The sequence below is a fragment of the Pholcus phalangioides genome, unplaced genomic scaffold, assembly GCF_987345545.1.
Source record: "Pholcus phalangioides strain wild (caught in Gottingen) unplaced genomic scaffold, Ppha-v1.0 ptg000004l_1, whole genome shotgun sequence".
NCBI lineage: Eukaryota > Metazoa > Arthropoda > Arachnida > Araneae > Pholcidae > Pholcus > Pholcus phalangioides.
In genome coordinates, this window is record NW_028301597.1 from 49,985,167 (window position 1) to 50,106,111 (window position 120,945).

A 120,945-nucleotide genomic window follows, 5' to 3' on the forward strand; every position below is an offset into this window, starting at 1 on the left:
TATTACTCAAAATATTGTTACATTATACAAGGTGTCCCATCAAGACTGCTCAAACTCTGCACAGCCAGATTCCTTGCTTGGAATACATAAAAAATACCAAAAGAACTGTACCTGTGCGACCCATAGTTTTCAAGAAAAATACGAAAGAAAAGTATGATGTCATATCTGTGTGATGCACGAAAAAAAACTTTAATGGAAACATGAACATCAGTATTTGCATGTTTACATAAAACGATGTTCAAAATGTCCACTGCACGTATCGAGGCATGCAAATACTGATGTTCATGTTTCTAGAAAAGTTTTTTTTTCTTGCACCGGATATGACGTCATACTTTTCTTTTGCACTTTTTTTGAAAACTATGGGTCATACGGGTACAGTTCTTTGGGCATTTTTTATGTATTCCAAGCAAGGAATCTGGCCATGCAGAGTTTGGGCAGTCTTGATGGGACACTCTATATATTTGTAACACAATACATTCTGAAATTTTCAAGTTTTTAACAAAAACTAATGCATTTGCTCTCTGAAACACACTTTTATGAGATGCACAATGCATCATAAAAAGCTTGTTTTTTTTAATCAGCAATTTCTTTAAAAAATTGAAGAGAAATAAATATTTCACTTGCAAACTTCAATTCTTGTCTTTCATGATGGAAAATATTATAGGACTGTATAGCAGTAAATACAAAATTGGTGTGGGTAAACTAGAAAAAAGTATTCAACAACCAAATTATTCAAGACTATGAATCAATAACAAATATTGTTCAATAGTTAATCATGCTGACTATTTATTTGCATATCTTTTTACAAAAATTGAATGAATATTTCTTCCCATTGGTTTTATAAAAAAAAATGTTTTTCTTTAAAAATATATACCTATAAAACAGTCCGATCTCACATGCGGAACACTCCAAATTGAGTTTCCTTTATCGGAGCATTCAGAGAAGCACTTAAACAAAGTCCTATAACTTTTCTGGTGTCTTTTGGATCAATAATGCCATCATCCCATAATCTGAAGGAGAGGAGAATGAATCCAAATGAACAATTTATCAGATGAGAACAAAGAAGTGTTATTTAAATATAATTTTTCATAAAGAAGAGAGATATTGCTTGCAAAGGTACACATACACACACCTAAATATAACCTACCTATAGTCCGTTTCAGGTTAACTTTGCAGTGAAGGGGAAGCTACGACGGAGCCGCATCACGCGTTGCTATGGGAACGAAAGCCTCTTAACTAATGTATCGATGCGCAGCCTTGGTAAAGTATGGCCGATTCTCGCCAATCTCACTGAGAAAAATCTTTTTTTACGTGTAGCGAGTGTAAAAAAAATTTCACGGTAAATTAGTAATAATTATAGGACTTAAAAAAAAGAAACCAGTGCCGATACGTTCAGAAATTAAAGTGAGGTTTTTGAAATAATTTTTTTTTTTTTTTATTATTAGAAAGTGTTTTAAAATTTAGAAAAATAATTATCTTACATCAGCACGTCACTTACTCTTCATTTATGTGCCGTAAGTAACACTAAAAATTTTGAAAAACGTAGTAATATTTTTCTGCAATATTTCCCTTCCCTTAGCTGAAATTTATTTATAAAAAAAATTCCAAACAATAATACTAAAGCAACATATAATTTTAAAATACTGTATATTAATCATGGCTCTCAAAAAAACTTAAGGATTTTTAATTTTTTTTCTTCAATTTATATGGAAAAAAATGCACGTTAAATAAAATTTTTGGAGCCAATCAAAAAAAAGAAAGAAATTAAGAACAAGCAGATTAATTCTGTTTTCACGTGAAAATGCAGGAATAGCACCAAATAATAATAATAATGCGGAAAAGACAGTTTAGAATTTTTTTACTCACTTTTCTTGCCGAAATTTCCGTCGCTCATTGCCCCTCCCCAAACAGTATACGTCGATGACACTTGTTTTCACGACAGTTTTAGTCTTTTGACACCGTTGATGTGCCGCTCATGGGGTTATTACGGATGATTCTTATCGAGTTTTGTTTACAGTGAGTATTGTATTCAGGAAAAGAAGAGCCAGAGAACGTTTTAGCGTGAAAAGAGAGATAACTGTCACATAAAAGATGAAAGCCTAATCCACTGTGCCCCCCCCCTCCCCCACTTATTTTATCTGAAAAGAAACTAAAGGTAAGGGGCATCTGGAGAAACAGGTGGCCCTACTGGGTGGAACATGGTGTTCGTGTGAAGACGCAACTCGTGACAACACTCTCCGTGATCGGCAATAGGGGATTCAGCAACCACTACTCTCCCAAGAAGATGGCAAGAAATAAATAATTAAAAAAAACACCTAAAACCAAAACTTCTGCACCCATAAAGGGCCTCTCACAACGGTATCGTGGAAGAGAAACACTTCCTGTTATCTATGAGTGAATATCTGAATTCACTGAAGCCTATTTTCGGGAGAAACAAAAAAACTGATTGATTATTCGTATTGATGTAAGCCTATAACTGCATGTAAAACTGAATGAAAAATTCTATCGTTATGGAAAATTCAACCGAATAGCGATGTAAAATATGTATATTCAGTATATAATTGGGTGTAACGAAAAAGCACAACAGTGATATTGGCGGAGAAAATTTCTAGGATATCACGCCAGAGTGTTGCCGTTGTCGATTTAATGGTAACCAAAATTTTTTCTAATTTAAAAATTTTAAACGAATAAACATCGGTCCAAAACGATATTTTTTCAGCATTTCTTTTAAAACCATAGAAAAATTGAAATATTCTGCATAAAGTATCACCGTAAACCTCCAATGTATGAGAACTATATTTTGCGGCGAAGGAATACACTCTCTACCTTTCTCTTCACTGCCAAGTTAACCTGAAATGAACTATAGTACATATATAAAAAATCTTGACCAAAAAAAAAACATAGATTAGATTATAAGGGATCTGTCTAGCCAAAATTTGAGTCTGTTTTTCAGATCTTTCACAAAATTCAAGATCTGGAAAATGGACCCTTCACAAAATTCAAGATCTGGAAAATGGACCCTTCACAAAATTCAGGATCTGGAAAATCAACCCTCCATAAAACAAAAATTAATGAAACCATAAATTTGGCATTTCTTTTATGATAGATTAACTAGATCATATCATTTCCCTGAAAATCATTTACTTTTCACAAAATTAATAATCCTTTTCACAAAAATAAGGAAAATTTTTACAAAAACAAGCCCCTACAAAAAAACTAGACAGACCCCTGATTATATAAACTCATAAATAAGCTCTAACTCATTATAGTAGCTCATTAAGCTTTAGTATTTTCATTGAGCATCAAATGGCTTTAAAAACAAGTCATGATAGTATTGAATGATTGTCTAATCTCACCTTGCACTAGAATAGTATGGATGTCCTTCTTCTTCAAAACGTTCTATTATGGGAGCTTTTAAAGCTTTTTCTTCCTCTTCTGTCCACTAATGAATGTATATATATAGATATTGGCTTTTGTGGTTAATATTTCATATTTATCAAAATCTATAGATATATGATATATCAATGATTCCGAAAGTTGTGAGAAATTCTCTAAAATAAAAACGTCCAAATAAGAAATTTGGTTTTTTTTTTTTCGCAACATAAGTAAATATGCATCAAAACAAAAAATACCTTTACTTAACTGAATTACTTACCATGTATCATATAATGAAATTTTATCAATTTCTATTCATAGGGTGATTAAAAAAGAATCACCAGATTTCAAAATTCTATGCGTTTTTCAAAATTAAAAAAAACAATGATTTTGTAATATGTTAATATTTTAGGGGGAAACATTTACATATTATGAACAATATTATTAATGGTTGACAGCAAGCAAAGAATCATTTTGAAATTAGATGATTCTTTCAGAATCATGCTGTATATAGAAACCAATTTTATAATAAAACAGCGCTGTCAACTAAATAATGAAAAATAATTTGATTTCATTCATCATTAATTATATAAATTGGAACAAAAAAAACATTCTGAAAAATGCTTTCGAGACAACACATTTACTAACAGAAAACAGAATATCCAGAAATCTGGAACATATGGTCACTAGTGAGGGGTAACTAATTTTTTTTTTTGTTAAAAGAGGGTCACAGTCACGCTCGTAGCCAGAAATTTCGTTTGGAAGGGGATCACTTGCATTTTGGAGGGGGGGGGGGGACCAAAGTGATAAAACAATCAATTTGGCCATCATTTCCGAATTTTTCAGATATTTTTCCCAGATTTCTGGGCAGGGACCAGACCCCCAATTCCCCCTCCTCTCTTGCTACCACCTTAATCATGATTCGAAAAGTTTGGGAACCACTGTGATACATGATATGATACATAATATTTACAAATTCATAAAAAATTACACAAAATGATTTTTTAGAATACAGACTTTTCTTCTATTCTCAACCTATATCTTTGGCTGCAGATGAGTTGTTGAAATTAACAGAATTTCAAATATATATGATCAAAAGTTTCCAAATGTTTAACAATTCAAAAGAATTTAACTACACTGCCGATATCTATTTGCTGAATCTAATTGATGCATTACATTAACACCCCATTTCCCAAATGTTTAATAATTTTTTATGATAACCTATAATAAGAAGAAATTATTCATTCATTCAGCATTCACATTCTCAAACAAAATCCAATTCTGAGGCAATCCAATATGGAGAATTATAATAATCAAACTATCTATAAGAATCACACAAAAGGATTTTGCGGCCATCCTTTAAGGCAGTAGTTTTCAATACTCAACCCACGGTTTCCCAGAATGGTCTAGAGAAGAGATCTCTTCACAGCAATGAGCAGGCAGATATTGCTGTTGCAAGCTGCTCGCCCTTAAGAAAGATTGGTGGTTTCCCTAAGAGCAATGACACACATTTGCGAAATACTGATTTAAGGGCATTGATTTGGGATATTAAACCATCATAATTGAACAAAATTCTACTGAAACACAGTGGTGTGGGATTCTACTAATAAGATAAAAAGTATGCTTTGATTTTAGCCAAGACTCAATGGTCAAGACGTCTTCCCATAAAATAACTCATAATCAACTGACTGATCCTAAAAGAGTAGGGCAAGGCCAGGAAAATTTTCAAATATTTGCCCCTCCTAAAATCATAATCCTGAAATGCTCAATGTTCATGCAGACAAAATGCCAAAAATGCAAAACTCTCATCTGCAACTGCCTTATATGCTGAAAATAACATTTCTATATGCTAAAATAATATCAACAGATATTCTTTCTGAAACATCTACAATCTCTGAAAAAAATGTTTCACTCTGAACTCTAATTTTATGATTATGCACATACAGGCTGTCCCAAATTGTTTGCACAGCGGCTATCTCCATAACCGTTGACTTTCAAAGCATACTTCATCAATTCCAAAAAGTTTTCAAATGCCGTGCAGTTACTTAAAATCTCAAAATTTGTTTGAGGGGTTGTATACATTAAAAAATAAAGAAATTAACTTTTTATAGTCTCCTGCATGCTCAAAACCCCAATTAAAGAGTTGTTGCCCTGTCTCTTCTGATGCTAACAATAACAATTCCATGTTTCTATATGTTTTATATTTTCTATGTGCAATATTCACTGAGATATTTCAATTCGAAAAATGGAGGAAATTTGGGAAAAACAGTGTGAAATATGTGTAAAACGGTTTTTTTCCACATTTAGAGCTGTTTTTTCCAAATTTCCTCTGTTTTGTTAACTTAAATATCTCAGTGAATATTGCACTTAAAAACATGGAATATTTTTTGTTGGCCTCAGAATAGACTGGGCAATGACTTTCTAATTGGGTTTGGGGCACACAGGGACTGTATAAAAAGTTATTTTTTTTATTTTCATGTATACAATCCTTCAAACAAATTTTAAGGTTTTAAGTAACTGCATGCCATTTTAAAATATTTTGTAATCAAAATTATGTTTCAAAAGTCAACAGTTACAGATATATCTGCTGTGCAAACAATTTGGGACATCCTGTATTTATGTATAAGTAATATATATTTCTATTTTTTCTAAATCACAGAATATGTTCATATTTCTCAAAATTCAATGCAGGAAAGAAAGAAAAAAGGCTATAATATATTTACAGGTTTCCCTTCTCTTTCTTTCTGGTCCTTTGTGATCTGGGCCAATACGCCAGCTGCTTGTTCTCCACCCATTACAGATATTCGAGCATTTGGCCACATGAATAAAAACCTTGGACTATAAAGCAAATAACATCTAACATTATAATTAATATATAGCACATTGTAGAATAGTATTGCACAAAATTGAATTGAAATACAAGATAGAATCAACATAAAACAGAAGCAGAAATATAACATTAAGATAGAGAATCAAACAGTTTGGTTGATTCTTTATTTTCTGCATTAGAATTTGCACGTTTAAAACATGATTTCATCTATGTGAAACTAAAAAATATATAAGATAATTGCACTATTAATTATACGCACGATACTTACGAATATGCCCTTCCACACATTCCATAGTTTCCAGCTCCATATGAGCCACCAATTATGACTGTGAATTTTGGCACCTGAGCACAAGCCACAGCTGTAACCATCTTAGCACCATGTTTGGCAATACCTCCAGCTTCTGCTTCTCTTCCAACCATAAATCCTATATTTCAAAAAATATTATCAATAATTTGTGTTATAGTCCTGAACCATCAAATCTATTGGCTTCTAGCAGCATTTGACATGGAAATGAATTTTTTTTTAAAGAAACAAATGTTCTTACCAGTGATATTTTGTAGAAAAAGAAGTGGGATTTTTCTTTTGCAACATAATTCTATGAAATGAGTTCCCTGAAATAGATAATGATTAAAAATTTCTTTAAAAAAAAAACAAACAATGCAATTTCCAATTGAAACTTTCATTTTTTTTTTTCTAACAGTTTGTATGAAAAAATTTAATGAACCAAACATAGCCAATCAACTCAGAATATCAGAAAAGTCTTTCCTTCATATGGAATCTTCTGATTGGACAGGTGTCAAAAGTAAAATCCCTCAAGGAAGTGTCCCTGGGCCCATATTTTTTTTCATTTTTTATCGATAAACTTGATCAGGGTATTGACAGGACTGTTAGCAAATTTGCAGATGACATGAAGCTAATGGAGGTAGTCGCGAATCCAAGTGATAGGGAGAGGCTTCAGACAAACTTGAATATGAATGTGGCATGGGCTAATGAATGGGGAGCCCAGGTTCACTTACACATTTCTTTTATAAGTTGAATGGTATTAGTATCCCAGATGCAACTAGGGTCACCCATCTGGGAATTCTCATTGATGAGCGGCTTGGGTTTTCTGAACATTGTGCAGCAGTGGTCAAAAAGCTAATAGAATGCTTGGTTTCATTCTTAAAAAGGTCTCTCAACATTCTCTTAAAAAGTCATTCTTCTACTTTTCCGAGGCTTAGTTCATACTAGACTGGAGTACGCTGTAAGGTTTTGGAGGCCTTACCTGCAGAGAGGATGTAAACTTGGTTGGTGGGTACAGAGAAGAGCTAGGTGTGCTCTTGTTCCCACGCAAGGCTTGAAAGAAGAACTTGATATCTTGAATATATTTGCATTGGAGAAATGCAAGTGTCGGGGGATATGATCAAAGTCTTTCAAATTTTCAATGGGACGGATAGGATGGACAATGAGTTATTAATCAACTGCTTTGATAAGGGAACACCAGTATTGTTTAATAAGGGACAATTCCAGGTTGTGGTGTTGCAGGGAGTTTTTCTCTAATAGGGCTGTTAATAAATGGAATAGTTTACCTCCGGGGGACGTGAATTCTAACACATTTGATACATTAAAAAGAAGTATGATAAACATAATTAAATGAATCGAGAAGATATCTATACTTAGATAAGAAAACTATAATCTTTTTTATAGATAGTGTATTATATAGTATTAATTATTAGTTTTTTCTTTACTGACATTTGCTTTTATATAGGGTTGCTGTATTTTGGTTATATTTGACATCCATATTTTCATAGGTATCTTCTTTTCAGCTACCTCGTTGGAGAATTTGCCTGTTGTGTGTGGCTTTTGTATTTGCATATATTGAGCACTTATAATAGAGTTTGTGTGAGAAATCAATGAAAATGTTCATTATACACATGGAACTTATTTATGTCCATACTAGGATGTCCTTAGTTAAAATTAAATATATTTTATATATTTATAAAAAATATTAAAAAAATATATTTAATTTACAAAAGTCCTATGAAATATAAACCATCAAGGTTATGCATTTCAAGTATTTTTATTAAATTCTTATATATTATAATGGTTACTGAAGTATTTGCGAAGAAATTAGAATGAAGAAATTAAAATTGGAAGAAACAAAAACACATGCACACACTTCATTTCATGCTCTTACGAGATCGGAAAAAAAAATCATGGTTAATTTGAATCCACTTTATGCTATTTGATATGCAATTAAAATATCCACTCAGGACTGCATATTTGTGGAAGTATTGCTTGATTATATTTGAACTTTGAACCATAAAAAAAATATTCTAGAAGGAAACACTGAGTAGTCATTACTATTCATAGCTTTTCATCTTTGTATTTCAGTAATGATTATCAATGGTTAAAAAAAATGGTAATTTGCAACAGAAGATAAGCAGAGTCTTAAGGAGAAATTCAGTACCTTGAGTGCACTTTCTGAAAACAAAACTCCATTATTTCCAATGATACCAATAGGATAGCCATATAATCGTGCAAATCCTAGAAGATGAGAAACACACACACAAATTTAAACAATATCATCTGTAACATATTGCTAAGTTTAAAAGATACATTTTTTATCATAATTAAGCAACAGAAACAATTTTATACGTGTTATTAATACATTCTTTACATGCAATGAGAGAATGTATAGCAAACACTTTTTGAAAAAAGCACACTTGACAAGAAAAATTTATAATTTCTAAAATTACACATCAAATAAAATTAGCCAGTGCTGTTTTATCAATGATCCATAAAGCTTGGTTACTATAAGTTTTTAAAAATTTTTATGCAGTATATAATGAAAAATTAGGACCAATTCTGACTAATTTATAATTTCTTAACCCAAACATGATGAAGAATTGAGCAAAGTTAAATATTAGATTTTAGAAAATTATTATTTTTTGGTGAAAAAATTAATGGCAATCACTCAACCAATGATCAATGCCACAGCAAATGACCCAGTCTTCATTTACAGCCAGTTACCTCTTCCAGAGGTAGATCATAGAGAATTGCTGCATTTACAAAATGAAAAGGACAGAAATCCAGCCTAAAAAAAGAAAATGCCAGAGAGCCCCTCTCCTATGAGAGACATTGAGAGAAAACCTATTCATAAAAGCTTTAGAATCGAATGACAAAGTAATCTCAGTTACTGTATGGGAAATACTAAAAATATAGGATCATTTTAATAATTTCAATGAATCAAAAAATGTTAAGTTGATAGTATAACTTGATTTGTAAAACCAATAGAAAAAGTTCTCTTCAGCTTAACACTTATTATAACTTACTGTATCTATTATATTACTATTCATTACTGTACTTATTATAAATGTACATATTTTTACCTTGAAATACTGTGGAAATAGTGGTAAATATTATACCCTTTTCTGTAAACTAAAAAGGAAAAATTTCCCTCTCTTTTTACCCCATGCTGCATGTCATCAATAAGCAGTTCAGCAACCTACCAAGCTGATCATCTATTCATGAAGGAAACAGTTTAAAGATTGATGAAAAAAACTTTTGAAAATTGTTTCTAAAGAACATTTTTACCTGTGACTAGAGTATCTCCATATAGAGCTTTGAATTCGTCAAATTTACTGCCATCAACTATTCTCGAAATAACCTGTATTTTTAAAATAAATTCAATGAGTATCAAATTTATCAGCACTAAATATGTTTGCTACATAAAATAAAAAAATGGGTTCTCCCCCCCCCCCCTCATGCTAATGATTCACTGAATTGGTGTAGGTGGTAATGAGACTGTGAACCTGAAGACCAAAGTTCGAATCCAGCTCGTTCAAGTTATTTTTTGAGACAACCATAGTTTTTTCTCATGGGCAGTATATTTATATTTTATCATAATTATTGGTTTTTTATTGCTATTATTGGGTTGCTGCACTTTTCATATAGTTATAAAACCTTCATTTAAAAAAAGGTAGTTTTTCTTCTTCCACATTAAAAATATAGATTACAGTTGCAAGTGATGATGCTTGGACTTTTAAAATGTTAATTTATTTTTACTGAACTGTTCCATATTTTATTTTCAAATCACTTTCCAATTTTACAGTTTAATATTTCTTACAGTTTTCGAGCACATGGGTATCCCGATGAGTACACAGCATCAGCTTTCTAATGATTCTAATAAAGATCATCAGGAAAAGCATTTTTATATCTTACAGCAGCCATATAAAAAAATCAAAAGTGAAGCTCTATCTTGCAGTCATTTAATAAAAATAAAAATAAAAAAACCATTTTGGGTTACTTTTGAAATGATAGAATAATCAGCCTTCATTCTCCTACAACATGGTCACTCAGTGGTGGCTGACTGAAGTTGGTTTTCTGCAGTTTTCAATTTAAAGCTGAAAAAGTCCCTCCACAGAGAGCAAGCACAATATATGGTCCATGTATCCATGGCCTTCAACACAATATTTACATAACATGAAAATTCAAGCTTTAACCATCTTTGCTTCAAAATATGGAAGGCGATGTCAGCACCAGAAAGAAAACAAAACTAGCACAATTTTGATAACATAAATGTGTTAAGGCATATACTCAGAACACACATTCTGGCCTGAACCTGTTCAATAGAAATTCTGTAAATTCTGGAATGTGTACGAGGTGAATGTACAGTTAAGTAATAGTAGTATAACATGGCCACCCATTAACCAAATCTGTATCTATGCCATTTTTAGCATTGGAATCATCTAAAGAATGTCATGCTTATAATGAACATCTTACAAATTTAGCAGAACTAGAAGTCTTCATCATGCATTGCGTAGAAAAATATCAATAAAACACTCAGATGTTATATAGGTTAGTACACTGCTGGCCACCGTAAATGCAACACCCTGAAGGAAGCATGCAAAAAATATGAAATTTACAACATGCATTAGCGGAGGTGAGATATGCAAATGATTAGAATTTCAGCGCAGACGCACATAACGCGCGCCTGTGGCGCCACTTCAAAGCGCTATTTAAGGCTTGGAGATTTCGACGATTTGAAGTACGGCAATTGTGTTTTTCTTGTGGTTTTTTCAAAAAAACGATCAATTATGCCTCGTAGAAAACAGCGATCATCTCTTGATCAAGTATCCGAGTTCGACAGAGGAAGGATAGTGGCCTACCGAGATTGTGGATTATCTTTCAGGGAAATCAGTAGTCGTGTTGGACGAAACCAAACAACTGTAATGCGGATATGTGATCGTTGGATGCAGGAGGGTACGACGGACCGACGTGTTCGATCGCATCCACCTCAGTGCACCACTTCACGTGATGACAGCCGTATTGTGCGTATGGCAGTGACGGATCGCTCAGCCACATCACGAACCATAGCACAGCACATTCAGTCTGTACCGCATCATCCAGTGTCTGCGCGTACCATTCGACGCCGTTTACAGCAGAGTGGTCTGTCAGCAAGACGTCCATTGCTTCGTCTACCCTTGACGCAGAACCACAGACGTCTTCGCCGCCAATGGTGCGATGAAAGAAGGATGTGGACGACACAATGGAATGAAATTGTCTTTACTGACGAGTCCCGCTTCTGTCTGCAACACCACGATGGTCGGATTCGAGTCTGGAGACACCGTGGAGAGAGGATGCTGAACAGCTGCGTTATGCACCGCCACACTGGTCCTGCACCGGGTATTATGGTATGGGGCGGTATTGGATATCACTCTCGCACTCCTCTAGTACGCATTGCCGGTACTTTAAAAAGCCAGCGCTACATCTCCGAGGTGTTGGAGCCAGTTGTCCTTCCTTACCTTCAGGGCTTGCCCACAGCCATATTTCAACAGGATAATGCGCGACCACACATGACACGCATTGTCCAAAGGTTCTTCGTCAATCGCCAGATTGAATTGCTTCCCTGGCCAGCTCGCTCTCCGGATCTTTCGCCGATAGAAAACATGTGGTCCATGGTTGCTCAACGATTGACCCAGATTACATCCCCAGCTGCCACACCAGATCAACTTTGGCAACGCGTGGAAGCTGCTTGGTCTGCTGTACCCCAAGAACACATCCAAAGTCTCTTTGAACCAATGCCGAGGCATGTGGCAGCGGTGATCTCCAACAATGGCGACTACGCTGGCTACTGATTTTGGCAGGAACCACACTTCACAGAAGTCTATAAATTTAATCATTTGATGCTTGGTCAACATGTTATCTACAAAATAAATATTGTTGCGATATCTCTTGTCTTTCTTGGTGTTGCAATTTGGGTGGCCAGCAGTGTATTTTGATATTTCAGATTGTATTAGAATATGGGAAATGGCAAATTGAGCATTTCTTCAATTACTTGTAAATTTTTGTTATTCTGCATTATTTTCCATCACATTAAAGCATCAATCTCCCCCCCCCCCCCCAGTGACCAACTTTTGAAATGGTTTTATTTTTTTTTTCTTCACTCTAAACAAAATTCCATTGTTTACTAAATTTTACTGAGTAGTTAAATCACACAATCCTTATGTATTAATAAAAAATAATTCTTACGCGCGTATTCCCAAGAGATCCATAAGATCTGTCCAGGGAATTTCTTAGTGCTAGTAGACATCCATCTCCGAACCAGGATTTGAACCCATACCTGCACAGTCAGAAGCTAGCTCCCTAACCACTGGACTGTCAGGCGGCATTCATCAAGAATTTCATGCTAAAAAACAAAGATACAGACCCACCTCTCGAACATCAAAGGTTTTCTTTAGATTGTCACCAACTATCCCATATATATCATCAGCTGGAAGAAGTGGTTCTTCAGGTTCTGTGATTGAAACCTTCAAAATAAAAGTTTTTCTTTTCATCAAACACTTTGATCAAACAGTAGCAATTAAAGAAATTAATAAAGAACCAAACTAATTAACTATTTAGTTGATTGGGGTGATAGTACCTGCATGTTTTTAATTTTATTGAGATTCTGGATGATTCTTCGTGTGATATGTAAAGCATGTTGGTCATCTAAAGCATAATGGTCAGCAACACCAGAATTCCTGCGTGTTAATATATTTTACAAAAACTATAAAAATACTTAATAAACACATGAAGTTAGTTTTCATAAACATTTACATAAATATAATCAGATTCTCAGCCTGATATATCAAGGAAATCGAGTTTTTTCTGGATATTATGCTGAGATGAACTCTGAAAGAAAAGTCTTCTGGTCTCTGCCAGGAATCGAACCCTGGTCCTCTTGCCGAGATTGCAAGAGAACCTGGGTTCGATTCCCAGCAAAGAAAAGAAGATTTTACTTTCCAAGTTTACCTCGAGATATATCCAAAAAAAGCATCTTTCCTTGAAATATTAAAAGCAAATAGTATGTGTCTTCAAAAATATTCAAACTGTTCTGTCATCTGATATGACACATTTCAATAGAGTGGATTTTGATAAGGACGTTTTTCTTTTAAAAAAAACTGTCATAAAAAAATGTTGTAAGTGGTAAAACGCTTTAAATTGGAAATTTCAATGAGTATAAATGATAGTTAGGACCAGGAAAATAAGTTGTATTAAGTGGGAAAACGTTGTAAATGTAAATAAGAATGTTATAAGTGGGATCCAATGTACATCTAATGCAAATATATTCGAAATATTGATAATAAATGGTTGTGGAACTAGTACTGATAAATTTTGCTTCATAAAGTGTTTTCACTGCTTCCTGTATTGTGTTGGTGCTCTTGTGTTGGTTTTTGTGTCTCTTCTATCCCTACAGTTCAGGTCATACTTTGTTCATGTGAATATGGTTCATATCAAGGCTCTCTACTACCCCCTCAAAGTCTATACATGGAGTTTTGAGACACCCTGCATATACTGAGACATTTCAATAAATGGTTTACCAATCTCAACCAATATTAACCTGCAATGTAGATCTGCTCCTCCAAGATCTTCTGAACTTATTTCCTCACCAGTGGCCGCTTTCACCTGTAAAAAAACCAAATTAAATATATAATGTTATCTGTATTATGAATAAGACAACCATAAATATTTTTTATGGGCATTGCGTAATACTATATCTTTCTTTCTTTCAAACCGAGCACAACCCATGTCTATCACCATCTATGGGCGATTTACTACCTAGTGAGTTGTGCTGGAAGTGTAACTGTGTATGTACCTAACAGTATGAGTGAGTATGTAGTGCTGTGTTTGATTTTTTCAGTGCTGCCGTCTATATTTCAGAAGTGAACTGAGTGATGTATCATGATTGAATTACATTTGTGCTGTTTGTAGGTCTGTTGCTCTCTGTGGCGATACTTTCTAACAGGGAGATCAGCTCGCATTCACGCCTTGAAGTTGGAAAGTACAGAAAACCAACTTCAGCCGATCACCACGGTGGCATTCTAACCCAGGACCTCATGACGCGAGTCCGTCACTATAACCACTTGACCACCACAGTGGCGTAATTCTATATCATGTATACATAGTTTTTAGCTTTTATAATTGCATTTTAATGTACTTTAGAAATATATGGTATCCATATTTGTTATGGCCATCTTTTTCCCAGCCACCTAGTTGGGCATTTTTCCTGTCATGGCCTTGTATTTGTATTTATTTTTACTTGTATCTGATGATATGATGTGAAGGAAGGAGGATGTTGATATTCAGAAAAAAAAATCTTACTAATGGTGGTCCACCAAGGAATATAGTTCCTTGCTTCTTCACAATGACACTTTCATCAGCCATCGCTGGAACATATGCACCACCTGCTGTACAGCTACCCATAACCACAGCTATCTTCAATTCGAGATATACAGAACAAAAAATTACTCCAATGAAAAAACCAAAAAAAAATATATTCTTATGATAAAATACTGATAAAAAATTCCATCAACAGACTAGAAAATCATTACTTGAGGAATTCCTTGAGAAGACAGAGTTGCTTGGTTATAAAATATCCTTCCAAAATGTGTTATGTCTGGAAATACATCAGCTTGCCTAGGAAGATTTGCTCCACCAGAATCAACTATTGGAATGATATCAATAAGTTCAGGAAATACAATCTGGAATTCAAACATCAGAAAAAAACTCAAAGTTGAGCTCTTACCAAGGTATATACAAGGCAAATGATTATCTCTTGCAATTTCTTGTGCTCTCAAATGTTTTTTTACAGTGAGTGGATAATATGTACCTCCTTTGACAGTAGCATCATTCGCTATGACCATGCATTCTGTTCTACAAGAAAATTATAATAATAACTTACCAGAAAATTATGATGTAAATGTTTTCTGGATGATAATATATGTAAGTATACATTTGGAAAAGTAGATAAACTTTACCTAGTAATACTCATAACAATCACCAACAAATAAGGCAAATACAAGGAAAATACAAAACTCCTAATGCATTTCGCCACGCTATCCTTATCTTCAGAGGATAAAAAATATCACATTGACAAAGGATTCCACTTGGATTGGTTACCAAATCTTAACTCTCAGTTGCTCAGTGGAAAGAAAAATATATATTTGTCAAACTTCATGAGCAGGACAAAGTTTAACTTGAACAGATGTATATTTTTCTTTCTGCTGAGCAACCGAGAGTCAAGAGTTCAAGTGGTATTTTCAATCAGCGTCCAAGTGGTATTTTCAATCAGCGTGATATTTCTTATTCTCTGAAGATGACACCCATAGTATGTCAAAATGCATTAGAAGTTTGTATTTTAATTGTATTTGCATTATTCATTTGTGATTTTTCTGTGAAAAATACATTTCCTAACAAGATTGCAAACATTCAATCATGAATATTCATTTAACCATTAATTATTGAAAAACTAAAATTGAAAAAATCAGCTTAAACATATGTTTTTAATTTTACACAGAGAAAGATAGAAAAAAAATTCTAATTCAGATAACTATCATAAAGCAATGATTTTCGCTTCTCTAATATTAAATATCAGAATTACCAATGCTGAACATTCTGTGATAATTTTATTTTCTTTTTAAATTAATGGTAATTTTATGCTCACAAGAACAAATTAAATCATGTTCAACCTACAGTTTAAAAAGTTAAATTAAAAAATCTCCAAGCCCAAGACAGAAATTGAACTCTGAACTCACCAAAATTGTGTTCTAACCCTATGACCCCCTACTGATCTTGTTACCAGGAAGCTTCTATACAATGCATTTTAATACATGCCTTTGGTGAAAATTTGTATGTCGTCACCACACTTAGCAAAGAACAATACAAGCTTTGCAGATTCCCATCAAAATGGGGAAAATTTTTAATTTGATTTCTGTTTAAAGTTTCAAATTAAGCAGCGAGTCATAAATGTAACAAATTAAGGTAAAAAAAACACATGGATTTTTTAAAAAATTAAGAAATAGGTTCTTTACCCACAGATACGACCAATGCCAACAATAATTCCTGCTGCAGGCACTTCTTCATTTGAATAAAAATTATGAGCTGCTAATTGACCGATTTCCAGGAATGGAGACCTTAAGACAGAAAAACAGTCATTAGTAAGTCATGAAGTCCAATTTAAATTCTTTATTATGCAAAAATAAAATGTATAAACAAAATTTTGAAAGAATTATGAAGTGATGCAGAATATCACTTGCAGCATTTAAAATTGTGCCATTAGACCAGTGATTCCCAACATGGGTGGTAGAAGCTATGGGTATAGCATAGAATTCTATAGGTTAGATTGCGTTGGGGGCGCTGGGAGAAAAAAATTTCTGAAGAAGGGGGCGATGGGACAAAAAAATTTCTGAAGAAGGGGGCGATGGGACAAAAAAGACTAGTGAAAAAAGAACATGTTTTAAACTCAAACATGGTTGACATTTTCAAGGTAGAAAACAAAGAACAACTAACAATTCTTTGTTTTCCCCTTGCAAACTGCATCCACAAGTGCAGAAACATGTTTTCAAATTTATTTATATATTACCGAAATATGTTGACAATTTGCGGTATTTTTTCCACACCATGATTTATTGCCTTTGATACAAATATCACTTCAATCCTAAAATATTATTATGAGACAGAGCCAAAATATTTATACGATCAAAGCAGTGTGACCTTGACAAAAAACATTGTGAGGGAGAGGCCAACCTCCTCTCACCCAAATATGACACAACTTTCCTTCTTCACTATGCAATCTTAAATTCCATAATAGATTCCATATAGAACTTATAGGAAACTAGGGCCACAACTATGGGGAAGATTGCATTCTCTGGTGCCCCAGGCATTGGACCAGGGGAAGGGGGGCTAAATTTCACCATTTAACCACTTTTTCAACATTATGGGGGCGCCAAAATGTGTGCTTGCACAAGCTGACCAAGCATCTAGCTGTGGCTCTGCGTGGAACATCTGACACCTTCAGGCCCCAATTCAATGTTTACATCTTGCCAACACCTCTGACCACACTGAAGCATTATGTCATATTTTAAAAGCATCATACCCAAGATCCAACAAGTTTGTTATTCTTTCACGAGGTAGCATTTTGCCTTTAGAAATATGACGTTGTATAGCTTTATCTCCACCTCCTGTAAGTAGGAATGAAATAAGCCAGTTACATTCATTTTGGAAATCAAAATTTATAGTCAGACAATTTTCTAAATAAATGTACATAATAGACAAATATGAAGTATAAATCATATCATAAGAATAAATGAATTGTGAGGTAGTTCATCAAATACAGTTTCTGCTCAATTTTATCAACCAGCACATTTTTAAGAACTAATCCTCTGAACATGAACAGTATATGCCCTTTTTTGAACATCTCTCCCATTTACGAACTAAATTTTCAAGTCCATCTGAATTCATAACAAACAAGCATTAACTGTTGATTCCACATCATTGATTTTTTTTAATGGAAGGTATTTGATCTTGATGCATATTGATCAGGAATTCTTACCTTTCACAATTTTCGTAACGGTGTCTCTCAATTCATTCACCAATGATTGCATTCTAGAATAGTTTTCCTATAATATAAAAAAAATTCATTACATAATTATTGCAATAAACAAAATGACAGGTGCGACATTGGTCTGAGCAGTACCAGTATAATGAAACTAGTCAGAGCTATGTAGCGCCCGTTCTGGTAGATGTATTCCATTGAAACTTGGTATATACGCTATATAGACCATGGGGGGGGGGGGAATGTATGATGCAATAAGAAATTCGATATTTTTCCCCTGGTGGCCGAAAACTGAACTCTTTTAAATACTACTAAAAAAAGTACTACTTAGAGTACGGGAACTTTAATTATAATCACCCTGTATTTTTAATCTCAATGCCATATTTAGTCTTTGTTGCTAATGTTGCTTTATTGTTTGTTTTTATCGTTATTTTTTCGTTTTCAACAGCCACTTCTTAGCGATTTTGTCTTTGGAAAGAAAGACGTCCGAAAGCGTGACTCCGTTCTAATCTTGGCGACATTCTGAAGGGTATATAAAGTCCATGCCACCCACCTCACACTCTCCAAGTCACTCTTTTCGTTGTTTACATACCTATCCCCAGTTCTCTAGGCAGTGGTGGATTTACGGTTTTGCTGCCCTTCTTTCCACTCGTTCATTAAATTTGTCGCCCCTCCGAACTTGCTGCCCTCGGCTACAGCCCGCTTAGCCGACCTGTAAATACTTCAGTTCTGGAGTCAATAAAGCATAAAGAGGAATAAATGCATGTTTGAAACATTTACTTTGAATTCGGAGGAACTCCTCTCCGGTTCTGTTCCGATAGCGCAAAGCGAATCTGAGTGATAAAATTTCCACGATGGACTTTTTTCAAGTGAAGTAGATCTATGGTCCGACAAAGTCACGAATTTCGGACGCAAAAAATAGCTCTGCCTCAGTGACATTAGTTTCATGGCCATCTTTAGTGAACAATTAACCTGTCATTAAAGAAAATTCACTTTAAAAAATGGTTTTGCCCCCTCTATGTTTTATATAACTATAATGCACGGCGATTTTGAGAAATTTTAAAACTGTAAACAACAAGCTCAAGCACAAAATAGTCATCAAGGAGAACCATGAACTGGACATGGAAACACACGTTAAATAATGAATTCAGGATTTGAAAAATTTTAAATTGAGCTTTTCTAGCAAATTCAACAAAATGTGTTTTTTCACTAGAACGGTGATTCAGCCGAATCATGTGAAAAGGAATTTCCTGCCCAGAAATCCCCGGGAGGTATGGTCACATACAAAATAATTACAATAAAAAAAACGTCATGGGGGGGGGGGGAAACCAGTCTTTTTACTGAATTATTTTTTTCCGTAAGAACAAATTTCATTAAAATGATCATTTTATTTTTTCCACATCAATTATTTAGGAAAAAAAAATTTATCCACATTTTTTTCCCGTTTATTTTCATTTGTTTGCCTCTACCATCCCAAGTTTTTTCCTTTTTTCTCCCTTCCATGCAGAGGAACAACACAACAACTACTAACAATAACTCACTTTTCAGGAAAGACGGCGGAAGGAGGTTTATTCTGTGCTAATAGAAAGAAAAATAAAAGAGAAGAAAATTTTTTTCTAATTGCGAGTTAAAGTATGTGTTTATAATTCGTTTTTCGATTTCCCTAATTTCGTTTATTGTATTTTCGATTTAGTCACTGATAAACGTTTTTGCAGAAACGGTTATTTAAAAATGTTGCATAGGGTGTAGTGCTGGTAATTAGGGGAAATGTTTTTTGTGATAGGAAAGCTGTGGCGTTTTAGTGAATAATGAGCATTGATTCGTATTAGTGCTGTGAGGTTTAAAAGAAAGAAGATAACATATCGCGATTGTTATCGTGGTTTAGGAAAAATCAATCGATATTTTTTTTCCCTTGGTGACATCATAAGTGGTATGGTGTTTATGAAACCTTTAGGTTGCCTACTCAACTTTCCTCCCATGTTTTCATATACATATGAGATTTTAATCACCGGTGTACGAGATACAAGGTTATTCACTCTATTATACTCAATTCCATAAATTGTCATATCTGAGAGTATCACATATAGGTGCCGGGACATAGGGAGCTGAAGTCAGCCCCCTCCCCAATAAATTTTGCGAGGAGTCTGAGCCCCACAGTAATTGATGAGTATACAATGCAACACACCTTCCCCTCTTGCATACGGGTGCGAGTCCTTCATATGCGGAAACACGTAACTTTCAGCCCTTTTTCCTTCAATGTTTTTTTTCTGTGCCTCTATCTGAGTATGATGTCATTCTGCACTATTTATGGGAAAGTTTTAGCATCTGGCAGATGCAATGATAAATTTGAGAAAGAAAATTCAACTATCTCTACGGGGGGGATTGATCCCACTTCCGCTCACGTACTAAGTTAAGAGCGCTAGACCATAAATCTACAATGGCAACGAACCTCTTTCCTTTAAAGCTTTTTTTTTTATACTGAGCGCACAACTCAGGTCTATCGCCATGGGCAATTTACTACCTAGTGAGTTGTGCCGGAAGTGTAAGTATGTGTACCTAACAGTCTGAGTGCGTATCTAGTGTTGTGTATGATTTTTCAGTGTTGCTATCTATATCTCAGAAGTGAAGTAAGTGAAGTGTAATGACTGAATATTTGTACTGTTTGTAGGACTGTTGCTGTCTGTGGCGTTGTGTTTGGTTAGTTTCGAGCAATTTGCTCCACAATGAGCATGGTCCCCATATTCGGCAGCAGGGCACCTAGGCTTGATTTTTACTGGCCCTTGGCATAAACTTTTCATGGAGCTCTCTATAGTGAATATACTACTAGAATATCTGGCACATATCAGACCAGGGTGTGTCGGATTACTAGAATCATGGGATTGAAGTCAATGGAAAAAGCCCATTTAAATAATATAAACTTCTGTGCAAAGAGATGCTGTGCCATGTTTTCCTCTTCTATTGTCGAAAAAAAACACTGCATTGCTCGACGAGCCAGATTAGTGTATGGCTGAATTATCAAGAGTACTGTACGTTCAAAAAGTTCCAAGATTTATTTTATTATGGAAGAATGAATACAGATGGAGCCTATTTATTTGATGCTTCCTTCGAAGTAACTTCCTATGCAATTATGTATTTTTGCAATTGCTCATAGCAAGACGTAAATGCGGATTGCAAAAGCCTCTTCTTTTTTCTTTTTTTTTTTGTCTCATCCTCCAGTGCTTTCATCACTGCACTTCTTCAGAACCTGAGAATCATTGCCCGCTAAGCGAATTATTCGTCTGGAAAAAATGTCAGATAGAACAAGATCAGGGGGAATACTCTGATTAAGGGAAGTATCAGAATGTGATGTTTTGACAGGTAATCTGACCCCAGAAGGGACCTGTGTGATGGAGCACCCACTACTTGGCCTTTCAAAGATCAGGTCACTTCCATCTCGCAGAAGCATGTAGATGTTTATAAGGATGCCCAGGTCCTTCCTAGTTTCAGATTACCTGTCAAAACATCTCATTCTGATACTTCCACAACCAGCTTACTCCCCCCCCCCCCCCCCCGCCCATCTTGTCTCATGGCACTTATTCTTTTTTCCTCAGATAAATAATTTGCGTAAGGAGATAACAATTCTCAGGTTTCAGAAAAGAGCAGTGACGAAGGCACTGGAAGCTGTGACAAATAAAGGCTTGCACTCAAAATTTGCATTGTTGTATGAGCAATCGCGAAAAATGCATGACTACAGAGTAGGGTCATTCCATTTCAAACCACCCGGCAAAATGCCAAAATGACACCCATAGTCTCAGATTTCAATGATTTTTTTTTTATTTGTTGCATTTACCATCCTTATTAACCGTGTGAAATATTATTTGCATATCTCTAAAACTTTTTGAAAAAAAAAATGTTGAAATTTATCAAAAGCTGATGCAGATGACTTTTCCGAGGCTCAATTTTTAAGCGGCATTGTTTGAGAAAATAAATCATAACTTTTTCAATTTTCAATATATTCAAGTGAAACTTTCACTAAAGTGTTCACAAAAACATACAGAATACGAATAAAAATAATTCATACACTTACATTTGAAATTTACATGCAAAAAAATTATGTAATCTTTGTTTTTGTGGAATTTTTCGTTAGAAAAAATATAATTTTTCTAACGTATTTTTAAACCAGAGGCACAGCAGTTACCAAAACAACTTTTATTTTAAATTTCTCCTAAACATATGAAGTAAAATACTAGAGAAAAAAAATAATGGTTTTTTGACCGTTAATATGTTTATTCTGGCTCGCAACACAAAATTCATCAAAATAAGACTGGATCGTTCCGATTTCAAATCATTCAACTAGATACTGAAATGCAACCCATCATCCCGGATTCCAATTATTATTTTTTATTTATTGCTTCTACCATGCTTGTTGACCATGCAAAGTTTCATGTACGTATCTCAAAAACTTTTTGAGAAAAAAAATGTTTTTTTTGTGAAAAAAAATGTTTCAGCTCACGAATGACGTCTCTTAGGCTAACCCCATTATAGCAATATTATTTGTGAAAATATATCATAAATTTGCAGATTTTCAATATATTCAAATGAAATTTCCACTAAAATGCTCACAAAAAAATGCAGATTATGAATAGACAAAATGTAAACCTTAGAGGAAAAAAGTAATTTAAATTTAATTTTTTTATTTTTTTTATTTTTAACACAATTTTTTAAACACTTTTTTTTGGATGCACAGCATGAATTTTCAATTTTTTTTTAGAAGAGTGTAGAAAGGTAAACATTACTTTGACAGTTAATACATTTGAGTAACAAAACACAATGTACTTATATGCCTACATTAATTATATTTGTACATTTTGACTCAATATAATGATTCATGCTTAGTAAAAAGAAATTTATATTTTATTTTTCATGTACGCTTATACATTTATTACAGTATTCACTAAATTAAGTTTCATGAGTAGTTGATGCAATAATTCAAAACAATTAATAAATTTTAAAATTCTAGGATTAAATGAATTCATGAACTAATTAGAAATGTTAATGTAATGTGTCAAATGGGGGTTGGTGAAAAAAAAAGGTTTTGGGTGAATAAAATAATTTTTCAAATTAAACCTTCATGTTCAGATTCTTAGAAGTGTTCAAATTCCAAATAATTAATTTCACTTTTAATTGATGTATAAATATTTCTTATGATGCAACAAAGACAAACTTTTGCAATCTGATATAATTTTGCATAAAGAATTATTTTGTATTTGATAAACCCAGATAATATTAATCATATATATATATATATAGATGTATTTTCGAAGTTTTTCAACATGCTTAATTATAAAGTTATTTTACCGCAACAGTGTTAAATTTTTTTAATTACTTTGATTTTTACAGCATATATTTTAATAAACATATATTTAATGTAAATGATAAATATGAAATGGTTATACTTGTGTGAAAAAAATCTACATTATAATATTTAACACAAGTCTATATATATTTTTCCCAAGAAATAATTTAAAATTGCTGATAAAAAGCCAGAATATGAGGCATTAAATCACAAAGAATGAAATAATTATCAGCTACAACCTAATTGTTGTAGCTGAGGCAGATGGAAGAGAGTAGAATTGAAAACATAATATATATAATGCCTGGTGGTGATGTATAAGATGTGATGTTTCTTGTTGTGATGAGGATTGTAAAAAATAATAATAGCTTCTGTGAAGATATAAACTATGGCACACTGGTTTTTGTCCTTCAGAGGGCAGCTGGTGTCTTATTTAATTATAAGACTTTATCATCCCAGCAGGTGATGATAAAGTAATTGCTGCTGCTTCATTGGGAAGACTAAAACAAAAGTGTTAGAACTAAACTGCCTGCCCCTTCCCCCCCCCCCCCCGGATCAAATGATGCAAGTCTCAATTATGATCTTGCTGAAGACAGAAAATGTGCTCCATAAAGTAACCTACTCCAAGGTTAGCAAATTTTTCTTATGATACAATTTCCATTTGAGCTAAATATTTTATATCATTTTGGAATTAAAAGTAAAATGTCAGAAAAGACACTGAAATTTATAGTGTTGGGAAAAAAACTGGATCTGACTGTCATAAAAAGTGTTATGCAAAAGTGTAAAATCTGTTACCCATTACATCATTGGACCCATCAGACATCAATATTGAGGAGTGGAGCAAGTTCTGAACATTTATCTACTGTGTGTCATAGAGCTTTTTTCTCAAAGTATGAAATATATCCGAAAGCATGCTTTAATCCTTTAAAATGTCATAAGAAAAAAATAACAAAAAGTTTAAGGATAGTAAACTTGTATTTTTCATGTATAAATGAAATAAATGGTTGTACAAAATCTATTCCAGGGCAAAAAATATGCCATGCCTGTAGGAACAGTGAATATAAACAACAATAAATTAGGTGAAGAAACTGAATACTGTGAAGAGATGAACAGTGATAGTAATGTAGAGAAGTAACTTGAAAAACGGCCAATTATTAAACAAGAAGCACTTGAAGAAATAAATTAATCTCTACAGAACATAGAAGAGTCACCAATTAAACTTCATAGAGTAGCTCCACAGTGCCAGTCAAACAATGCCAAAAGAAAAGTTGAATCTGCTTGTAACACTTTAAAACCAAATGTTTGTAAAGTTTTTGAAGAATTACCAGAAAATGAATCTCAAAGCACACTTAATGAAGATATTAAACATAAAGCAAATATGATTATTTTGATAACGTTAATTAGAAATAAGACTCAATTTAACCATCACAACAAGAGAAAAACTGCAAATTTCAACTCCGGGATCTCTTTAAGAAAGGGGAACAAGGAAAAAAATCTGAAGAGTTCAATGTCACTGAATATGCTGTGCGAAAAGCAGGAGAGCTTTTGTAAATGAAAAAGCAAAGGTGAGCCATTGTGTTTTTATTATAAAAAGAATCAAAAATTAAATTTCAACGATTTTTTTGCAATCTAATTTTTTAATGCAAAGGTTTAAATTTTCTTTCCTAGTCATAATCTACATTTTTTGTGAGCATTTTAGTGGAAATTTCATTTGAATATATTGAAAATTTGCAAAGTTATATATTTTCACAAATAATATTGCTTGAATGGGGTTAGCCTAAGAGACGTCATTCGTGAGGTTAGAAAACATTTTTTTTCTCAAAAAGTTTTTGAGATACGTACATGAAACTTTGCATGGCCAACAAGCATAGTAGAAGCAATAAATAAAAAATAATAATTGGAATCCGGGATGATGGGTTGCATTTCAGTATCTAGTTGAATGATTTGAAATCGGAACGATCCAGTCTTATTTTGATGAATTTTGTGTTGCGAGCCAGAATAAACATATTAACGGTCAAAAAACCATTATTTTTTTTCTCTAGTATTTTACTTCATATGTTTAGGAGAAATTTAAAATAAAAGTTGTTTTGGTAACTGCTGTGCCTCTGGTTTAAAAATACGTTAGAAAAATTATATTTTTTCTAACGAAAAATTCCACAAAAACAAAGTTTACACAATTTTTTTGCACGTAAATTTCAAATGTAAGTGTATGAATTATTTTTATTCGTATTCTGTATGTTTTTGTGAACACTTTAGTGAAAGTTTCACTTGAATATATTGAAAATTGAAAAAGTTATGATTTATTTTCTCAAACAATGCCGCTTAAAAATTGAGCCTCGGAAAAGTCATCTGCATCAGCTTTTGATAAATTTCAACATTTTTTTTTTCAAAAAGTTTTAGAGATATACAAATAATATTTCACACGGTTAATAAGGATGGTAAATGCAACAAATAAAAAAAAAATCATTGAAATCTGAGACTATGGGTGTCATGGCTGGGTGATTTGACATGGAATGACCCAGTAGTTACTTTGAAGAAAACACCAAATAAACAGGTTGTGTCTGAATTAATTGTTCTGTAATAAAATGAGTACTTACAGAATGTAGTAGCATAATGTGAAAAACAAAAAAAATTATGAGAATTGTCACGGTTGCCCCCAGAGCAAAAGCCCTGCCAGCCCCACCCTTCCCCACATCCTTCAGCAGGGCCCCTAGGTGGATCTCCTGGATAGATTTTTCACAAGCCCTTCTGCAGTGAATTTATAATGTGAGGGAAAAAATGAGAATCGTCTCGAGGGAGCGGCGTTAACCTCACCCTTGTGGGAACATGCCCACCCTACATAAAATGTGAAATCTATGGTTTTTGTCATTTGCATATCACAAAAAATAAGGTGAATTACAATTTTACAGCACAAAATGTGTCATTCATACAATGGGTAGTAAATGAAAATGATTCCGCAAACCGCCTTACAAAGTATCTAGGGGTCTGCAGACTACAGGTTGGGAAACACTGTCTATGCACTGAACTGGACTATTGTACATTGCAATGCTTTAGTTGCATTAAGGGTTTTTGTATATAACGCTGTGACCAGGCAAAGATACGTAGACTATGAACCAAACAATTTATTTGGTTTCCTAATAATCAAAGAATTCTGAACAGAAAACATTTTCATCTTTTCTTGAGTCTGGGAGTTCAAAGCGGCCGTGGCAAGTCCACCAGCAATGTCCTCTTGTGAATGAGTTGGGGACGAAGAGTGATCAGCAGTAAGGACTCCGTAAGGTCTAGTTAGTGGTGCCGAGTGATTTGCTATAACTAGACCATGTGGTGGAGTCTGCGGCGATGAACGATTGCCGATGATACGATCGTAGAATCTGGTTGGTGGCAAAGAAAGAACAGCGACGACGACATTGTAAGATCCTGTCAGCTGCGACCAGGGTTTAAGCTACGGTCGCATTTTTCGCAAAATGCGAAAGAAAATTGTAAAATGCAAAAAAAATAGTAGCTAATTTCGCAAAAATGCATACAGGAGGTACGCAACGAGTAGACATCCAACCATCAATCATTACATTAGCATTATAGCATTTTGTTAAAGCCCCGCCCCCCCCCCCCATTTTTGCTTTTTTGCGAAAGGAATTTTTTATCCAGCTTAAACCCTGGCTGCGACGTGTGCCTAGGTTTCCAACATTATGACTATTCCGTCTGATAAGTATGAATCAAGGGTATTCTAGAACAGCAGATTAGTCCAACATGTCAGGTTGGAATGATGAGTCTGACAATAATTCAGCATAGGCAACTTCTAGGAGAGACAGTCCTCAAAGAGAAGTTTGATTAATAAATTTTCAGAGACAACAGCAATGACTTTGCAGGTTGCTTCCAGGGATGGAGCACACCAGCAGTGCTCACAATCAAATCACAAAATTAGTGAAGCAAGAGGGAACTACGTCGTCTTATACAAGTTGAAGTGTTTTAAGTGCTATGTATGCTAATTTGCATAGTATGATGAATTTCCCTCACCACATAGGTGCAGCGCTGTAGCTGAAAAAAGTGTATGCTGACGTGACGAAGATTACGTCACCCTGGCGAGAAGTACGATCAGAGATCAAAGATTCTCGCAACATGGGTAGTCAAACCTAACTCGGACCAAAGCTCGCATTTGCTGACACTGCCACCATCTGGTGAACCACCAGATAGCAACTTATCTGAAGATGTCACTCTGTGCTATTCATATGAAGTATTAAACGTTTGGTTATGAGGTTGCGTGATTTGTATAAAATGAAGTATTCAGGATGATTAATTAATTCAGGGCTCCCACTCGTCCTACTTTTCCTACTTTTGGTAAAATGTTCTACTTTTGTCCTACTTTTTTACCAAATCCTATCGACAAAATTTGTGTAATTGATTTTAATTGAGCAGGAAATTATTGATATATTGCCAGATATTACAAATGTTGGAGAATGCAATTAATGATTCTGCCAAAGCAGAAATTGTATCATTTTTAAGGTAATTTAGAGGGGGGGGGGTGGGTATGTGGACCATTTGATTGATTCAATTTTTCATTTGCTTAGTTTGAGGGTTCAACAAGTATAGTAGTCATTAAAAACTTCTGTCTGGATGGAAAAATAATTTTGTATTTATTACTTCGTGGTCTTGGACAGTAACTTTCATCATTCAAAATTATGGTGCAAATAGGTGAAACAACAGTTTGCATTTCAAAGCAGTTGGATACATAGGCCTATTCTAGGTTTGGTGATTCTGCTGCTACCCAATAGCATTCAGTTGTCTTCTTTATTTTTAAGGCATGAAGGGGCATAAACAATATTTACAATGCTCAGCAAAGAGCTAGAAATGAAAGTGCTTCATTTGTCAAAAATGATTACACTGGCATTGAACAGTAAAATGTGAACAAAACAGAAAAATTTAAAAAATGATGAGCAACGCAGTAAAACTATCTGGTTCACCTTGCCTTATATACGTCAGATCTTGTAATTTACACATTTTGCATTGTGCTTTCGAAAGTGGTCTCGAAGGTGCTTCATTCTTAAAAAATGTATGTCTTTGAAATTTGCTGTGCCTTGTCGAAGAGAGTTGACAAGCTCGTCACTGGAAGACTCTAAAAAAGAATGTAATATATATGAGGAGAGACAGCAAAGAATTATCTGTGGTTGCTAGTGCACTGTTTTGGCCAAAAATTGGTTTTGTAACCAAGTCATTTGTCATTTTGTTTTAGCTTGACTGAAATAGTACTAGGGGAAAAAAAGTTAATTTTAAAAAAAAAAGTTAATTATTAAAAAAATTTTTTTTTTTGCAAAAAACAAATTTTTTTAGGGATTTTTTTCAATTACGCTATGATTATGTTGTCTAAGGGGGTTACCCTCCCCCATCCTACTTTTTAGTCCTGCGTTTTCCTACTTTTTCTAATTTTTTGAGTGGGAGGCCTGTTAATTTCTTAAAATAATAATTTATTTACAACACGAAACATGATAAATTTACGGGAGCGACATGTTACTCGCTTGATGGTTTGGTCGCCTATCTCACTATTTTCCGCATGACAATAGGATGCCGTCTGCTTTACAAGTGCCGCCATCTGTGCGATAAAATACAAATCGAATCTCACCACATGAGTTTCCCCCCAGTGAAGGAACATGGTGAGAGAACGATAAATGAGATCCAAAATGAAAATGTGATACAAAAAATTGATCATAAGATGCAGAGTAATAGATGTGCAAACATAATACAATGATGCATAAAATGCAGAATAAAATGATGCAGAAAATCATGGGCAATAAATATACACTTAAAAATATACGATGCAAAATGTACAATTAAATGCAGAAAATTTAATAAGGCGTACAAGACATAACGGATGCACAATGTAAATGGATGCATGAAATACAAGATGCAAAAAAAACAATGTAATGTAGAATTATGGTGATGCAAAAAAAAAATTATGATTTGAAATTAAATGAATTTCGGTTATTAGCCTAGGATTGAATTTGACTTTTCTGCCAGACCTAGTGACATATGGTTGTACTGGCACAGTGTCATTTTTTTTTTTTCTTCGAGCTTGTTTTTGTGAAGTTCCATGCAGACATCGTTAAAGATAAATGCGGGTTTCACTCTGTCAAGTGAAACACGGGTCTTTCTCCCATTTACATTTGTAGTGATTTTTTTCTCATTACGAGAAATCACTTCATGAGGTCCAGTATATGGTTGTGTCAAAGGTGGTGTGATCTTGTCAATTCGAAGAAACACATGTGAGCATGTTTGCAGTTGAGGATGCACATAAATTTTGGATTGACCATGAGCTGATGTTTTGCATGGTTTGATACTATTCATACGCTCTCTGAGCTGTTGTATGTATGTGTATGTTGATGAGAGCTGACCTGGTGTATCCATGCAGAGATCTGCAGGTAATCTCAAAGATGTACCAAAAATTAACTCTGCACTATAGAGGCTTTGATATCCGGCTTGACGACTGCCCTGAGACCAAGTAAGATGGCTGGCAATGTGACGGTCCACTTTGGATTCTCATGTGCCTTCAATGAGCTTTTTAAGACACTGTGGAACCGTTCGACCATGCCATTGGCCTGTGGATGGTAAGCAGTGGTACGAATCCTACTAGTGCCAAGCAGGTTGATCAGTTCTCTGAAGAGTGATGATTCGAACTGCCGTCCTTGATCGGTTGTTATGGTTGATGGACATCCATAACGGCAAATCCAACCATCGAACAAGGCACAACAAACTGTGTCTGCTGTGATGTCTGCTATATGTATTACTTCTGGCCATCTGGTGTAGCGATCAATTACTGTTAAGCAGTATGTTTTTCCTTCTAAAGGAGGCAGAGGTCCTACCAGATCGATATGAATATGAGAAAATCTGGCATCAGGTGTTGCAAAGGTACCTAAAGGTGTTTTGGTATGCTTATGAACCTTTGAGCGTTGACACTCATTGCAACACTTTACCCGATCTTTGATGTTCCTTCTCATGTTAGGCCAAACGTATCTTGCAGATATTAGCTGAGTAGATGCTGTTACACCTGCATGAGCAAGATTGTGGAAATGATGGAAAATAGTCTTGCGGAAGCTGGCTGGAACAAATGGTCTTGGTGAGCCTGTAGACACATCACATATCAGTTCTGCTGCGATAAATGGACTTGGCATTGACTTGAAAGTCAGTGAACTAGAGTTGTCTTGCTGTAACTGTTTTAATTCAGGATCCTCTCGTTGAACAGTTGCAAAAAAGTCAAAATCCAGGAATGGTGATTTGGAAATCAAGTTGATTTCTATTCTTGAAAGAGCGTCAGCTACCACATTATCTGCACCTTTAGTATGACGAACATCAGTGCTGAATTGTGAGATGAAGTCAAGGTGTCACCATTGACGTAGGCTGCATTTATCAGGATTTTGCTTGAAGGCAAAGACGAGAGGTTTCTGATCCGTGAAAATTGTGAATTCATGGCCGTCTAGCATGTGTCGGAATCTTTTGACAGCAGTGTACATTGCTAACAGTTCTCGGTCGTAAGTGGAGAACTTCTGTTGACTCTTTGTCAGTTTCATGGACAGGAATGCAATCGGTTCCCATCCTTTTCCATTTGATTGCATTAGCGAACCACCGACTGCTAAATCACTGGCGTCGACCCAAAGACTTAGCTTGGCACCAGGAATTGGATGGTGAAGTAATGTTGCACCCGCTAAAGCTTACTTCGCATCGATGAATGCTTGCTCATCTGGATCAGTTCACTGAAGGATATCAGCTGGCTTGGTTGGAGTAGCTTTTTGGATTTCTTCTTGTTTTTTATTCCCTCCAAAAACTTGTGAGAGGTGTTAAGATGTGTGCAGCTCTGGGCAGAAAACGACGATAAAAGTTGAAGAGACCAAGAAAATGTCATAGTTGAGTGATGGTGTTTGGCTTATTAAAGTTCAGGATGCAATTAACACAATCTGTCAAAGGCTCGATGCCAGATCCAGAAACTTTGCAACCCAAAAATTCAATTGATGTTACACCAAGTACACATTTAGAGGGCTTGATTCTGAGGCCATATATTTGCAGACGTTCGAATAACAACCTTAGATGTTCGGTGTGCTCTTCTAGTGATTTCGAGGCTACCAGTATGTGATCAACAAAGGCATATACAAATGGAAGTGCACAAGTGACGTCGTCAATGAACCTTTGGAATGTGGCTGCAGCGTTGCAAAGGCCAAATTGCATTTGAGTGCTCTCGAATAACCCAAATGGTGTGATAATAGCACTTTTATGGACATCTTCCGGATGTATAGGGATCTGGTGATAGGTCCTGATGAGATCTATGTGAGAAAAGATTTTATTACCATGCAATTCAGATGTGAAGTACAGAACATTTGGAACACTGTACCGGTCCTTCACAGTCTGTGCATTTAAAGCTCGGTAATCACCAACTGGAGGCCATTTGTCACTGTCCTTTTTTGGGAGCAAGTGCAGAGGTGATGCGTAGCAGCTGTTAGATGGTCGTAAATGGCCAAGGTCAAGCATCTGCTGAAATTCTTGCTTCACGATTTTCAATCGATCAGGAGCCAGACGTCTTGATTTGGCATGCACAGTTGGACCAACAGTCTCGATATGATGCACGATAGAGTGTTTCACAGGTTGTCCTGGTTTGATGATGTCGGGAAACTGGCTGAGAAGGCTGTGATAGATGGTGTCACCTTCGATGATTTTGATTGTGTGAACTTCAGCAATGTGAAGATAACAGTCAGCATTGAGTTTTGTTGTCCTATCCAGTAAACATCGTCGTCGGAGATCCGGAACAAGATCAAAGTTGAAGAGAAAGTCTGCCCCAATGATGGGTGTGGAAACATTTGCCAGTAAGAAAGTCCAAGTGAAATTACGACGGAGATTGAAGTCTAATGTCATCCTCTTTTGACCATAAACACTAATGGATGAAGCATTAGCAGCAGAGAGCTTCATAGTGGTGTCGTTGTGATGGTGATGCTGGAAGGATGGAAACATCGGATCCAGTGTCAATCAGGAATAGAATTTTTGAATTTCTGTCCATGGCAAAAAGGCGACGAGGTGCCTGTGGCAAGGAGCATGTTGCAATTACTCCTCGCCCGACTCGTTTTTTTTAAACTTGCACAGTGACACATACTTTTTGCCGTTGTTGCCGAATTTGTTGTGATACCAGCAGAAGTTTTCCGGTCGTGGATGCGGACTGCGCGCACGTGAGGTACGTTGACGAGAGTTGCTACGCGAACGCAGGACGTTTTCCAACTCGCAGCGTAACTGAGCCACTTCGTCCCAAAGTTACGCGACGGAATCCGGCTGTTGTGGTTTCTCAACTGCGTTCACATGCTAAAGGTTCACTTCGTGAATTTTGTCAGCGAGTTGAGCAGCTTTCTCGAGAACGAGTGGAGTGACAGCAGTGAGAATGGACTGTGTTGATGCCGGTAGGTGCTGGAGAAAAAGCTCTATCAGCAATTCGTCAGAGACGGCATGTGTTTCTGCTCGCCGTCGCAATTTGCAGAAAATGTCGGATGGTTTCCGATCTCCCAATGACCCGCATGTTAAGAGCTTTCGAATTTGAGTAGACGACGACTCGCTCGACCGTTTAATCAGTTCCGATTTCAGCCTTTCGTACGGATCCGTTGTTGGCGGATTAACGAGAATGTCCCGGACAAGAGCTGCACTTTCCAGAGGCAGATGCGCAACAATATAGTTGTACTTTGTGACAGATTCGGTTATGGGTTTTGGAACAGAGAGAGCGAAAGTACTTTCATGCATTATGTACCACTACGCTGGATCATGGTGATTGAAAAGTAGTATCTCAACGGCACTTACTTCTGCCATGCTGAAAATGCAGGAAAAGTGATGTCCCGAAAAGTCGAGTTCCGGAAAGTGAAAGTTCACTCGCGAGAAACGCCCGTAGATTGCTTCGTGCCGCAATGAAGAAACTGGAACTTGTTTGAAGTCCGCGTGCACCATTCTTTGGGTATGGGGTTGCATGATTTGTATAAAATGAAGGATTTGGGATGATTAATTAATTTCTTAAAATAATAATTTATTTACAACAGAAACATGATAAATCTACGGGAGCGACATGTTACTCCCTTGATGGTTTGGTCGCCTACCTCGCGATTTTCCGCATGACAATAGGATGGCGTCGGCTTTACAAGTGCCGCTATCTGTGAGATAAAATACAAATCGAATCTCACCACAAACGCTTTATTTTTGGAGCTTAGTGGTCTAGCACGCTCTCTCTCATCAGGGATGTGAGAAGATGTGAGATCGATCCCCAGCAGAGGCAGTTGAATTTTCTTTAATGAATTCATCTTCGCATCAACAAAGGTCTCAAAACAGTACTTGCTAGAGTTGTGAATAAACATGTGATGCAGTCATACTTTGGATTCCAAGTAATTTTGGTTACGAGTGCTTGATAAATGAAGCAAAAAAAATTTAAGGAATTTTGCTAATTTAGCAAATTATCAATGAACATCTCATTAAGATGAGCAAAAATTTTAAAAAAATTTAAACATTTATTAATTTTGCTTTTTTCTCCCCTTTTAGATCCAAGTTAAAGCAAGATAATGCAAGTGACTGTGAAAACTTTAGATTCACAGAATAACACTTTCGATGTTCCTGAAGAAGTAAGTTTTAAAGAAAATTGTTTCACTTATTTTAAAACATGTAAAGAACAAAGCTTGACAAATCCCAGGTACTAGGTTGCCATGGTGACTAGAAAATTTGTATCGTCACTTAAAACCTTCTATATTTATGATCTGTAAATTGGAATCTAAGGATGAGACACAATTTCCTAGTTTCATTCCAGTACGTCTTATAATCGTTTTAACCTTTCATGATCTGTTAACACTGGTATTTCATTGTTACAACGACCCCTCATAACAATAGGAATTCTCCATGATAGAATTTTGCTTCTTAGCAGAATTTGTAAGTTTTTTTTTTTTTTTTTAACTGAGCACAACTCAGGTCTATCGCCATAGGCAATTTACTACCTAGTGAGTTGTGCCGGAATTGTAAGTGTGTGTACCTAACAGTCTGAGTGCGTATCTAGTGTTGTGTATGATTTTTCAGTGCTGCCATCTATATCTCAGAAGTGAAGTGAGTGATGTGTAGTGACTGAATATTTGTACTGTTTGTAGGCCTGTTGCTCTCTGTGGCAAGACTTTTTAACGGGGAGATCGGCTCGCATTTGCGCCTCGAAGTTGGGAACCACAGAAAACCAACTTCACCCGACCACCACTGTGGCGACGGTGGGGCTCGAACCCTGGTCCCCGTGATGCGAGTCCGTCACTATGACCACTCAACCACCACAGAGGCTGAATTCGTAAGCTGTACAAAAACTGGAAAGGGGGAAACTTCCAGAGGGCAGGCCTTCCTCAATGCGGAGGAGGTGCTATAAAGTATAAACCAGGGGTGGCCAAACCGCAGCATGCGTGTCACAATTGTCACGCCACGATATGAGGCGTGACACTCGAGCACTTTTCAAAAATTAGTGAAATTCTATTCCCTTTTTTTGAATGAAGAAATATAAAAATATGAATGTAAATTCGAAAGTTGATGTTGGCGCCTAATTTTTTCATGTGTGGTAACTGAATTGAGGCTTGGGGACAGCACAAAATTATTGGTAATTATGTCAACGTATCTTCTAGCATGGGAAAGGTTCCCGAGGTCTCAGGCAAGTAAAAAAAAAAAAAAAAAAAAATTCATATTTTGGACCCGTTTTGTTGGGAAAAATGTTTGGTCGCCTTAAAATTTTGCTGGTGCCTAATTTTTTTCAAATATATTTTTTGACTTGTCAAACCCTGGCATATGGTAAAAATCTATCATGGTATGTATTGAGTGAAGCACCCTATTGTCTTCGCAGATGACAGATTCCATCCTTGATAAAAAAAATTAAAAATTATTGCATTTAAACCAATCTTCGTCCACACTGTCGTGTACTACCATTGATCACTGGGTGAATGCTGAAACCTTTATTGACATATAGGAGTCTGAATGACTTTGACATCAAAAATTGCATATCAAATTTCTCATCAGAATCAACCCTAATCATCAAACATGCCTCGAATTAGCCTCATTTGAATACTTCTAATAGAATATGAAGTGATTACACTTGATATATTTTCATTCTTTTATTAGATTTTGATATCAAGACCCATCTTTCTTCTAGGGAAAATTCAATTGTGTGTTTGTATGAAATTTGAAATGTATACAGAGTGCATAGCTAACACTTCATACCACATTTTGCTGGCAAACAGTTGATCTTAGAGGCATACTTCCAATCAAAAAAGTGAGGGTAAACATGTTTTTCACCCTCGTTTATCTTGTTTTCCAAACTTCTCTCCATTTATTTAATTGAAATATCTTGAGATATTGCACTTAGAAACATTGTATTTTTTCTCCCCTCAGTAGAGACAGGTGAACAACTTTCTAATTGAGCTTCGGAGCACAGGGTGTCCATATGAAAAATTTTTATTTTAATAACCATACAACCCTTTGCAACACGAATGATGTATCTGAGTTTGGATTACTTTTTTTCCAATTGGAAGTATCCCTCTGGGATCATTGGTTCGACAGTAATTTTTTTTCGCAGCGAGAAGTTAGCTATGCACCTTGTATAGGTGTATCTTTTTGGATGCCTTTGGAATTTTTGTTTCATTCTGTATGAAACAATTTCCACAAAAGGCGAATAGTAATGTGTTAATTGACTTGAAGTCAAATAACTGTTCCCGAGGGTTTTAGGAGAGACTTCGGAGTTCAGAAGTTTTTCAAAGGTGCCTCAGGACATTTTAATGTAGCCCTGTAATTTTTTTTCAATTTTTTTTCAGTTTAATTAAAGAAGTACATTTACTTCTTTAATTAAACTTCTTACACTAACTTGTAAATCTAACATTTTTGTTAAATAAGTTCATGTTTGATGTGTATGAACTTAATTAAATTTTTTAGGTATACAGCTATTTTTATCCTTCAATTTGATAATTCTGATTCGTTAAAGATGTGTAGATTGGTTAGAGAAGTATATTCTGTAAAAGGACTACTATTCTAAATAAATTTTTAATCTGTTATTCAAAAAAGTTTAATAGATTAATTACATTTTAATCAAATATTTTTGCAACTAAATAATAGATGCTATAAAAATATAATTTATTCATTTCACTCATGTATTCGGTAGATGTACACAAATATCGGAATAGGTTAAAAAATTGAGCATACCCACTTCAAGCAATTTAATATGCTGAAAATAATTACCCAAACCTGTAATTTCTTTACTTAGATCTTTTAGTTTTTTTTTAATCGGAATCGGTTATTTTTGGTTATTATCCAATAATTTTGGAACTACTTTTGATATTATACTGTTGCTTGTTTTCCTAGAAACTCCTCTCGCAAAGTACTTGTGTGGAGATGAGATGATGCTTCCAAGAATGCTAAAAACTACTATTCATAATGGAGACAATAAATTTTGGTCGTCTTTTAAAACTCGTTCGATATAGAATTTTCAAATCAACATCAACACTCCCATCAAACTCGATTTTAAACTGAAATCATCAGTTTTCATTGAATCTAGTTTTATCAAAATATTGATTCAAATATTTTTAAATATAGACGGCTTTTATATAAAAGGAACCAAGTGCCATTTTTTACATTTTTGAGATATGCAAACATCTAAACTATTGATAGAGGTGGGATTTTTTATGTAAATAGAACCAAATGACTTATAGGCTGTGATGCCGTCTGTGTGAACTTGAACCAACTACCAAACTGAAAAGATAACTGAATCAAAGATATATTTAAATACCTTTTTCTCAGTTTTGATTTAATGGTGCTTGGTTCCTTTTATATAAAAGCTGTCCATATGGTCACTTATCCCAGATGTTCTGTATTGAACATGATTTTTATGACATCTAATCGGTTTTTCAAAAAAATTGAGTTAATTCACAAACTTTTATTAAAAATTTTAATCAAATTGATTGAGTTACTTAGCTCAATTAAAATTTTTAACTGCTATTAACAATTGATCAATTAACTAATCAGATTAATCGGACCAGCCCTATTTGTAATTTATATTATAATATTCTTTATAAATAATTGAGAATATTCTCATCGAGGGGCACGGTAGCTCAGGTAGATAAGATACTTGCCTGAAGTACCAGAGGATGTTTGAAAGTGTCACGAGTTTGATACCTGGTTTGTCCATGTCAGAAAACTTTCCTGACACGAGTACAACAAAAGCGGCAACATTACCACGGAAAAAATTGCTACTGCTGGGAGTCCCCGATCGAGGGGTCAGCACACCAACCTCTTGATGGATATAAAAAACAAGCCTGCCTTTCGGAATTGGCAATAAATTGTAGGTCCCGGTCTAATTAGCCCTTGTGTGCAGAAAATGACTGTGGTGCGACAGAAATTATCAATGATGAATATTCTCATCGAGTACAATAGGTGAGAATATTCTCTAGTTATTTTTATAGATGTAAAAATCTTGGTAACAATCTTTTTAAAGATACCTAAGAATATTGAAGTTACAATAAATAACTTCACCTTATTTTTACTATAATATGTTATTCTATGAATAATTAAAATATATATATTAGCAAATAATGGTAAATTGATTATATTTGCTTTTGGGAAAGAAGGGAAGCTGTATTTTGTTATTTTCCTGCAAACAAATGTAACTATACAAAAATATCCCCATTCTCAGAGGATACAGAACTATTCAAAATGACTAATTATTCACAATAGCTTGAAAATGAATAGAGTAAAGGAAAGGCAACCACAGAAAGGCAAATGGTGAGAAAAACCTTGGATCTTTGGCATGTTTGTACATAATAAATTAGCTAACTTGGTACCTCAAAGTGCCGCTATGGTGGTCGAGTGGTCATAGTGACGGACTCGCTTCGCGAGAACCTGGGTTCGAATCCCACCGTCGCCAGTGGTGGTCGGCTGAAGTTGGTTTTCTGTGGTTCCCAACTTCAAGGTGCAAATGCGAGCCGATCTCTTTTTTAAAAAGTCTCACCACAGAGAGCGACAGACCTACAAACAGTACAAATGTAATTCAATCATAACACATCACTCACTTCCTTTCTGAAATATTGTTTGCAGCACTGAAAAATCAAACACAACACTACATATGCACTAAGACTGTTAGGTACACAGCTCTCCGAGACCGTCCATCCCTTTGGGAAAGAGCGCAAACCATCCCAAGATGGTCTCTCTGGGCGGTCATCGGTCATGTCTGTCACCTCAAAGTACCATCAGTAGATAAGAGGTTAAGCAAAGACGTGCATGAAATGAAATTTATTCACCCTTTGGGGGAATTCTTGTAAAACTACCCAAATACCCAGAAAAATTGGACTTTCTGGAAAGACAAATGCTATAAAAACTCTGCAAAAAATATTGATGCTGTTATGTGGTAGAAAAGAATATGAATGAGTTTGACAGAGATTACATTCTAAAATTGCAAGAGTTTTCAGAACCTCATACATACAGTATAAAGGAATTGCCAATAGAAAGAAGAAAATTAAAGTTATATTAAACTTTAAAGCAATAAAATGAAAATGACGTGTATGAATCGAACAACTTGCAAAGAAATGTGAGTAATAAAAAATTTGAGTGTGTTGATTGAGTTTATTGAAGTAAATGACACAGTTCTCTATCTTTTTTAGAATGGAAGTGATCATAAGAATGGCTCTTCTTTGTCAATCAACTTTTTTTTTTATTTTTGTGTTTTGACTTATTTCTGAAAATTTACTTAATTTTAAAAAGGAATTTTTTTAATCTTCAAAGGTTTCCGAAATTCTTTATAACAAAAACTAAGACAAAAGAATATTCTCTATTATTTTATTCTCTAATTTTTACATCCAGGAGAATGTTCTCACGTCACATCTCTATGATTGGTGGTTTTTTTTTTTCATTTATATGATATGTCTGCTATAAGAATTAGGTTAAATTTTTAGAGAAGTTGGTAAAGAATATTACTTCAGTTTTTGTTCCCATGCGTTTTTTTAAGTATTTTAATTATCAGTATGCAATATATATATATAGAGAGAGAGAGAAAGATGTCCTCTACACCAGTGGTTCTCAACCTTTGGAAGAGCCGGTCATAAACATGACTAATGGGGAAAAATATAATGAATCATTCACAGCCTGATTTGACTGATGTTGCGGCCAGGCAGTTGAGAAACATTGCTCTACACTTATTAATACAAGATATATGGAAAACTGGCCACGTGGAGATTCTGATTTTTTGGAAAGAAAAATTCATCTCTACCTGCAAAGGAATTCCAACCCCAGTCTCCCATATGCCAGACGAATGCTCTACCACTAAGCTATAAAAACAGATAGAATATTCCCGTTTAGAGCTTATTTGTTTTCATACTTTAGTGGTAGAGTACTTTCCCAGCATACGGGAGACCAGGGTTCTAGACCAGTGTAGGCCGAGATGAATTTTTCTTTTCAAAAAATCAGCATCTTTACATATAGCCAGTTTTTTGTACTTCTTAATTATCAATAGTAATGCCAATTGCCAGTAATTGTGTCACAGTGCCCGAGTGGCATGGTGGTATGATGCTCGTCTACCATTGTGAAGGTTGTTGTCAGGGTCCCAGGTTTGAACCCAAGGGAGGATATAGATAAGATATTTTCCCTAACGAACTCGAGGCAATCACTGATAGACAGCGCCTTCGCTTCCAACCCATCTCACTAATGGCAGTAAATTACAATATAGCGATATGGCCAGAGTTAGTGTTTGGTGAAGTAGTAATTGTGTCATGCTGAAAGAAAAGTAATAAATATTAATGGATGTGTATATTTTAAATGTTTGGAAGGTAAAAAAAAAATTTATTTCCTGGTCATTTTATGAAAATATATGTTTCATGTTGTAGATATTGCATCGTCTATTTTATTTTTCCCTTATAGAGTACAGTCAAAGAATTTAAAGTGCAGATTGCTCCAAAAGTGGTAAATAGAATGCTTATACATATAGTATATTGATTTATTTCAATTTTACATATTGAATTGGTTTTTTTTTTAATTGCTCAAGTACAATTTATCGCAATAAACTTGTTTTGAACCATGCTCACAAAAGAATAAAAACGTCATATATATTGTGAAATAAGTGTTGAAATCTACATAACAGAACCAAAGATAATTGTATAAACAATATACATTCATAATTATCAATTATAGTTATTTGACTTGTTCCCCGGTATAGATTTTTGAACTATTTGTATTGGGAAAAAAAAAATAGAATTCAGTGATACAATTAAACATTTTGTAACCAGTTTTGTGTAAAACATATAGTGAAAACAATTCTCTCAGTCCACTTTGATCACCTATCTACTATGGGAGCAGTATAAGTAATACTATGGAAGAGTAGATAAACTTTACCCAAGAATATTAAAAAGTCACCCACCCGTAACGCAAATACACAAAAAATACAAAAACTTATAATGCATTTCGACACACAATGGATGTCTTCAGAGGAAAAAATATTTAACCTTATGCAAAAGAGAGGGGGTCGGAAAATCTGCTACAATATCTGGCCGTTTGCTACATTTTGTTATAAAACACCAAAATTCTTCAATTCTGCGTCATCTTGTGCCAAAAACAAAATTTTCTATTAAAAAACTTTGAAGTTGCATCACAATAGAAGCTAACTTTTCGATAACATTTGTCCTCCCCGTAATTTGATTTCTTGGGGCCAAACACAAATAGAATTATTTTTAGGACCCCATCTCCAGGATTTAGCATTCAGGCTTCTGACAATGTATAAAATAGGAGCAGACTATGCAAATTGCCGCTCATCTGCAAGAATGATGGAAAAAAACATTCAATCACTTTTTCCAGCTTTTTTTTTACGAAAAAAAAGTTTATTACTTTTATTTATGCATTCCTTACATTAATTATTTTTTAAATTACATCAATTTTCCATGACTGACTGTATTTGACGAAACATTCATGCACCCTGTAACAGAATGGAAAAGTTCACGAAAGAACATATTATTACACTGGAAAAACAGTAATGAGGAATCTGTCTTCACCATCAGGAATTGTGACGCAAAAGCTGTCGATAAATTCAAGGTGTGTACGATCATGGAAAAGTGACGAAATGAGAAAAGGGTTAGGAAATAAATGAAAAATAGGAAGTGAAAACAGATGTACTCTGGTTGAATTTTTTGTGAAAATAGAATCATTTTCTGTTAAATTTCTAAGTTTAATCGTAGAACAATTTCTATAGTTTTTAATTTCTTAAGTTAAAAATAATTTAAGTCTATCGCGGTTTTTTTTTTTTAATTGCATTGTTGTGCAATGAGCCTTCAGCTGACTGGAAATGTTTTTCTGTAAAAATTCCCATGATAGTGTTTTCTACACTTTCCGTAAATTCTTCCTGATTTTTCTGCAGTGACAATGATGGTTCGGAGGCGTAGGTTACAAGTTTCTGCAAATTTCGCCTTGGGGCTTCCTTGTATATAAGTACAAGGAAGCCCCTACTAATAGTACTCCGTACTATGGTCGCATCCACTAATCATCCTTTCTACAGATGTAGAAATTGAATTTGGAACAGTCAGGACTGTGCTCTGACAAGGGTTATAAATGATTTGTTGCAGGAATAATTTTTGTCTTCCCCCCCCCCCCCCAAGGAATTGGGGGGGGGGGGGTCACAGTTTATTATGTGACCAAATATTATTTGATGTAAGCCAAATTTTTTTTCTTGAATTTTTTTTATTTGTTTTTTTCTGATAAATTTTTTTTATAAAGATGTTTCGAACATTAATAAACCTTGTTTAAATTTCTTCAAGTTAAATTTTTGGTTAAAATTTCTCATAAATGGTTGTCGAATCTGAATTTCTTAAGTATTGTCTCGAACTCATTATGCAATTAAGTTCACCAAAATATGCATATTAAATTAAAATGCTGACACAATGTTTATATAATAAAGTGTGCTAGTGTTTTTTTAATTATTTTGACTCATAGAATTCATTGTTTTGTTTAGGGAATTGATGCTGACAAACAAAGACTTATATTTTGTGGAAGAGTTTTGCAGGATGACAAGAAGCTGACTGAATATGGTAAGCATTTTTATAGTTATCAATAGTTTAATGAGGTGAGTTAATGTTCGAGTTTAAAACATGAGCTCTGATTAACATTATAAATATAATGATTTCTTCAAATTATTGCAAGACGTTACCGTAATGCGTGGAGAGAAATTGAACAAACTGATTCATTTTAACAATGTCAGCATTTAATACCACTAAACCATAAATGCAACTCATAAACATTTCTTTGGGAAATTACAAATTTATGTATGCTTGAAAGTGTTATGTGAGTGTGGGCCTCCTCGCACATGGGGTTGTACGATGGTGTGAGCACTCGGATTTAACTTGTATTTTTAAAAGAAATGTTCCCTGATGCAGTACAGCCCCTAATCTCCCTCAACTGGAATGCTTTTATTATAAATATAGGTCACACACATGCGTGCATAGGGAGGATATAGTGAAAACTCCATAGCTCCTCCAAGATAAAGTTATATTTTTCTCTCGGTACAGTAACATAGCCTGCTGTTATCAAAATAAAGCTTCATCTTATAGAACTATCGCTCGCAGAAAATAATGGATATTTACTACATGAATTTGACTTACCTCTAGGTAATCACTCGCTCATCAGGGCTCATACATTCCTTAAATTGTGATGTCTCTAATGCAGGTATGTCAGAAGTTAATTTATTACACAGCCCAGGGCTTCGTGAAAATGAAAACTTGGTCAAATATTCAAGAGTGGGTATATGAATTTGTAGATAGGTTTCTAGTTAAAGGGGGGGGAGGTCAGAAAAATCAATTTGCCCAGGGTCCACAATGCTCTTAAGATGGCTCTGCGCCGAAACAAATAGTCTACAGCAGCATTTCTCAACTTATGGTCGGCGGTGACAATAGCATAGGTGGTCCGTTGGCAGACTTGATCAAATTATTCGCCCGTTGTAATTGATATCAGTAATATCCATACAGGTTCAAATAAAATCATACCTTCATACTTAGGTTCACCATACATCATCAAAGAGAATGCAGAAAATTGTGATCTTAAATATGGGATAGCATTAAATATTTTGCCGGAAAGTGCAATTTATTCTTTTAAATGTGATTTGCTGATTACTGCTAAAATTACTGAATTGTGTGGGAATAAAGGACTGCTACAAATTGCAGTTAACAAAAATGTACAGTATTTCACGAAAAAAATATTCAAATGATCATATTCAATAGTGGTATTTCATTTTAAAAAATATGGGAAATTGCCAGATGTCATCAAAATTATGGAAGAAAACCTTAAACCTTACAAATAATGTGAGATGAATATAATTTTTGCCATAATTATAATTTAATTTGTACTTTTTGAAAACGCTGCATATTATGACTTTAGTAATTATTGCAAATTAAAATAAGTAGTTATCATTGAAAAAAACAGGACAAATGTTTAAAAAATATGTCTCCTTTAATACGGGATTCGAGTGGTCTGTCATATTTCAGACAGGTTGGGAAACATTGGTCTACAGTGAATAGTCTATCTTTTTAATATATGGATGTACCTATGATTTCTTTCTACTTCGTTTTTTATAGGGAAGATAATAGTGTAGGATAACAGTTATTGATAGTTTAACTTAATTGCTGTTATAGAATCATTATTTGATTATATTTTTTTTTACATCCCAGTTTATGAGGTATAGGAAAATAAGAAGGTAAACATTGTGTTGTTTTTACTCATTTTCCTGAGCTTTGAGATTTTTTTAGTAGCATTGTGTGAGGGAGAAAGGGCATCTCACGAATCTCAAGTTGAAGCTACTCGGGTTCGATTTGATTATCCCAGTGTGAGGAGGCCCTTAATGTGTATCCCCAACATATTTATGATGTCAGTTATGTATATTTCTTATTTGAGCACATAAACAGCTGTACATTCATCTAAATAAAAAGAAATAAGACATACAGCTGCATGTACACAATTTATACATACCATGTTTTTTTGGCATCATCACTTATGATCAGCTCAGTTCAGATCATTATAATTCTGATGCGTTTAATTTTATTTTCCCATGAATGCATCTTCAGGACTAAAATTTTATGTAAGAACTATAAAATGCCAATTTATTGGTACTTTTATGAACAGTTGCTTGAGACAAGTTATATGTATTTATCTGAAGTGTGCACATGCACACCACACTGTAATCAAATAAAAATTCATAATTAAAAAAATTTTCGATTTAAAGTGTAAATGCTGACTAAAAATATAATTAGCTCTAACATCTAGAAATTAGTTGTAAAAATACATGTGTAATTTACAGATGTAGATGGAAAAGTCATCCATTTGGTTCAGAGGCCACCACCTCAGTCTCAATCTGCTCAGGGTAACAGTTCATCGAGTGCTACTTCGAATGCTGCTGGTGGTTCCCTGCCAACTGGAACAACTAGACAGGCTACATTGAGAGATGGCAGTAGTTTTCTGCTTGGAGCTTTTAGCATCCCACAAGATGTCATAGATCCTGCCCATGTTCAGGTATTTACTGTACCCTCTTTTCTCTAATTCAATTATTGATTTTTGTCAATTATATATTTTTTTTCTTTATTTACTCATTTGAATATAATAAAATTAAAGCATTCTTTGTGTAAAATAGTTTTTTCTACTCTAAGAGAAAGAAAATTTCCTGAATTTATTGTTTATTCTGGCACTTCTTCTCAAGCATCTTTATCGAATCAGAAAATTTTGTCATTTTTCGACTCTGATTTACCAATGAAGTATAGAAAACTTTAGGTGTCAATACCAATTTTGTAGTCGCCATGGTGACCGGTCACCTGGGATTTGTCATGCCCTGACCTGGATATGTCTTAAGCTTTGCATATGATTTAATATAAATTTTTTTGTTTGTATGTGACATATAGCATAAACCTCCATGCAAAAATGCTGCTAGACATTGGTTGAAAACCACTGATTTGAAGCATGAAAAAAGCTGATCTGAGTGCTGTTCATTTTGCACCATACAATTACATTAGGCTTTATTACTGTTCATTTGATTTTTCAATGAACTGATTGAATAGGTGTCACATTATTCAGTGAAAAAATTCTTTTTCTAGAATATTGTGCAAGATGTTGTCTCTGGTATGGGAGAATGGGGAAGAAATGCTACAGTCATGTCACAGACCTCTGTGAGTAAAACAAAAAAATCATTCATTTCTTAATCATTTTATGAATGATAATGTGTTCAAGGTTTCTCAGAAAACATATCTAGTAGCTCTTCGAAGCTTCTTAATTCTAACTACTTTCACAGTAAAGTTTAACTTGGTAAAAATCTTTATTATGTTTATTTTTAAATTAAACCACATATTTTTACTAGGAATTACTTTACATTTCTTACTTTGCTTTTTTTTTATAATGTATTCTGAAAGCAATAAAGAATGTTGCTTTTTGAATTTATCTGAACTACACAGAATAAACAACCTCATTTTTAAAAAGTTAGATTCTGTTAAACAAATATTCCAATAATTATGTGTTAATTTTTTGAAATGTTAAATTTTTTAATGCATAAATCAATTTGTTCATCTTTTTTTCATGCAATGAATTACTCCCCTCTTGATGATTAAAACTTTGTTGTATTGCCATTATGACAATTTATTTCAATTTTACACCTGGAGAGACAAAGCACTTCATAATATGTAGCAGGGGAAGTCTAACAGAATGCATTTGTATCTGAGGTGTTTGCTTAGTAGATACTACATCATTGATAAATTGACTATGTCTTAGCTCACAAATTTTTCAGCTGAAAGATTTTTTTTTTGCAGTTTCTCAGCCTTGTCTAATCAATGTTTTAGTTGATATAGATACACTTAACACAGCTGTGTTGTAAATTAAATTTTCATGCCTGCCATCATCAGACTTGCTGTCACTTTAGTTTAATTCATTTATGTCCACCTCAGAACCATTTCTAATGTGTTTTTATGTAATTTCTCTAGAAACCTATAGAAATCATGTCTTGGCCAACAAATTTTAATTTGGAACGAATTAGTTTTGTTAGCCAAAATAAATAAATATATATATATATATATCACTTCTAGATTGACAATGAATGAATACAACATTTTTTTTCAAATTAATGTATTTTTCTGATAGTGATAACTTTTATAACATGAGAGCTTGTGTATATTTTCTTCTCAGAATTAAATTTCTGAAAGAAAAACTATTTAACCACAGTTGTGCAATCACTGGATGTGGTGTAAAGCAATAAATACGTGGTAAATATTTTCTTGATAAAGCTCTGACATTATCTTTAAAATTGATTCCTTGGTGATTGCATTTATTTTTTCTTTAGGATGATGGTTCTTCTGTAAATGTCCACATAGATCTTGGTCACGTGCCTCTACAAAGTGAAGCACAGCTGCGCATAAACCAAATAAGAACCATGCTCAACCATGCTAACAACATAATTCAATCTCTTGATGTGAGTGCATTTTTGATTCTTAAATTTTCTTTTTAGAAAAATTTAAATGTTGAACATATGAGGGGAAATTTACGTTTCAAGCTGCATTAGTTCTGTTTGTGTGTGACCTAGTCTATAAATAAATTGTTTTTATAAATTCTGTTGTTTTTTTTTTATCAGTTTCCTTAATTTTAAAGTTAGTAAATATCCTTGAAAATTTTTTTTTTTTCAGTTATACAATTTAGACCTAAACTCTCAACCATTTTATTCATATACGTATGTGTATATATGGCTTATGGATAATGCTTTGGATATTGGTTTATATGATAAAATCATGCACTGCATAGCTTACATGATGAAATAACGAATCTTTAGTTTTTTCTTGTTCAAGTTCAGTTTAGGTGCATAAGTCAGTATTGGCTTATTGATTTTATGATTACTTTTCTCTTCTTAATGATGTTTAGAATGCAGCTAGTGGTCGAAGTGAGAATTCTTCTGAAGCAGACCAAAGAGCAAATGTGGACTCTGAAAGAAATGAAACCAGGGTAGATGGACAAGACACGACTGATGACATGAATGGTCGCCCGGAAAATGTGCTGCATATTGGGCAGCATGTGTCAGGTGGACCCCATGACATACCCATGTTTTCCCAGTTCTCTGATACTTCAACAAGCAACAATAGCTCCACTCCTGCAACAGCTTCTGCATCGAGCACAACTAGGGACTCAACTGCCAGGGTCAGTAACATGCTTACATTAGTTATTTACCACAAGCTTTTTCTTTTCATTTCTATCAAACTCGTAGTTAACCCTTTAAGTGCCATTGATGACATATCTCGCCCTCTTTAAAAGCCTCTTATTTCCACATTAAAAACTCTAGATACTTTGTAAAGGTGATTTCTCGATGGAACAGTTTTTCCTATACTCCCTTTGGTTCACACTTGCGAAAAATCAATAATTCCTACTTTTTAAAAAAAAATTGTGTTTTGAAAATGGTTTAGTGATTTCCCTGCTGTGCACTTAAAGGATTAACAAATCAACAGATGGTTTTATTTGTGAAATCAAGTAAATTGTTAAACCCAAATTAAACAAGATCACCATTAAGAAGAGAATTCAAAAAGATTTCAAGATAGAAAAATTCTACTATCAAACTGTTTTATATTCCTTTTGGAATAGTTTTCATAAGAATCTATGCATTTTCTCATTCAGTCAATTCATGGTTCGAAGTGCACAGGTTACCTGTTGTTTTTTTAACTATGCATAACATTTTTTTTTCCTTGTTATTGCTTGCATCTGAACATGAAAATTTGGTTCCTCGTATTATTAATGTAAGTGAATTAAACGTCACTAGCAGTCACAAAATTCAAACTGAAAGTTTAACATGCTGGCATCATTGTAAGCTAATGCATTGTTGTAGTGAAGAAGCCTGCCTGGATTCCACTCTTGGGACACTTTTCTGCCCAATTTTTCAAAATCTCTTCAAAGCTAACTGCATACCTATCAGCTGCTAGTGTTACTTAGGTTTTTTTCAGAGATACCCTTGCTGTGTGGTAGACTTTACAAAAGAAAAAAACCCCTCCACATAAATCTGAGCTGTCTCTAACCTTCATGTGCCTCTAGGTGCATGTGATTTTCCAGGGAATTTCATGCATAAGTTTTTAAATCCATTGCTAAATACAACCACTTCATTAACTAACATAGTTGTTTTACCATTGTTATATACATACCATTGTTTCCACTACCTTATTTTCTTTCCAGTACGGCTTGTTTCCTTCACTTTTGTAAGAGACTTCTCATCTTTAAAGTTTTCCATTACAGATTGCTGTTTAGTGTCTCATACATGAAAATCTGAGTTTCATCTAGGGCCGCCTTGCACATTTTTCAGATGAAGACTGTGATGGAGAATAGTTGCAACAATTTCTGAACAATTGTTCAGTGATGAGTTATCTGCAGATATTAACATAATCTTTCCTTACCATCTTCAGAGCTTGAATGTGTGTATCTGTTTATGTCAAAGTTCTTCCAAAACAAGGGCCTTTCAAGAAAATTCTGCATACCAGTAGAAAACTGCTGATAGAATCTTCAGTCCAGAAAAGTCTAGGATAAACTTTCACAGTATTCCTGAGATTTGTTTTGTTTTAATCGTAAAATGATAGTTATGGGGTGGAGGGGGAGAGTCAACAAAATTCATCAAGTTTTTAATGCTACTGTAACAATGTTTACATGATTTTATCAGCTAGGCAGTTCTGATAACGAATGCTTCACTGTAATTGTGTTGAACAGACATTGTCAGCCATGCATGTTATTTTTTTAGTTCTGTAATTTTATATTAACTTCAATATTTCTTTACAGGCTGTTCCATTTTCGTTTTCACCACTCACAGCAATTCCTATTTCTCAGTCCACAACTTCAAATGCCAATTCTACCTTTGGAGAAGGTCTTGCACAAGCGGCAAGAGCAGCTGTAGCAGCAGCTGTTGCTGCAGCATCTACAGCTGCGGCACGTGCTGGAGCACCTTCATCTGTGAGTGTACGCCATAGTGTAGCTGTACGTGCTGTAGATCGAGATAGAGGTAATATTTATTGTTTTAGTAAACATTTTATATTCAAATCATTGTTACGCATATAGATATTAAATAATCTTGCTCAATTTTCATGTTTATGCCAAAACATCAGTTATTGACTATGGTTTTAAATTACTTTTTTAATCTTTGTTATACCAATTTTGTGTATTGTGATGCTTAATTTCATTTATAATGGATTGATATTGTACCTTTCATTTTGAAAATTGTCACCCACCAAAAGTCATTTTTAGGATTTGTGTTCTTTCTGTTGATTTTTTTTTTCACATTTGTAACAAACATTAATTTTTTTTGTTGGGGGGGGGGGATTGCTATATCTCCTTTAACTTGATACGTGTCGAGAATTTTATTTAAATTTGTATTTTATTAGAAAGGTTCTTAGCAAAGGCTATATTAGGATTCAGAAGTAAAAAAATCCACTCGTTTTAAATAGCACTAGTGGGGGATCACATAAAATTATTCATGAAAAGATACCTATGAAAGACACTAGTTTTCTTAGTATGACCAAAAGCTAACATTTAAAAATCCTTGCCATTGTAGTTCAACTTTCAATGAATTAATTATATTCATTAAGTCATAAGAAGCCGCTGTGGTGGTCGAGTGGTTATAGTGACGGACTCGCGATGCGAGGATCCGGGTTCGAACCCCACAGTGGTGGTCGGCTGAAGTTGGTTTTCTGTGGTTCCCAACTTCAAGGCGCAAATGCGAGCCGATCTCCCCGTTAAAAAGTCTCGCCACAGAGAGCAACAGTCCTACAACGATAAATCATTCAATCATAACACTTCACTCATAGTTAGAAAAACTGGTGGCAGATGGCAGCACTACACATAACAAGCATTACAGAGAAACAAAAAAAACTTCACGTCAGGTTCCACTACACGTACACGCACATTCCCGCATGTACCGATTCGTTGGGGGTTCCACGGGGGGGGGGGGGGTGTGGGCGGGGTGCATGGGTGGTGTAGCAGTAGTAGGTAGGGCCTCCAAAAAATGGCTCGGGGATCCATGATGTTCTCAAGTCAGCCACCTCGTTGGGCAATTTGCCTGTTGTGGCGTTGTATTTGTATTTGTATAAGAATTGTAAATAATACAGTGAAACCTGTCTATATGGAATCAAAAGATAGTCCACACGCATTCAATGGTTAGTGCTTTGATGTGCAGTAGGGTGGGTCAAAAAAAATTTTTTTTTTTTTCAAATCTCTATGCAATGAATGCCCGAACTGTACCACCAATCTTATACCAACTTATCCTGTTACCGAGATTGTAACATATCACCCCTAAGGGCTAGTATATTCCATTAACCTTAACACAAAGTGGACTTCCAGGAGAAGACCTGACCGAGTCACTGGATTTGTGTTCATATAATTTTTATTTATGTTAACCCTACAGTGCATACTATTGCCAATTAGCACCATCTACTTTAAATGTGTCTTTTCCCATTGCCAATTGGCAACTTCGTGTTTGAGGCATTCATTATTCCCTTTTTTAATTTCCTTTCAAAAACCATTCATAGGTGGCAGTAAAACTCCTCAATTAAAAAAAGAAATGTAAATTCTGTCACCTGTCAAAAAAGAAAATCACTGTAGCATCAAAATGACTTATTTGCATTTCTTTTTTTTTACTTTGAAGTTTGCAATCCAATTTTTTTTTCATTCTATAGTTTGAATAATAAAGAAGGTAGTTATATATTTGAAAAGTAATACTTCAATACTTTAATTTTATATGTGATTTTACATCCTCTGTACGACCCTGTATTAGGTGTATAATTCGGAATAGATTTTTTAAAATATTTTTCCAGGCTTTCTAAAGACTTCAATAATTATGGAAAAAAATATCAGCTCAAAAGAAAAAAACAGGCATTGTTAGGGTTAATATCGCGATATTTTACTGTATTGATACATATATATTTATGTTATATGATATGTATTCACTATTTTTAAATACCTTGTCTGACACGGGCGTAGGTACCTGCAGGCTTCCGTTCTGTCATCATAATAATTCCATGATCTCAAATTGCATAGCCATGTAAACAATGGGAGAAGCCTGATCAACTTCCTCCATTTTGTTGAGCCTGTTGCCATCAATGAAAATAATGTTCCAATAATTTCAAGCCACATCTCCATATCCATCGAGTGACGTCAATATCTCTGTGTGCCGAAGACCAACAGTATGCCAATTAGTCCGACGATAAACTTATTCTGCACCACTATAACTACTCCTGGCTGAAACTTCAGCATAGAATTCATTCTTCCTATGTTCATCGTACGGGTTGTCTGTATTATGTGTAACCTTGAGCACTTGTGCTCTACAATGTAACCTACTGACATCATGAGATGCTGAAATCACTAATGATGTTTAACTAACTTCGGAAACGTAATATATTGCAGAGACTGCATTGACGCATTATAACGTGTCAAATACCCAGAATTTCGGAGAAGGACGCGTAAAAATTTCGTTCATGCGTCCTTCCCTAGTTCTAAGAAAAAGGTAGAGAGAAAATCTCCCCAACTTTTTTCCGTGTATCATGATCGCGCGACCTTGAAAACTGGTTTTACTACTTTGTACACTACTGTATTGATATACACGCGGGTTGTTGAAGAATAAGATGAGGGATATTTGGTTGCTTCCCTGAATGAGAGGTAGTGTACATAAGTTTCACATTTCGGATTTTTATTACCCTGCAGATTTTCTCCCTTCCGGCTATATACGGGAAATTACGGTACTTCCGCAGCTATCGGCCGGCATTCAAAGACCGTGTTTATACTGCGTAAATTTGTCTTGTTCCTACAATATTGCGAATGCGCATTTTTTTAAAAAAATCGTAAAGGATTGGAATGCCCGTTCAAATTGTAAAACCTTCCCGACCCAGTGTCCTGGGCTCTGGACTAGAGAGGGGCACCAAATTCACCCTTTATAACTGTTTTTTCTACATTACACGGGTGTGCCAAAATGTGTACTTGCCCTGTTTGAGAAAGTGTCTAGTTGCGGCGCTAGATAGATGGCACCATCTACTGAACACAAAACACGCCAAATGCTGGGGGCACACACATAATCACACTGTTAAGTTTCTCCAACACAAATCTGACATAGCTAAGTAAATTAACACATAACTAATAAGTAAATTATACACATACACACGCCTACTTTGGATGGTTGATTGGGTAGGGTGTGGGTGGAACTCGACGTGCAGCTACCTCCTGTGATGAATTCTGGGTCATTTTGTTGTGGCAAAAGGGGCAAAGATGGAACAATGAAACTTGAAAAAATTTGGTAAATTCTTGTTTTATGAACATGTTACGCAACCAATAAACATTAAAATATTAATGTTTTTTTAATTTATTTTACTTTATTGAACCATAAAACAAGCATAACATAATAGATTGGGGAACTTTAAGTAATATTAAAATAAATGTTCAATTTCGTCGATTTCTATAAACTTCAAGTGTGATGCACGCAACTGGAAGATATCAACCGATTTAAAACTTTTATGTCATTTTTCTTATTAAAGGAGGCAACTTTTCCGCACTATAGGGAATTGAAAATAAAAAAATCATATTTTTCGACCCACCCTAATGTGCACCTTTATAAAATGGAATATTATTTCAGACTCCTGACATTCTGTTTGGTACGGGTTTCACGTTTCACTGGATTTTTTTTTTTTTTTTGCAATTTGTCTTTGTCCATTTCAGTAACAATATCTTCTAGGCCTATATATTTCTGCTCTTAACTATCAGAATCGTGTAATATTTCATATAATTTTTATTTTCAACCATTTGATAAGCTCAGTCATTTGACTACTTCATCACTCACAATTTAGGGCCATTACTAGGCTGACCATATTTCCTCGAGAAATTGGGTTTCCAAATATGGGAAAATACGTGACATCGCCAATTATTGTTGAGAATGATGCCAAAAGTGAACAGAGTTGCCAAATATTGCTGAAATTACGGAAAAACGCTATGGCAGGAAATGAAGCATTACTGCAAATTGTAGTGGATTAAAATGAATTGCATGAAACAAAACGTTCACCAACACAAATGTGGGATATTAATGTTATTTATAGTTGTAATTATGATAATATAATTTATGGGTTGAAAAATAATTTCAATCTTTGACTTCAATAAAGAATAAAAATCCAAGTAGACGTCATGTAAAAAATGGGACACTTTTACCAAGAAGTTGGAACGGCCAGAAAAAGAAAAATATGGGACGTATGGTCACCCTGGTCATAACCTACTTTGGCTTCCATTTGCATCTAGATCATTTCATTTTATAGAATACTAATATTATATGGTATTTTTTTGCAGTTATTTGCTTAATCCTTATGGTCTTAAGTATTCAAAACTTTTTATGCCTCCACTTTTTTCAGTTCACTTTTATCCATCTTGTACAGTAATCAATTTTTAAATTTTATTTTGTCTAGTTTTTTGAAAGAACTGTTAACTCAATCAGACAGTTATTACTAAAGAAAGAAACAGTAGTATGGGAAATTATTCACTGTATGCCAAATAAGGGTGAAGTCAAGTCAAGAGAAAATTGAATTAACATCTTTGTCTGAAAATGTTTTCCTGAGAAATAGAATACACTGCCTCCTATGATATGCAGATTATGGAAAGAATTATGAATCTTGAAATGTGAAATGGGGTGATCTGTGTATGTAGGATGACATTCCATGTGTGTTTTATTTTCATTTATTTATATTCTATTCTTTGTATAGATAGCGGTGGTACTAACCAAGCACAGCGTAGAGGCTCTTCTGAGGGTCAAACTGCTAATACTAGTGTGCCCTCTGAACAACTTTCTGGTCCAGAGTCAGAGTCTTCAACAGATGCCAATCGTCAAGCTCAAGTTTCAGTTGAAAGCTCTTCCAGTGACCCTGTACCATCTGCCTCCTCTACAACCTCTTCTGGTACTGCTACATCAACTACTACTACTTCAACTGGTAATACCAGGCGTGAAGTGACGTAAGTGTGTCAAAGGTCTAGATAGAATGGAGTGTAATGTTTAAAAAAAATTATTGTATTATTTTTTATAAATCTTATTTCACACATTAAATGGAGCTAAGCAAAATTAGTCTTGTCATAATCTATTGTTAGAATATTGATTACTATTGATATGAATTAATTATGCACTTAATAACGTTATTGTATTGTACACTAAGTTTTGATAGTTTATATAATTCTATCGCAAAACATTAGCTGAATTGATTTGCATAATTCAATTTAGTTAATTTTTCCCCCACTGCCTTATGAGTTATTTTCAGCTTTTCAACGAGGTTTTTTGCTACAAAATCAGGGATTATGCCTTTATATAATGAACTTTGATTGGGTAGATTACTAGTATATTCTTTACCTTCAACCTTGTGAAGTATGTGATAAATTTCAGTCTTGAGTGTAGTGTTTCCAGATTTTTTTCCTCAACCACAGTTTTTACCAACAATTTGATACAAGAGTGATATGGAGCTTTTTTATTTTCATAGAAGGTATCAAGTAGGGGGAGAATCAAAATAAAATAATCCTTTATCCAATTGCATGTATCATAGACTTGAAAAGTGAAATACAGAATTATGCTTTTTATAAAAGTTACATAAACAGTTTTTAATGGGATTAATTTGTTTTGAACTGTGATACCACCTTATATGTTTCTGTAAATTCCTTCCCTCTTTTTTTCTTTATTCATATAGCCTCCAAGTGCTAGGATCTGATGTATTTCATATTTATTACTTACCTCTTCGTTTATTAAAGCCAATAACAAATTTGAGAAAGTCTGGCTCACAGAAGGTGTAGTCATAAGTAGGGCTCAGATTTCTGTCTGCATTTTTTTTTTTTTTTTTTTTTCATATCTCAATACTTTTGCCCGATAGAGCATATTTTAAAAATTTTAAGGCATGGTTTGCTTATTTCATGATTTTTGATGAAAAGTGAATTTTTTCCTCGCTATTACAATCCCGCTTTAGACTAGCTTTTGCAGTTCCCGCCTCTGACGAGAGCTCTTAGGGGTAGGATTTTTATGCACTAAAAGTGAAACATTGTTTCTGATTGGTAAAAAATCCCCAAATCCAGGCTGTCCAACCAATCAGCAATAACATTGAGTTGTTAGAGCATAAATGTCCTTCAACGACACCGGTGTGTGGCTGTAAATAGATTAATCATCTGAATCTTTCTGTGTCTGTGATGAGAAAAATTTTGAGAGTTTTTAAATAAGAATTATATATTTTTTTTATTTTGTGCTTTTCTAAAATTAAATACAACTTGGCTAGGTATTTTTACCTATAGATGGCGGCATATTAATTCTGAATTTAAAGGGAAAAACTTGCTAAAGGAGAAATTTTGGCTCTCTTGATGGGGTTAGTCAGTAAAATTAAGAATTTCTGTTCATACATTAAGTAATGGGTCAAAACTCAAAACAATTGAAACTGCATCAACACTTTTCGTTATATTTTGCTAAAACTAGTGCTATTTGAGATAGGGATGAAACATTTTGTAGGACATATTTTTCGTTTTATAGATCATATTTAGTTTTTTTAAGAGTGCAAAATGCATATTTTATAGAACATAAAAATCCTAGCCCTAGTCAAGTGTCAAAATCGGAGAAAAATGTTTTTTGTTTCTGTATATGATCATTTAGAAATATTACTTATACAAAGTAAAAATTCTTTCTTTAAGGTGCAAATAAAAATTTGTTAACTTTAGATCATATGATAAACACTCGATTAAAGTGTTGGCTAGATAGATCTATATTAAATTTTGTTCCTCGTAGATATAATATGATCACAGTAATCAAAATTGCTCATGAATGTTTCAATGAAATTAGTAGCTTATCAGTCCTTAGTTTTAAAATGACAATGAATGAATGCCAGGGGCTCTGCCACTGGACTTATCCCTTTGTTGAGATCTCTTCCAGCCTAGCTTCATGGCAGAGGCTGGGACAAAGTGAGTGCATCTAACAATCTGAGTGTGCAGCTAGTGTTGTGTTTGATATTTCAGTGCTGCCATCTATATTTCAAATTGTGAGTGAAGTGTAATGATTGAATATTTGCAACGTTGTAGGCCTGTTGCTCTATGTGGCGAGACTTTTTAACGGGGATATCGGCTCGCATTCGTGCCTTGAAGTTGGAAACCACAGAAAACCAACTTCAGCCGACCACCACTGTGGTGCCGGTGGGATTCGAACCCGGATCCTCGTGATGCGAGTCCGTCACTGACCACTCAACCACCACAGTGGCAGTTTTAAAATGACAATTTTCAATAGCAGTTTTTTTCTCTTTTTGAAAAACCATACTATTGAGGACGTGTCAGTGCATATGTTTGCATGCTGAAAGTGAAAAATGACTGAAAAAAAACTATTTGATGAAATTTTCACTTTTTTTTTAACGGTTTATTATGATCATGATGAAATGTTGGATAATGATGAAACAAATTTATCAAGAGATCACATGGATCTGTACTGATGAACATGAAGCATTAATCATTATATATGAAGTATAATTGATTAATTTCAATACAATTTCAAGGACAGAACAAAAACAAACAAAAATACTTTAAAACCCTAAAGTTAGATTTATTACAAAAAATGTTACATTGTACATTGTGATCGATGGAAAGAAATTTTCCAGATCCTCCAATGTGTTCATTTTGATATTTAAGTTTTCTTTCCAATTAATTGCCGTGAGATATATCATCTACACGACTAATCCTGAACACTGGAGTCATCTGTTTTATGCATATACTGTATATCTTACCGTCACAGATCCAACAATATTTGAAGTTTTGTTCCTTGCATAGCGTAGAATGAAAAAACACATTTTTCATGTACACGCTCAAATGTTCATTAAAATAAACCAATGTAGATCAAAGTCTGCTGTTGATCATAGAGGCAACCAGTTTCTTTGATTTAGTCAACTTGAGAAAACTGTCACGATTGTATTTTGTATTGAATTGAATTATGGTCAGCTTTATTTTATCTTTCTTCATCATAGGCACTCAATGTGTAACTGTAATATTGTCCATCAGATCACGTTGCAGCTGATCAGCTAATCCTGCTTTCAATTCAGTCATACTCTCATTTTCAGTCTCTGTAAGCCTTGGATCTCAATATTACAGCGACATGAATACTGTTGCAGTTCACCAACTTCAATCTGAAGTTTCTTGACTTCAGATTTCAGTTCAGAATTTTCCGATGACATCTCTTGTTGCTTTTTTTTTTTTTTTTGTAGATCGAGTGTCTGGGATTGATAACTCTTGTTTTGCTCACCTAAACTTTTAATTTGATTTTGAAGAAATTAAATTAAAATTTATCAGTTGCTGTATATGTAAATTTGTTTCTTTTACAGTCATCCGCGCATTGAAGTAATTGCTAATCTGTGGGAAGAAGTTAATGCTCTTAATAACAGGTTTGCACCACATTTACAAAGATGCATGGAAATTATTAGGTCTGATGCCACACTCACTAGTGCTGTAAGTTTCATGCTAATATCATTTGATTGATTTATTTTATTAATTTTTTTTTTTTGTTCTACTTAACTTATGTTCCCTCCAAGAATTCTATAAATAATTGCTAACTTTTATAAATTTGTCTAGTACAGACATGTTCAACCTGCTGTACTCCACTTCATGATGCTAACTGAAGCTTCCTGTTCCCTAAGAAGCTTAAGTCTCATTTTGACTAGATCAGGTGTGGCAATCTCTCGGGGTAAAAGGCTTACATTCCTTATGGGACAGAGCCTGGGCCTCGACTGGTCTTACAGGTCAGAGGTGTAAGAAAACAGTAGGCTTTCATTGCCAGCTTCAGGGTTAAAATATTCTTAAGCAAGGAGCTGTATTGTAGGGAAAGGATTTCCAAACGTTTTGTCTATAACTGTGTTTCACATCATCAGGGAAAATAAGCAGAGTCAAAGAAAAATTAGGATAAGCTCCTGGGCAGCAGACTGACTTCATGTAGTTTTTCTAATGCTGCTTATTTATTAATGATAGCTTCAATTTTCATTTTTTTCCCCTTGGCGTTTGGTTCCTTTATTTTCATTTTTGATAATTGTCTGTGTATACTCAGAAGTTCTATGATAAGTTTTTCAAGAATAGACTTACCAGAGTAACCTCTATAATGGTCATGTTAAAATTTTGTTATGCAGCATCATCAAACATGACTTTGTCATATTAAAATACGGTAGCCTTTCTTTACTTAGTTAATTTAAAAATATGTTCTTGTACTTTGTGGAAAAAAAGAAAATATTATCAGGTTGGGTGTAACGTCTTATTCTATCTTTCACTCATTTGAAAAGCTGTAAGGAAATAAAGTTGAAAAAGAAGAAGCAAGTTTGTAACTACTACTACTAAACCAGACATGCACCTCATCCATATTCCTCTGCAGAACTTCTAATGAATTGGTACATGTTGGAATGTGCGTTTCCGTGTTGTGAACCTTACATAAAGTTTATTTCTGTGTAATGTTTATCATGTGTAGTACCGCCACCAATTTTTCTAACCATGCATAAAGTGTAATGATTGAATAATTGTACTGTTGTAGGCCTGTTGCTCTCTGTGGCGAGACTTTTTAATGGGGAGATCAGCTCGCATTGCTGCCCCACAGTTGGGGGAACCACAGAAAGAAATCAACTTCAGCCGCACCACTGTAGTAACAGTGGGATTCGAACCCGGGTCCTCGCAAAGAGAGTCCATCACTATGACCACTCGACCACCATAGCAGCCAAGTTTGGAACTGTTTTTTGAAAATGTATATGTGTCGTTTTCAATGTGCGAGTTCTTTCACTTTATTAAATATCATTTTATCCTTAGATATACACACTCGATGCAGGTATAATTCAATCGCTTTAATGATGAAACAGTATTTTCTTAAATATTCTCAATTTATATCAAGTGATATTTTTGGAAAATATACCAAGTTTACTTATTTAAAAATATAGTTTTTTATTTGCGTTTTCTCCAGTGCACGTTTCTCGTGAATGATTTGAAATTCTATTTTAGGAAAGAAGGCAAGCCCAGTACATGTACAACTGTATTTCAAAGATAATGCACTTTTTGAGCCATATCTATCATTCGCTCAGCGACATGTATGTGAATTTCAATCAATCTGCTCCTCGCACTCTTCGCGTGCGAATAGTGAGTAGCTCTTCATCACCAGCTTTCTTCCATAGCAGGGCTGTTCCGGTACATGTAAGTTTTTTTAAGATAGATGATGGGTTTTATGAAATGAGCCTTCAGGCTCTCTAACAGTGCTGTCATGGTTGAAAGCAACTTCTGACAGGTTTGTAGATTAGCTAAAAATATTTGTGCATTCATTTTGAAATTATTCCAATTACAGTTTAGGGGTGAAGATATATTGTAGCAATAGGCCTGATAGAAACTAGTCTAAATCTAAAAAAAGTTGTATTGGTAAAGTACCGTATATACTCGTGTATAAGCCAACCCCCCCCCCCCTTCACTTCAGGACCACCAAAACCGCAATAAATTGAAAACCCGTGTATAAGCCGACCCCAAAAAAAATCTGTGCATTTTAGAGAAAAAAATTCTTATATTTTTATGCAAAATGAATAGCTTCCGGAAATTTACAATAGAAAATGATTCAAACGTTTTAATCCATTTCTTCTGAGTCTCCAGGCTCATCGTAATCGATCATATCATCATAGGGGGGTGCGACATCTTCGTTTTTATCTTCATCTGGGCTGGCATCTCCATTGTCACTTTCAGAGGATATCATCTTCACTTCCATCCATCGCATTGCTGATGCAACACTTTTTGAAGGATCGGATGATAATTTCGGTGGAAACAGAATTCCACGCCTCATGTACCCATTGGCACACTAGGCAGTGCCGTCTTAAGGCATGGGGCCTCACAAAAATGGGATCTGGTTGAGATTTTTGAAAATTTGTCTGGTAGGGCCTCAGAAAAATGATTTGGCCTGGGGGCCCATGATGGTCTTAAGACGGCCTTGACACTAGGCAATGTCAGGTTTCTTCCAGGCACCACCTTTTTGTAGTTGCTTTATCATCGGGACTCATCCATTCGATCCAGAAATTCCTCAGTCTTTGAGAGGCTTGTTGATGCTCATATCTAAAAGTTTCACAATCAACGTTAGTCCACCTGGTATTAAAGCCAATGATGTTTTCGATTTCTTTGCCTCGGCTTTGACATTATGGTTCTGTGGGGTTTGAACATATCCCATACCAATAATGCCGGTTTCTCGAACACTGCTCTGGGCCTTTCATTCCATATTTCCTGGATCCATTGTAGAATGCCCTTTTCATCCATCCAGCCCTTTTCCTGGGCTTCCACGATCATTCTTGGTGGGAACTTCATGTTCGGAGGAATTTTCTTCCTTTTGAAAATCACAACTGGAGGCAATTTCTTTCCATCGGCCATGCACGATAGCATGACCATAAATCATGTTTTTCGTGCGCAGTTGTTCTAGCAAAGATGGGTTTTTTTTCAGAGTTCATCAACAGTTCTATTGCTTGAAAAATCGAAAGTAACTGGAGTTTAGTCCATATTACCGATTTGTGACAGTTCAAATCCATGTCTTTTTCGCAGTTCAATTATGAACTTCTGGAAAGATTCAATTCTGCTTTCCAATTTTTCTGGGAGTTTTTGTGCGATCTTTGTTCGCTGGCGTAAGCACAGGTCGAAACGCTTCATGAAACGAGTGCACCAACCTGGGGATGCATAGAACTTTTCTGGATTTGTGTCTTTGAATTTAACACTCTCGGCTAGCTTTCGGACGAATGGCTGTCCTTGTCACGATTGTACCTTTCTACTAGTCTGAGGTGTAGCACCCATTCATTCCTTTCCTTCTCGAGTTCATGGAACACCGATACTTTTCCTTGAAGAGCCTTTTTTGTCTTTCGCATGGCTGAAACTTTCTCTTTCATTTTCCGCCATTCTCTCACTTGTTTCTCGTTGACGTTATATGTCTGAGCTGCAGCACAGTTATTGTTTTCTTCCGCGAATTTGATAACTTTCAGTTTGAAAGACGCATCATACGCAAATCTTTTTGCTTTCTCCATTTTTGATCGTTGATACTTACTGATACAACACTAGATCAATGATTTTTCTGTGGGTGATCACGACACTTGTTCTGCCCGGGGAAAAAATTACCATGTGGATTTCACTTGGAAAGTACTAACACTACTAATACAACCGCCATGTATAGCTACAAAAATCACTCTGATGATTTGCAACACCATCTATAGCTACTAATCATTAGCGCCATCTATAGTTACAAAAATTACTACTGATTGCGGGGGTCGATATTTTCTTGTCAAAAACTGACCCATGTATAAGCCGACCCCCCCCCCCTCCACTTGAGGAACAAATTTTTCCACAAAAAAAACTCGGCTTATACACGAGTATATACAGTATTTTACTTTTCATCAAATATGTGGTAACTGTACTTTTCATAAATACAGTCTTGAATGTATAGGGTAATCAGTCTTAAACATACATTTTCCTGGGTTTCATGTGTGTGTTTTTTCAAGTTTTGATTTGACTGAAGTATGGATATTTTCAGAATCAATTGTAAATTTAGTTTTGGTCCTTGTTTGTATAAAAGAAATTTGCCACTACTGTAGACAATATTTTTCTTATGCATCTCTAGCTTGTTAAGTTGGTCAATTACAAGTTTTGATATCTTTTGGTTGTAGCTTAGATTACTTGTAAAAAAAGCATTTATAGATTCAATTATTACTGTATTTGCATTCACAGTACTCTTTCTCAAGTGAATTCCATTGTTTTATGATAAAATTAACAGGAGTGAGATGATTTTTTTATTTTCAGTTTTTAACCCAATGTATTAAATAATTAACATGACATATCATAACATGGCAGAGACCAGTAGAATTTCTTTCCTACACAAAATTAAGTTTTGCACTGAATAAAATAAAATTGACAAATTTTTGTGATATTATTTCATAATATCAAATCGATAAACAAGCATTTCTTGTTCGTTTTATAGTTTATTAGTACTGTAATAATATAGTTTTCTTACAGTAAGAGTTTAATCTCTTATTTCAGATTCTTTGGTTTCAGTTGTCTTCAGTCTTCACGATGTGTCTTTTTTCGTGCCTGTAACTAAACATCAAAGTTTGATTTTTGTCATAAAAATCCAATCCATTGGTTGAAAATTCTTTTTTCCCCCTCTGAGAGACTGAATAAATAGAATGCTAGTAACGCACAGAAACCTCCTTTTGCTTTAACGAGCATAGTAAGTCTAATGATGCCACTGACACACTGCAGTTTATAAAATGCCCAAAATTTCTTGGAAGGACATAAAAATTAGATTCATCCCTCTCACGATATGCTTTTACTCAACCAGAACCCAGGTGAGTAATAGAGTGCCTTCACAGATGTCTAGTCTGGCTTTTGCCCAAAAAGTTAGTGCAACAACACAAAATTTTCAGAGCTCCCCTCCAGCTGTATCCAGGCAAAAGCATGTAAAGTTTGACTAATTAATAGTAGAGGATTTGAAATATATCATGTTTTTAATTCTTGCCTACCCCCCCCCCCCCCCACAGAAAATTCATTCTTTAATGTTTTTAGTAGATTTCATGAATACTTATACAGTTTAGTAAAAATTCTTATTATGTAAGAAATAGCAATAAATCTCTGTCACGTATTATAACCTTATTCTTCATTTTCAGGCGCAGATAAACATAAGTACACCTAGCACTTCCTCTGCTGATCCAACTGCAACAACAGCTACAACAGCCCGTCCCACAGCTGCTTCTAATCCACTGATTAATCCATTTACCAATATGACTGAAGTAAGAGCTTCCCTTTTATTATATATAGTTTGTAAATGGTTAATTGTGTTTCGTTAAGCGGGGGAGGGGGGGTAGTCATAATGTTGACATAGTTTATACGGACAACATAAGCAGAAACTTATTGCACGACAAAAAGTTTGCGTAGCCTGTTTTTCGGAGTGGCAATTAGTGGCCATATTTATTTTGATTTTAAAAAATGGCCTGTTTTGAATGTGTTTGGTGTTTTTCCATAAAATCAAATGATTAATCAAAAAAATAACTTTGCCCGAAACTATAGAAAAATATTCACAATGTGGATGAGGGCAAATAACAATCAATAATATATTATTATAACATTGTCTGAGGCTTTCATGGCCGGCGTTAAATGACTTGCAAACGGTTTCCGGGTTATTAGGCCATGGTCTAGGAGATTTTCTTCCTGACGTTTCGCCCACATCTGTGGCAGGCATCATCTGAGGTTAATTCGACGTAAGTCTCCGCGGCAAGCGAGAAAGGCTTCGTACATCTACTGTCATCGACTTGTTCTCTATATGCATTTCTGAGACTTGATCGGCCGCAGAAGAACCGCATTGGTTGGCTTGTGTGGATGTGTTGTGCGCCGATTGGTTGGAAGTGGTGTCTGGCGACGATTGGCTGTCCAGGTAATGAATAAAGGATCTCCAATTTTCTCCATCAACCCGTATGGTCAGCTTCGATGTGGTGTCGCTCTTCACAAAAGTCCCTCTCAAGGACGTCATCTCACATATCAACGACATGTTCCCACATGATATAGCGAACCTGTTTCGCCACTGCCTCACGTCATCCTACTTCATCTGGAATGGCAGTATATATGAACAACTTGATGGTGTAGCAATGGGCAGCCCCCTCAGTCCGGTGGTGGCCAATTTATTCATGGGGAGATTTGAAGCTGAAGCCTTACGGTCTGCCCCACTAAGCCCTTTGGTATGGCTTCGTTACGTAGACGATACATTTGTGTTATGGCAGCATGGGGACCTCGAACTACAAAGATTCATGGAACATCTCAACAGCATTCACCCAGCTATAAAGTTCACAATGGAAACAGAGAAAAATTTACAACTAGCGTTTCGGGATGTTCTGGTGAACAGAACTGACGACAACCGCTTAGGGCATAGCGTTTTTAGGAAACCGACGCATACCGACCGGTACCTCCACAAAAACTCCAACCACCATCCGAGACAGAAGAGAGGCGTGATAAAGACACTGGTAAATCGTGCTAACCGTATCTGTGAGCCGCAACATCTCGACACAGAACTGATCCATCTACGGAAGGCCTTCAAAGCTAACGGTTATTCGGTAAAAGAGTTTCAAAGAGCCATATGACCGCGCCTGGAAAGTAACAACAATAGTAACGAAGGAAATCGGGAACCCCGAGCCAAAGCCTACTTACCTTACATCTGGAAGGTCACCGATCGAATCGGTAAAGTTTTGGAAAAGTTCAACATCAAGCCCATTTTCAAACCCACCAGAAATTTAGCACAATCGCTACGCTCGGCAAAAGATCCGAGAGACCCGCTGTGCATGGCAGGTGTCTACAGAATTCCATGCTCGTGTGAGAAAGTATACATAGGAACAACAAAAAAAAGTACTGCTACAAGAATAAAGGAACACCAGAGGAGCTGCCGCCTGGGTAAAACGGAAAGTTCAGCCGTTGCAGAACATATGTGGGAAACCGGCCACAAAATTAAATTTGAAAAGACTGAGGTAATATCGTCGGATGTGCACGACCATGCTCGTCTTCATAGAGAAGCCATTGAAATATTCAAGCACCACAACATGAATCGAAAGGAGGAGACGATGAAGGTGCATCCCCCTTGGGTCCCGGTACTTCAGTACCGCAGAGAGTTGAGATGTGCCCCGATGAATGCCAGAGAGAAAATGACCTCGACAGCCAATCGTCGCCAGACACCACTTGCAACCAATCGGCGCACAACACATCCACACAAGCCAACCAATGCGGTTCTTCTGCGGCCGATCAAGTCTCAGAAATGCATATAGAGAACAAGTCGATGACAGTAGATGTACGAAGCCTTTCTCGCTTGCCGCGGAGACTTACGTCGAATTAACCTCAGATGATGCCTGTCACAGATGTGGGCGAAACGTCAGGAAGAAAATCTCCTAGACCATGGCCTAATAACCCGGAAACCGTTTGTTATTATAACAATTAATAAATTTTTATTTGTCCATCTCTTTGTGAATATTTTTCTATAAATCAAATAATGTCTGGAAAAATATATGCAAAGGAAGAATCGGTGGGGGGGGGGGTGATTAATTGTTGTAAAGCTATTCAAACAAATTTTTGTTAGACTGCAGATTCCTTTGTTTTCAAATTGATGTAATGAGCTTCAAACATTAATTTGGCACAAATTTTCTAGTCACTTTTACAGTGTTTACAAATTCCAATATCATGAAGATGTTGCCACTCTCTGCTATTCATACAAGAGCTTTGATAACTGGATATTGTGAATATGAATTTGGTAAAGAAAATTCAACTGCCTCTGTGAGGAATCTTTCTGAAATTCATCTTTCCCATACCCAGTTATCTAAACCCTTGTATGAATAACAGGGAGTGGCATCACATCTTCATGTACATTGCAATCTGGTTCCATATGTCAGTATATATAAGCTATTACTGTCCATTGTATAGTTGTTTGTCTCCAAGAAAAGAGAAATGTTTGTGTTTCTTTTGTTGTATAGTGGTCTAGTGCAGGACTGGACAAATCCCAGGTACCAGGTTGACTAAAAAATTGGTATTGGCGCCTAAAATTTTCTTTGTTTAGTTACTAAGTTGCAGGCTGAGGGCAGCACAAAACGTTTAGAATTTGTAGCAGCATATCTACAAACATATAAAAGAGGGTCACTATGCCATGAAAAAAGTCAAAAGTAGCATTATTTTGGACCTTTTCACATTGAATGAAAATTTTTTGTCTCCTAAAAATTTTTTCTGGTGCCTTGATTTTTTTGTGATTTGTCCAGCTCTGGCCTAGTGCACTCACCTGGATTGCAAAGGGAAATGGTGATTCATTTTCCACAAAAGCATTCAAATTTCCTTTCCAAAATTCATCTCAGCAATATCGTTTAACCGTGTAAATTTCCAAATGTCTATCGAGATTCTCACCAACAAATGCAAGAGAAAAATTTAGACTTTTTCCTACATAGATATTTGTATATGTATTTCCTTAAAGGCAATAAAAAAATTTGTTAATGCTATTAGACTGCACTGTGTATATTGGTTTCAAAGTTTTGTTAACGTGCATGGAAGTAAATTCGTGAAATAAAACCTCAAATTTATGTGCATGTATTTTTTAATTTTTCAAAGCTACAAGCAGACACAGTAACAAGCACTGAAGGAGAGAGACCTCTTCCCTCTGCCCCTCCTGCTGATGCTTCTGTAGGTCCACAAAGGCCAATTGTTACTCCTAGTGCTGGATCAACTGGAACTTCTAGTAGTGTACAGACTGAGCCGTCATTTGTTCCTTTGTTTGGGCAAAGCTCACCATTTGTTTTCATGGAAGTGGGACCTGGGAGGTTCCAGTTAGACAGGCAGACTATTCCATTATTAGATAATCCTTTGGATGAAAATTTACCAAGTGCTGCAGAGCCAACAGCAACGTCAACAACCACAAGTATGTTTTTTTTCCAACAAAAACAGTTTTTTTCTTTGTAGTTTAGTTCACAGTTTGTATCACTGCAATTATTAAGAAAGTATTTGTGGGCAGTGCCGTCTTAACGCATGGGCCCACCCGGGCCTCAAGGAAAAAGGAGCCTCACAAAAATGAGATTTGGTTGAAATTTTCTAGAATTTACCTTGTAGGGCCTCAGAAAAACCACTTGGCCCGGGGCCCCATGATGCTCTTAAGACGGCCCTGTTTGTGGGTTTTAATTGCATAATACAGAAAATTGTAAGGTTTCGTGGCTACTCACTGTAGGTGCTTAAGTTTTTAAAACAATTTTTCAGGTTTGTACTGCTCATATTGATGCAATATCTGTCGTCGTCCCTGCTGCCACTGCCTTTCCAGAAGAAAAAAAAAAAGAATAATGAAATTGCATTTTCAATTATCAAAAATCAGTTCTGAATATTTACCAAGCCTTAACCAAAATTTGTTTGTGAAATATAAGCAAGCATTAATTACACACAAATTTAATTTTACTCTAGAAAGGTTTAACACAAAAAAAATGGCGTTTACATTTAACCAATTTTTTTTCAATTGCTGTGCTGTTGCCAAACTTGGCCATGAAGCTGGGTTCAAGAAGTCTGAGTTCTGACATTCACTCATTTGGTGCTTACCCAGAAAAATGTGATATTTAAAGCAAATAGTAACACAGCTAGATCTTAATATAATAATGCATTCTGCAAACCAAGGGGAAAAGTATTGGTGTAATAGTGTTATCTTTATATTGAAATTTATCACTTTTCACCAAACTTTAGCCATCTCTTCCAGTTCAGTACCCTTCACATCATCAAAAAATGCATAGATAAGCTTAATGCAAGTAAGTTTTACCAAAATTGTTTTAGTATTGATTTGCACATTAAATAGTTTTTTACCTAATAAATCTATAATTTTCATATTTGCAAGTGATATTCTTAATTCTCTAGTTTTGCTTCCAAAGTTTTTTATGAAGGAACTCATAGTGCTGCTCGACAGCTAAATTCTGACTGCTTGTGTTAAAGTAATAAGTCTATTATGCCATGCTCTTCAGGAAAGAAAACATCCACACTTATATCAGAATCAATTGGAAGTAGCAAGCACAGAAGTAAAAAGTATTATTAAAACATAATAAATTTACTCATATAGCCTAAACTGGCTAGACTTATTTATAACTTGGAGTAATTAATTTGCCTAAAAAAATTTATTTTGCTGGAAGTTGAGTTCAATTTTTCTTACTCTTCTGAAGAAAAACCTATCTTTATCTTATACAAATACAAACGCCACAACAGGCAAAATGCCCAACGAGGTGGCTGAGAAAAAGATACCCATAAAAATATGGATGTCATATATTTAAAAAATATAGCAACCCAATTGAAAATGCAATTAACAAAAATTGTAAACAATATATACACATGATAAAATATTATACAATGCCCATAAAGAATACTTATGGTTGTCTTATTCTAAGAATGGATAGCTTCTCGATTTACCCCAACATGTTTATCGTATTTCTTTTTAAACGTGTCAATTGTGTTACAATTGACTACTTCTGGGAGTAAGCTATTCCATTTATTAACAATCCTATTAGAGAAAAATTCCCTGCGACACCATAGCCTTGCATTGTCCCTCACCAATCGATACTGGTGTCCCCTTGTAAAAGCAGTCGATTGGCGGTGTACTAAAAGTTCATGGTCCATCCTATCCATCCCATTCAAAATTTTGAACACTTCGATCATATCTCCTCGACACCTGCGTTCATCCAATGTAAACATATTCAAAAAATGAAGTCTCTCTTCATAACTCAAGCCCCATGTGCCAATAAGGACACACGTAGCTCTTCTCTGCACCCCTTCAACCAAGTCTATGTCCCTCTGTAGGTATGGTCTCCAAAACCTTACAGCATACTCCAGTCCAGGACGAACTAAGCCTCGAAAAAGCGGAAGAATGACTTTAGGAGAACGCGAAGAGATCTTTTTGAAAATGAGACCAAGCATTCTATTTGCTTTTTTGACCACCGCTGAACAATGTTCAGAAAACCTAAGCCGCTCGTCAATGAGAAGTCCCAAATCAGTGACCCTAGTTGCATCCGGGATAGTGACACCATTCAACTCGTAAGACAAACTCATGTAATCTTACTCATGTTGAAGTCAGCACACTTTGCGTAATTTCATCTTACGTGACGATTTTGCAACGTTGGAACCAATGAATTATTTAAAAACGAAACACCTGTACAGAATTTTATACTCAGCCAGCATGCTGCAAAAAATGGGCTACACCAGCTTTTTGATTGTTGGAGTCTGGTCCATTTCCTGCATGCTGGAAAATTGAGGTTCGGTGAAAATTGCAAGAAAAATTCAAAAGACACCAATTTATATTAATTACTGAATGAATGAAATCAAAATAAAATAATGCTTTATCACTGTTGCGAATGTGTGTTGACCAGGAATTTAATAATAAAAATTGAGCATTTAATTATTGATCTAATTTAATTATCAACCTAATACAAAGTACAGATACTGTATTTTGCACATTTTTCTGTATGTTCAGAGATTGAAGAAATAGGGTTTTCCCCTTTGTTCTACAACATCATGTTTTGCAGTGCAATTCTGTAATTTTTCACTGTTTATTCTAATTTTACACACATGATCACAGAATATTAAACATAGCATAGGCGTATGCAGAATTTTCTCGGGGGGGGGGGGGGGGGGGGGGGTTCAATTTTTTTTCCTTTTCAAGGGGGGTTTTTACATGTTTTTCTGCAAAATAACACTATAATCTTGGCTTGGGGGGGGCGGTTATAACCCCAAACCCCCCCCCTTTTTGCTTACGTCAATGAAACAGTCTTATATTTCCATTTATCTCATTTAATCTAGACAAATGAATATGCTTAGTATCTAACATTTTTAAATAAATCAAGATTCGTGATAGCGAAATCCAGCAAGGTTCATGAAACAGAAAGGATACTAAAATGCAGAGGACAGTCGAAGCTCAAATTAATGAATTTGACTCTCAGAATTCAGATATTTAAGAATTGTCTAGAATCTGTGACTTAAATTTTCTAGTATGTGACGAAGTATGGGTATTCCCTCGCGGTTTTTCAGCATGGCAGCAAATTTTATATCAGCTTCACAGACGATTAAAATTACTTGAGGTATCAAAAATTAGAATTATAGTAGTTTAACTGTGATGTCACATGATTGTATAGATTCTTCAACTAGAAGTAATTTAGCTGTATAAGAGAAAATTTTAAATCATTACACTGCAACTAATTGTTTCAAATTGAGTTAGTTGTTTAAATAGTTTAAAATCATGTAAAATAATTACTTTTCAGTTCATTCATTTAATTTAAAATTGTTTCTTTATGCTATAATTTTATTTTGCAGGTGAATCTGATAGAACCCAAACCCCATCGCAGTCCGAGTCGCAGCAGTCATCTACATCTACTGCCAGAAATGTCAACAGTTCGCATGCATTTCCTGCTACAACATCATTTTCAAGTTCTAGCAGTCGAGGGTTATCTAGCATGCCATTGCACACTTTTGCTCCTGTTGGTTTACCTCTGCCTTTTGGAGGCTTTGACTCATTTGATCCCAATTTGCCTTGTAATTCAATATGGGCCATGGATACTTCATTACGTCGTAGGCATAATGCTGGTACCTCGTCGTCATCATCGTCGTCTTCATCTCAAGCTACAAGAATGGTATGATACTTTCATAACATGCTGAAAATTATAATTACAGGCACTATAATGAACTTTCTTTTGTACTCGCCCTGGAAAAAAATTATCGTAATTAAATTATTATTATTTTTAAAATTAGTAAATTGTGCCATATGAATAAAACAATGGTAAATTATAGTTGGTGAATTTGCAATTACAGTTGAACCCCTCTTAACAGTCACCCCTCTTTTACAATAAAAAAATCAATTATGTTTCTTTAAACTCAACAACAACCCCTCAGATGTGGTCACCCCCTTTTTTTTTCTTTGTCTGACCAGTGTCTGCAAAAAAGAGATGTTGCTATACTATTATTGAATAGGAGGTTTTGATCAGAATATTTGAAAATTTGCTAGGAAGCAGAAAAGTGGTCGGATTCAGTGCTTCGGGGGGGGGGGGGAACATGAAAATTGGAAGGAATGTGTGAACAATTGTAAAATGCAATAACATGCAATGATGTCACTCAAAATTTCAAAAATCTAGTTAGTCAATCCCAGAGTATAATCTTACTATTTAGAAAACCAGGTTCTTTTATAACCTTGAGGTTTATTACGCTGCAGTTGTTATACAACAAGGTCATTAGTGACATCAAACAGTCATTAGTGATGACTTAACACAAATTCTCAATGGCCCATCTAACACAAACCTCAACAAATATAGTTAAAAACTTGATTTTTCTCACCACCCATTGGCTTGTCGTTACCAGTTTTATTAAAAACTGTCTGGGCCGAGGCTAGCATTAGGTACCAAATGGAGATGAACCTATCAGATAATTTTTCTTTGCTGCTGATAATCATCATCACTACTAAGGAGTGCTGCAACATGTGCGTTGGTATTATTATTATATTTTTGTGTTTGTTTTCCCTCATTTTTGTAAGCTATATATATTTTTTCAAACTCATCCGGATCCTTTTTGTTTTCGTCAAATGGTTGAGAGAGAAGGTAGGCTGCACACGTGCGACATTCCATTTGCATACCCGGATTACTTTTCATGTTTCCCAACATTTATTCAAATGGATGGCAATAATGAGGTTTTTTTTTTTCACTTAAATCATTTATTAACATTATAAATTTTCTAAACTTGTTAAATGCTTTTAGGATTAAACAATGTAACAAAAAAATAAATTTTTCTTTAAAGCGTTAACATTAGAAAATATCACAATGTTATTGAAACATTCTCATCAAATCGGTCCGACAGGGTACCCTTCAAAGAGTTCTCAGAGTTTGTTATCAGAGTTCTCACAATCACAACTTCTATAATGGAACAACAGTCCAAGAGTCTGAATCACCTCCCGATGGCACAAGTTCAGCAAGAATCTACAGTAGCAAGTCCAGGAAGGACGCAAACACATAGAGAAAGCAATGTTCCATCCTTGATGAGAGGGCGTCCCCTTGTACTTTCACATACACACAACTGGACAATTAGAGAGGCGACCGACGGGAGGAGAAACGGTGCTACTCCGACGGCGTCACAGATAGAAACCGGATCATCAACTCATGACAATGGAAGGAGAGCAACACTTTGCATGGAGAGAAGCTGGACGATATGCCTCAGCAATCAACTAAGATGCAATCAAATGTGTCTATACTCAGCAGAGATGCCACTGGACTCTAATTTACCTGGGTCCCGGGACCCAGGTTATTTGAAAAATCTGGGTCCTTTTGAGTGAAAGTGGGTCCCTCTCAAAAAAAATTTATCTTGAAAAAAAATAACCCCCCCCCCCCCATATTTCACTGGTATATCTATGAATTTTCTTCCAGTATGCCCCAGGTCTTTGATCACCTGCTTATATTTCTTGGTTGAGACCAGGGTTTAAGCTACGGTCGCATTTTTTGCAAAATACGAAAGAAAATCGTAGAATGCGAAAAAAGTAGCAGCCACTTTCGCAAAAATGCGTACAGGAGGTACGCAACGAGACATCCAACCATCAATCATTACATTAACATTAACATTGCAGCATTTTGCTAAACCTTTTCCCCCCCATTTTCGCTTTTTTGCGAAAGGAATTTTTTATCCAGCTTAAACCTTGGTTGAGACTGAGTGGTGGGTCATATTCTGAGTAAGAGAAGAAGGTATCTCTGTGAATCAAGTACATTTCTAAAAGCATGTTCTATCCAAAGGTTCATTTAGTTTCATTGTCTACTAGTAAGAAAAACGTAAAAAGAAGCTCATTAGCACTGAGAATTTAATGTATGGAATTCCGCGTATGTAATATATATATATTAACATTATATATATATTATATATATTATATATATATTAACATTATATATATTATATATATATTAACATTATATATATTATATATATATTAACATTATATATATTATATATATATTAACATATATATATATATAAATCTAAAACAAATATACAGTTAATCCCGCTTATAATGTTTCACCCAGTTAGAATGTAGGAACTTATTTTCGTGGTCCCTAACAATAAGTAATTCTCATTGAGATTTCCCGTTTAAAGTGTTTCCTATTTATAACATTTTTTATGACGGTTTTTGAAAAACGTTATAAGCAGGATCCACTTTAATTAACAGTTGAAGACACACATTTATATATTTACTATTAATCAATGTATAAATTCCCTTCTGATTGATTTTACATTTCGTTAAAAATATCTCAGCATTTTCAATATCTTTTGATCAAATTTGAAGCAAATTAGATTCTCTCTCAGACACTTATCTTCTGATTCCCTATTCATACTTTAGTTTTCCTGGTAAAATGATTTTATTTTCCTTCCCTGATGGTCCACCATTCTGATCTGTCGCCATTTAACTGTCACATATTTTAACACCTGAATATGGAAGCTATGTCAGCTTTGTGTTGGAGAAACTTAACATTGTGATTATGTGTGTGTGCCCAGCATTTCACATGTTTTGTGTTCAGTAGGTGGTGCCATCTGTCTAGCACTGCAACTACATATTTTCACAAATGGGTCAAGTACACATTTTGGCACACCCATGTAATGTAGAAGAAGCAGTTATAAAGGGTGAATTTGGTGCCCCCTATATAGTCCACAGTGCAGGACACTAGGCCTGCATTCCCCTCCCAGTTGCAACCCTGCATCTGTTCTTCAAACTGGTAATATTGAATGTGTTGATTTGCATTTGAAGTTCAATGTATGCATATTTGTATTGTAGGTCTGTGTGATCGCCGTGGCAACCTGAAGTTTTTCCCAAAGGAATAGCGAACTCAAAATCTGAAATCTTTAGAAAATCACATTTTTCACACAAGTTCCAAACACTGATTTCCACCAAAAGCAAAATTTGGGGGAGGTTATAAGGGGCCTCTTCCTCCTCTCTCTTTCCCCCCCCCCCCCCGAGATCTAAAATTAAAAATATTTTTGTAGAGAATTAATATATTGGAATAAAATAATTTATTTTATACTATCTGTGAAAAATTTGATTCTGGTGCCCCTCCGAAAGCCGATTCTGCATACACACCCGGGATTTTCGCTATGTGAAACGGTGACTACCGCATAGCAGCTAGATGGCCAAACTGGATATTCAAGGTCGAGTTTTTACAGATTTGGTTTGTTTCCACGATATCGGGAAGGTTTTACAATTTGAATGGGCATTCCAATCCTTTACGATTAAAAAAAAAACAAGACGAATTTACGCCATAGAGACGCTGTCTTTGAATACCGGCCAATAGCCGCAAAAGTACAGTAATTTCCCGTATATAACCAGAAGGGAAAAAATCTGAAATTTGAAACTTCTGTACACGGCCCCTCATTCAGGGAAGCAACTAGATATCCCTCATCTTAAGCCGGGTTTTCCTAGGTATAAGTTTTTTGCACAGCGTGAACCAAATTAGACCATTTCACGCCGGCAGAAACAAATTACATAATTACGCTACGCGTTTGTTTTCTCATAGCGTGGCATATCAGATCAGGGCGGCTATATTATAGTACATGGCCTTGGCATCGGCTACTCTATCGTCTGCATGCTCCGGTTTGAAGAGAAACGAAAGAAAACACGAGAGAGAGAGAGTGTGAAGAGAACATCTGCAAAACGCGCGCCTCATAACGCATTTGTCTTCTCCAGAAGCAGCGGGCCAATCACGCCCGACGTAAATCGCTGTCGTGAGGCGTATTGCGCTCTGTAGGAAAATGGTCATGCTGCTTTTCTTATCGGTGAGTGGACGGCGTGTTGCGCTAGACGAATTACATTGTGTGCAGCACAGGAAACCGGCTCCTAGGAAAACCCGGCTTTATTCTTCAACAACCCGCGTGTATATCAATACAGTACAGTGTACAAAGTAGTAAAACCAGTTTTTCAAGGTCGCATGATCATCATACACGGTAAAAAGAAGAAAAAGTTGGGGAGGTTTTTCTCTCTACTTTTTTTTGTCTTCTTAGAACTAGGAAAGAACGCGTCCTGGAGGACGCGTGAACAAAATTTTTGCGCGTCCTTTTCCGAAATTGCGGGTATTTGACGTGTTATAACATGCCAATGGCATCTTGGCTCAGCACATTGCTGGTATATACGGAAAAACTCTTAGTCATCCATTATCATATGAACAAAGCAATACACAGGATTCACGGTACTGAAATTTACATAAATCTTTTAACAAACAATATCTCATTTACATATTTATATGGAATAAAATGCTAGTACGTAACTTTTTGACATAAGAAAATTTGCAACACACAAATTGTAAACATTGGGGACCTGGCCAAGGTCTGCAATACTAGGCCTATTGCACACTGAAAATCTCATGAAGTTATTGACCGCAAAGTGGTCCAAGGCACCTACGTAAAATATTCCATTTCCATGTATAATTTATATTTGTAAAAACATTTATAATTTAAACTTATATTTAATTATAGTCAATTTATATTGTAGTCAATTTCACTGAGTTCGATGACAATCCCCAGGGAGTTCCCGCCCGCTATCCATGGGACTTCCCGTCGTAACATCTGCAACTGGCAGGCCCCCTCATGTCATTTACACACACATGAAACTCGCACAGGGAAATTTTCTAAATTATTAAATTTGAACAATAATGCTCAATTAATTTTCAAAATGACTGGCAAAAATTTCATCAAATTCTCCTATTCTTACGTATATATTTACCATCTTGATATTAAGATAAAATAAAGAACTAGTAAAATTTATTTGTTGATCAATAAAATTTATTAAGATTTTTTGTACTGTACTTAGTGCGCAGAGTATACAGTGTAGTGTAGTGTGTGTGTGTGTGTGGGGGGGGGGGTGTTTACTGCATTACACTTTTGTGTACTGCACAGAAAGTAGCAATACTTACAACATTAACACTATCAGTAATAAAAAATTATGTGTTACAAAATATTCATGTTACTAAACAAATTAAAAAGAAAAATCTAGAGACAAGTTTAAAAATATATTCACGTCAATTTTGAACGAGATATAAAAAAAATATTGTAGCAATTTCAAAATGTATCGCAATAGAGAGATTTACCAGTAAAATATCTTCATATTGAGATGAGTTTAACATTAGAATAAGGGCATTTCTGAGCGAATTTGAGAAAAAAAATATCACTGTAGAGCGATTTATAGTATTACCAAGTATCTTTATAATGAGATATCATTGTGAATAATTTTTCCAATTAGTATGTGTAATTAGATAACATTTTAAATAACGATGTTGTCTCTGAAACATGGCACTAAATTAAGTAACATAATTCAGAGAATTATTAATCATTATAATGAACAACTTTATGAATTAATAATGCATGAATAATTTTCAATTCTACTAATTTGTCTCCATTTCTCTTGCCTTCATCAAAAAATGTATGCGTGAGCACCCATGTTTATTTCCGTAACAAGAGCTCAACTGGGTTCCAGTCCTTGGTGGCTGACGCTTGCCATAGCGGTAATGAAAATCATTAGTAACGCTGTGAGAAAAATCAACCTATAACAATGGTGGTGTAAATCTATCCTATAATGCACCACAAACACATTTGAAACGCAGGCATAACATCAGCATAGACCCTCTGCATTTCAGCGAGGCAGGAGAGTAGAGTGTGACCTCAGGGTTGGAATTAGAGTGAAGTAACAGGGGCAGCAAACTTGAAAGGGAGTCATATTTTGGGGGAAGCCACTGTAAAATCAACTGTTACTGTGAAGGGGGTAGCGAAATTATGTTAATTCTTCCTTCCCCCCCCCCCCCCAAAACAAAAAAAAAATCTGTTACGACCCTGAGTGACCTCACTGAACCAGGGCTTCCACTCGTCCTAGTTTTCCTACTTTCTAGTTTTTGTCTTACTTTTCCAAATTTTTTTTTACCAAAACCTATCAACAAAATTCTTATTGAGTTTAATTGAGGAAGGAATCGTCAATATAATGTCAAATAATAAAAATGTAGCAGATTACAATTTCTGCTTTGGCAGAATCATTAATTGCATAGTTTTTTACAAGTTATTTTGGGGAGGGTGTTATGGTGGACCATTTGGTGGTTTATTAATTTTTCATTTGCTTAGTTTGAGGGTTCAACAAGTAGAGTAATGATTAAAAACTTCTGTGCCTGGGTGGAAAAAAAATTATATTGTAGGTTCCCCTGTATATAAAAAAGAACATTCCTAAAAACCAGTTGCTGCTTCATGGTTTTGGACAGTAACATTCATCACGCCATTCAAAATTATAATGTACATTCTGTATATAGGTGAGACAGCAGTTTGCATAGTGAAGCAGTTGGATACATAGGCCTATTTATTCTAGGTTTGGTGATTCTTATGGTACCCAATGACATTCAATTGTCTTCTGTATTTTTAGGGTATACAGAATCATAAACAGTATTTACAATGCTCGGTAAACGGCTAGACATGAAAGTGCTTCATTTGTCAAAAACAATTACTGGCATTGAGCATTAAAATTTAATCAAATCCTTTTTTTTATTTATATTGTGATAAATACCCTTGACTTATTTATGTCAGACCTTGTAATTTGCACATTTTGCACTGTGCTTTTAGAAGTGGTCTTGAAAGTGTGCATTGTCGAAGAGAGTTGACAGACTGGACTGTGGAAGACTCAAAAAAAAAAAGAATGTAATATATATTTTGAGGAGAGACAGAAAAGTCTAATATTAACCTGTGGTTAATAATACCCTATTTTGGCCTAAAATTATTCTTGTTACCAAGTCATTTCCTTCATTATGTTTTGGTTCAAGTCAATCTTACAGGATACTGAAATAGTGCTGTGACTTCAACTTTTTCAAAAAAAAAATTTAGGGATTTTTTTATTATGCTACAATTATGTGGTCTGGGGGACACTTCCCCCATCTTACTCTTTCTAATTTGTTGAGTGGAAGCCTCCTGCAGAACATATAGTCAGTGGATACAATGGTATGTAAAATTCAGCAGTTATGATTTTATTTTTTTTTTAATTGAAACTTTTCCATGGTAGCCCAGGTTGGTGAGACGCTGAGCTTAACTTATCTCACTTTATTTTGATCATTACAAGAGCAAGAACTTCATTCACAAATGTAATTATATTGCATGTAGTCGCACATCAATAACCAGTATGTGCTGCCAGGACTAATTTTATACTGAGCTTATCACCATTTGTGATTGTGTCAATTCATTTTTTTAAGTGAATCAATAACTACAAAGTAAATGTTTTTGGAGATCCCATAAACATCAAGATCATAACCTAGGATGCCTAATTATTCTGAAATTATTTTTTCATAATACATATTATGAATATATAAAATTATGAAAAATCATCAACAACCATTTTCAATCCACTGCTGGATGAAGGTCTCCTCTAAATTTTTCCATTCTGCTGTGTCTTATGCTCTAGCTATCCAGTTGATTCCTGATCTCGTCAATCCATCTTGCGTGGGGATGCCTTCTCGGACGTTTAACACCACGTGGTTCTGTGTTGTTGAGCAAGATTGTTCTCTTCAACGCAAACGGGTTGAACATAACTTTAGTCTTTTGCAGATTCATTTTCAAGCCCACCTGAATACTTGCCTTCGCCAATTCTTGTATCATTTCTTCTAGTTCGTCTGGATTACTGCTGATAACGTCGTCTGCAAAACGCAAATGATTAAGAAACTCTCCATTTATTTTAACTCCTTTTTTATCTCAATCCAGTTTTCTGAATACTTCTACTAAAACAGCGGTAAAGAGTTTTGATGAGATAGTATCGCCCTGCCTGACTCCTTTTCCAAGTTTAATTTTTGCTTTTCCTTTATCCAAACGAATCGTTGCAGTTGCTTTGTCATATATTTTCTTGATGGTATTGATGTAAGTCTTCTCTACTCCAATTACATCTAGAGCTTTAACAACAGCGGATGTGAAGACAGAGTCAAACGCTTTCTCAAAATCAATGAAGGCCATACACAATGGTAATTCGTATTCCTTATGTGTGTCTATAAGTTCCCTGATTGTTTGGATGTGATCCATTGTACTAAATCCACTTCAAAATCCTGCCTGTTCTTTTGGTTGAGCTTTGTCCAATTTGGATTCAAGCCTATACATCAGCACTTTGGTGAAGGTTTTATGAAAAATATAAAATTATATATAATACACAGACCTGCCAACTCTCTGGATTTTTCATCCTTCCTCCCGCTCTCCGGCTGCAGAAAATTAGATTTTACACAAACTTTCACGTTGTCGTGACATCAATCACTGCCGTCGTAGTTAGGGAAAACACCCATAGAGGACAGCTGTGGTAATTTCCATCACACACACACAAGCAGCAGTAAAAAAGTCTCTGTGACCGCATTTAAGTAACTGGCAAAGACGTGACTTTGTTTACGTAGCGTTTATAGACAATCATTTATGAGGGGCATGGGGCATGACCTTGGTTGCCGAAATTCCTGTATAATCGTTATTGTATTCAATTAACAGCCGTGCAGTAAACACAATTTTTTTCGTCAGCAGCTTTATATTTTAAAGTTTTTTAAATTGTTTCCTCTGATTAAATGTCTTCAGAAAGAAAATATAAAACTTTAAGCTATATAAAGCTAATTATAAAGTTTTTAAGAGTTCATATACCCAAGATTATCATACACTGATAGCATCCGTGAAAGGAAACACTTGTTTTATGAACAGTATATGTAGATGTCATTTCTTTCTATTCTGCATTGAAAGATTGACTTTATATTCTGCTTGGAAAGATTGACTTTATATTCTGCTTGGGGACAATGCGGAACCTGCCCTGGGGGGAGGAATGGAACTTTTTCTTAATTTATTAAAGAATTGTTTTTTTTCGAAATTTTTTTTGATCAAGTCTATGACTGCCGGTGGGGGGGATACCCCCTTCGGGAGAATCCCCGGATTTCTGGATTCCAAAAGTTGGCACGTCTGAATACATATTATTTCATAATACATTATTTACTTTGTACACTTACGATATCACTCAGGCTATGTCACCTATCCCTCTATTCCGATTTGCTGATGATGTGAAGTTATTCTGTTTGGTAGAAAACAATAGGAGTCTAAGAATTTCATTCCAACAACTTTTCCAGTGGAGTTGTCAGTATAAACTTCTTATTTCAACATCAAAAAGTGGATCAATGCATTTAGGCAGGCGCACCAATCCTGAATGTTATCAACTAGGTCATGAAACATTACAGCAACTGGATACATGCATGGATTTGCAATGAGCTGCATCTCCTGGATTTTACTGATCGTGTGTGATGCTCATAAGTTGTCATATACTTTTTGTGCATACATTCACCCGACTCTGGAGTTCTGTTCGCAAGTATGGAGCCTTTATAAAATTAAGGACATAAAGCTCCTTGAAAAGCCACAGAGGTCCTTTACCAAACGAATAGCTGTCATGAGCAGCTGGTCTTATTGCGAGATGCTTCAATTTCTGGGTTTTTACACACTGCAGATCTAAAAACGTGTTACAAACTAGTCCACCAAATGGTTTATCTACCATCGAGAGAACCTTTCTTCAAGATCATAGGCAAGTTAACCTATGGAGGCATCGCTTCCAAATAAGAATACCAATGTCAATAAGAGATTGCTTTTTCTATGGATTCAGATGCTGTGTGGCGAGAATATGCAACAGTCTGCCACCAGAACTTGTATGCGTCTCCTATGCAAGATTTTCTTCTGCTATCTAGGATTTCGACTTGGCTTTGTATGCGAAGTGCTTTCCCTTCTGACTATTTTTATTATTTGTTATTACTTTTTCAGAGTAAGTGCATTTCATGCCTTCTGGGTTATTTTAAATAAAGTAAATATATTAGCACATATCAAATTTTGTATTAATTGGGCCAATTTTTGTTGATGTGCTGATTTATCTCTAAACAATGTTTTGGGAAGATCTTCGGTTTTTAAATTTTTTGCGGGATGTTTTATTAATCGTGGAAAAATTTATTTCTTCCAGAACCTTGGAGTAACACCCAATGCCCAAGGCCGTCAGGATGACCAGTTTCACAATATTATCAGTGGACTTGTTTCTTCTTTGTTCAATCAACCAATGCAAGGTGAAATTAATATCAATGTTAATCTTATGATTTTCCACAATTTTTTTTTTTAAATCAAACTTTTCCATGGTAGCACAGGTTGGTAAGATTACTCACCTGCTGTACCAAAGGAAGTTCAAAGTTGCACGAGTTTGATGCATTCTCAGATCTTGTCAAAATATTTCCTGACACAGGTGCAATAAAGTTTAAAACACTTGAAATTCAATAAGGATTCATATCCAACTTTTCATTCTGAACAAATTTGGAAAAAAAAGAGATGTGGTGTAATTTTTCTGCAATTACAGTCTGCCCCAAAATTTTAAAAAAGGTGTTTATTTGAAGAATAAAATATAAATTAATTCAGATAATATATAATCGTATAAAAATATATTGTCAATTCAATCAGAAAACATGCAGCTAAACTAAACTGATTTTTAAGTTTGAATTCAAAATGATGTTATTTAACACTTAGTAATAGTACCTGGTCACTAATTAATTTTGACTCTCATAGAATATTCTTTACTAAACCAATAACAAAACTACCCTGCTTCAACCAAGAAGTCCCTTTTCGATGAACCAAAGTGTTATCAAATATTGCACGACATATGATGTTAATTTGTACATATTCTAGTGTAATTTAAAATTCTTTAGTAATTTTTTTATTACAATTGATCCCGCTGATAATGGCCGCTGTGGTGGTTGAGTGGTTATTGTGACGGACTCGCGATGCGAGGATCCGGGTTCGAACCCCACAGTGGTGGTCGGCTGAAGTTGGTTTTCTGTGGTTCCCAACTTCAAGGCGCAAATGCGAGCCGATCTCCCCGTTAAAAAGTCACGCCACAGAGAGCAACAGTCCTACAACGATAAATCATTCAATCATAACACTTCACTCATAGTTAGAAAAACTGGTGGCAGATGGCAGCACTACACATAACAAGCATTACAGAGAAACAAAAAAAAAATCTTCACGTCAGGTTTCACTACACGTACACGCACATTCCCGCATGTACCGATTCATTGGGGGTTCCACGGGGGAGGGTGTGTGTGGGCGGGGTGTATGTGTGGTGTAGCAGTAGTAGGTAGGGCCTCCAAAAAATGGCTCGGGGATCCATGATGTTCTTAAATCAGCCACCTCGTTGGGCAATTTGCCTGTTGTGGCGTTGTATTTGTATTTGTATTTGTATAATGTTCCCACTTAGAACTTGTTTTTTGCCCACTTAATTACAACTTATTTTTGTGGTCCCAACTCGTACTAATACTCAGAGATTTTGAATTTAAAGCATCTTCCCACTTACAATGTTTTTCATGACAGGTTTTTTTTAAGTTGTTATAAATAAATCTCACTGTATATGTTGAAAAAAACCTATAGTTTGTAATAATTTTCTTTTAAAAGAATGGTGTTTTTCAGAAATATTGGTTCCAATTAATATCAATGCAAAATTTTGTTTAAAAAGTTGCGCCTTGACTTATGTGCTTATTGTCAATTCTACCTGTCATGTAACTTCAGGGTATTACTGTACTACATAAAGCTCTTCGAGACCGTCCATCCCTTTGGGAAAGAGTGCAAACCATCCCAAGATGGTCTCTCTGGGCGGTCAGCGGTCATGTCTGTCTTTACTCTATAAAAATTTTGATATAACTGTTTTTAGGTAGCAGTGCTTCTTCTACTGCAAGTCATGAAGTACCAGGTTTCACTATGTTCACAACCACTACTACCATCAATGGGAGACGACGTTCTCAGTCAGCTGGTCCAGCTAACAGAAATTCAAGTGCAAATAGTAGGGATGTAAGTTTGAATCATTTTGTATTTATATTTCTATGTCTTTGAATCATTTTATACTCATTCTTCATTCTTACTATCTTCTAAAATTACTGGTATAACAATGAAATTCTATATAACTACAAAGCCAAGTCCTTTGATTTTAAGCGATGAGATCTATGAGGTTGAACGAAAAAAATCCAAATTTTGACTCGTTTAAAGCGTGTAGATTACTACTGCTACTGAACTACACATGCACCTACCTCATCCACATCCCTCTGCAGAATTGCTAACGAATTGGTACATGTTGTGAACCTAACATGAAGTGTGTTACTGTGTAATGCTCGTTCTGTATAGTGCTGCCATCAAGCGTGTAGACTTGTCTTTTTTGTTCCTGTCTTTGATGAGAGCTCTCGATTTCTTCCTCACTTTTTTCAAGAGCCTTTAAACATACTCTCTTAACTGGGCCATCTCTTGATGACCTAAACTTTACAAGGTTAATGCACTAACCAAATGGTAAAAACATTTTCCAGTCAGGTGAACTAATAGGGGAAAATTGCTTCTTGAAAATGTTCATGAAATCCACAACTGTTATTTTTATAGAATATGTTGAATCGAGGCTTGACAAATCAGGAAAAAAAACATGTTAAAATTAGATGCCAAGCATTCCCCCTCTCCCCCCCCCCCCCATGACAGAATAGGTCCAAAATACTGTATTCTTTTTTACTTGTCCAGAACTTACGGACCCCTTTACACGCTAGCAGACACCGCTGACATAATTTCCGATAATCTTGTGATGCCCTTTGATTTCAATTAAGTTATAACACATAAAAGATATTAGGTGCCAATTTAAATTTTTAAGTCACTGTGACCAAATGTTGCCTGGGATTTGTCAAACCCTGTGTAAAATTGAGTCTCATAATTTGTTTGTCATTGTCTTTCTCTTTGGCTAATAAATTCCTGTAATGTAAGATAACTATCGCATTAATGACTTCGAGAGAGGATCATTATTGATATGAGATAGCTTAATTTTCATGAAATGGCTCGGTATGGTATAATGTTTATATAGTTGAAAGAGTATGTAGAAATTTTTTCCAGAAGGGTGTAAGATATGAAAAAAAAATAAATTTCCAGGTATTGTATGTAAATAACAGGACTGTCATCTCATCAGGATATTTTTTGCCAACCATTCTGCTCTATCAACATTATTGACATAGCAATGGTGAATGGTAACACATTTGCCATTGTAATATGTAAAGTGCATCATCCTTGGTTACACTTTGCATGTGTAACGAATTATGTAATCGTTACCTCCCGGTTCTTTAATATTTTTCCCCCAGGAACCATTGAGTGGATGACAACAATGAAATAGACAAGGTTTTGATTGAACTATAAACATTTATTCAATTATATGTTCAACTATTAATGTTACGTTTTATCAACAATTATCACAGTTAGGCTTTCTCTCAATGTTACAACGAAACAATAAAAGGGATCGATCTCACCGCCATGTCCAGGTTTTCACGTGTTAGTTCACATAGTCCGATGGACACTCCCAGGTGTCTACCTCACAGCCAAAGACTCCCCGGCACCAGCTTCAGTCGGGTTTGGTGTCTTCAAACACTCGTTGAGACCAGAGCTCAGCCGCTGCACATGGAACTGGAGGCGAAAGTTAACGGGTAGCCGGTCTGGCCACTAACCAATCCACTGGATCACGACGACGTTGAAACCTCACGTGAAGTCAAGCGATGAGACGGGTTAAGTGCCAAGGCACACTTCTACAATTATAACTTCATTGTATTTATGAGACGATCTAGCTCACACCATAACAGGGCGTGATGCCTTAGTGATTAAGTAGCAGAATCGGTCGTAAGTCGTGAAGCATATCCCTAACTGACTTTTATATAGTAGCATTTCCATAATGCCTCACGAAAGAACCAATCACATCATTGAAGGTACGGCATTATCTTGTATCTAATTTACATAATTTCATGAGAGAAAAGGAAATATTGTAAACATTATATTGAATCTGGCAACCAAACATAACAAATTGGAGATCTGGCCAGGATCCACAACTTTTAGGCCTATTGCACATTGTATAAACTCATGACATTATAAACCGTGAGATGGTCCTAGGAACCACCGACGGCGTGGAGGTAAAATATATTGCACATTTATATAACACTTTGCTGAACATTTATATTATATTGCACAATTAAAATAGAGTTTGACAATGACGACTCGACATGGCCCCCACCGACGAACCACAGGAACCTCCCCCCCAGAGGGAAAGAGAAGGTAACTAGACGAGCTATTTGGATCTCTGACATGGATGTAAAGCGGAATTTATATGGGACGTTGGCAGCCCGACCTCTGGCCCCGTTCTCGCCCGACGGCTAGGAGACCCCCACCCCCACGCTGCTTGCCACGAAACGATTTTTTCTGAGAAGAGCGTGTTTTATTCCTCTGTACTTTCCAACACCACCCCCTCCTAAGTACTGTAGTCATGCTATGTCGTGACCTTGAAAAAATAGAAGTCTATCTTTGAAAATAATTTGATTACACCATAAAGTACAGTGTTGGGATAAAAACTTGCATGCTAACCATGTGTGCTTTTCACATTTTGTAAGCACTACAGAGGTATTTTTTCCATTTGAACAAAAATTTTAAATCAAAAAATATTAAATTTTTATTTACTTTTCGCAACTTTACCCCAAGATAGTTTTTTTAACTGTGACAAGCATGTCGAACCGATAATTCATCTGGTCTCTCATTGAAAAAGTTGCCAGAAGTCCAGAAAAGTTTGTGTAATTAGAAAAGGTAACAAATTTTTTTAAAATCAATTTTTAAATTTTCCCAACTTTGTCCCCGAAAATCAGATTAACTGCGGCCCCTTATTTAAACTATCGGCCCCTCATCGGGCTTTCCATCACGAAACCCTTATAATATCCGTGATAGTGCAGCTGAAGATGATTTGCAATGGTCTTTCAGCAAGCACAAATGGAAGTCAGTTTCGGTTTTCAAAAAAAAATAAAGTCTCCACTGCAAGCAGTAGAAATTACTATAGTCGATCGTCATTATGTCATATCCCAATGCTTCATGAAAAAATTTTCATTCCACGAGTAAAAGAGCAAGTCTGCCGAATTATGAATGCTAATTAGCAAATTTGTCAAATAACAAAGTTAAATCACCAATCTTGCCAAATAACGAGTGATAAATCGTCGGTGTTGCCAAGTAACGAGCGTTAAATCACTAATGTTGCCAAATAACGAGCGTTAAATCACTAATGTTGCCAAATAGCGTGTTAAATCTCTAATCTCGCCAAATAACGAGTGCTGCATCACCAAACATCATGTTGATTCTTTTGAAATTCTCTCCCATTTTGCAACAATTTTTTTCAAAGTATAAAAAAAATTGAAAACTTATAGAAAATTTTTAGCCCATATAAACTGCTGCTGTTCCAGGCAGCAGCTAGTACCCTCACTAAGCAAAAAGTGTTATCTTAAATAGAGTAGTGTGAAATTTTTTTGACAGCCACTCTTTTAAACAAGGTGTCAAAAGCCTGAAAGTCCAAAAACAAAAAATAACCTGATTAAAAGATATTTGATAACAAAAGACTGCACAGGCCTGTCATTTGGGGGGGGGAGGTCAGAAATAAGCACTTCTCCAACCCACTCTGAAAAATACACTAGAAATGGTATATATAGGGTGGGCAAAAAGTCTGCAGAAATTTTAATACAGTCGAATCCCATTTTAGCGAACACTTTTCTAATCCTCCAAATAAGTTTACATACGAACAATGCTAGGTAACCTGGAATTACTTTATAACGAAATTTCGTTTTAACAAAGTGATTCCTCCGGTCTCTTGGCGTTTGTTATAATGGGATTCGACTGTAGTTCATAAAAAACAGGGAAATTAACCAAAATAATAAACGTCTTGCAGGGTTAGCATCGCTAGGTCACTGGTTTTTTTTTAAGACAGAGAAAAATAACTAAAAAAGCCGATAGGTGGCACTGGCATACACAAGTCAAAGAAAAGATATGTAAATGAACAGAATGCCTCTGAATCGTTTATTACAAGTGTATGTGTTCCACATGACCACCACCACCGGGAAGAAACACATTGCAGACGAGTCACAAATCCAGCAACGGCAGAGTGCAGCAGGTCCACGTACATAGTTTACAACGGTGAACTGCTTGTGGATTAGGAATGCAAGTTCTTATAGCCATATCATTTGCATATTTCTCCCAAAGTCGCTCGTACCCGCGCCACCTATTGGCTGTCTTTTTCCCCTTGTCTTAAAATAAATTCCAGTGACCTAGCGATGCTAATTCCACAAACAGGGTTTTTATTTTGGTTATTTTTCCGGTTTTTGTTCATTTTTAAAGTTTCTACTGACTTTTTGCCCACCCTCTATACATATATATATATATGTATATATATATATATATATATATATAAACATTGATTTCATTCTCTTTGCTCCAATCCCCCCCCCCCCCCCCCCCCAGAAAAGTTGAAATGACCATCCTGACTGTTCAGTTTTATTTTGAAAAGAGATGGGGGTTAACGAAAATATTCTTGTAAGTTAATTTCGCTGCTCCAATTTATACAAATACACCACAGCAGGCAAAATGCCCAATGAGGTGGCTGAGAAAAAGATGCCATAACAAATATGGATGTCATATATTTCAAAAATACAGCAATCCAATTAAAAATGCAATTAATAAAAATTATAAACAATATATACACATAAAATATTATACAATGCCCATAAAGAATATATAGTTGTCTTATTCTCAGTATGAATAGCTTCTTAATTTACCCCAACAAGTTTATCATATTTCTTTTTAAACGTGTCAATTGTGTTATAATTTACTACCTCCGGGGGTAAGCTATTCCATTTATTAACAACCCTATTAGAGAAAAATTCCCTGCGACACCATAATCTTGCATTGTCCCTCACCAATCGATACTGGTGTCCCCTTGTAAAAGCAGTCGATTGGCGGTGTACTAAAAGTTCATGGTCCATCCGATCCATCCCATTGAAAATTTTGAACACTTCGATCATATCTCCTCGACACCTGCGTTCATCCAATGTAAACATATTCAAAAAATGAAGTCTTTCTTCATAACTCAAGCCCTGTGTGCCAATAAGGTGCATTTGGCCCTCAAGCATGCTACCATCTACACCAGGAAGTTACCAGGAAGTCTCTTACTTCAGGAAGTTAAGAGAGGCTACTAATGTCTCTACTTTAGTGCCTCACGCCACATTGCGTGAAATAAGGAAGGCAAGGTCGTGTCTCCAGTGGTGTAGATGGTAGCATGCTTGCCGGTATGCAAGAGGGCCTGGGTTCGAGTCCCGGCGAAGACAAGATGACTTTTCTTTTTGACTTCACCTCAGCATAATATCCAGAAAATAAATGTTTCCTTGAAATTTGTATTTTGTTTAGTACTTGTTAGCATACGAAAGTGTTTGCCACCACAGAAAAATTTATGTTTGTATACTCTGGACTGATCAAGCGATCCCTTGAGTAGAATACTGTATTTATTTATATTGTGTTTTTCTTTCTTAATAAACTATATAATATGCCCAAGACAGAAAAAATACTATATTTTGCTTCTCCAAATTTGCTCCTAATCCTATATTTTGCTTCTCCAAAACTGCTCCAAATCCTATATTTTGCTTCTCCAAAATTGCTCCAAATCCTATATTTTGCTTCTCCAAATCCTATATTTAGCTGCTCCGAAATGGACTTCGTCACTTCCCACCCCGATTATGGGTTTGGCAACTTTTTTTTTCAGATAACACACATTTGGCACATTAATGGTGTGGTGCATAGATCATGTGTGGCAGACTGGGTGGCATGACATCTTCTCTGATGAATCATACTTTTGTTTTGTGAAAATGGTGGTCGAGAGAGAGGTGTTCAATAAAAATTTTTTTTAGATGTACTGCAGTTTCATCAATCTCACTGGGATACAAAAAATATGTTTTATGAACCATTTCTAGATACAGCAGAACCTTGTTTATCCGAACATCAATTTTTTCCGAACAAATCGGTCAACCGAACACCTTTTCAATTTCTCATTTTCATTTTTCTTTAGTCAGTGATGCTCAACAGTTGGTATTTTCTTGGAATTTGAATCCTCTTACCTCCCAACTCGATAGCTTCTTTCTAATGTACAATAATCCATTTCCAAACAATTGTACATACTGTACCTGTGAGCTATAGATGAAAGTAGGGGAATGAATGAATGAATGCCAGAACTTCGCCACTGGACTGAAAGTAGGGGCAGTTTAGCTCATGTAGTTATAACAATTTACAAGCAAAAAAAATGTGTGAATAGGAGCATATTTAGTTACCTTTTTTTTTTGCCTCATGAATTCATCTTAATCCTATGGGTGTACCTTAATCAGAGGGAGGAGCGAGTCTTCTTGGCAACACAAAAGTTCTTATCACAGTTTTGCCAGAGTCGGGGGATCATTTGTTGCTGAATTTCAATTTATTCCGTAGTGTTATCAAGTTTCGTAGTTTTAAAATCAATTCACCAAATTTTTCACTTTTCCAAACACCCTTTAGTCCCGATGTATTCAGATTATCAAGGTTTTACTGTATATAAATTTTGTAGAAAAGGGCAAAAATAAAGGTTTCAACAGGTGTAAGCAAAAATTAAAACAAAAGCCTCAACAGACATAATACCCAATCAGGTGTTACTTGAAAAATTAACATGTAGAAAATAGTTTTTGTTCATCTTTAAATGTTATATATAAAAAAAAAACAAGATATCTGATAGGGGTAAAGCGTTAAACCGTGGTGAAGAAAAAAATTTCCCTCCTTCCCAACAGCATTCATGGTTATCATTTAGCGAATGGCTTTTCTATTTGTCCCCCAGTAAATATATTTATTTTCAACTCCTCGATTTGGGTAGAATTTATCTGTTACGAAAGCATAATTAAAGATGATTTGACATGCTGGAAGTCAGTATATATAGTCAAACAGGCTTTTAATGAATGCTGATGTTATGAATTTTCACATGTAACACAGTTTTTCCATTTCTCGTGAATTTTGCATTGTTTATCTATGCTTATCATCCCTGTACATGTGTAACGAAGTTTGTGTATTATAAATTTTTTTTTCGACTTCATTATAATCGGATCTGACTGTATTAGATCAATCAGCTCCATTATATATGTTATTAGTTAACTGTAAAGAAAATTTAAAATATGAGCATTGTGAAAATTCTTCTGAGGTATATTTAGCATCCCCCCTGCTTTTATGCCTATGTTTAACCTTCGGTTGGACGTAATACAAATCCTAATGTTCAAACTCTACTCATCTGTAAGAGTGAAATTTAAATCTCTTAAAGTAGGCTTAAGGGGAACGCTTTTCAAATTGAACTCTTCGCTTGAACAGGGTTATATTTGCATTTTTGAGTAACGTATAAAAAAATTTCCTTGCGATTTCCAATAAAAAAATTCGAACAAAACTTTGGTAATCCCAGCAGTTTTTCTGGTAAAGGTCTCTCTGTAAACCTCACACTTTGGTTTAAATGGGTGTTTCATCTCAGATTAGATGTGCCCAACCGAAGGTTGAGATGAATGGCACTATGGAAGAATGTTTTTGAATTTTTATTTGTATTGTTGTTCATTGGTGATAGTTATATAAATGTTTCAAAAATTTCAATATAATATTTTACAGCTCGTTTGTTTAAACTTGACTAATATTTCTATTATTTATCAAATTCAAAATGGTGTGCTGTAGTCAAAATAAATGAGTTCAATAAAAAAGCATTGTTTTCCCTAATTTATTAAATTTTTTCATGTATGCTGATGCACATAAAACTTATTTGAAATCATGCTGTATTCAATTGGTGTTAATTTATTTTTTATGTCAATATTTTTGTTCATATTAGTCATTATATTCATATCTTGGGTCATTAAACAGATGTTTCATTGAGCGAAAAGAATAAAATCTCTCTTGTGTATTTTTATCTGCAAAGAGGAAATCTGTTTCTGTCTCCAGTAAAATTTGTTGTTATGGAGCTGACAGGTTTTCAAACTCATCGATTCAATTGCACTTATACAAGTTTAAAACAAAAAAAAGGTGTTTGTTTCCCCTATTTCTTTTCAAAATTTGATAAATGGATTAAGGAAAAAAAAATTATGATCTCAATCTTATGTATACTAATAAATGCAGCCTGTTGGATGATGTCTCCCTTGTTCTAGTTATGATCCAAGTGATTCATTTTGAGTATCGTATTGATAGTGGAATAGCGTGTATATATACATACCTTGTTTTAGTGTACAGACCTGCCAACTCTGGATTTATGGGGGAAGAACCCCAGATTTTTCATCCTACTTCCTGCTCTCCGGATTTGTTAAAATGTCTCCAGATTTTGGCTGAAAATTTGATTTTCTGCTATCTTTCACGTCGTCATCATATCAATGACTACCATCGTTGTTAGGGAAAACCCACAGAGGGCAGCCGTGGTCATTAGTCATTTCTATTGAGCAGCCATAAATCTTGTGACTGCATTTAAGCAATTGGCAAAGACACTATTTAGTTCACTTGGCGTTTATTAGCAATCATTTATGATTGATTGTCGAAATCCCTGTATAATAATTAGTGTATTCCATTAACAGCCATACAGCAAACACAAACTTTTTCATTTGCAGCTTTATATTTTGAAGTTTTTTAAATTGTTTCTTCATTTGACATTTTGCCTGTTGTGGCCTTGTATTTGTATTTAATTTCATCGAAAAGAAAATATACCACTGCTTTTAAGAATTTGTATACCTCAGATTATCGATCACTGATAGCATCCTCAAAAGAAAATACCTATGTTTTACGCACAGTATGTAGGTGTGATTTCTCTATTCTACACAGAAATACACATTAAATTATATTCTACTCAGTCTTGGGGGTCACTTTTAATTGATTTAAAAATTTTTTTGATCAGGTCTATATGGGCGTGAGAGAATCTCAGGATTTCTGGATTCCAAAAGTTCGCACATCTGAATGTATCCGATTTCTTTAATGCCCAGTGTAATTAAATTAATCTGTGTTTTTTCTATCAATATAATTCAAACAAGGCAAAAATTGATCATTATCGTTCATGGCATGATCTAATTTCCCTCATGATTTTTTTTTTTTTTTGTTAATTTCCATTTAATTACAGTTGAGTCTCGATGTAATAGTCTATTTATTCCATCCATGAGTTATTGGAACGTATTTAAAAAAATTTGTCTCGTACAACATTTTTTATTCAGAAATGGTTATCAATGTCAGATAAATTAACTGAGTTGTGTTCTTTCAAAAATTTAATTTTGTAGAAAAACTTGTTTAATAGATGTTAGTTGTTTAATAGAGACACTCTCTAGTGTAAGGTATAATTTTTATTCTAATAGTTTTACTTTATTGCTTTTAACCATTTTAAGTTTGTTGCAAATTGTATGATCCATTCACTTAGTTTTGATTTTGTAGTGCTATTATGATATCTTTCATTACCTATTTATGTATAGCAAGCAACTGAACCAATGGATTCTACACAGAGTACTCAGACAGAGACTTCACAGAATGCTGCAACACCCCCGGAAACTCCTTTTGATTTGTTCTCAATCTTTACTGAGGTATGAAACAGTAGCTACCCTTGCCCTGCCCCCCTAGGGGCCTACGGGAAGCTTTAACACTAGAACCGCGACACTTTCTGTATACCTAGAACCATGGACTGGGTCAAATTTACCCAAACGAAAATTTCTTTTTGGTTCCTGGGTTTTTTCTTACTTTCATTCAATGTTGTTTAATTGTATATTCATAACAGGAAGCTATATTTGTTTGTGAATATAAAATGAGCTTCCAAATTAGCTAAAATAAGATGTAATTCATTGATTTAGTATACATTATTCCCACACTGTTCAATAAAACTGAGTAATAAAACATTTTTATCTTTTTGATAAATTTTCATTATGAAATCATTCCACTAGCGATGTTTCATGCAACTGTAGTTTCATTATGTTCATTTCGTCAGATAACATGGCTCTTCGATTTTGTTTCACCCTTCCTACTAAGCTTGTATTTTTTGGCTTTTAGCATTTGCGCCAACTTCAGTGTCGTGAAAGAAGGTGTCAGTTCAGACATTTCTGCCCTTGTTCTCAAATTTTTTGAGAACATTGCATGATGGGAAATCCATTCAAAATGTATTTGGCGCAAGCCAGAATTTTATTCTTTTTCTGTGACATCATTTGCCTACAGAAATTTCAGCTACATGTTTTTTCTAGAATTAAGCTTTTACTTTCCCAAAACTTTTCTTGAGTTCCGTCAGAATATCGGGTATTCAAATTTACAATGGAAAAAGTATTTATCTCTACTTGCGGTTCCTTCATTGCAAAATAGATAATCTCCTCGGACAATAAATTGGCTTTGACCTTGAAAAACCTTTATTATTCCTTATCTTCATTTAGAAATATGTTTTAGAAAGAGTAACTATTCCAAGAAAAGTATACATGCTCTTTTTCTTATAGAATAGTATGTTGGATAAAAATGACCCAAACTACGGTTCTAGGTATAAGTGCTTGTAGCGCCTGAAGCACTAAATGTGAAGAGAATAAAATTTTCATGAATTAATATTCATATGATATCATGAAAAGTCACGAAATTTTTTTATCATCTGCGCTTAAGTTTTCGAGATAATTGAAAACGAAGTTTGATTCGGGTCAAATTGGCCCACTCCACTGTTCTAGTGTTAGAGGTATATTTAAATTAAAGTATTGTGTGTGATCCAGTGAAATATCACTATTCTTACTTGCCGTAGTCCAGGGAACACAAGATTGAAAAACCTAGGTTGAGATAATTTTTTAGCAAGCGAAAGATTATCTCTTTCTCCCCCCCCCCCCAGTTATAGTTTTGTAAACATTAACCTAACATTAGTTTTGTAAAACATTTATCATCCAGAGGCTGTGATGCCTGTACGGATGATTGAAAATTTACATGATTATTAATGAATAAAATAATATAAAACATACGACATGAACAGAAACATTAAAAAAAAGACACATACAATATAAATAATTGACAAAATTATCAATGTCAAAAATAAAAAAAACCAACAATGAAAAAACATACACAACACAAAAAAGACAGTTCTTAATGCGTGATGAGAAATGTAAAATAAACAAAACATTAGATAAAAAATATATGACGAAAAAATTAAACTCGCATATACATAGACAAGAAAAATTTTTTTACTTGAAAAATATACATAATTAAAGTGGCAATGCTAAAGTGAATAAATTTTATTGCTTCCCCTAAAGGTCAAAATAAGAGTCTACATCGTCTATTGAAATTAATAATTTGAATAATGATTTTTTAAATGTTCCGTATGTGGGTATATTTTGTATTCCTAGCAGAGCCGTCTTAAGGCATGGGCCCACCTGGGCCTCAAGAGAAAAGGAGCCTCTCAAAAATGAGATCTGGTTGAGATTTTCAAGAATTTGCCTGATAGGGCCTCAGAAAAATCATTTGGCCCCGGGGCCCATGATGCCTTTATGACGGTCCTGATTCCTAGTGGTAGCAAATTATATAATTTCATAGCTAAATAATAAAAATGTTTAAGAAAAAAATTTCTTCACTAAAAGTAGGAATACGGTAAACCATATAAGTCCTCGCTCTGGAAACATTATCTTTTAAACTACATAAGCCTTTATTACGATTTAAGAAAAGAATTCGATAAAGCATTCCCCGGTCTTTTGGAGTTTGTTATTAAGGGATTTGACTGTATATGCATGTATAGCTATGAAATGATTTCCAGATCACGTGAAAGTTTATGCTAGCCAGTCTGAATAAAAGAACAAACCGAAATTGTTTTTTCCCATAAATTTTTATTAATGGCCATTTAAGATTAATATTTTTTCAATAGTATATGTGTATTAATTTGAATATTTCCCTGTACCTTATTTGCAGGGATCAAGCAACCAAGTGACCGCCGGTATTGGGGACCCACGAGTCACACTTGCAGATATCATTCAAAATATTAATGAATCCAGTCTCGTGGAAGGAGAAAGTAAGTCAACAGAGCTTTATCTTTACAACACTTTTTTTATGGTAATGAAAATATTTCTTTTTTTAATTTACACAAAAATTGCCACGTTTTTAAGACAAATAAATCACACTGGTCGAATGGTCGACGCGTTTCGGCTCTTCAATGGAGAGCCGTCATCAGGACCTCGTGGTCAGAACTCACACGAATGAAGAGTGATGTTTACGTCTGGTCGTCCGAAGAGTTCGCCTTTGTATTTGCTGCGTCCGAGTGGTCTTTGGATGCGAATTGGGGAGCCATCTGTTGTAAAGTGTTGAAAGTTTTTTCACGACTGAGGTTAATAAAGCCTGTCCAAGCTGACGAAATAGGTGGTGTGTTTCTTCCATCATTAACGAGGAAATTCTGGCATGTTCTGATGAAGTATCCCTCGAGAAAATTCAATTCCGAATTGTGTGTTGCTTTTTTAAAAACAAATGCTTTGTCAAAATCAAAATGATGTGAATGTTGCCAGCAGTGTTGGGCAATAGCCGAACTATCCGTCCGTCCCTTCTCAACATGCCTTCGGTGTTCGAGAACTCGAATATTTAGATTTCTTCTAGTTTGGCCAATATATCCATTTTCACAATTCTTGCATGGGATGAAGTAGATACCAGATTCTTTGGAGGGTGAGATAGGATCTTTCAGATGGGAAAAGGTGAGTATATTTGTTGGCTGGAATATTGTATGGAAGTCAAATTTCTTGAAGATAGAAGAGATCATGAAACTTGAAGAAACGAATGGAAGAACAACGGTATTAGAAAACTGTTTTGAGTCAGCTGGGAGCAGGTTCGTGGTGCATGTCTGGGTCATTTTTCTGAGGACCTTGTCGATGATCATTGACTTGTCACGACCAGTGTGATTTATTTGTCTTAAAAACGTGGCAATTTTTGTGTAAATTAAAACCAGGCAAAGTTACTCATTTTTTTGTGATAATATTTCTTTTTTGCTAATTTTATTTGTATAAACATGTTGCCAATTAGCAACAGCATGCACTGTAAGGTTGGGGGAATCAAAGTACTTGGGATAGTTCAAGCAACATCTGCAAAAAAGTAATATTTCATAACAAATCTTGATATTTTAGCATTTCAAGATGAGGTTGAAAATAGTGAAAACGAACAATAAATACAACAGCCAGTCAGAAATTATTAACAAGTAGACAGAGCTGTGCTTCTTGGCTGTGAAGCACAATAGGGCCTAAAATGTAACAATTTCCAGAACTGTCTTGTTAGAGAAGGCCTTGAGAAATCACTGCCAATTTTTTTTCCACTTTCGAAACTAAATTTCTGTGCTGTTATTCTTTTCACTTTTGTCATTAGTCTCTCCATTTATACCCTCACTTTTGAGTCCAGTAAAAGAAGTTCCACTATACTATCTATTGTTTGGTGAGAATAGTGATGTCATGGCCTCTTAACTCGTCAAATCTTGATACTATTGAACATGTATGCATGCTCCAAGTTTGTGCTTTATTACATCACCACCACTTAGTGCTTTACGAGCGATATCACTGGGCAACAATAAAACTTTGTCCAACTTAAAAATGGGCAATTCGGAATTCTTTTGATCTGCTGAACATGATTATCACCATGACAAGTATTATTGGTTCTTGTTTTTGAAATATTATCCTGTTAAAAAGTGCTTTATAGGAGTTATTATATGGTGAGGATCATTGGCGTATGCAAGGTGGGGTTCTAAACCCCTCCAAGCCAAGATTATAGCGTTATTTTATAGGAAAAAACTTAACCCCCCCCCCCCAGGAAAATTTTGTGTACGCCTATGGTGAGGAGACGTACAACGCCTATGTAAGGAACATAAAACAATGTTACAAGGGAAAATAGTCAGCCTTGATGCTCGCTGACTACTGTTGGACGAAAGAGATGCTCCTTATGTCCAGTAAAAGCACAGCGAAAAACAAAGTATGTGTCCGACACAATAAACAAGCTAATATGCTGTAATACATTCATGTTTCTGTGCATTTTGTTGTGTTTTTATGAATATTAATAGAGCTAGGATTTTTGATCTAAAAACCGTTAGAACATGCTCCATAAAAAACGCATTTATGTCCTAATAAAAAAATATGCTATAAAAACTTAAAAATATGCTTTTATAAAAAGGCTGACCCTATTCCCTTGAGGAAAACATGGAAAATCATCAATCATTGTCAAAAATGATGTTAAAGGTAAATAAAATTGCCAATTATTGCTAAAATAGCCAATTGTAGGAAATAAAGCTAGGGAAGAAAGAGCTTGGGGAGATAAACTCTCTCCTTGTTATGTGGAAATATGCTTTAAATGCTGAAAATCATGTAAAAATACTCTATCGCATGTAAAAATAGCAAAATATGCAAAACGCATAAAAAATATGTAAAGTCATTCAAATCCTAGCCTTACGTATTAATGTTGTGCCTGTATATGTTGGTGAAATTTCTATGTTTTTTCTGTATATTTTTATTTTGTTTTCTATATACTTATGTTGTATTTCACAATGTATTGTATTGTGTTATTATATGTGTATTAAATGTGTGATTTTAGAGAAAACCCGTAGCCGATCCAACTTTTTTTATGGCCAAATTTGTATGTGATTGGGTGTTCAGCACACCAAATCACATACAAAAGTTTTGATTTTATTTTTGATGCAGAAGCTTTGGGTTAGGAGTAATCAGGGTTGTGTGGTTTTATTTAATGGTTTTAATTAAGTTTTTTTTTCACAAAATCACATAAAAGTGCATAAATATAATTTTTTGAAAAATATATTGGTTCATTATTAGCCAAAATGTTTCATTCTTACCACATTTTCTATTCTTGGGGTACATTCTAATGGTATGTCTTTAAATGGTGTAAGATGATATAAGTGGTTTTTTTTCATAAAAAATCTCATAAAAGTGGCCTGAATGTAAATTCTTACATATTAAGTATCTTAGTTGCTGACTAACTTCGCATAACATTCTGATCCTCTGTCTTAAGCAAATTCATGAATGAGGATGGTGTCACACACATATGTGGCGGTATATTATTTCACATGGTTTTTTTTTCCTTCACAAAGAAGCAGCAACAGTAGCGACTGACTGCCACGGCTAAGGGCAGGTGGTCTTATAATCCAAAAACACACCAGCTGTTCCTAAAAGACTGTGTCCAGTGTGCTAGTTGTTACATTTTCACAGAAATTTTCATTTTCTTTCCATAGGAAGCAGTACATCTTGTACTGTGCATCACAGCCAGGCTTAATGAATTGTTTTTACATATGTTCCGCATTACCCCCCAGTTAATCAAGGTTCTATTGTACAGTAGCAAAAGCCCAAAATTGGCCAGTTCAGGAAGTAGCTGGTGATCCCTGTCCAAAAAAATGATCTATATGCAGGGGGATTGTAATTAAACTTCTGATTCCAAAACATGAATAAGAACTGCTGGTCAGAATAGTTTGAAAATTTGAATTTTTTTCTTTGGCGGAAGAAAAAAAAAAACTTTAAAATGTACAAGTAGATGATGCTGTACTTCACCAGTGGTATAATCTATTTTGTGCAACCACATCATTTCGGCACTTCAACAGCATCAGTGTGTGAATAGCAGGGCTGAACAAACCCCAGATGCTAGGGCGACTAGAAAATCAGTTTTGGCACCTATAAAATTTAACATGTATCATTGCTAAAATGAAGTGCAAATATGAGACAATTCTTTTTTTTTTTATTTTGTCTTCTAAGATGAGAATGGGCCATAAAGTCCCAGAAAAGTAAAAAAAAACAACAACTCTGGATTGTTTTTCTTGGGGAAAACCATGCTTCACTCCTAATGAATTTGACTGGCACCTAAATTTTGTTTTTTATTTGTCCATCCCTGGTGTATAGCACAACTTTTATCAAGATGCACATCGTAATACCAGCAAAACAGTTGGTGAAGACCCATTTTGACAATAACAGGACGGCATGACACCTGCTGGCCAGCCGTCAGTTCACCTGACTGTAACCCTTGCAACTTGTGGGGGGGGGGGGGGTACCTCAAAATGTTATGAACAGAGGTCGGATTGCAAACTTCAATGAATTGCAAGCACATCCACATCATGACCATGGCATACTCTGATCTGTTGTTGAGCAATCATTTTTTTTCTTCCACCTCACACCTAGAACACGGTGGACCACATATTAATAATTTCGGGTCTAAGCCCAAGCCTGACTCAGGATGTCGTTTTTGTTCAAGGGAACTGAGTCTGACTCTGGCTTAACTTTTAACTCTAGTAACTATAAAATGGCTGGATATATATGTTCCCAGTGTTTTTAAACATTAATCTATAAATCTTCTAGTTCCAAAAAAAAAATCCAATAGATATATATATTTATAGATGGCAGCAGAGCCAACGGATGTAGCTTTACGAAATGATGTAGAAGTAAGTATAGTTGTGTGTGTGTGTGTGAGAGAGAGAGAGAGATTTTAGGGAAGGAAAAAATCCTGATTTTATTATCATTACTGCTCTTCAGCAGGATTTGACTTTTGGTATCGACATTGAGATCCTTTTGGGTAATATGATCCACCACCCAAAAAACCCTGGTTTTTTTTTTTTTTTTTTTTTTGGGGGGGGGGGGGTTAAACTGTTTTTTTTTACCAACCCTGGGAGTAATCTAGCACTTGTGGATTATTTCATGCCAAGACAAATTATAGCTTTTTTTAACCCCTGCAAAGAGTGGACTGACATTATATTCTGTGACTTGTTTCTGTGACAGATATATGTGAGTGTTAGTTTGGACTGTGTAAATTTTGGGTAATTCTGCCACACCATGGGATTTACCTTTTGGTTTGTCTTATCAGTTCATCTTGAATGTGTTTAATTTGAATGATTCTTATATAAAGCCCATACATATATTCACCAATGAGAAAATAATGTTCATATTACTTTTTTTACTTTCAATAGGTATAATCCGAGACCTGTTCATTTGTTTGTTGAGAGAATTCAACTTCTCAGATTTAACAGCTTTAGTTTGTGGTTGTGGAGAACCCCTTGGGAGAGTACGGAGTGTCCTACAAAATTTTGTTAGAAGGAGAGTCCTTCAAAATGAGGAGCCAACTGAAGAAAATATTGACAGAGCTGTGGAGCGTCTGATAACTGAAGGCCAGGAATTGATCAATTTAGTTACGGTATAAATCTTTTTTCCTCATTTCCTCCACATTTTTTTTATTAATGTTGGATTTGATTCTCTGTCTGGGTGGACTCATAACTGTGCATGAAAATTCAACAGCAGATTAAGAATACCAGAACGCCCCAAATCAGAATATTCCAAAACTGTGTACATCGCAGAACATTTGTGGTGCTACTGCAGGAGAATATTTTTGAAAAGAACTCTATACTGTAGAAAACATTTATGAGAATTTTCACTGCTGAAAATTTTTAGCCAATGAGTGCTCGTTGCTGAACAATGCAAAACATTCTGCTTTGGTGCAAGAAAGATGACATGCCACATGGGAATACGTGACTAGAAATATTATCTAATGTGATTGAAGGCGATGGTCACTAGCCCTTCGGGGGCATAATTATGACACTCCTTTCCATAGCAAGTATCGAAAGTGTAGGAAATGCTGGTTGTGCCTAAAATGGATTGCTTGCAAGAATTGTCGTCACTGTAGTGATATCTGAATCCAACTGCTATGACCTTTGATTCCCAATATATTTGAAAAATATATCTAGCAAATAAAAAATCAAAATTAAAGTAGTTTAATGGAAAAACAGCAAATATCAGCCTCAGTGACGACAATTCTTGTCGTAAGTACACAAGGTCTAGTTCAGAGGCAATAGTCACTTTGCTAGCCATGACTTTGAATGTTCCACATGGAAAAAGTCCTGATCCTGTAGACATATCCTTGATACATCTCCTATCCTCTCCACCTTCAACGGAACAGTATATCTAATCGTGTTTCATTTCTCCATGTGGGTATGATTGATTTTGGTGTTCTCTACTTCCCTTCAAAGTATTTAAGTAGAGATTGTAGTACCCTCTGTAGATAATTTTTTTGTTAATTTTTTAAAGTGAAATAATGTTTGTCAAGCTTCTTTTAAAAATTTTAGAAAAATTTATCTGCAACGGCAGTGTGTGCTTTTTTATGAAAGCAGTCTTTCTCTTTGTATATGATTTAAATATCTTTTTTATATTTGAGATAAAGGTATTAACCTCTTCACGACTTTTGAGCCAAAACTGTTTAAAAAAAAAAAAAATTTGATTGATTTGTGCTTATTGTATGTCAAAATGTCCTTTAAAAATAAAAATTGATTAGTAATTAATTTGGGTCTATCTTTACTAGAAACATTTGAGTTAGGTACACGTGTATCTCAGGTCTTAACTTGAAAAAAGAATCATTAAAAACCATTTAAAACAAGGTATACATATGTGCACCTTCGAAGCGAAGAGGTTATGCTTTTAAAATAAATTTTTTTCCCGATGTGATTGTTCATTATGCTTATTTTCAGACTGATGTAAATATAAAACCTGACATTGATTATGAAGCTACTATGAAAAATTTTGCTCGTCGCAACTTAAAAAGATTGATTGATAAGGTGCTGAATGGAACGGGAGGTAAGCCTTTTCATGAAAAATCATTGTTTTTATTTGTTTGGAAAGAACTTGCAAAGAATGGGTAGTATTAAACTTTTGACAATATTTTCTCTCAAAACTACCTTCTACGTCTGTATAAAGTAGTATATTGAGTAGTATTTGTGACATACACACAAGGAATGACAAACTTGGCACATAAAGGGATTTCATTTTACATTTCCAGGTAACACATTTTTTGGAACTCAACTCTATAGAGAATGTAGGAGAATGTTAACAGAATCAGTAGCTCTCCACAACCACTGTTTTGCTGATGGATCTGTCTCTTTAAGAAGGATTGTTGAACGATTGACAGTAAGACAATTTCTCTTTCATGTTCAAAATTTGTTATTCCTTTTTTTTTTATTGTAGTGGGTGACAAACTGTGAGGCATTCTTCCCTTGATGTGTGTGAGAACTTGAGAAAATGTTTTTCTCAACATTTTCTTAAAATGGTTTGTAGCATGTGCTTCAATAAGGATATTCATTCGTGTTTCAGGCAAAACTTAGATACCGAAATGAGTTATCCAACGAGTTGATAAAAAAGAAAGTTAAAATTTATACATCTTTGCTTTCAGTATGGGAGGACAATATATAGGAAGTGCAGGTGCTTAGAAATACTACTTTCATTTATTTTTTTATTACTCTAATTTAAAACAGAACCTGAAACCGTTATTTTTGTAAAATTTGGATTCTTTTTGCTACATAGACAAATGTATGGTATTTAAAAATACATATCATTGTCTCCAAGAAAAATGATATTTGTAGGGGGTTAATATGGGAAAAGTGGGTTTGAAATGAAGAAAACTAATAAAAATTAGTTTAAAACAAGAATGAATGAGTATGACCTTGAAAAATGAAAGTTTAATCAAATTGTTTTTGTTGTTCATGATGTGGTATCATGGTCTGTTTGCAAGAGTCTTAAGCCCCATTTGCATGGGAAATAGAAAAAGCAGGTTTAAAACCCACTTCAAGAATTTTCACCAATGGCTGCTCTCCATTTCTTTCCTTACGAAGGAAAAAATTTATCAAGCAGGTGCTAGAACTTCCAATGCTACTGCAATATTGCTCACGTAAACGGGATATTTAGATGCAATCTTCCTTGCCTCAAACCATTCAAGATGGGGGCCCCACAGAGAACAGGACACACAACATTCCCAGACCTCTTCTACCTTCCTAAACTTTGTCTTGAAGAGAGATTCCAGCCTAACTCAGATGATACTAATAATATTCCATATTACCGGAGGGCGCAGTAGCCCAGGTTGATAAGATACTCGCCTGAAGTACCAAAGGATGTTTGGAGGTGTCGCTAGTTCGATACCCGGTTCGTCCCTGTCAAAAAACTTTCCTGACACACGGGTACAACAAAAAATGGCGACTTGACCGCAGCAAAAAATTGCTACCGCAGGGAGTCCCACATCGAGGGGTTAGTGCACCAACCCCTTAGTGAATATAAAAAAGGCAGCCTTTTGAAATCACCAATAAATTGTAGGCCCCAGTCTAATTAGCCCTCATATGCAGAAAACGACCATGGTGTGACAAAAATGATCAAAGATCATATTACCAGACACACCATCTTTGAAAAAATATCTTGTCTCACCCGGGAAAAATAGGCTAGCTAAAAAATTAGTAAAGCATAATAAAATTCAACTTTTTTTTGTACATTTGTGATTAGTTTAAAATTATTGGGCACATTTCTCCAATAATTAATTAACACTTTTGAAAACTTGCCTGAGTGAATTTCTGGAATTAGAAAAAAAAACTTCCTCCATAACATCTGTAATGATGGTAACAGCCCAAGTTACCATCACTATAGAGCGTCGTTGGGGAACATTTTTGAATAGTTTGTCACTGTTCCATTTGGCAGCCACACTTGAAAATGGAAAAGCCTGGTATTTCATATCCCCCTACTATTCCATAATTCCTTCACTTTCCATAGACATTTTAGGGAAGAAAAAATCCTGATTTTTTTTGAATTATGCAGAGATTAATTTTCTATTGATCTGTTTTTGTAAAAAAAAATATTCTGTCCAGTTGGGGTAATATATTTGTTTATTATTCCTGCTCTTCAGCAGGATTTGACTTCTGGTATCGACATCGAGATCCTTTTGGGTAATATGATCGATGATGTTGACAGCAACCTACAGAACATAAACGTGCCTTTTTCCACCCTGAGAAAGTATATAGTGCACAGGATGCCTAGTCCAGAATCGCCTAATGTGACAGGTGAAGTGCAGAGGATGGAAGCTTCATTGTCTAATGCTGAAACAGAAATGAGCAGTCCCCAGCCACCATCATCTGATGCAAGGGCCAGTTCCACTGAAACTGCAACAGAACACCAACCCTCTGCTGATTTTTCAGAGGTACCATGAAATAGTACTAAACTATAGTTAGTAATGAAATGACCTACAGCTTGATATTCTAATAAATTATTTCTTGCTCTCAGTCATTTATTATTGTCATCCATTAGTATAAAATTAAATTTGTTACTGTGTCAATTTTTTTTGCACTCATATGTAAAATATTTTTTTGTAGTTTTTGTTATACAAGAGGTGCAAGATCTGAACTGTAAAGAGCAGTAGTAGAAAAAATACTCAATGGAGTCTTTATATTATGACCTTCGATATTTTTCTATACCATGAAAATTCTACCAGCTTTCATCCACGTTTTTATCAATTTACACTGAAAATTATAATTTTTTTACAATTTCTGTTTATACCTAATTTTTGATGTAATAAATTAACACAATTGTGTACACATGGTGTATATTAGCCATTGGACTTTTTTTGCCTTGCTACTGAGGTAGTGATTTCTCATCATTCCCCATTTTAAACTGCTTCATCTTACTATACTCACATTCCCTTGCCCACCATAAATGATATATAATAATATTGAAATATTTCGCCATCCAATAACGATTGTTGCCATAGACTTGGCTCCAAAAGGAGCCTTGGACCCAGGCTTTCAATAATTAAATTCGATAAATTTAAAGTAAAATCTGAAATTCTAAAAAATTTCTATAATTTTAAAGACAGCTGCTTTCCAGTTTCCGAGGACTTTTCACCTGAGACATGCAGAATGTGAGGACTTCCCAGAAATTCAACGATAACGGCTTGAAGGTCAAATTATTCCACAACTTCACCCTTATTAGCAACACCAAATATATTTGGGATTTCAACATTGACATTTTCCCTATCTCCCAAACTCTTTTTTAGAACTAACTTCTCTTTTGACCTTCCTTCTCCATTTCTGTAGGTCCCACCCCCGTAATCCTCATTTTCAATTGGGCTTTCGCTTCTGTTTTCTCTTCCAATCCCAACCTCCTCTCGATACTCCTTTTCCGACTCCCTTCATAACTTCTGTTTGGTTTTTTTCTGAAGAAGGCCTTTCGAATCTAATGAAAAAATTTTAAAGAGTGGTTTTTCCAAACCTTGGCTTTACAATTACTGAAATTGGTTGAGCCCTTCCTTGTTGATTGCAGTCAGTTTGTCTGTTTCAAGGGCCAAAGCTCCTCATACTTCCGGATCAAGTTTGGCGCATCTCAGAGATCGGTCCGCTCCTCTCTATTACTTATAATTTATATTAAAGACCTACCATTATCAATCAATTGCTCCATCAGCGACCTCGCTGGGCATTTTGCCTGTTGTGGTGTTGTATTTGTATCAGACTTTTCACCGATGATTGCGTTACTTATCAAAGAATTTACAGCAGATCGGAAAAAGATTCTCTCCAGCATAACCTTAACACTATCCAAATGGTGCTCATCTTAGCAACTACCCCTAAACATTTCAAAACAGTTTTCATGAAACTTATCTGTAAAAGATCTCCTCTCGAATTTTCTTAATTGATAATTTAACCACAGAGGTTTCCCATTACAAATACCTGGATATGATAATTTCTGCTGACCTTTGTTGGAGCCTCCACACGGATTATATATTTAAAAAAAATGCCTTCAAAAACCTTTTTCCCTCCGTCGTAACCTCAAATATTCCACCTGCCACCTCCAATATTTATGCTTCCAAATTTATATCCTTCCTGTCCTCCTATGCCTGTGAAATTCGGGATCCCTATACACAAACCAATATAGATAAGCTAGAATCTATCCAAAATAAATCTACCCACTTTATTTTAAACTGCTGGTCTTCCTCTGTTTCCATCACACAGCTCAAACGCCACCTTAATATCCTTCCACTTACCTCCCATAGATATATCGCTCGCCTATCATTACTTTTCAAAATTATCCATGGCTATTTTAACATTGACATTAACCACATTCTAATCAATTCTTCACATTTTTCCAACAGACTCAATCACTCCCAAAAATTTGAACTTTTTTTGCATCCACAGATTGTTTCAAATTTAATTTTTTCTCCCATAAAATTATTGATTGGAACAACCTTCCATCAAATTCTGTAGACTGTACTTCAGCATGTACGTAGCATCAATCGTCTATGTCAAATCCAATCACAGCGCCCTCTTGTATAGGCCTCTGCCAAGCAATATTGTATAAATAAATAAATGGTTTGCATTCATTAATGAATTTTCATGAAATGTTTTATCAGTTAAATTCAATTATATTATTTAGGTGTTTGGATTGAATGTCTCGACAATCATTTTGATCTCTAAACTGCAGTGAAATCTTTTTATGATGATCACTGTCAGTTCCTCAGATAACTGGCCCTTTGGAAAGGCGACTCCTTATTAGGTGCATACACCTGTTAGACAAGCTTAGCCATTGTTGTTGTTCACATTGATTTGCATGGCGTATTGACTGCTGTATGCCAACTTTAACAATAAACTAGTGTTTTGGGAGGACTTTCGTATGAGAAAAATTACCTTTGTAAGAAAATGTTTTATTTATAGAGACGTTCTTTCAGAGAGGTTATACTGCAACAATACTCGATATAGCATTAAACCCTCTGCAACGATATTTTTTGAAGTCTTGTTTGGAAATTTCTATACTCTAATATTAAAGTCTAATATTAAACTGCTGCCTCTCACTATAACAATAATCCCTCTACAATTTTTTTTTTTCTTCTTTGCCGAGTCTCGCTATATCAATAGCAATCATGAAAAAATGGTTTGAAATGTAGAATTTATCCGTTTTTGATGTTATGAAGAGATGAATAGATGTTTCTGCCAGCTGCATGAGAAAATTTGTAATGTTAAATTTTGAATGTTGCTGTAGTTTTTTTTTGTTTTTTTTTGTCTAGTCCAGCGGTTCTCAACCTTTTTTGACTCGCTTTCTGGTATATAATTTCTGTGGAGGAGCCCCATAGGCCTATTTTTCATTCATTCATCAAAGAGTTACTGATTTAATATTATTCAAAAATACTTATAATTATTTTTTCCGAATTTATACTGTTTTTTGTATTTTTCTCGAGCTGCCGTGGAGCCCCTTGGGAGTTCACACAGAGCACCGGTTGAGAACCACTGTTAGACTACACCATTAGACTAGACTAATGGTGTACAGTCAAACCTCGTTAGTGCGTCACCCGGTTAACACGTCACTCCGCTTACCGGATCACTTTTTGGAAGTCCCAATTATCCTCAGGCAGGAATTGGCACAGCTGTGGCTTACTCCGTTTAACAAGTCACTCCGCTTATCAAGTCATATTTTTGCTCTCCCAAGAGTGACTCATTAACGAGGTTTAACTGTATTTCTTTGACCAATTAACTGACCAGAATGTAAGAATCTGATTAGTTTTTTGTGACTCATTCGGTAATTTAGATTCTTGCTAAGGGACCATTGTGCATTTTAGTATTTAGTATTGACACTCTCTCTCCAATGGTTGGCATTGCAAAGATATATTAGATTTCATCTAATATTTAATTGCATTGAATTTCAGAATGCTTTATCTGATTAACATTTTAGCTGTTTATGTGTTTTAAAACTAAATTGTGTATTGATTTCACCATGGATCACCACCTCTCTTCATTTTCTGTCTGTGTTTAGTGTTCAATTTATGTGAAGTGTGAATTTTTAATGACCTTTGTCCTCCCTATTTTTTTTTTTCTTCTCCTGATTTTTAGGTTCCATTATCGTCTGAAACATGTAATGCAGTAGAAGGAGGGAAAAGAACAGCTGCTTCAGCAGCTGAACTTTCATCAACATCGCTGAGTAGCAACTTATCAACAGTCAATAATATATCTTCTGATGATCAGCTTAGTCAGCAACAGTTACCCGATGTTATTGTTGGTTCAGAAAGCTGGCATAATTCAGTTCCGAGGGTAATTAATTAATGACAAATGTGAAATTATTCACCATTGTGAAGTGCTAAAGCAATAGCTTCTGTTGTAAGACATACTGATGTTCAAAAAAATTAAAGCATGTCATTGCTATAACACATAAATATGAAATTAATGTAAAGTACTAGAAAATGCAAAAGAAAATGAATTCATGTTTCTAGGGCTGAAAATAATTATTGACTGATAGGATTATTAGGAATTTTTCTGGTTTTCAGATATTCTCTGATGTGGAAAGCAGATTTTTTTCAAAAATAAATGATTTTTTTTGTAATGCTAAATAGAAATTAGAATCAGAACTGAACCCAATTTTTAATTGCTTTGAAATTTTAAAGGAAAAGTAGAATTTTCTATTCTTAACCCAAGTAACAAAATTTAAAGTCTCGCCACAAAAAGCAGCAGGCCTACAATGGCACTAATATTCAAACATTACATTTCACTCATAGTTTGAAAAATAGATGGCAGCACCAAAATTCATGCATATTTTCATCATAACTCATACAGTAGTAAATTGCTCATAGTGGTCGACTGAAGTTGTGCTCAATTTAAAAAAAGAAAGTGATAAAATGTGATGCACTACTTAGTCTACAATGTTTGAGTTTGCACAGACACAATTTCTTTTAATAGGTGACTAATTAGTAACAGAGAAAGCGTGTAAAATCATTGTGATATTAATGTAAGCTTATAAGGGGATGTCGTGTCTGAGGTGCGTCTCTTTTCCAGGAGGTGGCGGAATATCCCTAGACAGTTGATATTGTAGGGTGTCCAATTTATACACGAAACTATGGAACTTAACAAAAAAGACTTTATTTCGAAGCCCACTCAAAACAGACAACCTTCCAGGATGGAAGCCACATTCCAACTCACGTTCTCTTCTCTTGGAAGATAGATTTTCTTTTCTCACCTTCTTTTAACAACGTATAAACAAACAAAATGCATTATGTGCTGTAAGGCCACAGAGAGATAGTAAAAATGACCATACTGAAAAAATAGATTCGTTACATTCTCCCCCTCTGGCTCCGACGACGTCTTGGTGAGGAGCCAGTAAGAGCCATCTTTCCTTTGGGAGTAGTTCCTGACGGACGCAGCGGGAAGCTCCGGGCAACTGCAGACACTCTTGTGTCAGGTCGAAGTTTGGTCCTTGAATCGCACCGGTTCTCAGGACGCCCACTAGGGTTCGGATGCACTTTTAAAGAACGCCACTCTCTTAGGGTCCGGGTAACCACAGTTGTGGTCTCAGCATCTTGTAATGGAGTCAACTCCCTTTGGAATCGGTACTGCTTTACGGGATTCAAGACGAGTTCTTGTTTCATCCTGTTTAGGAAATCTTCAGCTTCCTGATTAGATTCAACGTTTTCAATGATCTTATACAAAGCATCATTCCCACGTTGGGACTTGCGGAGAGTCCATGAACTCTTCTCCACTACAATGAAGTTCAACAGCTCACACTGCTTGGCTTCTTTACCAATTGGGCTGGATAGCTTATCAGCATGGCTGCCTGGACAGTTACGGGCAATATGACCATGATTTTTATACTGGTAACACACTATCTGTTATTTAGAAGACACCAACGAATAAGGCAAATACACAAATTTTGTGTATTTGCCTTATTCGTTGGTGTCTTCTAAATATTTAAATATTCTTGGGCAAAGTGGATCAACTCTTCTACACTATCTGTTCCCAACATCTTCGGGCAACGACACTTCTCAGGAGCTTCAGAGAAGTACCACTTTCCTTGCTGTGCATCCAGGACAATTCCAGCATCTCTGAGAAAGTTGGTACCAAGAACGGTTCGGTTTTCTCTGGCCTGTGGTAGCACCATCATCTCTGTGGGAATTACTTTACCTTGGACATTGATGTCCACAGTCGTTGTTAGAACGGCTGTACGAGCATATCCATCGGCTAGTCTCATAACGATAGCCTTGTGGAAAAATGGCAAACCATGTTCTTGTAACAGATGGTATAGTTTCTCTCCTGCCACCGAATGTGTGGCCCCAGTGTCAGCACACACTGCTCCACGCTTATGACAGATCATGACTTTGATAGCATTTCTTTGACGTGTCTTAGTTGAGAAACTGTAAAAGTCTACGGCGTCGACACTAACTTCTGGGGTATTTGTAGAAGTATTACATATTCAACATCGGGACTTGACGACACCAGGTTCTCTGCACTCGTAACATCTTAGGACATGACTGCTACTAGCATCATCCGATTCCGTATGAGGATGGGATGATAAACTGTATAAGTCCAAAGCTTTGACACTGGGTCCAGGTCTATCCATTGGAGGATTACAAGTTACAAGTTCGGCATCCAGACTTGGTAACACAAGATTCCCTGTTGAAACTCAAGCTGCAACTGCATCTTTTTAAGTTCAAAAGAACATTCTCGTTCCTTTTCTTTGGCGATTCTACCTCGTTCCTTTTCTTTGGCGATTCTACCTCGTTCCTTTTCTTCAGCGATTCTAGATCGTTCTTTTTCTTCGTCGAATAAAAAAATTCTGTGAAATATATAGTTTGTCCAACTAGGGTAACTGATAAATGGCTATATAATAACTTGAAAAATTCCCTGTGAAATTTCTGGACTTGTTTCTTTTATTTATGAAGACACTGCTTGAAAAATAATTGAATATGGAAGATTCAAGCCTTTTATGTTCTATGCTCATACTTCAAGAGATGGGGGATAAAGAAAATTTACAGGAATAGTGATGTTAACAGCAGTTAAGGAAATTTCAAATAAAAATTAGTCTATTTTCTTTTCTTTTTTTCTCAATCATTAACTTGAGTGTTGGTAAATACAAGTTATACAAATTTGAAACGTGTATCTGTTCAAAATACTATGTGAAACAAAAATAGTGTTTTTAATGTACATTTAATGTCTTGCACTGCCATTAGTTGAACTAAATCACGTTGATAAAAATTATAGGAATGGGTTCCTATCATTGCAAGAGACATTCATAGGCAACGAAGGCAAGCTCCTCAAAGTATGTTCAGTGATGCCTATTTGGGTGGTATGCCATCAAAAAGGAGGAAAGTGAGTATGCACACTATGTATGCACGCAATGTATTCATTCATTATAAAAAGTCTTTCTCTGATAGCAAAATAATGAACTAAGATTTAGACTTTATTTCTAAATGCAATCATTGATCATTTGAGAGTTCCTAGCAACCTGAAAAGTCTGGGGAAATGTAAAGTATTTGGCAAAAATCAGGAAAATGTGCAAATATTTGGCAGAAGTCAGGGGAAGCTTCTGTCTTTGAAAGATAGAACTGCAGTTCTGTATTTATAGTTAATTAACTATATTTTTTCAGGAGTTTTGGTCTGGTGAATAATCAAGAAGATTTTGCTGGGAACCCTTCATTTTTACTGCACCACAGTCATTTTATGCACACAAGGGCTAATTAAGACCGGGATCTATATTATTTATAGCTGAAGGTTTTTTTTTTCTTTATGCCAAATAAGAATTTGGTTCACCAACCTCTCAGTACAGTGACTACTACTACTTGCTGTAATCAATGTTCAATACTGTTGTCTTGGTGACATCTTTCTCCCTAGAAAGATTATGACAATTTTTCCAAAACGCTGACTATAGATTTTAAACTGCCAACATCAACACAGGGTTCCTAGCAATCTAAAAAGTCATGGAAAATAAAAATGTTCAGGAAAAACGTAAAATACAGAACAATTCCTGTTGATGGTTATCCTTCTTTTACTGTCAATTAATAGAAGTATGGCATTGCAAACTCTGATTGACAATCAAAAAAGTGGTTTTACTGAAAAACTATTTTACTTTTTTCGGCAAAAGTTGGGGTGAAAAAAAAAAACTTGAAAAACATTTAAAAAGTTGAGGTTCAAATTTAAATAATTTGGAATATTTTTTAAAGGAGGAAATATTGGAATTAGCTTTTGGAAGGGAAGGGGGTCCTTAGATCAGCATTTGCCCAAAGCTGATATCGGCTATGCCTTTTAGTCAGGGAAATTTTTAGTTTTGGTCTAATCAAGCAGATTTCACTGGGAACCATGCAACAATCACTAGTTGGGTCTAATCACTGCCAATTGGTAAGTTGTTCCAATAACACACTAGTACTGGTTCTTGTGCTTGTTTTGTTAACGATTTTGGGAAGTTGGTGGTCTAAAGCTGAAAAAAAAAAAAAAAAAAAACTAATACAAGTCGCATAACTTGAGTTAGACACTGTTATCAATTTCAGTTTTTCATTCACAGATAGTTTTTTCTTCACACATCATAATATCGTTGGTGTGCATGTAAAATATCATCTAAAAAACTGCACTTTTCAGGAGACAAAACAAAAATAGTAATAGCTGACTGGCTTGTATGCAAAGGACAATTTATAATAATACTATGAAGTCCTTCCTTGATGAACTATAAACATTTCACTGAGCTAGTAACTTAACTCCAGTCATAATTTTAAACACTAACAATATTTAATCACTCATTTGAAAAGCTTAGTAAAAAACGACATTCTCTAGAGCACACATATACGTAATATAACAAGAAACCTTCGAGCACTTGTCACCAGAAGCATTCCTTACGTATCTTTTTCCTCTATCTCCTTGCTCCCAACTAGGAATCGCTCCCCTGCAGACACCCCCCCCCCCCCATCATTTCTTTATTACACTTAAGGCCCCTGTACATGACAAATACCATAGCTGGCATTCTATTAGTTAGAAACATTTGACATTTTTAAAAATCACTGAAGAAACTTTTAGTGGCATAAGAAAATTTAGAATTTTAACAAATGACATTTTGCGCACACACCGACAATATTTTAAGTATGATGTTGAGGTTTTTGGACTGTACTGTAAAAAGCATGGTGTTTACTGTGATTTTTCCACAATGTGTCCAAAACCTTGCCAACCCTTATTTTAATGTAACAGCTCTATCATTTTTTTCAGGTTTTTACTGTACAACTCCATGGACATAATCTTATAGAAAGAAAAAAAAATTTAATTTCAAATCAATAATTTTGTGATTTCAATTTTTAAAAGTTTCTTGTAACTACTAACTGTTATAACTGCTCTTATCCGGTCTATTTGAATCATATCTTTCTCTGAACCGGCTTCCCTTTCTTTAATGAATGAACCTTTCTTAATTCTGAATGAATGAACCTTTCTTAATTCTGAATGAATGAACCTTTCTTAATTCTGAATGAATGAACCTTTCTTAATTCTGAATGAATGAACATTTCTTAATTCTGAATGAATGAACATTTCTTAATTCTGAATGAATGAACCTTTCTTAATTCTGAATGAATGAACCTTTCTTAATTCTGAATGAATGAACCTTTCTTAATTCTGAATGAATGAACCTTTCTTAATTCTGAATGAATGAACCTTTCTTAATTCTGAATGAATTCCCTTTCTTTCTGAACCTCTCCCTTTCTTCACGTTATTAATATCAATCTGTTGCTATAGTACAATATTTACTATCTAATTTTCATAGTACCATTTGTGATTTCCATTTGGCATCACATAACACAATCTTGCTATTTTTGTTCTCCTTGCAACATTTAAATAATATTTCATATAATACAACAGTGTTTCTAAACCTTTCTGAAAACAAGGACCAACAAAATTTCGTAAACAATTTGATGTACATACATTTGTCCCATTTTTTCGACAACACTTATTTGAACTTGTGATATTTACTAAGGTCATGATATACACAACATTTTTGTAATATAAGTTATGTTATAATAATTATGGCAAAAATTATATTCATCTCTCATATTTGTAAGGTTTAATGTTTTGTTCTGAATTTTTTGGAATTTTAATTGTGATTAGTTATTGTGCCTACTTCTGACAAGATTTTTGGTAACTGTCATAGCTGCCAAGTCTCCCGGATTTTCCAGGAGGCTCCCAAAAAATTCTTATATCTCCCAAATTGTGCCCGTGATTGTAAAAAATCCCTACATTTCATTCCCCCCTCCCCCCTTGTGTAGCTTGCATGGTGTCACGGTTTTCGCAATGGGAAAATATCCATAAAATTTTCCTTTTATCAATGAAAAATCCCTAAAATGTTTTAAAAGATCCTTTTTACGTTTATTTTTGTATGGAATTTGGATCTGCAGGAAAACCTCCCAAATTCTCATTCTCCAAAGCTGACAGCTATGCAATGTCCTGTATTTTACAGATTATCATTTAAAAATGCTAGTTTACCCTGAATTTCATTTTTCCACAATGAAATATCATCCGATCATTTCAGTATTTTTTCGTGGAACACATTTTTGTTTACTCTGTGATTTTTAGTAGCCCTTTATTTCAACACCCTTCAGCAATTTTAGCAATAATTAGCAAATTGCATTTAAAGCACAAAATTTCAATTTTTGGCAAAATTTAGTGATATCCCGTGTTTAGGGATATTTTAAATGAATATTTTTATGACATTTCCTGCATTCTTCTCAATGATGTATGGTGAACCTAAGTATAAAGGTATGATTTTATTTGAACCGACATAGATATTACTAATATCAATTACAACAGATGAATAATTTTATCAAGCCTGCCTTCAGACCATCTATGCCATTGTCGCGGACCATAGGTTGAGAAACGCTGTATTACAATATTTACCCATGTTTGCTACAATATTTACAAAATACAGTTATAGAGTTTATTGTATATTACAATATTTACCCATTTTCCCTTTTATTCGTATTACTAGCTATAATACCCGGCACTGCCCAGGTTTTCTTTAATGAGGCTTTTTGGATCACGTGATATCTCCCTCTTTCTTTGAGGAACGTGCAAACCGTGTCTAAGCTAACCAATATTGCGATTTCCTGCACCACTCATCAAATAAGCAAATCTAGATTTAAAGAAACGTAGAAATGAATTTTTTTTTCTTAAGGGGGGTCTTAAGTATTTTGATTCCCCACCCCTGAACTTCAGGTTCTACATCTGCCTGTTTCTGCTTTCAAAAATGCTTAATTAAAGCTGTGGAATTTTTTTATGTACTTTTTACTGGCCCGTAATTAATTTTAAAACATCCTAAACTATGTGAATATGTGCAGTTGAATATATCAAAAGACAATATGGAGACATTAATTTTCATACTTGAGAAGATATAAATAAAAAGTTGAAATGAATGTTATTGCATGGATGTCCAACTCAAAAGTAGGTCTGGGGGCTAATTACTTCATATTAAATCTCCTGCTCTTTTTGTATATCTCTAAGCAAACTCAATATTTCAAAAATCGAGTATTTGATACGATTTTTAAAATTATTGATGTGACGGAAAACCCCACCAAATTTCCACATTTCTACATTAAAATCGGCAATTTTAACACTGATTTCTAGGAAGAGGATCACCCTCTTCCTAACCCTCAAAGCAATGCTGATGATGATTATGAGGTCATTCAAAAAACCTCATTACTGGGAGTATTGAAAATGTGACAAACCATTATAAAGGCATAAATATTATACTCGTACTGAAAGCGGTGAAGAAATGACAAACCATTGTAAAGGCATATACACGTCTGAAACGTATTGCTAAGAAACTATGGTAACCAAAGTAAACCTTCCAAAAGTTATTGTTCAGGACCAAAAACCATTGTTGTGCCCGACAGTTTTTTGCCAGTTTGGGGCATTTGCCCTGCTCTGATGAAATTTTAAAGTAGCCTATCGTTCAAGTCGGGTTCCGTTTGGTATATATGCAAAATTTGGCGACGATCGATATGAAATTGTAGATTTGTATAGAGAACATACACAGACAGACAGAAAATTAATTTTATATATATAGCTGTCGTCTTTGATGGAAATATTTCATCACGTGATAAACTACAAATTTTTCAAGCCTTGGAATTTGCACCTATGTTACAATTTTGAAACTTTTTTTTTCTGTTTGTTCTTGTGTATAGGTCATGACTAATGGCTCTACAACTAGCAATTTGCTTTCATCAGCCCAAAACACTCTTTCTGAAACATTGCAGCAAGCAATAACGGCTGCTGGAGTTCGTCCAAGGACAAGTGTTGAACAGGTGAAGAGAGAAGCAGCTCAAGATTCATCACTGCAGAAAGCTTACAAAGAGCAGCTGAAATATTCCATTCAAGAGAGGCTGCAGAATGATATGGACTACAATCCTGACAGGTTTCCGAATTCTGAGAAGTATTTTAATGGCCAGTAACTGCACCAAAAAAAACATGCTCTACGCTTTGTATCATTATATATGTGAACTTTGTAAAAAAAAAGGTGTAAAGGGGAGGGAGGAAAAAAAAGCTTGGAATCTTGACCTTGCTCCAATCTTTGTTACTCCTGTTTGAAGAATCATGAAAAGAAACTTTGTATACACTTATGTAATAATGTCAGCCAATCATATAACCATTTTATTTTTTAGTTTTAATGGTGAAATATTGGATTGCCTTGTTCTTTTTTCTCTTCAAATAAATGTTGTTCCGTTTATTGCTTCTCCATCTAATTCTAATGGTTTATAATTGGTGTATCATGATAGGTACATTTTGGTAAAGCAATGAGTAGGTGTAAAATAAATATATAATAATATAGGTCATTTCTCTCTCATTAATTTACCTTTTGTTTGTTTTCATTTCAGTAATTTTGTGTGCAGTGTTACTGGTTTGTCTTTAAAATGCAACCTGAATGTGTATGCTTACACCGTGATTGCAAGCCATACACATTTGATGGAATAAAATTTATTTCTACTCAAGGATTCACTGTTATAGCAGTGAGATAGATGCCCCTTCCAGAGGTTTTATAGTTAATGTACAAATTTTCGGTTATGTATGTTTTTTTGGTTTTAGTTACTGTCTAGTTGTCTTCATCCAGCCATTCAGAATCGGTTCTATGTATGTTCCATGCTAATGAGCCCATGAGAGTTCCATTGAATGGCTATGGTGTGACAAAAGCTTTGAAATGGTGATTCATAAGTGATGTCAGCTGACTGCATTTCTCCACTGTTTCTTGGATTTGTATCGCTGCAAAATCTTTTGGCTATGCCCAAGGCTTGAGTTATAAAAACAGTATATTGATAGGCATCAAAGTAATCTTTTATTTACATCGTGGATGGAATTTGTGATTCTAAACATTTTACGTGAACTTGGGAAAACATCCAAAAGAAGCATGCACTTAAAAACATCATGTGCGATTTCAAATAATACTTCAATATATATCAATCTCCATAAACTTTGGCTAAAATGGTCATCCAGTCAGCAGTAAAACAAAACTCTCCTAACTAATATTGTGATATTTTCTCATACAGCGTTATGAGTGATATCTGAAATATCGCAAGTCTTTTCTTTAATTATGTAACAATCATAAATTAAATATTCAAAATTATGCATGACTAGCCTCATTATATATTTTGTAGAGAGAAATCCTGGAGGATTAGGACTTAAGGTTTCCCTGATCTAATCCTGGTAATTCCCCGGGATTCAGCTTGTTTTTCAAGTAGGAAGCAAGAAAAAAGGTAAAAAAACAAATTATGCATAGTATACACACAGGGTGGCCCATCGGCTAATGTCTGAAGGGGGAAAAAAGTTGAATAGACAGTGCTAGGTGTGAGAAAGGGAGGCCAAACTTGTTGCACATGATCATTAGAGCAGGCAATTGTATATATGTGTGTTTTGTCAGTGAATGGTGAGCTTGAGCATTTGTTCAATTGTGATTTTCAAAGTGGAAATGAATAAATATTCAATAGATGTTCTTTTGTTGCGTTAGAAGTGGCCAGATGCCATGAAAATGTTACAGCAGTTCAATAAGCATGGCAATAAGAGTCATAACAAGAAATGGTTGGACAAAAGAAACATGAATTGCCTTTTAAGAAAAATCCGTCGACGCGATTGATAGCGAGGTCTGCTGACGCATAGTGGGTGGATTCCAGAACCGCTTCACTGCTGTCCTTGTTTAAGAATTCTGACTCTTTGAACCTCTTTATCATTAATTGCTCATTGTGTAATTTCAATATGCATCATTAAAATTTTTTCATCACTCTTTATTTGTTTTTAATTTGGATTAGTTTCAAACATTACCCGCTGGGCCACCCTGTATATTCATAGTTAATATTTAATAACTGTATAAATTTATGTGACATAGTAATCATTTCAAATATAAAGAAAAAATGTTTTAATTATAAATGTGAGATGATATTGAGATGAATATTTTAACAAGCTACAAATTTTACATATCTATCAAAGCTTTTTAACTCTTGGTGAAATAATGCTTCAAAAATAAATTCGCACTGCCATCATGTAGAATGATGCACAGTTTAGTGACAAAAAGACTTGCTGCAGAAAATGTATTTTTTTGCTTCAACAGAAGTTGGTGGACTATTGAGCAATGCTTGAAGCAAATCATTTATCGCAGATGTGCGTTACATTGGATTAAGGTCGCAACTGGGAGTGGGGGGGGGAGGGAATAGGTGCATCTTTTTTCCAGTGCTGGACCGGAATGGGCACAAATTTCATCCCTTATCTTCTTCAACATTACAAGATGCCAAAATGCCTGCTTAACCCCAGCTAACCAAGGATCTAGTTGTGGCCTTGCAGTGGATTACATCAAAATTATGAGCAAAGATGAGAAACTATACATGTAAGTTTTTAAACAGTGTTTAAAAACTCCCAAGAAGCCCTAGTTGCCTTTGTAGTCTAGTGCGTTCACCCGGAAAGTGAAAGGACGTAGGTTCAATTCCCACAAAGACCGTTGAATTTTCTCTTTCCAAAAATATATCTTCACATCAGCCAGCTGTTAAAAACCTTCATATGGATAGCAGAGAGTGACATCATCCTCAGATATTTTGGGATTGGTCCAATGTTGCAAAAAAATTATTTCTAGCAGATTATTCTTGGTTATCAATTATCCGCTTCCATTACCTCCAATAATCGAGGTTCTATTGTACCCATTGCCTTTATAAGGCTGAGGCTGACGGTTCTAATCCTGAACCCTGAGGTAATTGTTTTGTTTTTCATGCTATAAATTCACTATAGAAGAGCTCTGGTTTGTAGAAAACTCTGGCTTGGGAAGCCGCCAAACATTTTAGCCTAGGGCCCCTGCTCCAGGATATGGGGGTCATGACTGTACTTCTGGCTTAAAATTTTCGGATGCTAACAACATGTTAAAAATATTCCCAAAATAAAAAATGAAATGAAAACGTCAACAAAATACCACATCAAAATTAAATTGTGTCAAGGATAATCCGATCATAGGCTTCTTTGAGAAAAGTTGAAGGTGTGAGACGTCTTGCTGTCTATTTACGACAATAATACCATAATTTCTAGAGGAGATAAAGGGGGATAAATTGTGATAATGCCCAAAGAGCAATACTCTGAGTTGATGACATCACATATTTCAAGTAGTCCTTACAAAGAATTGAAGACCATCCGATTCCCACTTGAGAAAATTTAAAGTAAAAAAACAAGTGTTTTTCTCCCGTCCGGAGCATGCTTAAAGAACATTTCCATCAGATGCCATTTCATCAAGTATCCATGGCTTTTTAATGTCTTGCCCTTCTCATTTTATCGGAGATATGTGGATCTTACTTTTGTGCCTTGGGATGGTTTCAAAGATGACTTGCAATTGTTACTTGTTAATGACATAGACCCTCACGTTCAGTTCACAGCTGAATTGGAAACAACTTTTTTTTTTAGATGTATTAGTAACTAAACAGAAATCACATTTCTAAACCTCTATCGTAAGTACGTCTCACTACCACCTCATTTTAGATCTTGTTTTCCTTGCAGCAGACACTCTCTGTATTCCATACTTACGTATCATGAGCATTCAACGTTCGTTCCCATCTGAACACATGAGACCGTGAAATTGAAACCATCAGAGCAGTGTCCAACAATTAGGATGTTGCATTAGTCTTACACACAGGCTCTCAGCTTCATTCTGACCACAACATTTGAGGTGAACAGACGTAATTTTTTTTCCGCTGATCAACCTTAGAGTTAAGATTTGAAATCCAACCCAAGTGAGATCCTCGGTCAGCGTGTGTGTGATTAGTGGTTAAATATTTTTCCCTCTGAAGAGACACCTATTGTGTGTCGAAATGCGTTAGGAGTTTTTGTAATTTCCGTGTGTTTGCCTTATGGGGGCCGTTCAAGTATTACGTCATCATCGATGTGGGGTGGTGTGTTTCGATTTGCTGACTTTTGATGACAAGGGCAGGCCTGCCAACTCCCGATTTGGGCGGGAGACTCCGGATTTGTTAAAATTTCTCCGGATTTTGGCAGAAAATTAAATTTTACGCGAGCTTTCACGTTGTCGTGGCGTCAATGATTACCATCGTCGTTAGTGAAAACAGCCATAGTCATTTCCATCGAGCAGCCTTAAAAAAAGTTTCTGTGACCGCATTTACGCAACTGGCAAAGAGATTTGCGACTACGAAACGCGACTTCGTTTTCGTAGCGTTTATCGACATTTATCGGGGCATGACCTTGGTTGCCGAAATTCCTGTATAATCGTTATTGTATTCCATTAACAGCCGTGCGGTAAACACGTTTTTTCGTCGGCAGCTTTGTAATTTGAATTTTTTTTTTCCTTCCGATTAAACGTCTTCAGAAAGAAAATATAAAACTTTAAGCTATATAAAGCTTTTAAGAGTTCATATACCCAAGATAGAATCACTGATAGCATCCACGAAAGGAAACACTTATATTTTATGAACAGTATGTAGATTTCTCTATTCTGCATAGAAAGACTGACATGGAATTATATTCTGCTCAGGGGCAATGCTGAACCTGCCTTGGGGGGGGGGGGAGTAATGTAGCTTTTTCTTAATTGATTTTAAAAAAAAAATTCGAAAAATTTTTTTTTGAATTTTTTTTTTTTATATGAGTCTATGACTGTTGGGGGGAGGGGGGTACCCCCCTCGGGAGGATTTCTGGATTTCAAAAGTTGGCACGTCTACAAGGGGGGGAGGGTTTGGATAATGCTTACGTCAGCAACCACCCTTTATGAAAATATGAGTTAGGACTCAGAGGGGCAGAGCTGATGACGAAATTTTTGCTGATAAGGGGGGGGGGGTAAAAAATGGCTAAAAATTTGCTTACGTAATACTTGAGCGGCCCCTATTCATTCGTGCCTTAATATTCTTGGGCAAAGTTGATCTCTTTCGTAACTGTTTTGCTAGCAACTAATCCGCACGTTTTTCCTCTATAAAACCAGACGGTGAGGCTCTTTTCTCGGGAGAAATGTAAGTGCGTTATAGGATCCCGGAAAAGGCAGAATTCGCGGGGTGTATTTTAGGTATAGGATCCCGGCAGGGCCGTCTTAAGAGCATCATGGGCTCCCGGGCCAAGTGATTTTTCTGAGGCCCTACAAGGTAAATTCTAGAAA

General features: G+C 35.2%; 2 protein-coding genes across 4 annotated transcripts; one reads left to right on the forward strand and one right to left on the reverse strand.

The window, feature by feature from the left end:
* Nucleotides 1-758: 758 nt before the first annotated feature.
* Nucleotides 759-19,279, reverse strand: Mccc2 (methylcrotonyl-CoA carboxylase subunit 2). The gene is made up of 17 exons (XM_089231708.1): nt 18,844-19,279; nt 18,061-18,127; nt 17,605-17,689; nt 16,541-16,642; nt 15,256-15,383; nt 15,062-15,174; nt 14,832-14,945; nt 14,071-14,135; nt 13,111-13,210; nt 12,902-12,997; nt 9,783-9,855; nt 8,656-8,732; nt 6,751-6,817; nt 6,474-6,630; nt 6,099-6,213; nt 3,357-3,442; nt 759-1,010 (listed from the first exon to the last, which is right to left on the reverse strand). Exons 1-17 carry the CDS (start codon nt 19,015-19,017, stop codon nt 893-895), a joined length of 1,737 nt encoding a protein of 578 aa, XP_089087834.1. The 5' UTR covers nt 19,018-19,279; the 3' UTR covers nt 759-892.
* Nucleotides 19,280-19,555: 276 nt separating this feature from the next.
* LOC149087795 (large proline-rich protein bag6) lies at nt 19,556-116,161 on the forward strand. Of its 3 annotated transcripts, none has more exons than XM_089231709.1 (26): nt 19,556-19,695; nt 33,935-34,014; nt 40,304-40,345; nt 42,381-42,456; nt 44,715-44,926; nt 45,502-45,573; nt 46,734-46,862; nt 47,306-47,578; nt 49,193-49,412; nt 54,139-54,385; nt 57,754-57,877; nt 59,402-59,590; nt 63,070-63,192; nt 66,530-66,836; nt 70,244-70,560; nt 80,916-81,015; nt 82,644-82,780; nt 92,281-92,388; nt 94,718-94,817; nt 99,729-99,952; nt 101,277-101,382; nt 101,585-101,712; nt 103,469-103,759; nt 107,430-107,627; nt 110,565-110,672; nt 115,514-116,161. In XM_089231709.1, exons 2-26 carry the CDS (start codon nt 33,955-33,957, stop codon nt 115,778-115,780), a joined length of 4,158 nt encoding a protein of 1,385 aa, XP_089087835.1. In that variant the 5' UTR covers nt 19,556-19,695; nt 33,935-33,954; the 3' UTR covers nt 115,781-116,161. The 3 variants fall into 3 exon arrangements, with proteins under 3 accessions (XP_089087835.1, XP_089087836.1, XP_089087837.1); XM_089231710.1 differs by having other exon boundaries at nt 103,472-103,759; XM_089231711.1 differs by lacking the exon at nt 45,502-45,573.
* Nucleotides 116,162-120,945: the final 4,784 nt, after the last annotated feature.

Excerpts from the sequence above, each read along its gene's own strand:
- LOC149087795 (XM_089231709.1), top strand. The coding sequence starts at position 33,955 with ATGCAAGTGACTGTGAAAACTTTAGATTCACAGAATAACACTTTCGAT. Across the intron at positions 47,579-49,192 it reads CTAGGGACTCAACTGCCAGG|GCTGTTCCATTTTCGTTTTC; the intron begins GTCAGTAACATG and ends ATTTCTTTACAG. Across the intron at positions 103,760-107,429 it reads CCTCTGCTGATTTTTCAGAG|GTTCCATTATCGTCTGAAAC; the intron begins GTACCATGAAAT and ends CCTGATTTTTAG.
- Mccc2 (XM_089231708.1), bottom strand. The coding sequence starts at position 19,017 with ATGGCCATGAAACTAATGTCACTGAGGCAGAGCTATTTTTTGCGTCCG. Across the intron at positions 17,690-18,060 it reads CGTTACGAAAATTGTGAAAG|GAGGTGGAGATAAAGCTATA; the intron begins GTAAGAATTCCT and ends TCCTACTTACAG. Across the intron at positions 9,856-12,901 it reads AAACCTTTGATGTTCGAGAG|GTTATTTCGAGAATAGTTGA; the intron begins GTGGGTCTGTAT and ends TTAAAAATACAG.